The sequence below is a fragment of the Cyrtonyx montezumae genome, unplaced genomic scaffold, assembly GCF_038088225.1.
Source record: "Cyrtonyx montezumae isolate F1298 unplaced genomic scaffold, pur_monq_1.0 scaffold_20, whole genome shotgun sequence".
Taxonomy (NCBI): domain Eukaryota; kingdom Metazoa; phylum Chordata; class Aves; order Galliformes; family Odontophoridae; genus Cyrtonyx; species Cyrtonyx montezumae.
Genome location: NW_027071937.1, coordinates 6,541,784 through 6,663,679, shown reverse-complemented (window position 1 = coordinate 6,663,679; position 121,896 = coordinate 6,541,784). Strand labels below are relative to the sequence as shown.

The 121,896-nt window shown below is 47.5% G+C and overlaps 2 protein-coding genes across 2 annotated transcripts; both read left to right on the top strand.

Annotated features, from left to right (window-relative positions):
* Positions 1–14,835: 14,835 nt before the first annotated feature.
* Positions 14,836–62,160, top strand: LOC136049156 (CMP-N-acetylneuraminate-beta-galactosamide-alpha-2,3-sialyltransferase 4-like). The gene is given in 17 exon segments (XM_065737197.1): positions 14,836–14,940; positions 18,881–18,955; positions 19,014–19,093; positions 54,347–54,416; positions 54,418–54,445; positions 55,927–55,981; positions 56,449–56,461; positions 56,463–56,530; positions 56,667–56,723; positions 57,420–57,547; positions 57,893–57,956; positions 58,768–58,863; positions 59,420–59,612; positions 59,944–60,009; positions 60,012–60,074; positions 61,525–61,671; positions 62,053–62,160. Coding segments are annotated over 17 exon segments (1,416 nt in total).
* A 4,981-nt stretch (positions 62,161–67,141) lies between these two features.
* TLR4 (toll like receptor 4) lies at positions 67,142–72,667 on the top strand. Its single transcript, XM_065737612.1, has 3 exons — positions 67,142–67,263; positions 68,222–68,388; positions 69,389–72,667. The coding sequence occupies exons 1-3, from the start codon at positions 67,168–67,170 to the stop codon at positions 71,646–71,648; spliced, it is 2,523 nt and encodes an 840-aa protein (XP_065593684.1). The 5' UTR covers positions 67,142–67,167; the 3' UTR covers positions 71,649–72,667.
* Positions 72,668–121,896: the final 49,229 nt, after the last annotated feature.

Here is a 121,896-nt window from a genome sequence, read left to right as displayed (position 1 = left end):
TAAATTGGTGGCTCTATAACTCACTACCCCCGCTCTCTTTCCCAACACTTTTCTGAGTTATGCATTTTTTGTCCTTTTTCAATCTTCTGATGCTTCCAGAGATAACCCCTAACGACTCTGAGATTGCCACAGCCAGTTCTGTGAGTATCCATGGCTTCAATTCACCAGGTCTGGGATAATCTTCCCAGAAGGGTTTTCTTCCTTGCTTCTGTCAGTCAGCAGCTGGCTTATCACCAGGAACAGAAGGGATTATATCCCTTGTAAGCATTTTATCCGCTTATCTATGGATGTTCATTATCTGTCTATCACTCTCTGAATCCTCTGGAGCCCTTGCCCTCCGTGGTTGGTTTGTAGCACTGAGTTCCACTAGTTTGCCCCTTCTGCCCATTCAGACTTCAGTGTAATCAGAGCCAGGCTCTTCTCACAGTGAAGGATGAGCAGCAATGGTCACGAGTAGCAAGGAGAAATTTTGGCTAGATATGAAAATCCCAAGACTTTCTGGCTGCACAAAGCAGGGATAGGTAGGATGGGATGGGTACAAAAATATCCAATGAGGATACCAAAGAATAAAACCTTATTCTTTAGTTTTCCCTCCACATTTCCCCTGTGAAGTATAACCAAACCCAGCCACAGAAGAATACCAGAACTGTCCATGCTATCTGAGCTAGATCCTCTGTGCAGGCTGGAGCATGCCTGTAAGCAGCTCCTTTCCACCACCCCAGTGTTATACCCACGACATCACCAGTTTTATCCTTGTCTGAGATGTCTTAGAAACATGTGCCCATGTACCTTTCAACTTTAAGAACCAAAAGAAATAGACCAAGATAAGGGAGAGGCTCTGGGTAGGTCTGGGCAGGATATGTCTCCTCCATCCATCCTAACTAAACCTAAATTTCATCTCCCATTGAGACAACTGAGAGAGTTCATGACATCTTGTCCTCTCCAAGCACCCCACTGTTGGGTCTCTGAGGTGAAGGGCCGAAGGTAGCAATGCCTGCTCTTGAGCAAACACCCACACTGTGCTGTGCTCTGAGCACCAGGCACTCGGCAGTGCTGGATGACCCTCTGCTCTCCCGATGTCTCTTTCCCATACCAAGGGTTTATCCACAGGTCCCTCTTGGCACTGCTACACCGCCTCATCAGAGCTTGATGCTCTTTAGGGAGGTATGTTTTTTGAGCAATTGGCTCACTCTAATTAAATTAAAAACAAACCAAAAACCATAACGAGGAAAAGAGAAGGGAGTGGGGGAGAAGGAAAGTGAGAGAGAAAAGAAAAGCACATTTATTTGAAAAACTCCAGCCCAGCTTTCATTGCTGGAGAAGAGCTCCATCTCACACAATGAAACCTGCTTTCTCCTCATGTGAACTGCTCTCAGCTTGCGCAACAATAGGAGATCAAAACCCATGTAAGAAGTGATTTCTAAGTATCTGAGCATCTTAATGGGAAATTCTCCAGCAATTGCTTGGCTACTTTTATCTGCAATTAGATATTAAAATTCCGAACCGAAGTATTTTCCAGGTGAAAATGTAAAATACAACAAGGTCTTGTCATCTAGCTTTGCTGTTCCCCCCCATCCCATGAATAACATTTGCTTTTTTTTTTTTCCCTTTTATCAATCTGATCAGGGACCTGATGAGGAACACAAGCGAGAGAAATGCCCACGAAGGGCTGCAGGGAGAGATAATAGGAGGATCTTTGCACTCTAGCACTGCTTGCCTGGCCTCTTATTGACAGAGCCTCCAAGATACTCAAAGATAGCCTTGCTGCAAGTTACATTACCTTGAGATTTATTTCGATGCCACAGAAAAGTGAGGGGGGTGAGGGCAGGGGGAGGGGGGGCTGGAGATGTTGCTGTGGGTAGAGTGATTATAACCAGAATTTCTTTTTAATGCAAAAATCTTTAGCCCGACAAAGGATCCATCTCTGGGAGAGGTTTTTCAGCATCTGATCCCCCACCCCTTTGCATCGGAGCATTGCAGAATGTACTTGGAAGAGCGGTGAGTTCGTTTTAACCGATAGCATTCAGCGCTTTTTACTGTGCTATTCATCCATATGACAAAGCTGAGAGGGGAGCCCATACTTCTTCCTGACTTTTTATTGCTTTTCAGCCCAGTGGGAACCGGTCGACATGAAAAAAAGTGGTTTAACCGCAAAATATGTTTAAGCTGCTTTTTTTTTCTCTTTTTTTTTTTTGTATGTCAGACAGAAGGAGGAAGGGGAGGTGCAACAGTGGCAGAGCAGTCACAGCACAGCAATTGGAAAAACAAACTCAAACTCAACCACAGCGCTGGCACATGTGAGCCTGGAGGTTTGGAGATAGAAGAGGTGATGATGGCCTTCAAGTGCTGGGACCTTCGTGCTGTGTGACAAGAGATAAGATAGAGAATCATTGCTGTGTGTCTTAACAGAAGCTCCTGGGAAGCTCTGAGAGAGGCTGGATGAGAGCTCTGAAATCATCTTCCCGAACCCCAACCCACCCCCCCACACTCACTGACCACATCCCTCAGTGCCACATCTCCACGTTCCTCAAATACCTCCAAGGATGGTGACTCCACCACCCCTGGGCAGCCGTGCCACTGCATTGCTGCTCAAGAAGTTGTTCCCAGCATCCAACCAAACTCTCTCCTAGGCACAACTTAAAGCCAGAGTGAAACATCACATGATATACTTCAGAAGTAAATTCTTTTTTCTATCTGTACAGTTAACAGAATAAGCAGTCCAAATAGTATGGCAGTCAGGATGTATAACAAAGGAGATTATCATGGTAGAAGAGAATAATCAAAAAGAGATAGAATGCTCATCCATGTCCCAGGCTCATAGTGGAAAAACTCCAAAGCAAACAATCTCCAGAGAGAAATCCTTCCCCAGTGGCAGTCAGCCCTTAAATGAGATCTAGGAGAGGTGGAGCCAGGCTCCACCCCTTGTGGTCACACAGGTGCATTGCCTTCAACTGTGCTCCCAGGGCTGACTCAGTGCTTGCCTCAGGTTATTAATCTGTGGTTCAGGCCATGATTCAACAATTCCCATGCACTATCTCTATTCAAATTACCACTATTTTTAAATTAGAAATGAAAAGAAGCCTCTGCTTAGCAGAAATATTGCTAAAGTATCTCACACCAGCAAGAAATAGTAGTGAAACAGTATTTACATGGCCCAACATGACTCTTCCTTTCTTCCGTTTTTTCTTTTTTTTTTTTTTTGAGGCTAACCCTGCTCATTGACTTGCAACACAAGCATTTAATCACCCCTTTGAAAACAAATAAATAAATAATCTTCACATTTTATCAAAGAAATAAGAAACGATCATTTCTAATTTTGGAATGCTGCTCTGTGAAGCAAATGTGAAGCAATTTTCTCAGCTCTCTGTCAGTGCATCCCCACGACTTTTGTGGGGCTGCAGTATCCCCTCTCCATGCCCCCATCTTCAGAAGCTGGGCTCGCAGCAGTGAGCTCCTCACAACAGAATCTGCCCCTGGAAGAGATCAACAGAAGCTCTCACAACAAGCAATGCTCCCAGCTCCAAATAACACAACTTTCTTCCCCAGCTGCTCTTTCTGCTGGAGAGTCTTTTAAGAGTTTCTTTTGCTCATAACCTCTTCTGATAAAGTGAATCTCTCCAGCTGAGCCCAGTCTGGCTTCAGTCTCCCTTGTGCAAGATGAGCATGTTAACTCCTTCCCCACCAGGAACCCAGCTCTCCCAACATGCAGGTCAGGGGCTGTGGTTGGTGCTGCAGTTGCTTAGGTGAGCTCAAGGCACTTTGTATCAAAAGCAAGAAAAGACTGGGCTTCTGCCATTCCAACTCCTGCAATTTGCAGGCTACTGCAACATAAGCCGAAGTTGGTAAGAGAAAGCACTCCTGCTCCAGCTGCACTGATGTCCATCTGGGTGGTGGTATAGCACTAACAGCTCCATCTACAGCAGCTGTGGTTCTTCCAAGGACTGCAGCACGGCCTGCTGCTGGATGGATGCCATGGAGCATGCCTCTCCACGGTTGGTGTCCTCTGGCCAGCTGGTTGCTCTTGGCTCTGGAGATGGAATGCCAGCTGGGCAATGACACTGGAACAGCAATGACTGGAACAGGATGCTCAGGGAGGTGGTGGAGTCACTGTCCCTGTGGAGTTGTAGCACTGAGTGACAAGGTCAGTGGGCAGTAATGGTGGTAGGAGGACAGTTGGATTGGAGGATCTTGGAGGTATTTTCCAGCCTTAACAATTCTACAATTCTATGACTGCTGCCCATTGCTCTGCAAAGGAATTAATGTAGGGAATGGAGGTCTATCAGCACCACGTGGATTCCTCTCTCCTTGGGTGGTGAGGGGGTAAGAGTCAACCCGTGGGGTCTGAAGGCAAAACTGCTCAGCCAGCTTAAACATGGTCAAAGCAAGCTGTGCAATGCAGGCTGGCTGATGAGATGTCGGGTGTGCCTTGGTAGGAAACATGAATGAGTGCGTTTGGCACAGAATACAGGAGAGGAACAGCTGATGGTGGAAGAAAAGGCCTCAGCCAGCTTGACAGACCATGAGCAGCTCCAGCTGAAAGTCTCACATGCTGAGTTTCTTTTTTGGCAAAAGACCGAGCGATTGTACCCTGAAGCTGTCTGCAAAAGTGCTATAGGATTTAATGGGAATACAGTTGATGGGGTTTCATAGAAAATTAACAGTGCTCATTGAATCTCATTTCAAAGCCCATAGAGTACAACAGGAAGGGGTGATTTTCTGACAGTCCCAAGGAGAATTACAGACTCCTCACAAAGGCTCTCGCTCCAAAACTTCCCATCCTATGTCCTCTTTTCCCTAAGCCTTATTCTCCTTTGAGATGCCTCAAAACAAGAGGTCATGTCCCCAGAAGTCATCTCAGTTCAGCTCTAGTTCATCCATTCCCCAGAATTCCTTCCTTTTCCTCATTGGTCTTTGCTAAGTTCCATGGTGACTGCCATTCCTCCTTCTCTTTCTCCACTGAAATAGGAAGTGATCCTGCCTCTTGATATCTCCTGGCTCCAGGACTTTGTAGGGACCAATAGTAAATGCCCAAACAGAGAGAGCACACATGGAAAAGCACTTGGACACCGCCTTGGTGCCAGAGATATCTGAGAGGCCAAAGAGGCTGTTTTGGGGCAGACAGTTTATTTCTGATAGATAACTTGCTGATGTCTCTGTGTCCTTTCGGCCATGCTGCTGCCTTCCAATAGCATCCAGGAGAGTTAGGAGAGCTCACTGAAGGTCTTCAGCTGTGAGGGAGTTATTAGTTTGTTTATTTTTTACAAACAGCCATCAAAAAGCATTTGGTTCTCATGAAAGCAGTGCTGCGGCATCCTGGTCGGTGGATGTGAACAGGGTCAGGCTGGACAGCACTGCTCTGTGTTCCATCCCAGAATTGCAGGAATCCAATTAGAGATATTAGCCTGGATGCATGTATGGAGGGAAGCTGCTCTGCTTTGAGTGATGCTGACTGACCAGGCCTCTCACTGACACCCACAAGCATTGCTCTCTGGCCAGCATTACTACAAAGCTGGCTAAGTACAGCAAGATCCTCCTAGAGTTCCTCACCCTTTTTGGGGAAAAATACCAACCTTCCCACCCCCAGGCTGAAGAACAACAGTAAATGAAGAGTAAATTGTTCATAGAAGATCTATTTTGGCTCAGCAACCTGCTCAGAAACTTTCTTCTTAATGCCTTTTCCCCGATGCAGGCAGTGCTGCTCCAGCCTGCTTCCTAATGACCAGCATTAGTTTGCATTAGATGGATTTGTGATGATTTCTTTCTGCCTGGCTGCTAAGCCTGCAAGCAATTCAAATGAAGTTGGCTCCCCGTGCCCCATCTGGCAGCAGCAGATCCCCCATCGCCGTGTGCTGCCTTCTCAGCTGCTCTCCCTCTCGTGCATCCGATGGTGGCTGATCTGTCTGCATTTTGCAGGCCCACGGTGCTGCGCAGACACCTGCTGGGGCTCATTGCATCCCAACCTCAGCCATTTCCCACAGCTCATTCTTGGATGCGCGATGGGGACTTGGTGGAAGTGGGCAGGGGAGAAGGAAATTGGTATTCAGGTGCTCTGTGCCGCGGCTGTTTGCATCAGCAGGGAGCGACGGTGCTGCAGCTCCCTGCTGGAGTGGTACCTGCAGCAGTGGAGATGGAAGGGAAGATGCGGGGTCCCTGGGTGGGGGAGGGGGAGCTCTGGCCCCAGCCCTGGCCCTCACCTTTCCAATCTGGAGTGAGATATAAGGTTGAGTTCCTTCTCGTTCCTTGTGGGATGCCAACAGCAGGGCACGAGGCAGCTCATCACATTTCCCAAGCGGTTAGCTCCCGTGTTGAAGTCCTGACTCAGTAGCTGCTCTGTTCTGGACCTGTTTGCTCACAAGGAGCAACACTGTGGCTCAACTTGACCACTACAGGGTGCCCTGTCACCACCAGGATCCTAAAAGATCTCTGATGGTGCACAGTTCCAGTCATCCTTTCTTTTTCTGGCAGTGGAAAGAAAGCCATGTGCGGGGGGGGGGCTGGGAGAGAAGTGGCTTCAGCTCGGTGTTCCCAGTGCCCCCGAGGTGACCCCCAGCTGCAGTCAGATCCACTGATGGCCGAGGATGACACAGAGATCTGCAAAGAGGTGTCATAGCTTCCCACTCCCCTCCTCATCCTCAGCACTGGGCAAATGACGCTGCCAGGCACTGAGCGGTGGAGAATTGAGCCTGTTGTTTTTACAGTGAAAATGACTGAAAAGTGCCTGCTGGGTCGCATAAACCTGTCAAAAGAACAGCCAGGGCTTTCTGTGAGAGGGATAATAGTTAAAGAACCTGAAATTCTGCGAAGAGGGGAGTTATGAATCATCAGCAGTAAATACAGTGCAAGCCCTCATTCCTGGTTTTTCCACCTGTTTCTCTCTCCTTTCCAGGAGCAGGGACAGACCCCAGGCACAGATGTGCCAAGCCCAAAGCGTGGCTGTGGGTCTGCCCGGGGGGAGCGGCAGGGCCCTGGGACAGAGGGGGCTGCGACGTGGGGGAGGGAATAATGCAGGGATGGGGAAAAGAGTGCATCATTTTGTGCTGGGCAGGCGCCAATTGGAAATGTAAGAGCAGATCAAACGCAGGCGGGTTAATGAGAGTGCCGTTCCCTGGGCCTCTGCAAAGTGGGGAGAGCAGGGACAGGCTGGACGGCAGGCACTGAATGATATTCTGTAATTAGCTGGCAAATAGAATATGATATTTAGTGTAATTGCTCGGAAGAACGTCTCGCAGCCCCGCTGCATGCATTACGCGCTGAGCGCTGCATCCCAGCTGCCACAGCAACTTTGCTTCCCTTTGTTTCCCCTTGCCTGTCATTTCTAATCACATCGTTCCAAAATTTGATTGCATCATCTCCGAGATGTAGTTGCTAGGGTAACACCACAAAGTCATTACATGCGTGAGGCGAATGCGCAGCCCCCTCGGAGGACCAGGCATTCGGCCACCACTGTGTGCCCTGATCCCTTTGCCTGTCCCTTTCCAACCAGAGAAGCTGCTCAGTGGTTTCTGCAGGAGCAGAAGCAACGGGGGAATGATCATCCAAACGTGTGACAGAATGACTCGGACAAATGGAGCAACTCAGCACAAGAAGTGGGGTGGCCAGCACAGCCACAGCTTGTAAAGCCCAGGGCTGCAGCGATGACCACTGTCAATTGCTGATCCCCTCTCTTCCAGGTGGGCTGCAGTCCTGCTCTGCGCACCACAGCCTTTCAGCATCCCCTCTGCCCACTGCAAGGGCCGTCTCTGCAGCAGAGCCAACTCCTTGCCTTTCCACCCCACTGCTGCCTGTGGAGCCAGGACAGCCAAGCTCCCAGCCCCCAACAGTGCGAGGCAGGGAGATGAAAGATATTGTTTTTCAGGTGGAATAGCTTCCAAAATGGTACATTTGCAGTCAAAGTGCTGTTTGGAATGCATATGAACCACTGCCTGCAGCAATAAGAAACAAAGACATTAAAGTTTAGATAGGAGTGTTTTTATTTTTAAGCAAATGAGTCAGTCTCCCCTCCAGCTCTGAGCAGCAGAGGGAGAAACTTGGGCACTATGAGTTCAGCACGCCTTAACCCCACTGGGATCCTCCTGCAGGGAAAGTTCAGGCAGCCTGCTCAGTGTAATTGTGTCTGGAAAAGGTATTTAAACCAAGGTTGCTGCTTTGATACTGCTTTGCTTGGGTGGATATTTTGTTTGTTTGCCTGGATTTTTTTTAATTTAATTTTTTTTTTTTTAAAAAGAGGTTTGAGAACAGTCATTGCTTTCCCTTTCCCTTTCCCTTTCCCTTTCCCTTTCCCTTTCCCTTTCCCTTTCCCTTTCCCTTTCCCTTTCCCTTTCCCTTTCCCTTTCCCTTTCCCTTTCCCTTTCCCTTTCCCTTTCCCTTTCCCTTTCCCTTTCCCTTTCCCTTTCCCTTCTTTCCCTTTCCCCTTCCCTTTCCCCTTCCCTTTCCTTCCTCCTGCTGCCTTTTCCTCTCCCACATCCCTGTCTGTGGGAGCCCAAGGGGCAGCCCATTCCCCATTCCCTAACCTGGGTGCTGGCCTGCAGGTCTTCCACCAGTTAAAGAAGGAGTGACCCATGGAACCAGCCCAACATGTACCGAAGTATTCCGTTCCTCAGTTTCTCACTCCATCCCACCTGTTTCCAAGGTCCCTATCCCTGAAGTATCTACAAGATGAAGCATTTGGCTGTTCAGAAATGCCAGTGCTCTTGCTGTCATCTCAGGCTGCTTTTCTGAGAGCACGGCTCCCACTTTGGCATCAGCCCATCTGCCCCAGGCACTGAGCACCAGCTCATGTCCTTATGCTGAATGGGGCAGTAAGGGCTCAGCCATAGGCATGGGAAAAAAAAAAAACACACACATGCAAAAAAAAAAACAAACTCAACCTCTAATACATGGAAAATTACAGACTTACATTGTTACCACTATTTATTGCTTTTTCTGTGCCATATGGAAATTTATGTTAATATACAAATGAGAAATGGGCCCTGGAGCACTGTCGAGTTCACCAATGTGCCACTGGTGGTTGAAATGTTGGCTGTTTTGATGCTTCAGGAGACCAGAGTGAGAGAAATGAATTCTGGCTCCACAAGTTGTCCAGAGACATGGCTTCATTTTATTTTTTTTCAGTGCAGTGCCGACTGTTCTCATGAACAAACATCCCAGAGTCCCCCGGCTGCTCCAGTGAATGCGGGGTGCTGGGCCCAGCCAGTCAGAAAACCAATATTGGCTCATTGCATGCTTTGGCCATGGAGCAGCACTTTTTTGCAAGCATTTTCCCTTCACCATGTTTCACGTGGAAAGGGATTTGCAGACAAGCTGGTGAGGATTGGTGGCATGCTGAGCAGAGCATCCCTGCAGGGTGCTTATCATAGGGCCACATCACATCCCATTATAGCAGTGTACGGCCACGTAATGGGGACTTGGGCCTCTCTCCTCCCCAGAGTGTAAGGTTTGAACCCACAGCTCAGGTTGGTTGTTAGGAAAAATTTATTCTCAGAAAGAGTGGTGATGCACTGGCACAGAATGCCCAGGGAATGGTGGGGTCACCATCCCTGGAGGTGCTCAAGAACCATGGGGATGTGGCACTGGGGGACATAGCTCAGTGGGCATGGTGGGAATGGTCTGGGTGATCATAGAGGTCTTTTCCAACCTTAATGATTCCATAAATCTATGTGTTCCTCAATGGCACTGAGGCTTAGTGAAAGCAGAGGTGGTTCTCTGCAGACAGAAGCCAACCCACCAACGTGCATTACAGCCATCTCCACCTATTCCTTAGGGTACAAGGTGATGCAGCCCATTCCTCTTGGAAGCACTGGAGAAATAGGAAATGCCACTGTGAACTATGTCCCCATTATCTGAGACGAATGGAGCTGAACTGGACCAAAGGTTCATATCCAAAGTGTGAACTTCTGTGTGTTTTATACACATACAGACACATATATGCATACATAAAACACACACACGTCATTCATATCCACTTAGCTACAAAAAGTGGTCCACAAACAGAATCACATCTTCCCCTCATTTTCTTCATTTTCTTTTTTTCTAAGATTCAGCTGCCTTTTTTTGTTCTTGTTTTAATTGCACGGGGAAACTGTTTTTGTTTTTGTTTTAATTATTTCTTGGCAGAGCGCTGGGAGGAGAGCTGGGATCTGAAATAACAGGGAGAAATCTGAGCAAAGTTTTCCTGGAATTAAGAAAAAAAAAAAAAGGTAAACCATTCCTTGTGAATTAAAGGTGGAAAAAATCTCCCAGCAGTGCAATTTCTTTGCTTGCTAATAATTATTGGAAGTTCAAACATTTTTGACACAAACATTACCACTTGTGCTTTGAACATTCATAATGCTTTATGTGTGCTAAGTGTTATTATTATTTCAAAAGACTTACGTCTCGAGCAAATTACAATTTGGATAATTGCATTCTGCCTTGCAAAATCCATCCTGCAGCTTCACTCGAGTGTGGAATCTCTGCTGTTCCCTGGCCTGCACCGGTTTGCTGTGCTGTGGTGTGTGATTAAACATCTGCTCCCCGCTCCTGGTGGGAGCAGGGATGCATTTCAGTGGAAAGGTCAGAGTTGGTGAGGTAATGCCACTTGATAGAGGCTCTTGCAGCAGGGAAAGCAAAAGAGGCGAGGCCACAGTTGATGGAGAAAGGATTTGCTTTTCCATGTGTGCTCGGTGCTTTGGAAATTCAGGCTAGTGTTGTGTTGAGCTTGCTAAGAGTTTCAGAAGAGCCCTTGGATTTAGCGTGCCCAGCTAAGACATCTTCATGTTGCTTGATCGTCCTCTGGGGAGGGCTGTGAAGTTGTGTGATGGTGGTCTGACATGAAGTGCTGAAGGAGCTGAGGGTACCCAGCTGCTGTGGTGATGTTGCTGAAATGCACCACTGACCACTCCCTGTGCCAGCATCCGTTGTCTGCTCTCCAGCAGTGCCCAGCGAGAGGAGGTGAAGGTCAGCGGGTGCCATCTTTTCCACGTGCAGGAATTCAGTGACACACCTTTGCTCCATCTGGATTCACTTCCACATCAAATGCCTGCCCCACAGCAGCAAAACGTAATAGGATTTTGGTGGGAGGATCCAACCTCTACTGCCATCCCACTGAACCTCTGATGTCATGGGTGAGCATCATAAAATAGGAGGCATTACTGTCGGAGCAGTGGCATGTCCTAAGGATGCCCTGAAGCGCCTGTGAGCTGGAGCAGCAGGTGGAAAAGCACACAACAAAGCTTCCATCGTGAAAGATTTCTCTCCCCAGGGCTATTTCACTTGTGGTATGAGTGGAAAAAGAAAGTTCCCACTTCATCCAACAGCTCTTGGGAGGGGGCTGCAGCTCAGCGAGCGCTGGGGGACTTTTTCCAGCAGAAACCATGAGTGTTGCTCAGAGCTGTGCTGCAAACCCTCAGCTCCTGAACAGGGAAACCAAAGGAAGAAGAATGGCGATGTGTTTGTCCTTTAGCTCTGAGTAGGCTGGGAGTGGGAGCAGGTAGGTGGAAAATGGAATTGGGTGTTTGGTTTTTATTTTTACCATCGTCACTTGGGTCCGGAGCTCTGGAGGAGAGATGAGATTCTACTGCTAAAAGCAGAACTGGCCCTCAAGGGCTCCTCAGTGGGGCCGGGCTGAGATGAGTCATCAGCCAGGCACTGAATAGGGATATTAACATACTTTTGACTAGCATGTGCTAGCAGGAATGCAAACTAGAATGAGTCTGACAAACCTACCAGTCATCAGGCCTCCTGTGCTCCAATACATTACCAGTCCGCGTCACTCGGGAGCTCTGATGTGGCAGATTTCTTCTTCGTATGCAGGGGGTATTTGCAGACCAGTGCATCTGGCAAGCATTAGGAGAATTTTTTGCAGAGCTAATTGACTCACAGGCAGTGAGCATTACTCCAGCTTGGGCTGCTTTTTAGCTGGGGGTGACAGAAGTTCATAACTGGGGCTGTGGATATCTCATAGAATCACTGAGGTTAGAAAAGATCTCTAAGATCATCTATCCCAACCACCCACCTGCCACCAACATTGCCCACCAACATCAGCAACACCGTGTGTTGCAGTGGGCATCCAACAGCCCAGGGGGGATGGGCTTGTTGTGCTGATCTGTGCATCTAGGCCTCTGTTGTTATACCAAGTGAGTGACCAGCCAGAAAAGCAGCCAAAGTCCTCAGATATGCTCCAGATGAAGTTCTCAGGTGGAAGCAGATGACAAGTCTTGTCATTTCCAATCATGGCAGCACTAGAATCAGTCCATTTGGGGTGTAAGGGCACTACTCTACTGGTGGGTGGCAATGAAAGCCTATGGAGCCAGGAATAAATATGGAAATATGCTAACAGAGCCACACTGAAGGTCTGCTGAGTCCTGACTTGTCGGGCCTCGTTCTAAACATGCCTCTTCTGCAGTTTATGCCTGTAACTAAGAATTCAATTTCTCGGCTTTTTTCTGAAAACGTGTGAAACAAAGCAGAAAATGATGATAGAAAAAAGAAACAAACAAGGGGAAGGGTGAAGAAGCCCACTGCCATGGAAGGAAAATCTTCATTTTCCTATGTGTGCTTTTGCTGTCTGGGCTAACAGTTGCTCCTGTTAAGTTCAGCATTTTGGGGGATAGGAAGCGCCAACTCACTACACACACCCAAACCTGCTATTTTATACCTTACTGCCAGCATGGATCTTAATCAACCAGAAAAACTCGAAATGACAAACAAACAAGAGGCAGCTTTGCTATCTGAGGTTCATTAGCTCCCAGCGACCTTTGAAATCTGCAAGAAACCAGAGAGAAATGCTTGGGAAGCAGGAGTGCTTTCAAGTCGCTCTGTCTGTAATTTCCTCCCTTTCTGCAGTTCTCCGTCACCATGAGTGGCATCTCTTGATTGTTTTCCAAAGGTCTACTTTTGTGTGAGCAAACGTGGAGCTCTGACCCACCAGCTGTAAGGGGGGGACTGGGACCCCATCCAGTAGAGGGGGAGGCAACAAGAAGAACAGAGGTGGCAATTGGATCTCTTTGTGGAGCCCTCTTGTCTTCAGCTCCAAATCTTGCCACCTGCTCCAACCACAGCAATGACAAGAGGAGCACTGCTGGAGTGGAAGGGGCTGTTTTAGCCACGAGTAAAACCAATGGGGGCCTTCTTGTGTGTGTGCTCTTCTGTTGGGACCACAGCTGATTGTAGGCAGAGAACAGAGGAAGGCGGACAGAGCATCAGCAAGAGATGAAACATTCACAGCAGTCAGAAGAAGGGGCCCTAAGGGTGTTTTACTGATGTATTTTAGTGGAGAAAAAAATAAAAAGATTTTTCAAAGAAGAGCTGTAAGAGGTCACACATGTATTTACACGACTGTAGTCCACCCTGACAACCTCTGTGAGCTCCGTCCATCAAAGAAAGAAGAAAAACTTCTGAAAGGAAAGAGAAGCTGAAGGATAGGAGTACAGCCTGGAGAGTAGAGACACCTTCTCCTCCTCCCAGAAGAGAGTTTGCAGTGGGACCTGCCCTCTCAGCCTGAAAGTAGCCCCTGCTGACACCACTGGGAGCTACTGGGAGTTACTGGGACCCAGTGGGGCTGGAACCCAACCTCCTCCTGGCACAGAGATCTCCTGGCAGCACAGAGGAAGAGGAGCACAAGGATGAAGAGTGATGAAGCTGGAAAAGGTCCCCATTACCCAGGAGCAGCTGGGAAGGATAATTTGCCATCTGTGCTGAGTGGTCTCACCCCAGTGCTGTCGGTCACAGCAGAATGCAGAATCACACAGACCTCATTTTTATTTTGGGGAGGGGAGGCAAGGGAGGGGGAGGAACCATCTGTGGAAGGGCAACGGGCCAGCGTGTGGCCTTGGAGAGTCACATCCAGAGGGCTCTGAGCTGGAAAGCACCCGTGACACTGTGCATCAGTGAATGCTGCAGCACATGGCTCAGGGTGTGCGGGGCCAGCAGGTGCAGGCTGGTGGTGGAAGGGTGTGCAAAATGGATCAGACTTTTGTTGAGTTAGATGCTGCCTCAGATTCGTGCTGGATGGGGTCTCGGAACGGACTCCATTGCACGTTCATCCATCACTGACGTTTGTACAAGCTCTCTTGAATACTCAGTGGATAATTACTTTCAGTTCGGGTAATTCAAACAGGGAGAATAAAGTAGAATCTGCTTTCAGAGTCACTCGGATGTCTTTGTGATGCGATGCTCTTTCAAGTTGCCTGTAAATTCCTGTGGAAAGCCCTACTGGTCTTTAATTTTTAGGTCCACCATTCAGTGCCTCCCCTCATTAGCCTCCCAGCCTGGACGAGCAGTGAGAAGAGGATCTTACAGCAGAAGTTGTGCACCGGGGGCAGAACCCTGGATGGGATGTGCTATTTTTTCTCCCTGCAGTCACACAGCACTGCAGTACCTTAACAAAGCAGAGGGGTAACCAAGAAGAGTTGATAGACTCCTTCTCTCCTGGACTGTTAATTCAAATCCAGCTCTAGGCCGTTAGTGTTTTCACACTATTACCTTCTAATGGCTTCTTGCCCTTGGCTCAGCTCTGCCTTGGTGAGTCGCAGCTGTGTGCATTGTTAGCTGTCACCTCCCAGTTAGCTTCTTGCTGGGAATCTCAGTCAAAATTATGTCTTGTGTCCGTGCTATGAAAATAGCCTGTGTGTAGCAGCTGCTGTTAAATGCTTCTCCTTCCAGCACTCACCCAACAGGTGTTAGGAGCTGCACTCCTATGGCCGTGGATGGGATCAGCTGTTCCAGCAGAAGGTGTGCTTGTAATCCATACCCTCTCACTGTGCTCTCTGGGTCACACAGAGCTGCTGGCAGCTTTTGTTAAAGGAGCTGTATCTTCTGGTTCAAATACTGGAGAACTGCAATGCAGATGTTTGCAGTATGTCGGCGTTCCACCTGGAGCTAAGTTTTATCTCCAAAATTTATACTCAACTGAATGGGAAGGAGTACAGTGCTACGTCAGAGTTTTTACTCTACTGCAAACAGGTATGAATGCAGGGAAACCCCATGGCCTCTTATCCCAGAAGCCAAACTATGTTGCTCCTTCAGCCTTAGGACCCATGTTTCATGAGGAGAGTGAAGCACGATCCAACCATTTCCAGAACTGTCTGCATGGGAATGGATAAGCATCAGTGGTGATGGACTGATGGCCGGACTTGATGCTTAATGCTCTTCCCAACCTTAATGGTTGTGTTATTCTATGGTCAGTGTTTAGAATGCATTCAGTGGGTTTCAGGCAAAGCTGTAGGACAGGTGGATTATGGCTCAGCCCTGCTGTCTCCTTTCTGTGCTTATCCTGAGGATAACACAGGAGGTTTCTATGTGCAGGCCCAGCTAACTGGCATGAAATGCATTTAAAATTCAAAAACTAAATTGGAAAAAAATAACCCCTAAGAGTTCCATGGAAAATCAATTACCCAGCATGCAAGGGTGATGCCGAGAACACTGCTCCACAAAAAGGGCAAAATTCCTCACAATTTTTATCTATTCTTCCTGCAATTTCCCTCCCAATTCTATTGATATTTTAAGAGGAGGATGAATTTCTTTCTCTAGTTTTAGATATACTTATTAGGACTGGAAGGTGGAGACAGCAAGAGAGAAAAGCCTGTTCAAAAGAATGTAACTAAGGTGATATTACTATGTGAATTACTCATTATATTTTGTTTAGAGCCATTGTTGGCTGGAATGAGTTTGAGGCTGAATTGTGCTGCAGAGTCCTAGCTGATCTTACCCACTCTCATGGCCAGGGACTGAATCAGAACTGGGGAAAGGTAAAGTCTGGATGGAGGAGGGGAACCAGCTGGTGATGTGGGGCTGTGCAAATAAATTTCTTCCTATGCAGAAGCTTTCATCAGACAGATAAGGAAGCAACATTAAAAATTATTCTTTTCACTGTTAAGCAAAACTGATTCAATGCATGCACCTCTGTCCAGCTGTGAGGAGAGTGGGGCCATCTCGCTGTCCTTAGTGATGTCATTTGTGGTGGAGAAGCTTTACAAGGGTTTAGGAAGAGAGAGATGCTGTACAGCTGTTGAAAGCGCTGACTCTCCCCTGCTTTCAATCAGTGCTGCTCCGAGATGGGCTTGAACCTGTGATGGAGGAGCAGACAGCTCATCCATCTCTCCTCTCCTCACTGATGTCCCTCTGGAGCTGCACTCTCGGGCCAAAGTGCAGTGGCATTCCCACCAACACCCCTCCTTCCTCTGACCAGGGCATGCTGCAGGTATGAGGCTTTCACACTCACAGCTGAGGGGTGTGCAAGGTGAGATGAGAAGATATAAAACTGCTTTGCATTGATATTTGTGTCATTCTGCTGTTCTTTGCTGCAGTGATTGGGTTTTTGCATTTGTTCCCTTCTGCACTGAGGGAATATCAGTCTCTCCCTCTGCCTTGGCCTCAGGATCAGCTGTATGTTGTTTGGCAGCTGCAGAATGGGGTGCTGCTGGGCTGGGGTGGAGGTTTGCTGTGTGATCCCACACAGTGTGGCTGTGGGGAGCTGCCGTCTGAGAGAAGGCAAAAGGGAGGATATTTCCTACCTCCCCTTTCCCAAAATCATCTCTCATCTGAATAAAGTGAGGGAATTAGAAGGGGATTATCTACCAACAGGAGAGGTGTAATTCATTTCTGCCACTGTCCACATGTCAGGTTTGATTTTAATTTCAGATAATGTCAAGGTTAGATTAAAGCCCAATCATCTAGGTGGGAAAAGAGACCCATCCTTCCCACCCATCTCACTGAGCCACCGGGATGGTGACTCCCAGAACTCCCTCCTCTCCCTTTGCACACATCTAGGCATTTCTAAGGCTTCTACATGGGAGTGTAGGACATCCCACCAAGCCCAGGACATCCCACCCAATGTAGGATATCCCATCCAGTGCTGGCCCTGGGCAGAAGAGCCTCCCTGTCCTCCACGTGTCACCCCTTCCCAGGGTGCTTGCATGGTGCTAGTGTGCTTCATCTAGGGACAAGGAAGAGGGCTGGGAGATGCAAACAGATGTCATTCACAGACACGTGGGAAATGAGGGATGGTGGAAACAGCATACGCTGTTGTGCCTGGCTGTCCCCAAGTCCCCGTCATGGGATTCTGGCAGAAAAAGAAAGGGTTATTGACTAGGTTCTTCTGGAAACATGTAGAAATTAGGAAACTAGCATTTGCATTATGAACTATGCTTTGGTTTCTTTTCCTACTAAAGGAATCTACCAAAGTGGGACTATTTTTCTGGAAAAAGAATGCCATGAGATCTCTGGGCACGAGGAGTGGCAGTGCCTGTGTGTCTTCTTCCCTGAGTGAACGCAGACACAAGTAGCTCCTGCTTCTGCTCATCTGACGTTTAAAGCAAAGTGCTTCTGACAAACAAGGGGGAAGGTGGACTTTATTAAAAATAAAGAAATCTCTTGAGATCTGATCAAGCATTGATAACTCCCTCTCGCTTGTACGAGGATTTTGTTCCATTTCTCAGTTATTGCAGAAGGCGGCGGTGAAGAAATGCAGCTCTGATACTGACACAATGCCACGGAGCTGTGCGTGTGGATGGGTGATGTTTATCGTGACAATTAATGTGCTAGTGAGCTCTTCTCATTACAACTGGATTGAATCAGAGGCACAGCCAAGCCAAGCAACCAGCTGGGTTTTCCCATTGAAAAAAAAAATATATATATATTGGGAATGCGATTTAAAAAATAATACAAAAATAAAAGGATTGGCCTGGTGCTCAGTGTGCCCCTTCAGCCCTTTGTTCATTCTCTCCATCACTCTCAGCTGAGATTCAGCTCTGTTTCATCCTGCCCAGCTGCTGTGAGATTTACATACCCTGCTTCAGGATTGCAGGGAAACTTGGAATCCAGATCAACTTTTTCTTCTATGCTCATCATGCTCAGCCCTTGCTGCTGCTTGGCTCTGCCTCCCCAGAGAAGCAAATGTGTGGGAGCACAAGTCCAGCCTGTCCTGCAGGCAGAGGATGCGGATTGCCTCTGCAGGAGACAAGATCTGTGCCTCCAAGCTATGCATAAATCCAAGATTTTAGGGATTATCAAGGTCTGACATGCCAGGGAGAGCTAAAGCCTGGATTTGGGAGCAGCAGGGGGTGGTTGCTGGATGCCTCACTGTGCTGGAGAGAAGCTGGGTCTGGTTACAGTGGCACTGCCTGTGTTAATGGATAGGAGTGGGTCCAGGCTCACAGCAAGGCCTTGGGCTCTGTATGTGAATGTGCAACGGAACCAAATCCCTGCTTCGTCTGCACGCTGCCTGAACAAAACTGTTCTGTCTCACGGGCAAACCATGTGTTACGTCTCATATGGGGAAACTGAGGCATGGCCAAGCACCCCACCCCCCCCCAGCCTCCATCATCATCAGCTGGCACAGCTGCAATACACACAGGAGCACTGGGAAATGTTCCTATTGATCGGAAATGAATAATTATCAGTCGGTCCCTGTTCCAGGGCCTCGCGGTGAGCGGAAGAGCAGAAGCACTGAGCGGGATTAATAACTACTTTTCATTACTTTTAATGCAAACTATTGATTTTAAAGTGTTGTAGGGTATGACAGTTTATTACAATAAGACAATAAAACAGACTATATGAAATAATTGAGAATAATCTCTTCCCTTTTCCTGCACGACGCGAGGACATTATGTTCTGTGCATGCGGAGACATTTATGGCAAACTCTATCCAGCAATGGCAGCTTAAGCACTCTATAAAACAGCACTTTGGAGCTGGAGTATTATAAATAATAGGCAATAAAACTGGTAAATGGGGCTTTAATTTGATTTCATTATGTCACCGACTGACAGGAAGGAGGGGCAGAGCAGTGTGGGGATGCAGAGCGTGCGGCTCTGGGAATGCTGGATGCAGGGATTGGTGCCAACGGGATGGGCTGTGCCAAACCCAGGAGTGGGCTCCATCCTCCTGCACACTTTCTGCCCCCAGCTGGCCACCATCCAGCAGCCGGGCATGGAGGAAGCTGCTGGGCACTGTCATCTCTTCCCAGTGGGGATGCCCATGGTAGGCACCTGGGCAGGGCTGAGCTTGGTACACAGATGGGTCCTTCCCTCTCCCACAGCTCTTACAAATCCCAGAAGTGCCAGAAGACCCTGGGACAGAGGAGCTGAAGTTCACCTTGTGTCTGCAGCGTGAAATGAGGTGGGTCAGGACCTCTATGGCCCAGTGGGACCATACTCAGTTGCTGTGCACTGGCCCAGCTGATGTTAAACTGGAGCAGAGTGGAGCAGAGTGAAGGGTCAGTGCCTTGCAACACAGCAGGCTTGGGTCTGGCCCGAGATCTGGATCAGACACTGGGGTGCAACCTCCAGCATAGCAGCCCACACAGACAGGATTGCTGCAGCCCCACCTGCAGCAGCCCCAGCTCCCTGCAGAAGTCACTATTATTTTTCAACGTTATTGTGAAGATTTTCAGTAGGCAGGGGAAAAGTGGGTCAATGGCACATCTTCACTTTGTTGTCTGTTCCAAAAACCCAGCACTACTCATACTACCATGTAGAGAGTCTCAGTGTCCCTGGGGCTTTTCTAGCTTCTTGCTAAGCATACAGTCAGGTAGGACTGCCTCGTAGGGAGGAGATTATGCACACAGCAGAGCAGAGCAGCCCCACTGGAGCCATTCCAATCTATTAGGATCTGCACTCTGCCCAAAATAAAACAGCACCAGGGAAAGCACTGGATGAACTTGTCTGCACATGCCGTGTTGGCAGGGAGGAAGCAGGGGCTCTGGGTTCTTCTCCTGGTCCCACATCAGGATTTCCCTCACCCACAGCACGGCTGATGAAAAATAACCATTTGGATGCATTCAGGCCCCGTGAGAGCTGGTGATAAACAGATACCCCACAGAGATCTTTCTTTGGCTTATTTTATTTAGCTTGTTTTCTTCCTGTACTCAAAGTAGGGTTTCAGTGGGGTATGCACCTTTCTTCACACCCTCTGGATTCATGAGGATGTCCACCAGGAAAAGAAGTGTGACATGCCCTGAGCACACAGATCCCCGTGTACACAGCTGCATAGACGTATTTCCGTGCAAGGATAAATTGGTTTCATCTCACGGCGGGAAGTTGCTATGTAAGCCCAGAAACAGCTTTCCACACTTTTTTGCTAGTGCAGCTCTGGGGGTGCACCCAGAGGAAAATGAGAAGTCATCTGTAATCATACAGTTAATGAGGGATATTGATTAAGGAGGTGAGCGGGGGTGGGAGAGGGCTGAGCACAAACAGAGCAAAAACCCAGAGAGGGCTTTTGCCAACTGGAAGGTGAGGCGAAGAGAGAGGACTTAGGAGATGCTGCCAGAATCTCTATTTGAGAACCAGGCTGTGAAGGCAGGGAGAAGCAGGTGTGATGTTGTTCTGCCTGCCTCAGGAAGAGCTTGGGGATGGAAAGCTGAGGCGGTGGGGAGGAAAGGATGGTTCTGCGTTTAATGCCTCTCCCCTGCATGCTGGCTCCAGGCCACCCAGGCTGAACACTCACAGTTTGCACTGAAGTGTTGGAGAACTGAAAGGGCCCGAGGCTGTGCTGGCTGGTCCCTGGCATCTTGCATTTCAAATGCCTCCAGAAGGATGGATTTGATGCTTCCTCTTTTATTTATTACATTTAAAGCAGCTTTGCCAGGGGGGAGCCCAAGAGAACAAAGATGCAGCTTATTGTTCTGGGGACCCGAGGAACTGGGCTGCACATAAAGGAGAAGGCAGCACCCCACAGCAGTCTGCACTCTTAGGGGGCAGAGGGGGCCAGGGGAAGGTGGGCACCACCCAGCTCAGCAGCAGTGAGTCGTTTGCTGAGCTCTCCTCCTGACCACTGGGCAGTTATTATCGATGCCACGCAGCTGTAAATGTTCTCTCTGCAGCTGGGACCTGGGAGCAGAGAGTGCGGCTCAGCTGAGTGTGTTATTGGATTAGCAGCTGATTAGAGCTGTTAAGAGTCCACTCTTGAATAATCAACATGGTGCTTTTTGGCTGCTGTGTAGTGGTGGGAGGAGGAAGGAGGCAGATCAGCTTGGCTGACTGCTGTTGATTCACAGCTGAGTCCTGGCTTTGTAGCTAGCAAACCCTGCACAGGGGGAAGATGCAGTGCCCACCTTCCCCAGGACTGCTGGTGGGATGCAGAGCTGCAAGGGGACCTTCTATTTCTGTAACGCGTGTTTCAGACAGTGGAGTTCCTAGCCAGAGGAGTTGAAACCTGGAGTATCTCAACCACATGGGAAGACCACTGTGCAGCCTGATGGTGCGTGGTGAGCTTGGTCCATCGTGAGCTGGGGTAAGTACGTGGTGCACTGGAGGCTGTGGCTGTCTGTGGTGCTGAGAAGGGAAGTCAAGTGGAGAATGCCCAAGTCTGTAGGGAGATCATAGAACCACAGGATCATTAAGGTTGGAAAGGAGCAATAAAGGCATAAAGTCTGACTTTCAGCCCATGCCTGTGACCAGCCTAGGCCATGTCATGCAACACGATGCCTACACTTATGAGTAGATGAATCCCACTATTGGGCTAACATAGTGGATGGAGACATGTGGGCACACTGGTGTCCCACTGCTTGCAGAATGGATCCGCTAGGCAGGGTAAAGAAGAAGACACAGCACTGCATTTACTCTGTCGCTCCTTTGTGCTGACACTCAGCAGCAGTGTGCCTGCTGTACCCCTCTCTTTTCCCTCACTGTGATTTTCCCAGGCTGATTTGTCCTGTTGTTCAGCCATGATTTCCCCTGGAGAAGCTTCCTACAGCCACCTTGCTGGAGGAGTCATCCTTCTCTGCTTTGATGCATGCATTTGCTCCCTGAGTTGAGTCCTTCTGGTGCCCCTTGGTCTGGAGAGCACAATTCACCAGTAACCTCATGGATCATGTTTTTCTCTTCAGGCATAGTTCTCTGGTTTCCACTGATATCAATGGCATGGCAACTGTGTGAGTGTGGGGAGAATTTGATACTACAAGGAATAATGAATCACAAGTGTATCACATGTGCCCTGATATTCAAGGGCACTAAGTGATAAGGGCCAAGGAGATCCCTTGCTCACACTCTTTCTTTCCCTGAGTGTCTGAGATCAGCACTCTCCTTTCAAAGACCTCTAGGGGTCACAGTTGGATTGTACAATAGGTTGTGATCCCATCCTTGGGATAGGGAATCAGAGCACATGCTGCCCACCTCCTGCCAAACCAACGTCCAGAGAGCCAGCAGGATGCCTGCTGCCTTTGGGTCACTGCCTCCAACCACACTCAGAAGTGGGTTCCAACCCCTCCTCTGCCTCTTTCTGCCACCAAGATCCAGATAATTCTTGTAGGATGCAGTTTGTAACTTCAACACAGTGAGTCCAAATGTGTTCCAGGCTGGAAAAGTCAAGTTCGTGTATAGAAGGGTCTGAGGAACAAGGATTTTATTGAGACAGTGCCATCAGGAGAAGGAGGAAGAAAAGAAATGAGCTTATGTGATCTATACATACACAGTGCAATCAAGGGAAGGGACAGACCTATCACCAAAGGCTCATGCTGAAGATTTCCACTTGTGCCCAAGTGCTCATGTAAATAGTGGTGATCCATTGAGGTGATGGGGTGATCACGATGAGCAAATGGGCTTTGTCTCCTCTTTGTCTACTCAAAACCAGGTACTATAAACCCCAGAAAGCAAAATCCAGGTGACACGGTTTGAAAAACTTTAGGATATAGGCAGCCTTCTGGCAAAGAGAAATGGATGAAGCAGCTCTTCAAACCATGACCTGGTTTTCTTTGAGATTGTTACTCATCTCTGCAGAGCACATATGGGCTGAGTGTGCCCATCTTGGCCTCCAGGTTGAGCAGAGCCCCCAGCAAGAAGTCACGGGAGACATACAGGAGCAGACAGCAGTGAGCTTGATGGAAGATCACTGCCTGGATGGACTCATCTTCCCCATGTGAAAGCAGTTCTCTCAGCAGGGTTTTCTGCCACAACTGCACCATTCTTCCTTCCTCAGGCAACTGAAAGTCTTCAGGTGGACCCGATCCATTTCTGTCATGAGGAGCAGCCTACAAAAAGCAACATCTATCCTCATTCTGTGAGGTCCCTGCAGATGCCCACCCACAGGAACACCCCAGTCAGTCCCAGAGATCCCTCCCCTTGCTGGCACTGCACCACAAAGCAGGATCTGGCCACGATGCTCAGCAAGATGGAGCCCCTCCATTACGAGGTAATTAAATTACCTGTATTTATGTTCTTGAGAGTGAAATAAAGGTGGTAAATGATCCTAATGTTCTTCGCTTCCCTCTTCTTCCCAGGACCCCCCCAGCTGCCCCTCCCCTCTAAATGCTGAATTATTTTACAGTTGATAGTTCCTTAGAATCGCCGACCTTTAAAAGCTGAACACTACATGCCTGTTGAATTTTAATCAATTTATTTTTTTCAACTGGAAATGTCAGACTTCTGTACGGAATTACTTGGTGCCGGCTGATGTGACAAAGACTCAAAGTTCAGCATCTGAAGCCGCGGAGGAGCAGAGAGTTGTGTGCATTAGCACAGATAATTTGCCGGATGTGAAAATGAGAGCAGGAGTGAGGGAGCATATATTTTTCATTAGCTTTGGTTTAGAAGGTGCGAGGACCTGCATTTATTTCATCCAGTGAACTCTGGCCTCATTAAATCCAGACCGTGGTCAGTAATGACTGGAAGTAAGAAGCTGTGGAGGCCACTAAAGGGCAGGAAGCAAAGTGAGTTCTGGAGCATGGACTGAAATGTGGTGTACGTGTGGACAGTGGGAGTGCACAACCTCTGCTGTGTCCACTCTGTGGTGCCAAGCACAGCAGAGAAGGTGGTGGCTGCCCAAACCATCTGCCAGCCCACACTGGCACCGTTCCTTAATGCACATTATATCACCCACAGTAGTCCCAAAGACCCGAAGAGCCCAGTAAACATTTTACCTCCAGTGGAGCCTTTCTCTGTCCAAACAAGATGCCTAACTTCTCAATTGTGTTGAGTTTGGCTGCCACTGTCTTGAAGGATTAAGCATTCCCCAACCACAGTGAAGTCCATCTGCAAAGAGGGGAAGATGATAACTTGGGAACAGACTCCTGCAGGCTGGTTCCTGCTGCTGGAGAAGCTCACGGTAGTGAGTATACACCAATGAGGAGCCCTGTAGCCCTCACTGGGATTTGTTGGCCTTCAACATCACGTTTGTGAGCAACAACTACAGCCAGGGTAATGCTGGGAGCTGCTCTGCCTTCTTTCCAAGCAGGGAATCTCTCTGATGTCATCCACCCTGTCCTGCATCACCTAATTCCCTATCATCAGTCATTTCAGGAATAAATTATCACCTCGTTTTCTTCTACCAGCAGCCTCCGGTGTTCCCCTGCACTGCAGTAATCTGCTCCAAATCTGCACTGTGACACCTTGCAAGCAAGTTTTTGTCCCATTAAAATTTAATTCCTTCTTTGAAATAGAGACTTATCATCACACAGAACCGGATGGATAAATGTTTGCTAAGGTGACAATGACTGAGTATATTTAATCTTCCCTTCTTCTCTCTAAAAAACTGGGTCTGTTGTTGCCTCCTGCCACAGGTCCACTAAAATCAATAACGAACCTTACAAGTGGATCTGTGGTGAAATACATCCTATGCTTCTCCATTTAACTATAATAAGCATGTACCTATGTACAGCAAGAATAATGTGGAGACTGTGTGTAGGTTCAAGGAAAGGTTCCAGTGCTTTGGTCTTCCTGGAGTGGAGGTGCACCTCAAATCCAAGTATTCTTCCAGTGGCACAAACTACATTCAGTAAGACGTGTAACTTTTGGAAACCTGGGTCATTCTTTGTGCACTGAGCTTAAACTCCCTCTAAAGCTTTGCAGTCTGCTGTCCAAGGCTGAGTTCAAGGAATCTTTGGTCTGGCACAGCACCACGTACCCTTTATTATGCTCTCATTTCTCTGAAATGGGTTTCAACTGCAAAATTAAAACCATGGGCTGATGGGGGAAGTGAGCCAGGTGAGATGAATTCCCAACTGGAGAAGCCCAACAGGGAGATGCAGAACTGAGTCGCACTGGTGGGGTGCACGGGACTGTCACCAAGGGAGTGTGGACTCTGTGATGTAGACCAGTCCTGGTCTGAAGCAGGCTGAGGCAAAGAACTGAATCTGTTTGACAAGTCTTAAGTGGCTGTGCTAATTATCGTTATATTGACTCATCTGAAGAAACGTGTTTCCCGTACTACTAAACCTTTGATATGGCATTGTTTTTCCCCCTCAGAAGGATGGAGAATTCCCTTGATTCCTTCAGAGTTCCGAGCTTTGCAAGCTGGGGAATCATCCCTGCTGCGTAGCTTTATTTTTTATTTTTACTTTTTTCAGTTTGGAGGTCCTGCTTCTCAAACCCTCCCGTACCATCTGCCCCAAGAGAAGATGGTGAGCCTACAGAAAGCAGCCCAGCCCACACTTACCAACTCCTCATCAGTATTCCCTTTAAAGAAGGCAAATGTTATTATCCTCTTTGCCAAGAGGGAGTGTGAACACATCTGCTGCTCCACCCACCTTCTTGGCACCCCCTCCCAATGCAAACTCCCACAGCTCACCCTCTGTCGCAGCTCAACAGCCCATTACAAATGGCAGTGTTTAAGCAAGGTCTTGCTCTTCGTTTATAGCCCTCTCAGTCACTGGATGGGTTGCTTCCCTGCCCTTTGCAGCCTCCGTTTGTATCAGGTTAAGAAAATGTCAAGCTCATTTGGAAGTTCCTCACCCTTCCTTGCTTTGCTGCAGCCATTAGTGGTCCTCTCCTTGCTGCTGGAAGCTGACATTTACATCATGGGCTGGGGTGGAAATAATAGTAATAACGCCAGGTTTTGCTAATCAGCAGTTATGACCACCTTCAGAAATGAGCTCAGGTGGACAGAGCTTTTTTTTCCTCATTTTATGCTCTCAGCTGTCCTTGCCTGATCCCCCACCCTTCCACCCATCTCCACTTATTTATTGACTGTGGTGGTAAAAGTGCCATTTGGTGAAATAAAGGTAAAAAACAAAATGGAGAAAGCATTGGATCTGTGTGAATGAATTCCTCTTCACACCTGATCATCCCCCTCAGCTCATCCCATCCCTCTTGACCCTGATGCTGAAAGCCCAACCCCAGAGCTGGCATGTCCTCCTGAGGAGGACCATTAGCAAAGAAAGCAGATTCTGCCTGTTGCATTTTACTGCTCCAGACTCAGTGCTGGACCAGAGAAGGGAGCTGGCATTTTCTGCACTCTGATCACTTTTCTGATCCTCGTGTACACCGTGCTGTCTGACACAGGGATGGATTAGGTGACCACTGGGAGTCCTGCTCATCCCTAATCTCCCATGATTCCACAAGGTTGACATTTAAGGATGAGATCAAGTCCGGAAACCATGGCTTCTGTGAGGTTCTACTAATCACAAGTTTCATTCAGATTTGAAAATGAGTTTTGACCAGGGCTATTGATTTCCCTTCTTGCTTTGCTTTTCTCACTGTGCATGCATATGTGTGTGTTTGCAGTTTTAACCTAAAAGGCTGGAGGGCCCCTCTCCCCCCTCTCCCTGACTTATGTACACCTCTCCTTTGATGCTCCAGTATGGGACTTCATTAGAAAAAAGCAAACTGCAGCAGTCAGGAAGCACGAGGGGAGGAGAAGAAGGAAGAACTGATGAGGCCAGCAAATGTTTGGAAGCTGGAGAAGGGGAGGAGCTGCGGCAGATGTTGCCAGCTGTTGCTCAGCGCGTGGGTGTCACATCAGCCCTCAAACAAACCCACAAATCAAGACATTGTGCTGTGGCCCTGCTGCTGTCCTTCTCTATTCAAGCTGATACCTCTCCCCAGCCCTCTTTCTGTCCTGCTGTTGGAGTCCTCATTCACCAGCACCACTTCTGGATGCTCAGCTCAGTGCTGCAGCCCTCACTGCTGTGTGTGATCACTGCCAGCTGTTAATGAGTGGGAAAGGGAGGGGAAAGTGATCTTTATTCATTTGACTGAAGTTCTCTCAACACATGAAATCAATCCTGCCTTTGTCTTTTGTGTATGAAAAACAATCTGCTTGTTTCATAGCCTCTCTTTTCCCTACTTGAAATTTGGTTTTCCCGGGCTGACACTGCTCTGTCATCAGAAAGGGAATGTTGACATATAACCCTCCTCCTCCACGTGGCATTGCTCCCTGAGTGAAATTGTCTTCTCCTGGCATCCAGAAGGGTATCTCTGAGGTGTCAGGGGTTTCTGAAGCTTTCCCAGACAGAATCAATGGGACCACAGCATCCTTGAAAATCATTCCAAAAATTACATAGACCCTTCTCCTTCTCCTTCTCCTTCTCCTTCTCCTTCTCCTTCTCCTTCTCCTTCTCCTTCTCCTTCTCCTTCTCCTTCTCCTTCTCCTTCTCCTTCTCCTTCTCCTTCTCCTTCTCCTTCTCCTTCTCCTTCTCTTTTTCCTCCCTCTACCTCTCCCTTTCCCTTTCTCATATTTGACCATAGATTTGTAGTGGTAAAAAGGAATTATTTGTATAGCTAGAAGTAAAAGATCAGTCCATCTAACCTTAAATCTGCTACTTGTTTAAATTCATTATGCCATCTTTATTCTTCTGATCACCTCATATTTCTCCCCAAGACCTTCACCTTAGACTGTGTCTAACACTGATGGCTTTCGAGAGTTAACTAGTGAGCTGTAATGGAGAAGATGTTATCTGGAGGACAGTCACTTCATTTCAGAAAGTGATCTTTTCACTTTTTATCTCTGCCTCTTCCTCCATGACCCCACTGCCCCAATGTCTATTCCCACTCCTTCTCCCAGAAGTCAGAAGAAGAAAATGAAATCTCCACTGTCCCTGAAGCAGAAGATGTGCCCCTGTGACCAGCAGCTCTCTGGTGACCTTTCCACCACATGCACATTTTTATAGTGTATCAATTAAAGGATCCTGATGCCAAATGGAAATCAAGCAGCTGCCTGAATTGCTGGAGGGAAAAGAAACCCATTCAAAGAGTTGTTGTTGCTATTATTATTATTATTATTATATTACACATTCAAATGAGTGACCCAATCAGTTTCAAGCCTCTTTCTTCTGCAGACTCTTTCCAGGAACGATTCTGTGCCCAGCTGCAAAGTGGCAGCTCTGCCCTGGGGTGAGCAGGTGCTGTCGCCCTTGGGTCCCTCTGATCCCTCTGGGGGTGTCATTCTGGAGGGAGATTGGGGAAGGAAACAAATGGGGGAACAGAAGGGCTTCTCCTCAGCCTATGTAAGCTCATGGAGTGTTTGAGTGCTGCTCTGCCTAATACTGGCTTTGCATAATGTGATTAATGTGTGGTTTTTCAGAGTGTGTGACTATCACTGGACTGGACTTCAATGCAGTATCACTTTGAGGACTCTATCTAGAGACCCTCAGCTTCATTTTAGTGATCAGTATTCTGACCAGAGCAAGGCTAAGCCAGCTGCACACCTCTTGCAAAGCCGCATGGGCCGTGCCTCATCTTTATTCTCCTTTGTGGTTCCTTGACTGTTCACCTCTCCAGCAGCAATCAGCCTCCATGGCCCTGTCATTATCCCTGCTGTAATGATGAAATAATAGCTTGCTGACTCGAGCCTGCCATCAGGATTACCCTGAGTGCAGATGGCCTGGTGTGCTATCCAGGCACGGGGACGTGCCAGGGGATGCATGCATGTGTTAGTGGTCCAGCTTGGATGTCCCTCCTCAATGCGGGGCAGAGATGCAAGCAGCCTGGGCTTCAGAGGCCGCGTGTGTATTTTTGTTTGTCTTGCTCCATCAGTGCTCAGAGCTTCGTCCAACCTGACCTTGGCTGTCTGAAAGGACATCCTCCGCACCTCTGGGCAGCATCACATGCTGCCTTCTATTCTGAATTCCTTTCTGCATAGTTCAGGGGTCGGAGGGGCTTTGATTACAACTAATCCCAGGCTCCTATGAGCCAGCATCCATTGCCAAAGTCAGACTAAAGTCCCTGCCTCTTGTTTGTTTGTTATTTTAATCTTCCTCCCTGGTCTACAGTGTGAAGAGAAAGGGCTGATTGACAGCTTAACTGTTTCAAATCAATAGAAAGAGCACTTGGAGATTAAAGCAATTTAAACAAGGTGTTTATGTGGTTTGGAGCTAAAACTGCACTTGAAGTAAGCAAGCGAAGGAGATGAAGGAAGTGGGTCAGCCAGGAGACACATGGAAAGTACATGAGCAGAGTTAAGATTACCACAAGAGGCTGGGATGGCTTTTTCATCAGAAAGAGATCGCTGTTTTCCATAAAGGAGGTCTAATCTCAAAATTGCTTTAGCCTCTGCCTGATTGTTCCATTGATTTAAAGATGCTGGCCCTGTCCTTCTTTCCATCCCAACGCTCTCTAATCTCTGGCACATCTCTCTTTCAGTCCGTGATCTCCAGCTGTTGTAACGGGGATATAGAGACACAGCCCCTCCCAGCCAGGCACTGCCTAAAGGAGGTCTCCTGTGTTTGGTTTGCTGGGCTGCAGCTCCTGCCTGGAGCTGATGAAGTAGTTCAGGGGCAACTCCGAAGCCATCGTAAAGATCCCATTATATTTTTAATCAATTCGAAGGCCCTGTCCCCTTGCTAAATGACTTGAACTCCTCCCCTCCTCAGGCTTTTAGGTAATTGCTGTAGATGAACAGGACTGCATATCAAAGATAGCTGTGCAAGGGCTATTGATCAATCCAAATGTGCCGTTGGCATGGTTTAGAAGAGCTTTACTAAGTTACCCTAGGGGCAAATCAGTTTTTTTGTTTTTTGTTTTAATCCAAATCAAGGTGAGCTGCATGCTCTTTCTACTTTACACAGCCCTAATGAAGTGGTAATTCAACACCTCCTTCCCTAGACACCCATTGCCCAACAGCAATAATTTGCCTTTGGACACGCCAATCTTTCTCCAGCGACCATAGAAAACATGCAGACCATTGGTTTACACCAAGTGGTGGAGCTTTGGATAGGGGGTGGAAGCCCACCTGGGTGATACCTATCTCCATGAGCAGATCCCATGCTGAGCAGGTGAGGCGGCTCTCCCCACACTCCAGCCCTACATGGAGTCAGCCCTGCAGAAGACACACGTACAGCACACACACCAAAGAGCTGGAACTGAAGACAGCAGATACATGAAGAAGCTCAGGACAGGAATATGTGGCCCTTCTGGGGTCAGCTCAGGCCACCTTTACAAGCCGACTGCCATGGCATCACTTCTGCCCATTTTAGGGGGGTAATGTCAGGTCCCAGTTCTCTAGCAAGGACTTCAGAATAGAGCAGGTGGTAAATTACTGTTTATTCTCCATCTCACCAGAAACATGCAGCGGGATTCTGCCTCTCCAGCTTCACAAGAAGAGCATCAAGCAGAGACACCTGTTTCGATGGTGGGGGAACCGAGCGTGCTTCAAAGGCCATCCGCAGCACTGATGTACCCTGTTTCTAAGTGTTTATTATTTTCTTGGTGATAAGTGTCCAGCTGACAAAGCGATTCACATGGTGCCACGAGAGCTGTCACAGCTCCGTGCAATTAGAGTGAGCCTCACAAAAGCACGCTCTGTCTTCCTGGGTGATGCGGTGCTTGCAGCGATGCTGAGCGCTGTTGGGTTCATCAGCTCAATGTGAAACCTTGCAGTTGTCCTGCCCCGTGCACTGGGAACTGCTCCAGCATGCAGCCCATAATGCTCTGGGAATTTCCAGGAGAAGGTGTGTGTGCACATATGTCATTGTGGTGCATGTGGGACTGGACACGAGTGCAGGAATTCGGGCTTTTCCTACCACAGAGATCAGCTGTACTGCTTTGTGAGTCTAGCCCTGATCTCCACGACAAGGATTGCCATAATTACCTGTCATAGCATTCTTTTCAACGTGTGTTACTGAAAGCTCAGCCCGCTGTTCGACACACGCCTTTAGAAACAGACAGCTTGCCCTTCAGGGAGGGCCTGGTGGCCTCGTGGGAAGGGGCAGGACTTTGGGTGGTGGTTAATTATAAGGTGCTTTGTTTAACAGGGAGGCGACAGAGCTGAGCGAGGTGTTGGCTGCCATGCAGAGCCCAGAGGTAGCCAGGAACAGACAGAGATTCACAAGCTGTGAAACACAGCCTTAGCGTGGCTTGTCACCAGAGGATGATGGCCAGCTGAAGCAGTGCCAGCTGGGCTCCTGCCATCAGGGTGCAGCTCCTGCCTGCTGTAGATGGGGTTTGGCTGGGGGCTCTGGGGGGCACACATACAACCTGTGGGCTCACAGCACCGCATTGACCCGATAAGGGAATGCTGTGACTGCAGATCTGTTCATCCACACTGGCAGGCACTGAGAGCTGGGAGGGAGCGCTGTCCAAACTCACCTAGGAGAGCAGGAAATGTGCTCCTGGAAAGCACTCTGCTTTTCTTTTTTTCTGGCAAATGTCAGCCGTGCAAGTTAGGGGCGATTTGCGGGGAGACAGTGAATATTTGGGATTAATTTGGTATCAGTAGTTGACTGCTCCCCCTAAGAGAGGATGGGGAGCTTGCTGGGAACAGGGGGAGAAATGCGTCATGCCTGCAGCTTTTGTTCCTCCTCTCCCCTCTGTGTGTAAATCCTGGGTCTGTTCCATCCCTCCCAGCTCACCTCAGAGCTGGTGCACATACATTATCCGCCAGCTGACAGATACAGCAGTGACGGGTTAGCTGAGCTGGAGAAAGGCCACTTGGACTCTGGGAAGCTGGCGAAGCAGGAGGGCACAGAGCAGAGGGTTGTGCTTGCTTCCTGCAGGCTGAGAGCAGGCAGCAAGCACAGGGAAGCTGGAAGGAGAGGCACGTGTGACTGCCCAGGTTGGGAGCAGTGTTTCTGAGATGTGTGAGAGCAAAGCAAGGTCAGCTCTGCCACCTCATTGTGCAGTGTCTGTGGGTGCACTTGCATTGCCAGCCACTGCTCCGTGCCAGTTTGCACCAGCTGAGTGCTGGAGCCATGAGCTTCGTCTGCTGATGGCATACAAAATGTTTGCATTTCACTGTCTCCAGCTTGTAGAAAGAGAAAAGATTGTATTAGCACTATAGGAAGGATGTCTTCATCAGACGTGCAGAATAAATACTGTGCCTTATTTATTAGACTTAATTTCTCCACCAAATAAGAACCTTGCCTAGAACGAGAATCTATTCCCCACTTACACAAACTACACACAAAACAATGCCAATTTAAATTCAGATTAATTCAATTTTTGAAGATAAAGGCAGGTGGAGAAAGCCCTGGCTTCCCATGTGTGGCTAATCCTTAGGAATGTGACAAACCCAACTGTCTCCCTTTGGCTGCAGGGAGGAAGGTGTAGCCTGGCACCTGAAGGTGCAGATGAACCAAAACGTGGGGGAGGTGGAGAAACGTCACCCAAGAAGGTGTCCCATGGGCTCATGGTGTGCTTGCCATATCCACGATATCCTTCCTGGACCAGGAGGCCCTGCCATGGTAATTCTCCTCATCCACATATGAGGACTGTTAGTGCAGACAGTGAGGGTGTGACATCGGGTGTTCAATGCCATACAGACCTCCCAGAGATGGAGGGGATCTGCTTATGGGGAGCACCGTGGCTGCTCCATTACAGGGTGTGGGCAGAATGTATTCCCTTAAACACTGATCCTACAAGGAAACACAGCGTTGTTCAGTAAACTGAGTGAGACCACCGATGTGCCTCAGTGCACCAGTGCACATACATTATGGTGGCTGCTCGCTGGCAATTCCAAGGCTAATGGCAGTAACCCAGTCTCACAACTCCTCAGCAGTGTGAGAGGTGATGGGAGAAGATGAGGAAATTTCCTTCCTAAGCCTGTTCTTTCTCTGCATTCTGAAGTTCGAGATTTCCATTCCCCCATTCACAGATATAATGACATGCTCTTAATGGCTGTAAAATTACTGAGCTCTTTTTTAACTCCAGCAACAGCGTATCACTCTCTGACCTCCTGCAGTAGTGAATTACACGAACTGACTACACAGTACATCAGGTGTGGGGTTTTTTTTTCCTTTTAACCTGTATTAAATTTACCTAACCATTAATCTAATGGAATAACACCATAGTTTTCATATTATGGGATAAGACAAGAAGAGCAAGAAATTGCTTTTCACTATACCTCTTATAATTCTAAAATACTCCTGCCATTAACATTCCTCCCCAGGCTAAGTATCCTCTGAGAATTCTGGCCACATGGGGTAGTCACAGACAAACTCCATTTAGGCCTTCAATAGCCTTTGTTTCCCTTCAATTTTTCAATCTCAATTAAACGTTGACATCTTCCCCAGTGTGAAATGACCCAGAACATGCAATGATACAGTCTAAGTATATCCAGGCTAAATTTGGCCAGATCTCTCTGTACTGCAAGTGGGGAGCACGGGCAGTGGCTCTTCACCTATTGCAAATAATTCAAATCCCAATTCCCACAGCTCAAGTTTCTTTCTTTTCCCTGAAATAGTGTTGTCCCCTGGCCTTCCACTCCTGCCTAGGTCTGTAGAAATATTTTAAAGTCCCTTTTCTATCATAATACTGATAATCTAATGTCATGAAATCGGCAAAGGTTTTCTTCGGCTTGAATACCTTGCTTGAATTCACAGGCTGAGAGTTCAGGTACCACTATGGATGTTTAACCAATCAAAACCAGAATTCCCAACATGTTTCAGTAAGCCAAAAAATGACCCCACCCCTGTGTTGGAAAGACTGTTGGAAAGACCATTTCTGATGTCTGCATTTGCTCCTCATCATGCTCTTGCAATGCTGCAATCTTTACTGACCCCAACCTCTCAAATCCCATCTCTTGATCTTCCACCCTCTGGCCACTGCGCTGCCTCAGATCAACAAACACAGTCAGATCTCAGAAAACCCCTTTTGCACCAGGAAAGTCCAGAGGGGTTGCAACAATAATGCCATACTACCCTGAGTCCGTAGAGAATCTAGGAGTGATCTTAAAAGGAAGCAGAGTGTTATTAGAAATGTTTTACTCATGGCAAGCACAGGGAAAGGAAAGAGATCTATTTGAAGTTGTACCTCGAGGAAGAGATAGGCTCAGGAAAGGAACTCAGGAGTCCATTACAGACTGTAAGTGGAAACCAACGGAGTGCTTGCAAACCTCTCAAGGTAAAAGAAACACCCAGGCTGCTCCAGCAGACCTGGCTGCCAGCCAGCTGGAGAAAGAGAGCACATGTAGGGTCCAGCTGAAATAAATGAAATCCTCTCATGGGAGTTTCAGACTTAATTGGCTGTTTTATGACCAAGTAAGCTAGCAAAAATCTCTGGCCACGTCTCTTTCCTGCAGCTCAGTGGGCTGTGCAGTCCAAACCACGTCCCATGAGCACTTCTTGAGCCTCCAGAAACCTTTCTTTTGCTTTGTGCTTAGCAAAACCTGCCCCGCCTTGCATGAGACGAGCCTTTCTGCTTTCTGGTATGAACTCATCTTAGTGCCATTGGCAAGAGAAACCACGAAGATAAGATTTGTTCAGGCTGCAAGCCTTCTGTGAAGGTAAATATAAATGTGATTCTTCAACACTTCCCCTGTTTCTCTAACCCTTCACCTCTGCACTGTGAGGCTTTCTAGATGCCGACACATCTGGGTAGGCTTTTGAGAAGCACAATGATGAAACCCCCTGCTCCCTGGAGTTAAAAACAATGAACATAACACATGCCCATGGCTCTCTTCTTTTTGCCCATATCTCCTGTTTGCTTTTCAGTACCAGCATCACTTGAATTTTTTTTTATTGATTTCTTGTTTCTTTTTCAATCTCCCTTTTTCTTTCTCACTCTCTTTTCTTTTCCTGGGATAAGCCATAACACTGCTTTGCCCAGGCAGTTTGACAAGCTGTACAGGTGGAATAAGTTAGACACAAGGACACTGAGCTGCTTTTAATTAGTGGCATAATTACAGCCTTTGGAGACCTTGGCTGGGGTCAGGGTTCACCTCTGAGCAGAGCAGCTGCTCCACTTCAGGGAGAAGTTGGAAGCACCACGGTGAATATCTGACATAGGTGACAATATAGTGAAGATAAGATCCAGAAAAACAGCATGCTGGATACAGGAGGTCTCTCTGGAGCCAGTTGCTCCCACAGACGTGTCAGCCCATGCTTAATATGGAGCTCAGTGGCCTATATTTGCAAAAGCTGTTGGCAAAAGGGTAAAGAAAGCTCTCACCATTTCAGGGGAGACACGAGCCATCCTGACAGAGATGTGGAGGAGTGGGACAGCGGAGGGCTGTGTAACACAAGAAGGCACTGCAGTACCAGCTCAAAGAAAGCAGATATCCAACATGCAGTCCCTTTAGGGATCAGTCTATGCTTCTAGCATAATGATCACTCAAACTGTGTGCTCCTGTCACTAGCCTGGAAGATAACCTCTTACCACCCTCCCTTCTAGTATATCTTAGCCAAAGGCAAGATGTAACCCTGGTTGTACAACTGTGTTGCACTCACACTGTCCAGTGCTTGGCAAAAAGATGCCATGTTGCAGCTCCTAGTACAAAAATCTTACTGAAGACAGATATCCAGCCGGCAAGAAAAAAAATGCCCTTCTTCTTATTGTCACCATTTTTAGGGCTGCAGGTAACAAATCAAACCTTTTCTGAAGTGTGGAAGGGCAGCCTGCAGAGTTTGGTGATGGAGAGGGCAGAGCAGGGCCCTGCTCCTGCAGTGTGTTTCTAGCAGTTTGTTGTTGGTTTGCTGCTCTGCAAATGCCTTGAGTGTTTTGTTCTTACGCTGTTGCTGAAGGTGGCAGACAAGCCAGTGCCGTTATTCTGCCAAGGGAGAGGAATAGAAATAAAAATAATAACCACGTGCCTTCAGGTTGGCTCACAGTCATGGGAGGGAATACAGATTAAAGGGGGACCTGGGACCTGGCCAGCCTCCAACCCGTCCCAATTCAAAGGGCTTTTCAACATTTTAAATACCAAACACAGCTCCAAGTAGTCTGACACTTCCCCTGTCAAACAGAAAAGATAACAGGAGACAAAGTCCTTCTTCTGCACAGTGTTGAGTTATATTTTGGAAATGGGTAATCAGCTGGTGCTCCTCAGCTGTTCGAGGTCCCTAATCCAAACAGTTCAGCACTTCTGGATACTGTATACAGAGTTTGCTTCATCCAGCAATGCGGACACCTACAGCAGAGTGAGCTGTTTTGACTTCTCTAGACATGGGAGAGAAGAAGACAGCTCTGGGGTACAACTCATCTTTGCTGATGTCTAAACCAGGTGAAATGAATTGTGTCTTGGATGTGCCTCTTGCTTGGCTTTTTGGGCCAGAAAGTGTGATAAAAGCAGATAAGCAGCACTACAGACATCCAGGTGGAAGAGAGGAGACCCTCAGGAAATCCCAAATGGAGCACCCCAAAACGAAGGCAATCAGCAAGGATTATCTGGGAGCCCTTAGCCACGATTGGGCACACCTCCAGCTGTGCCATTTTGGCCTGGGCTCCAGGTCTCCTCCAGCCCATCCTTGCTGGCACCTTGGCAGGCACACTTCTGCTGGCCTCATGATGGAGCCAGAGCAGCGCGAGGAGGTGGCACCGCATGCCAGGGGACCCTACCTGCCAGGGAAAGGGCATGAGCATCCATGCAGCTCACTGTAATTTCTCTAATGGCTTTCTTTGGCTTGATAGATATTGAAGGAAGCTTGTTGCCGGGGCAATTTCCATGGAGAGATAATAAGAGATCATTTTCAAGTGAGCGAAACTTTAATGGCACATTCTGGTAATGAGGCAGCAAGGAGAGTAATGACCGGAGACCTCAGAGTGCGAGCACACCGTGAGAAGGGGGGAGGACTCGCAGCTCACTGCTCGCAGCAGACACTGGAGGTCTGATCTTTGTCCCCTTGAAGTCAGACTGGAGTTGCACTGCTGTCTACAGGAAGAGCAACATTAAGATGTACTTGCCTGTAACAAGGCTGGGAGGCTCCATAGGGATGCCTCAGTCAATTCGTAGAGAAGCAGGAAGGTCCTGGAAGGGGTTGGCACCAATCCCTCCAGCCTCCTCCTTCCACAGGTGACAGGATGGAAGCAAAAGCCTCCACCTCCATAAAGACGTGAAGGTGCTTCATCTCCCTCTGTTCCTTGAATTCATCTTTACAGCCCGGTTTTGGCCTTGCTCTCAAGGAGTTCTCTCAATCTGCCACTTCATAAGGGCAGCCAGAGCCAGTTGTTGTTTACCTCCTCTCAAAAAAAGGAAGGTGAAGGGTCTGCTTTCCTCCAGCCTCGTTAACAGTTGTTTCATTAATCACAGCTTTCTCTTCAAAACCAGAGACAATCTGTCCAATTAACATTAAAGCTCTGGCAGTCGCTTGCAACTTTGCAAGCGGCACTTTGACAACCGTCGCTAATAAGTCTAACATTTCAAAAGCTGCTCACAAACAAAACAGCCCGATTGCACCTCGTTAATACCCTGTTCTTGTGAGCAGCAGAGCCAGCCTCCTCTCTACCCACTTTTATGCTGCCTTTCAGCAGAGACCAGGTCCCAAATTGCTCCTCCTGCCAACCCCAGTCCATCATATCCAGCACTCTGCTGGGTTGCCTGGGCAAATCCTTTCTCTTGCAACGTACCCCCAAGAAAACTTTGACACTGGGCCACACCTGAAACCACTAGGATCCCCTGGAACATGGAGCTGTAGGTCACAAGGAAATAGCACGCTGAAGGGAAGGACCACCAGAAAAGATGATTAATAAGAGCTTGTAGGGGCTATGCCATATCGGCAGAGAATGGCAGAAATAGTTAAGTTGTGGAGAAAAAGTTATCCTGTTAACTACAGGCCTCTTAGTCTAACCTTGACTCAAGATTTCAAAGTGAATTTGGAAGGAAAGAACAATTAAGTACATAGAGATAAAGAGGAAATGAGATAAGATGCAACATGGGTTTACGGAATGTAGATTGTGTCAGACGAACACGATAGCTTTGTTTTGATAAGATACCTGATTTTCTAGACAAAGGAAATGCTGCTGATCTCCTTTATCTACTTCAGTAAGGTATCTGATAGGTGCCATGCGGGAAATTATTAGTGAAGCTGGAGGAAATGAGGATTAGTAAACTGTAAGGTGAGGTGCAAGTCTCTGGAGGGAATTTACTAGAGGAGTTTCTCACAGAACAGTTTGGGAACTGATCTTTTCTTCGTGTGTGTGATCTTGGCAATGAAAGCGCAATCCTGAAGCTGAAATCCCCCAGTGACACCAAACTGGAAGTTTTGTTGATGCAGAGGAAAATGAGAACACGAGTCAGGAAGAACTAAATGACCTTGAGAATAAGAATAATAGAAATGAGACGGAAAACAAAATGTTTCAGATGACAGGTCGCAAATCCGTGGACTCACAGCAGCCTCAGATATAGCACAGGAGATTATGAGCTGCAAATGACCGAGGAGAAGACCTGCACTAAGTGAAAGCCAGCTAACAGATGTCAGCCACAGAAAGGCAAATGATATTCCTGGATTTATCTGAAGAGGTATTTCAGCAAAACGTGTCACTGACTGTGGGCCTTGCTTTTCAAGGTCTAGGTAAGCTTAACCTTGCAGGAACACAGAGAAAGGCTGGAAGGTGATATAGAAGATGGAAAGCAGATCACAGAGTGGAGAGCAGAGGAGCCAGGAACAGCATATTCAGTCTGGTAAACACAGGTTGCTATAAGAGGAGCTCCAGAGTGGAAAAATCTCAACGATTTGATGACTCTATGAAGAGAACTCTGTGTGCAGATGGGATATTGGTGCTGAAGCACCTAGGGCAGGAACACGGTCAGCTTAGAATTAGGAAAGGAGATTCCACCTGCCCACTGGTGGAAGCTGCGGGGACAGAATGCAAAGTTTTGAGGTCTGAGCAATTCCTCTCACATTTGCAATGACAAGGACCAGCCTTGCTAACCCTGATTTTAGCATGCTCCCCAGCAGGGCACTGCTCCCTTCAGCCCTTCCTAGTATTCCGGCCAGCTTCCTCATTCCTGATGCTGCTGAAAATCCTGAAAATTTGTTCTCCTTCCATAAAGTCAGTACATCTGTGCTGGAAAGTGAAGCTATGATTGCAGCAACATAGCTCTAACATAGCCACGACAGGCAGCAAAATCAGGGAAAACACATTCGCAAATGCAAGGACCTGATCTGCCCAGGATCCTGGTGCTATCATATCTGTATTCCTCTGGGTTATCATTTCTTTCTTCCTAATTTACATCAGCATATGAAATAAATACACCTCCACCTTGCTGTCTAAAGATGCCTAAAAATGTGAAGCTGCCTTTGGAATCTGGCTTGGTGACAGAACTTGAGCAGAGCGTGCTTTCCCCTCCTGTCTGTTGCTCCTGCATCAGAGACATTTTAACCAGCACTTGCTTCTTTCCTTTTGCTTTATACTTGCTTCATTCACAGGCCTTTTGTGAAACTGGGACAAGTGCTCTCTGACAAACCGACTATGGATTTGAGGACCTTGCTGAGAAGGCTATTTACCAGTGAGCTGGGCTTAAATTTAAAGGAACCATTAATGCCTTGTCTGGCACAGGGCTACCACACGTGTCACAGCTTTGATTATTGCTGCTTGCCATGCTGGGAGGTGAATGTGAGATGAATGAAGACTGGGGAACAGTCAGATCTGAGCAATCATGGTGATCCACCCCTGGAAGTGGCTGGGAGTGAGAGAGGGGAAGACATTGGTGGTTTTGCAGGTTTTCTTCTCAGCTTTGCATGAACAGCAGGCATATTAGGATTATATGATTATATGTCTGTATTCCTGACTGCCCCATTGCTATGACATGCATGCTGGAACAGCTTGGCCTTCTCATGTACACAATCAATTGTATGTTACCTATCCAAATTATTTCCACACAGCATAGGAGAGAAGCTGGTGGGCAGGATCTGGCCTGAAAGGTGACAGTCCTCAATTTACCCTGTAATGCTGTAATCCCTATTTGTCAGAACAGGAAACTAAGGCACAGAGAGGGAAACCAGTTGTCTCGAAGTCAAAGCATAGAGCCATGAAAAGTATTTAGGAGTTTTAAGCATCTGGTGCTTTATTCAATGTGACATAAGATTCAATTGCTGGGTCTGAATGATGGGAGCATCCATCCCTTGCCTTGACCCAAGTGTACCCGGCCAGCACACAGGTACGTGCTCAGTGACTTACATGTCACCCCCTCCTGTCCCTGTCCCTGCCCCTCTCCTGGTTCTGTCAGCTTAGGAGACCACCCTAGAGCAAATCTGTATGGGGAAGACAAGCTCTGCTAAGGCTGAAGTCCTGTTTAATTACATATGTAAAGTGCCAGATATAATTTCCCCATCTGTGTTGAGCCCCCTCCCCTTCCTGTGGGATCTCCATGTTGGCAAGCTTAAAGTGAACCTCTAAGTATCAGTATTTGCTTCCTCCAGAAAAGGCCAATGCGCAGCACTTCTGGGCAGTGGCACATTGACCTTTTCAAAGCACAGACAGATGGAAGTGACTCTGTGGAGAAAGGCCAGGGCAGGAGGGCAGCTGGCAGCTTTTCTAGGAGTCTGTTCTAGTGGCAGAACATAAAAGTCTCCCAAACACACACACATTTGCAGCTCCTCAGCTCTTCTCAGCTGGTTTACAACCAGTGACTTCAGAGGTGCTGCAGTGCTTGAAGTGGCATGAAGTTAACCTCCTTCTGCACTGTCCCTCCTATCAATGAGATGCTCCTCTAGTTCCTCCCCACTCTGTGAGATCACCCAACCCATCATGCTCCAAGCATCTGGTCAGAGAGCCATGCAGGGGGGAGTGAGTAAATAAGACACATCTGACTTCCCCTGGGCATCCATTTGTCCCTTGTCCCATGTAAGGAAGACAAAAACTAGATTTCTGTTGCATTTCAGTGCCTGCTTACACCTCACTTAGCATCAGGATAAGATCTGCCTTCTGCTAGTGTCTGTATTGTACAAAAAAAAAATAAATAAATAAAGATTGAGTGCAGGGCTCCATGAGGGACATTTTTGGTGTGATTTTGGAGGTCCTGGTTGCAGGGTGAGGCACAAAACTCTTTGCTGACTACTTGAGTTCAGTGAAACAGCTATCTTCCTGCCTCATTATCCCACTGTCTCACATGTTTAGAGAGAGGTTCATGCCCAAATGCACAGCTGAACTGAGACCCAAACCTGGAGCTATTCCAGAGATGAGGAAAATAGACAAAACAGATCCAGTGCCCTCAAGAGAGCACAGTTGGGTAAAATTGCCTTACTGGCCAAATGAGATGAAGCATGGAGTAAGTTTAATTTCTGTGTTACGTTCTTGTTAATAACAATATCTAATTAAGGCATCTGGCAACAAGTTAATGGACAGAAAAGGAAAAAAATCAAGCAGGCTTTATTGAATTTTTCTTTTAACTCTAGCTCTCTGGGTTTGAATGAATCCATCATTGGAGACAGTGCCTTGTTTGTCTGAATCTGACTTTAGCCCAGAAGTGTAGGTTGTAGCTTTATTGTCTAGGACCTATCCCTTAAAATTAAACTCGTCATTCTCATGAAGATGATTGCTTGAAGGGGAGATTAACCTTTATGATGTGATGATGGAAGTTGTTCATTTCAAGAGCCCATGAATATTATCGGGAGCTGGAAGTGATGAAAACTGGACTAAGATTTGGGGACAGAGATGAGAGGAGAAAACAGTTTGCCTATGATTTGGCTCTTCTGATTCTTTTTTTTTTCTTTTCACATCTCATTTTACTATGGTGCTATTATTAATCTAAAAAATGGTTTGAAGGAGTCTCAGTCTTATTTCTTTGTGTGCACAGCACCTCGTGCAGAAAGATCCCCATCTCTGTCTAGGAACTTCATGTGATCCTAAATAAAACATGGGTATTTATCAATAGCATGTTGGTTACTTTTCTTTGTTATGTGCTGTACATTTCCTTTTCTCCCCTTCCTCCTGTCTTGAGAAAGAGACAACCAGGTTGTCCACAGCCTCTTGCAGCAGAAAAACCCTTTGACCTTTTCTTCCTGCTATCTTTTAAAATGGAAGACATCAAGGCTGTGCATATCAATATTGCAAGCCCTGGCCCCACAGATTGTGTCTACATCACCACCCAAAGGTATAACACTGGCCTGAGCAGACCAACCAGCTCCATGCTCAGAGAAGGAAGCAATGTTTCTAGGACAGCTCAACCACGGCAAATCTTAACCCTCACCAAAGGTTGTCTGAACCCAGCAAGGACAGCAGGGTAGCCCTGACTAAACAGTTCTGTGTGAAATGACACTAAGCTGTTTTTGAGCTCTTCTGTATGTGATTGATCTCCTGTAACAGGACACGTGCAATTAACCAGCAGCTTTGCTGTTAATAAATATCTCTGAGTATATGGATAAAATGAATTGGGGTCTCTATGGATTATTACCTTTCTCCATCTGACACCTCTTTAGATGAATGACACAGGAAAAAAAAAAAAAAGAGAATCCTAAGAGTATATAATTGAGTGTGTATTAGGGTTTATGAAGAGATTCCCACAATAACTGTCATGTTCCACCTGACGGAGTAGCTGTTATGTGAACATGCCAAAGTACCACTTTCCTTGCTGTGATCTTTGTTCTCACTTGCTTTCTCTGCATTAGCTTAAAATCTCCTTTAGCCAATGTCACTGAATGCAACCTGAGTAATGGCTTGAGTGGAAAATAAGGATGGGAATAAAGAATGAGATGAACATTTACTGTCAGAGGCCTCAAATTGGGCACCAAAATGAAAGGAGACCCACTGTTCCAGAGGCAGAGAGCTCCTGCTGCTTCCACCGGTGACAGCTTCTCTGGAAATCAGGACACATCGATTTATATCCTGCTGCTGTGCTAGCCATTGTCAAGCCTCAGCTGCAAAGGGGACAGCTGGTACAGGTGGATGAAGCACTGGAAAGAACTGAAGGCACTAAAGGACAGGAAGAACTGAGGGGTCTCTGGGACCACCCTGTACTGGGGCAGAGGGAAAGATTTGTTTTCACACCCTTCAAGGCCATGTTGTGTGTCTGGCTGCTTCAACCTTCTCCAACAGAGACGCCTGCTGCCTATATATTAATAACATTTATTTGTTCTGATGAAGTCCTATTTGGATGTGGCAAAGCACAGCTCACAGGCAGCCCTGCAGCTTGGGAACAGGGCTGATAAAGGCAGGCACAAGCCCTTCCCCTGGCCTGGCAGTGGCTGGAGTTACAGGCAGACTGCTTCCACCTCCATATGGACATGTGTCCCGAGATGATTTACAAAAGGACTATCTGACTGTGCAGCTTTTGTGTCCCTTCACATCCAACAGCAAGGAGGAAACTGCATGTTAATCCCAGCCCTCCTTCCTCATCGGTACCTCTGCTCCCCCTCCTCACCCCAGCAATTTTTTCCATTGCTGCCCAGCACCTTTCCACCCTATTTTCCTTCTCTGATCTCCCTTTCTCCCTTTCCTCTATCTGTCACTTGTCTCACACTCAAGCTTCCCACAGCTACAGACCTACCAGCAGGCCTTGCATACAATGGGGCTGAGGGATGCACTGCCACGTTCTGCCCCTCCACGTCCCCCTGCCTACTCCACACTGGTCTATTGCAGAGGACAGGTAACCTCAGCCAGAAAGATGGATGCCGTAATTACACTCCCCTTTCCAGCAGCTTTTTCCCCTTACTTCTTCCTGATGGAAATCGTGGGCAAGAAAAATCTATTATTACTCTCCAAATCATATCAAATATTTATCAGGGTAATTCTCTAGTTATCACCACCGATTGCAAGCCTTAGTCACGTAGTAAATCTTGTTAGTGTCATCTCTGGGAATGTGTCTCGTCTGTCTCCACAGCTGAGCTCTGCATAAACCAGGTTGCCCCAGGGGAACTTGGCTTATGGGAAAGGCAGTGGAGAAGGGGGTGGTGAAGGCGATCAAAGATGGTTACAGACTTTCCAACTCCCCTCGCTCCCAGGAGGCAAGAGGGGGGATGATAAGGATGGGGAATGTGTGGGAAGGGGACCTTTGCTGGTCGGATGGCTTCCTGATTTACCAGTCTCTGGCACTAGGGCTACGGGCTCAATTAGATGGTTATTCTTAGGGGTCCTGTAAGTCAGGGCAACCTTGACATCTCTGCCAGCCACGCTGAGGACTCTCCCCTTCCACCCACTGCAGAAAACAGTAACAAATGCAGCCACTCTAGCTGCGCTTTTTTTTTTGTTGCTGTTGTTGTTGGCACCAAAATGTTTCCAGATTGCACCTATTTTTAAACTCTTTATTGGGTCAGATCTGGACAGCTTGGAGACTTCAGCTCTTCCCTCTTTTTACCCCTGTGCACATAACTTATTGCTGCAAAGGGAAGAAAAGAGCAACAAATTTCCTCTGCCAGAACCAATCAATCTGGCACCTGTCATCAGCATCACAGCAGCTATAAAATATTTAATTTCTTAATGATGAATTGGCAGATTGTTTAAAAAAGACAACAAGGAAACAAAGAAAAGGAAGCAGACACTCACAATCTGCAGCCACACTCTCTGCCAGGCTGAGCCTTTGGAGCTGATGGCAGAAATGTGTTTTTCTAGCTACCTGAGACTATTGTCTATTAATAAAGCCTCTACTGGTTGTTTTGGGGATGTTCCTGATGATACAGTCATTGAACCCTTGACTTGCTATCCCCGAGTCCCACCACTGATTCCTGATGAGACTCAGCCTTCAAAGGAATCTCTTTTTCAGATAACAGAAATCACCTCCTCAATGGCACAGATCTTTCCTCCCTCAAGATCTGTTGCAGCAGTACAAATAAGGGAAAGAAGTGACCAGGTTGGGTCAGAGCACAGGTCCATCTAGCTGAGTATTCTGTCTTCAGCAGTGACCAACAGTGGCTGCTTTAGGAAATGTACAAGAATAGGTCAATCATAGAGAGCTATTTCTCTAGCAGCCTCCAGCAATCTGCAGTCCAGGGACTTCCAACTGGAATTTTCTTCCACAAACTTGCCTAGTCCTTTTTTAAACTCATGAAAACTTTCAGCATCCACATCTTCACTCAAGGAGTCCCACAGTTCTCCTGTATGGAGCTGTATGTCTCATTTTGTTTTCAGCATATCACCTACTAATTTTACTTGATGCTCCCAGTCCTTGCATTGAAGAGACAGTGAAAAATCATCCTCCCTTCACCTCCCATCCTTTGGACTTGCTTGGCTCACAAAACAGGGAGCAGCACAGAGATGCCTGGGCTAACGGAGACCAGAACTGCTAAGTCTAATTTCACAGGGCATGTCAGCTGGAGTGTGCCCATGGATACACTGTGTGTCTGTACCTACAGTTCTGAGCTTGGAGGAGATGCTGAGCCCATATTCATTTTACAGTCTCTTTGCAAACGTGGGAGACAGTGCTGGTGGCAGTCAGTCATTGAGTTGATAGAATTGCTCTGAGGAGGGGATGGCACAGAAACCAAGTCCCTTGGCTGCAGTTATAGGAGTTACTTACAGGACTTAAAAAACACATCCCTGTCCCCTTATCAATTTATTCCAAATCCTATAGCACCTCAGTAAATCCTCTAAATACACAGACAAGCAAACTGCCTGCCCAAAGACCTCCTTTCACTGTAGCCTGGTCTAGTGGGCTTTATGGCAAACACTGTATTATTTGTTTTGGTGGTTTTGTTTGATTAACTTCTAAGTCCTGCTCTTGGAACCTTTTAATTACAAGAAGCATAAGGTTTCACTAAGGAAAATGCAAACTTTTATCCACCATAGCAGTAAAGAAAAGCTGAAAGCAGGGGTTCCTCCAAAAACCTGGGGAAATGAAGAGGATGTGAGCATTTACCATTTCTCAAAGTTCATTATTTTTAAGTCAGTCTCATGATTCAAAGCAATGATGCTCCGCAGTGGCGTGACCGAACCTACACTGTTCATCTGGGCTGGGAGAGCACGCTGTGAAGTTTGGCAGACACAAGTGGGTGGCTGGCAGCTTGCACAGGGAGCCTTCGTGCTTTCTCCTCTGCCTCTCCTTGCAGTGGGTGGGGAGTGAGGGCTCTGACAGACATCCACGTTGGGATCAGCCAATTGTGGTGGGATAGCAGTGTCTATTAGATATTGAGTGACATGAAACATCTTAGCTAAAAAAGCTCAATTCACCAGATTTCTGGCACAGCCCTCAAGCTCTGCCTGCTCTGATGATTTGTTTCAGCCCTCCTGCAGACATCCTGTGTAAATACACTGAACAAAAACTACCAGTTGTAAGGGAAGGGCTTAACCTGCTCTCAAGAGGGGTAAGTGCAATTAAGAGCAGCACCCATCACTGCCAGGAGCTGGTTCATGATGGCAAACTTCTGCTTCAGACCCCACCCCATCCCTGTTGGCATAGGTCTGTTTTAGGGCAAAGTGAGGTTTCCCTCAGCTCCTGTGCAGAGACTCTGAACCGCGGAAGGATGTTTAGCTATGTGTGCTCCTAAGGGCTAGTTGCTTTAGCACAGGGATAAGATGACATCAAAAGCCTCCACTTTTGTGTCACACAGCTCTTTTCCCCATTAACTCTGGAGCTGTCTTCTACAGATGGTGTTTAAAGAGAAGTTTGCTCCATTGAACCTGCCTAATATTTCTTTGAGAGTTTTGAATGGAAAACACCCCACTTATCTCTAATCAAAGCTATGTTTTTATCTGCCCCTGGGCCAAAGCACTGCAACAGACTTGGCCCTTACATAGGACATGACACTGAGCAGATGTGGGACTGCCTGCCACATCTTTGGATATGCAGTGGGTAATTTTCCCTCTGGAAAACTGTCCTCAAGGACAAGGGAGCAGAGCAGAGTTGGCAGATTGTTTGACAGCCACCAAAATGATTCAAGGGATGGAATACCACAAGGACAGGCTGAGAGAGCTGGGACTGTGCAGCCTGGAGAATAGATGACTCCGGGAGATCTGAGAGTGGCCTGTCAGTATCTTAAGGGGCTCTAAGAAAGAAGGGGACACACTATTTAGCAGGGTCTGTGGTGACAGGACAAGGGGAAATGGTTTCAAACTAAAACAGGAGATTTAGCTTGAATAGAAGAAAAAAGCTTTTTACAAGAGCAGTGAAGCACTGGCACAGGCTGCCCAGAGAGGTGATGGATTCCCCGTCCCTGGAGACAGCCAAGGTCAGGCTGGATAGGGCTTTGATCGAGCTGCACGTGTTCACATCTGGGGAGTTGGACTAGATGATCTTTAAGGGTCCCTTCCAACTCAAATAACTCAATGTTTCTGTGAATTAGAAACCAGCAATCCAGCAACTCCTAGCTACCTGACTGCAGCACAGTAAGTCTGAAGAGGGATCTCTTTCCCATCTACTAAAATAGACACCATCACCAGCAAAAATTCTGGGAAGAGTGACTCAAAGCGGGGGAAGAAAGAGGGATAGGGCTGATGGGTAGCTAGACACCCACATCAGGAGAGCATCTAAGCAAAACTGCTTGCATCCTACTGTTGTCAACGTGACTTCAAAACATATGCTTAAGTTGAGGAGGGACTGAGTCGTAGGAAGCTTTTGGCTCACAGCAGTAGAAGACACTGAGGGTGCTCTTGCGATGGGCAGCCTCAGTACCCTTTCTATCACAGTGCATTTCCAAAAAGCTTTAGCAAAGAGCAAGAGGCTAAAGAAACCCTGCTTTTTTTTTTCCCCTCTTGTTACCCACACTCAGCCCTGAAGGCATCCCTTGCCCTTGACATCTTGCCAGGCTGCCTAGCTGGAAACCTTCCTCCAGATGGAGCAGGCTAGGAGAGGTAAGGAAATGTGAAGAGGAATGAAATGAAAACATATGGATATTTCTAATTTTGCTAATGTTTTTGATGGTGTTTAAACCACTAGAAAATGTGAGAAAAATATTAGGAAGCCACTCCAATACTTTCTATATCCCTTTGTATTAGCATAAATTTCTTCTCAGTAGAATTTTTTTTTCAGAATCTGGACAAGGTAGATCCTTTATTTTATTATTTGATTGAAAGGAACCTACTTTCTCCCAAATATCTTTTTTTCTCTTTCATTAAAAAGTAATAACCGGACATGGCCAGTCACAGCCACACACTGCAGTGAATATAGAAAGACGCACAGATAACACAGCCTGAAAAAGCAGCTTCCCAGGAAAGTAAATTCCCTCCCCCTGTCCACCTCGGTGTGCAAGCTTCATCACTGCCAGGGATTTTATCAAGAATCATAAAGCTCCTCTTCGGGAGCCACACAAAGCACAGGGCGGAGCATGGCCGCTGTGGGATTGCAGAGGCCGGCCTGGAGCAGGCTGGTATTCTGAGGACATGCAAGCCTCCAGCATGGATGAGAGCTGTCTGCAGAAGAAGGCAGGGATGGCAAGGGGACAGAAGACTCCTTCTGCCCCCCCAAAATCCTTTGCAGTATAGAGGTGGAGGTGTAAAGTGTGGCCTTCCCAGGGGAAGCCATGGCTTGCAGGGCCAAGCGCTGTGAGGGGAGCGGCAGCAGGGCGGGCTGGCGTGTGGGGAGGCAGGCCTGCTGCTGACTGCGGGCTGCACGGAGGATGAAGCAGGGCCACAGGATCTCTGCCAGGGCGGTTACAGGGGGGCAAACGTTCTCTGGGGCTGTGGTTGATGTACAGTAGTACAGCCCCTTGTGGGGTTCACGCGGCCTGGCCAAGGAGCGGGGATGCACCAAGGGCCGAGTGCCTCTGCCATAGTGCCCACAGCAAAGATATTCCAGGCCACAGTTATTACAGCAGTTGGTTTTATAACCCAGACCCCATTGGCGTTTTCTTCCCTTCTGGTGATCTGTTTTTATTATTTATTTTTTATTTTGTTTGTACTTTTTGTTGTCAGAGCCAGAAACAAAGGTTGTGAAACCAGGAGCACACCGTGCTGCCGCTGTGTCTGTCCCCACAGTGGAGCTGCTCACAGTGTCCACTTTTCGTCCCCTAGCTCGCAGGGCTGGAGCTGGGTTCAGCTGCTCTTCAAAGCACAAGGTGTCAGAAAAGACCTTTTTTTTTCCTCCCATCTCTCTCCAGTCCTTTCCTCCTGCTTTGTCTTCCCAGGGGCTTAAATGGACAGTCTGCCCCAGGACATGGTATGGGCAAGCAGGCTGGGAGGGCTCTGAGAGGAGTCTTTGAGATGTGCACGCCGTCCCCTCTGCTTGTGTCAGCCTGGACTGCAGGCAGGGACATGTGGGAAAGCACGTGCACAGCCCAGGGCTCCAAGAGCCAGCTTCTGCTCCAGGGTCTGACAGTGCATGTGGATTCTTCCTCCTGCGTGTCTTCTGCCCTGAATCCTTGGGTTAGCTCATTTTTCCTATGCAGTGGCTTGTATTTTTCTTAGCTGAATAAGTTGTGTTTAGGTTAGGCTCCAGGGCCTGCCTGTGTGCCTTGCTGCTTCTCTAAGGCTCAGGAGTAAGAAAGGACAGGGCTGCAGAGGGCAGAATGAACTGCCAAAGCTTTGGGCTGGCAGGCTGACATCAGAGCAATGGAAGAAAACAAGAGCTTTGAAGGAGGGTTTCCTTTGGAGCTGTGCCCTGGAGGGACTAGGGGAATGGGAAGGAGCAAGACAACAGTAGCAGTGTGGGCAGACAGGAGTCACGCTGGCTGCAGAAGGAAGGCAAGCTTGTCTGGCTGCAGAGACAAGGCTGCAACACCCTGAGGTGCCCTTTCCCAGCAAGGAGTCAGACTGGAGCAAGATAAAGAAACACAGCGATGCCAGTGGCCCCAAGTGCTGCCAGCCATGTGCTCTGCCCTCTCTATGCTGTGCATAGCGCAGGGTTCCTCTGGATGTCCCCTTCCCAGATCGCCCAAGGTGGCCATAGACCACGCTGTGCATGCCTCTTGCTGCTGCCATCACTGTGATTGGGGCACTTTGCAGCTGTCACCGTAGGTGCTGTCAAGGCATCGTTATGCCATTTGCTCACATTGTTAATGAGTGCTCTCTCCCATGGATGTGCTTAGCTGCATGGCACAGTGCCTGCTGACAGGAGCTGAGGACCTGCCACAGCTGGAACAAGGTTTCTTCAACAGACAGGAAACCCTGCTGAGACATCTGCAGGACAGGGAATTTTCCAGGTGAAACAGAGGGCAAAATTCCCATTTTTCACTCCTCAGCTCCTTTTCTGGTGAACCCTTTGTTATTTCCCTCTGAGACTTTGGTAATCTTTTGATGGTCTTGTGAGATGTTGGGCTGATTTCAGGCCACAGCTAAAGGGCACTGAGATTGCAGAAACATTTTTACTCACACTCTCCCATCACACCTCAGCTCTGCAGAACAGCCACGCTGGGATTTAGGGGCCTCACTGCAGGGCTCAGATCCTGCTTGCCTCTCTCCTCCCCAGCCCTGTGCAATTCTCTGTAGGTTTTCTGTACAGCCCATTTTAATAATGCAAAGGCAGCAGAAGAGTGAAGCCCAAGTTGGTGTAGGGTGGGTGTGGCTGCTCTCTTTGTGCATGGATGTCTGCAGGGAACAAGAGCCTGTTCAGGGTGGGTGCACTACACTGATGGATGCTCCCTGCAAAAATCCCCCACGCACGCATCTGTGGGTCCTTCAGGTCCCACTTTCCCGTCGGTAAAAGGTCACTTTAAACCACAGCAAGCTGAAATAAAGCTGTGCTGGCCATGGCACCTCCTGGTCTCACAGCGTGAGCTGCAACACAGCCACCGAGCTGCCTTTCTGCAGCAGGGGGAGCAGCTGCACATCGGTGGGCCGGGAAGCACAGGGCTCTGCTATGATCACCTTTGGGTGCAGCTGTTCCCACGTGGCAGCGGCCGCAGGGCTTGGCACTCCTCGGTGCTCAGTGCTGGGAGCTAGGCACGCCGAGGGCACTAGGGTTTTGCTCACCGCATCCTCGGCCTCTGCGAGTTGTGGCAGCTGGGAGGCTCTGCAGTGCACTCCTAAAGCACACGATGGCACTGCAGGAGCGCAAAACTGCCTCAGCTCCCTCGGCAGCTCAGTTGGGTTTTTTAGCCCTGCAAGGAGGCGAAGCTCCTGCAGGTGAGGAGGCTTTCCAGGGCCGCGGCATAGGAAGAGCTCTGGGGTACTTGATGCACAGTGATATCCCCTACTAGGGCAGAACTTGTGCTGAGGAGTTCCATCCTAGCCTTGGGTTGCTATTGCTGCCTTGACTTTCCAAGCTCGTGCAGGCAGGGAGATGATCTTCAGATACACAGTAGTCAGAAGCAAGCCCTGGTGCAAATCTTGCATGATAGCGTCCTGCTGGCTGGCTCCTGAGGCTTGGGAGAGAGCAACCCCGTTCGTTTGTTGCTTCCTGAAGCTTCCAGTCCTCCAGCCAAAGACCAGGGAGAGGCATAGAGAGAAAGGCTGCAATGGCATTTCCATGTAGCACCTGCTTTTTCCAGAAATAATCCTTTAAAAAACACTTGAATGTGACAGTTCTGATATTTAGGTGTTCTTTACAGACAAGACCTTCCTGCTGAACTGAAGGGGTAAAAATGCAGCAAGTCCTGCCCAGACCACGTAGGTATGTAAAACAGTGTGGTCACCTTTGTAGAGGATATCTCGAATTAGCAGGTGGATGGCTCTGCTTTTCCCCTTCCTGTTGTCCCTCTAGGAAAAAAAAAAGTTATCCCTAGGACTTTTCCATGGGTAACAAGATATGTATTCAGGATTTTAATACTCTTCCACATTTCTATATTTTCCCTTCTTCTATATTTTAAACTTTTCCACAGAAGGAAAGGGATGGAGGGTTTGCTTTCTACAGCTCTAGCCCATCTCTTTGAATGGAGCACTTTGCTTGATATCTCCCTGCTTTAAATGCAGCTGATTGATTTTCTTTCTCCTTTTCTGCCTGTTTATTTTCATAACGATAGATTATTTATTTATTTATTTGAAACCTGAAGCAAAATCTTCCACTCTTTGCACCCACCCCCCGGTAGGAAATGCTGATGGTTTTTTTTTTATTATTTTTTTTCAGTGGTTGTAATTTGATTTCTGCCTCTCCTGCTGGGCTGACGTGAGAGAAACAATATTTGGAGAAGCAGATTTAAAAACAAAGTGGAGTAGGGGAGGTAGAGGCTGAGAGTGGTGTGGGAAGAAGGGAAGAGAATCCGTGAGAATGAGCTCTCGTTTTCTAGGCCGTTTTCTCATGTTTGCAAGCTCTGATGGACAAAAATCCCAGTATAGCTCAACTAATCAATTGCTCTCTGAAGAATAGAAAATGCTTCGTCTCTTTAGGTTATTTTTGTGTTATTCTTGGTCTGCTGCAGTGACTCATTGTGGCTGCTCCGGGCCGACGATTTCAGGTTTGTAGCCCCTTTGAGAGGTAGGGAATTGTGATCATCTCCACTTCGCAAGCGGAGAAACTGAGGCACGGCGTGGCAAATTGGTTCCTTCCCCTTCAGATCCTGCGTGTGTGGCTGAGGACAGCGGTTCAATCAGCGCACGTAATCCAGGCGGCCTTTTCAGCAGCACTCAGCTCTTTAAACTGAGACAAAAGGAGGTTTTCAGGAGTGCTTAGCAGCGATAATACCGAGCAGCAAGTTTTCAGAAGAGCTCGGCAGCTCCTCTGCTCTCGGAGTGCCTTAGGGAAAAGCTCCTGCTTTTCCTAACAGGAATGGTTATTTTTAATTTCCTCCAAATCTGACCCTTCATTCCTAGGCACGGAATTAAGAACTTTATCATATTTCTGATAGTTTTTAAAGGGTTAGCGTCCCTTCTTTCCTTTTTTCTCCTTGATTTTATTTTTTTTCTCCTTTTTCTTCCTGGTTTCTGGGGACGTGCTTACTGATGGTTTCTATGCATATCTGAAGTGAATAGCTTTTCTAAATATTTTTTTCCTCCTTTAAAATACATAATCGAGATTGTCTGCTGCAGTTTATGTTTCCTGCTGTGGAGACAAATACCTTAATTAGAATGGAAGGGAGGAAAAAAAAAACAACACAACATCATACGGAAAAATAAAACAGCTCTGTGAAAAGAAACCTGAAAGGGTTGAGAGAAATAGAAATGGGCAAATGAAGCCCCTTGGCAGGCAGGAGGCATCTTGCACAAACAAGTGCATGTACTCACACCAGCAGTGCAAGGAAGGAGGTACGGGTGGCAGCCCGGCTGCACTGAGGAGTATTGCATTTCTGCCAGGCAATGAGAGCTGTTCTCAAGCTGCTCGACCTCATGCAGCTCCTGCTCTGTCTGCAGGGCAGGTGTGTGGCTTGGTTTCAATAATTGTGTTGTGAGAAGAAAGGGGATCTTCTTTTACAGTCATACCTGCTTTGGCCGTGCCTCTTTCCATCATTTAAAAGGGAAGGGTTAAATTAATCCTCGGTGGTTTCTGCAGTTCATTGTAGGATTTCTTGTATGTGCTGGCCCTCCTTTGCATGCCTTGGGGGAAATTACAGCAGAAGAAAGCAGCAAGAAATGCCTACATTTACCAGGCTAGTATTAACTCCAGGGATGTACGAGAGGGATACACATGCAAAATTGTTTCTCAGACCTTAAGATTGTGTGTATAGGAGAAAAGTTGACCATACGTATAACCGAGAGCACAGTGTGAGCCAGCAGGGGAGTAGGGTAAGAGACCTCTTGCTTCCTTAGATTTTTTTTTTTTTAACCAACAGCAGCAACCTGCGAAGGGCATGCGTTCAGCCCACTCCCATCTCCATAGCAGGTCTGCAGCCAGAGCAGATGAGCTAGCTCTCTCTCTCTCTCCACATCCCTGTCTTAATATCTTTATGGGAAGCCTTCCCAGTTCCCTTCCCTGGAAGTACATCCACCCAGAACACCCTACTGCCCCCATAGTATAGCATGCTGCTGGGGCTTCCCATTCAAGGCCAGCCCTGATGCCCTGCAGGTGCTGCCTGTGTTAAGGAGGGCCACAGAACCTCCTTGATGTGGTGTGGGGAAACAGCAGCTGATAGCCCAGGAATTTGGATGGCAGCCTTGCTCCAGCTGGCTGGTGACCAGCAGAAGTGTCAGCTTGGTTGGATTAATCAGCCTTACAAAAGTCTTCTTCCAAGCCATAGAATGGGAGAAAGAGGATGAACTGAGGGCATCCCCAAGTACTTCTCTACTGCTGAGCTGAGATTGATATCCAGCTCACTGAGGATAATTAGATGATCCTCATCAGATGTGGAAGCTCAGCGCTCACTTTCTGCACCATCCCTCCAAGAGAGAAGTGTATTCTTGTTTTTCCCCAGCCTGAGCCAGCAATTGTCTATGTGAACTGTGGTGCTGTCCCTATATAATTAAGGCTGTCAGACTCATACTCCTAAGCACTACAAACTCCTCAGCTTAGGAGGGCTGATCACAGGACTTTAGTGGCAGTCAAAGAAGCACTTTGTGGACTCTTTTTTCTTTTGTCAGTGGCACAAACTGTGGGGCATGAGACTGGAACATCCTTGGGATGGTGGTGAGGTGCTTCCAGTCCTCACTGGACACAGCTATGATGCCAGGTCCTGTGCAGGCAGTGGGATGAGCTGCACTGATCCTTACCTGTGTGCATGTGGGTCTTGTGGGGCAGCAGACAGAGTGTGGGGAGCACTCATGCTGAGTGAACAGAGGCACAGCACTGGGAAATATTGGCTTGTGGGACAAGCACACAGCCTGCCTGTCTGTGCAAAGGTACTGCTAAATGAAAGCTGATAGTCTTGTTTGGCTGATGTTATCTGCTCTTTTGCAGGATGTGCTTGAAGACAAGCATGAATGCCATAGCTGTAGTCAGAAGGCTCTTCCTTGTCCTTTTCCATTGCAAAAAAGTTGCTGTTTTTGCTCTGTATGGGTAAGAAAACCTCAGTACATGCTGAGCTTTGCTGTTTCCCAACCAGCACTCACCACTGTGTCCCCTAGTCCCATGGCCTTGCTGGGCAGGGGCTGTATGGAGTGAGGTGCCCCTCCTGATCATGGATGAGTTCACTGGAGAGACCCCAATCATGGGTGTGACAGAAGGGGGGAGGGAGAAGACATAATTCCATAAAGTCCCCTACATACAGCTATGGGAGTCATGAGGGGATCTGTGAACTTAAATTCTGAGGCATAGGGATTAGCAACCATGCACAGCTCTGTGTGCAGCAGCTCTGCTTTCCTGTGCATGGGCCTTGCACTATTTGTCACTAGCCTCCAAGAAAGGCATTAGCTGTGTCTGTTTTGGGTGGATTTTTGGAAAACTAAATTGTTCTGGATGTCTTGGGTGAGGGTAGAGAGCAGAAAAGCATCTGAAAGGTGTTTTTTTTTCCCCAAGATAGGAAAATTATGAAAATTCTTCTGTTGTTTTGCACTAGTACAACCAAGTGTTGACTCAATAGGTATTAATATAGGAGAGAATCTACTAATATTTAAAACCCCAGTGCAAGGCCTGCCTCCTGTATGTTACATGTGCATGGGGCTGTGGAGGCTGGAGCAGGGTTCATGTGCTTTTATGATACTCAGTCTGAATTCTTGGGATGAGGGGAAAGCCTGGCAGTTGTCTTCTGATAAATGCTGTTGCATTCTTTGCAAGATCAGGGTCCAGAAGTGGATGTTCACCTGCATTGTGTGTATGCGTGTAGCAATGCAGAAATAACTGGCTGATGAAAGCCCCTGTGTGGTGAGTGTAGGAAGTCTGAGAGACCATGTGTTGCTGTGTCAGTATGGAATGTATGTCACTGCTCGTGTTCTCCCTTCAACAGAAGGAAAACCAATTCTAATTTCATACCATCATTGAGAGGCCAGTTTGTCACAGAAAAAACTCACTGCTGCTTTATGACCAAGATGAGACCGTTGTCATTTTCACAAAAAAGAAAGAGCTATCACAGTGCACGGTGATATAATGACTGTTTTGTGGTACAATGTGGGAAGTGCTGAGGGAAGTGAAATTAAACGTCTTTTATCTTCGATCAGAATGGATCCTTCACTAATGGTAAAAAGAAAAAAACAAATGCTGGAAAATCCTTATCGTCCTTGTGTGCCAGCATGAGCACAGCAGCATCTTTGTGAAACCAGCAGGGGGAGCTGGTCTCAACGATGGGCTAAGTGAAGGGTCCGACCTCAGAGCCTCTCCCAAATCAGAGACCCACAGAGGTCATGGGGATATCCTGCCCCCTCCCCAGGTCTTAGAGCTGCAGCAGTGTCTGTGGGGTTGGTTCTCTCCCATTTTGTGTTCTGCATCATGCTGCCAGAAGGGTGCAAATGATGGAGGAGGCTTTCCCTGCTGCATCTACAGTCCCAAACTCTTGCATGTTGAGCAGGGCACTCAGGCAAGCCAAGCTTCATTGTTTTCTGCAGGTCTGTGCGTGAAGAGCCTGTACTATGTGACAAACACACTTGGCAGGCATAGTGAGTAAGTTACCTCTTCATTTATGGTATGACTTCAGTGCTGTTGTAGTCTGTGGTGGGGCACAATTCATTGTTGTGGGAAGCAGATGTATCTTCTCCTCCCAGGATAAAACCTGGATGAGAAACAGTTCCCCAGTGAGGTAGCAGTTGCTGGAGACTTGGAGGACTGTGTTCTGCCTGGCAGTGGCTTGAGAGCTGGAAAAGTAGTAGATAAAACAGCACTAGTGAGCCTGGAGATGGAGATGTCTTAGCTAGACTGCATAGACATACCCCAGTGTTGCTGGTCACTGCCAGGGTGTTTTGTAATGTCTCATAATTCTCTTTGTCTGCTTCTACATAGAGGAAAGAACAAGGCTCACTAATGATATTCTAAAATTCAACCTGTTCAAGGCTCTTAGCAGCTTGACCTAACTTTGGTATTATCTCTTCAGAGATCATTTATTCCCATCTAAATTCATCTATTCTGAACAGAAATGGAGCCCTATTACGTGGTCTTTGGAGGGAACCTGTTCAGGGACAGCAGTGGTCAGGAGCTAGGAGACAGGACACCGTGGTCAGGAGCTCAAAACCTTCCTTTTGTAGATACCTTTAGGAGCTCTCCAGAGATATCCCTGATTGCCAGGCCACAATCTAAGGCTTGAGAGCCTTCAGGAAGAGCTAGTAAGCAATGCACCTTGTTTCTTTTGCAGGAGGCATGTTGGTGCATGCCAGAGACACTTCGTGTGGAGAAAGCCTTTCCTTGGAAGGTTTGTTAGCTGTCTCGTTTGTTTGGGGAATTTTACTGAGGTAATGAGTCAATGTTTGAGTGGCTACTGCTTGGCAGAAGCTGCCAGGCTGGGGTTTATGTGCAGATATGCAGAAAGGGAAATAGAGCTGACTCTTGGCACCATAACAAGTGAGTCAAAAGGCCAGCAGGAAGATGCAGTGCAGATGTGTGCACAGAATGTGGTCCAAAGGCCAAGCAGAGAGGAAGAGATACGCAGCTGAGACGATTGTGTGTGGTTAGGCTTCGTCATGAGAGTTGCAAGATTTTGTTGTGGGTGTTATGAGCTTTGTCATGAAGTGAATGAATAAATGAAATTGGGAACATAAATGAAATTCTCCCTTTCTCTCCTCTTGTGGCTAAACAATGAAACAGTGAGTAGGCATTCCCCAGACATGTACAAAGAGAGGAATGACTGAGAAGGGAGAGGAACTGGGAGGTTGGACAGAATTGGAGGGGAAATGAGATTTTTGCTGTCACTGCTCCTTGAAAGATGAGTTAGAAACAGTAGTAGATTTTAAAAATGTGGGTAATTTCTGGGAAGTACTTCAGGATAGCTTGGTAGATTTGCAAAGCTTTTCATTATCCAGCCTTCTTCAGCTGCCCCAGTCCTGTGTCTGATACTATTTTCACAGCTCTACTTGTCCATAAACTGCTGCCTGCCTGTATCTCTCATTAGGTTTGAATCTCACTGGGAGCCTTTCCTGACCAGCAAATCCATATACTCACTCTTCGACAGGCCTTTTAAACAGGAGCTTGAAGAAGTTCTGTGGTTCCATAAACTTCCTTTTGGGCTGCAGAGCTCAGGTACTGAAATACTCTGTCCTTGGTGTTGTCACACTGTGGATGGATGCAATGGGGCTGGAGAGCCTCCTACTCATGGAGCAGCCTGCAGTGCTGCAGGGAAGATGGAAATACAACTGAGAAACACACCAAGGGAAATCTGGGCTGAGTGGATGGGATGCCTTTGAGAAATAGTGGTCTTGGAGAAATGGGAACAGTGCTTTAGCTCCTGGCTGTAGCTGTGCCAGGAGAGATGGAAAGGGGAAGGCTGACAAAGAGGAGAAGAAAGAGGAGGTTTGTGTAGTGGTAGTGGGAGGGGGATGATACATTTTTTCCCTGAAGATGACTCTTCATCTTCTTGTCTTCTAGTTCTCTCTGCTTTCAGCACACTGCAGCTTCTTCCAGAGCAGGATTTGCCTGGATCCTTTGGTCGGTATGAAGTCTGGGCTGAAGATGGGAGCTGGGGGAGCACATCTGTAAGGGAAGTGATAGCTAGATTGAGAGTCACGGTCTCTGCAGCTATTGGAAGTTCTCTCTCTTAGTGTTCAACTTCACAGTCTTTCTGCCTCTTACACCTGACACTCTTCATCTCCTCTCTCAGTAGGTTTCTCTTTCTGTCCCTTTTAAACGTACTCTTTCAAGCAGCTCTCATACTGATAAACTTAAGCTGCTAGCTCCTAGCTCCCTCCCTTTAACTTCTGTCATACCTGAATTCTCTTCTCCATGTTGCCCCACGGCAACATTTATTTTCTCTTGCTCTGACTCCACCAAGCATGACAGGCTGGGCGTTGGGTGAATCCCTCAGGTGGGCCTGCCCACATTCAGGGGGAGCAGGAACTGAAGTAGCCTGCCTGCAGCAGCTGTTGAGAAGCACTTTTATTGAGACCCTTCCTGTGACCTCCCTCTCCCGATACACTGCATGCCTCCATCAGAAGTTTGCCCGTATAATTACTGGTCTGCTGGGTATCCATGGTTGACTTTCTATTTGTATAGTGCCTTGTTTACTGCAGCCAACTAGAGGTCCCCTCTCTAGCACGTTGATGATATCCTATTCTCTTTGTGAATGTGTAAGCACATTCCATTGTACTTTCTAAGACAAATACCATCTGGCTAGGAAGAATCCAGAGTCCTACTAGTTAGGACTTCTCTCCTCTAATGTCACCCCAAGAAGACCTTCAGGATGCTGAACTAACCTGGTACAGAAATTTGTCAGATAACTTTATCTCTTGCTATTATTTTGTCAGCTTATGGTGCCAAAGGTGCATTGTGGTTGGTAATGGCTTCTCTGTCCATGGCCAGCACTTTGGGAAAATGATCGACTCCCACCATGTTATTATAAGGTACTGAATCCTTACTAAAACCTTAATGATTAGTCAAAGGCTGAAGAATGATAACGTGTATGTGATGTTCTTGCCTGGGAAATGTAACATCTAGGATTCTAGCTACCCAGGTAATCAAGTAACTTTCTTGCAGTTTGTGGTCAGCCACAGGCATTGCAAGAGCTACGAACTGCACTGCTCATTCACATATGTTGTACGTGGAACTGGATAGCCATCTCCAGCTCAGTGGAGTCGTAGGGAATCTTCGACTGCATTGCAACCTTACATGCAGCTCTGCTCTGACTCGAGCAAATCATTTAATTGTGCTTCATGTTCCACTCTGAAAAATAGTGGTTATCTGCCACTATCATCTGCCTTTATATTACAAAGGAGAAACTACAGGGATATCTGATGAGGTGGCCCACACTGTGGAACCAGGCTGCTGTCCTGGGCCATTGTGCTGTTGCCATGGTTTGAGTTCACATGGTCAGTCTTGCATCTGACAGCTCCTCTCTAAAGTTGGGAACAGGTAATGCTGAAATGGCACAAATCCAGCCCTTTTGGCTTTGATTCTCAGAATAAATGATGCTCCAGTAAAAGAGTACAAGAAGGATGTGGGAGAAAGAACCAGCATTCGTCTCTTCTTCCCTGAATCAGCTCTGCCCAACCCTCTGGAAAACAACGACAATGATACACTGATGGTGTTTGTCCCATTCAAGCCTCTGGATTTCTTATGGCTGAGGGAAGTATTGCTGAAAACAAAAAACAAGGTGAGATGTCTTTAATGATGGATGGTTGAAGCCAGGTAATTTGTAGTCACATACTCAATAGCTCTCATAATCATGTATCTTTCAAATATTTAATGAGCTGCACAAGGCACCTGAGACCTTATTTGTCACTAATTAGACCTCAGTCACAGCTAGATTGCAGATGGGTGAATGAGAATGAAAAGACCAGGAGATGCTTTATTCCTCCAACCTCTCTGTCCTTCTGAGCATCCAGCCAGGACAACAGGCCACAACGAACACAGGCTTCTTTGTCATGGCACAGTTTGGTGTTTATGGACATGTCTTGAGTTACCTCTCTGCCTTTCTTCTACAGACAAAGGAGGGATTTTGGCGCCAGCCTCCCCAGGAGTGGAACTGGAACATCTCTCAGCTACGTATTCTCTCAATCCATACGTCACCCATGAGGCAACATACAAACTGCTGCAGCTGAAGGCATCAAGTGGGGTATGCAGTCATGCTGGAGAGCAGACAGATGACCATCAGTGTTTGTTGTCTTCCCTAATACCTCACTGCTTCAGTGCCATGCAAGGGGAAGGAAAACCTATTTGCTAGATCAGCTGGTCCCTTTGCCTAGGAAATGCCATCTTTTACTTTAGCATGGTATTTCGGGTTTTCAGCCCTGTTTCTTCGAAGAAGAGAAGACTTTTCTCCACTTGCCACAACAGCACAGTTTTACTCTAATTCCAGCCTACCCTGTAATCCCTTGCCATTTTGAATTCAAGTAACTTTTCAGAGTTAAATTCCTGGCTGTAGTTCTAGACCTCAGGACACCTGCTTCTCTAGCGATTAGCAGCTTTGTCATATAAGCTCTTTCATACATGTTCCTGTGATTTTTCTGTCTCTAGACCATTACTGATAATTAGCTAGCATAAAATGGGAGGAATTTTGGTTGGCATTCCTTAAAACATTCAGGTCTTGCAGATCTCTGACCTGAGGCTGGCTGTTATGCCCACTACTGCGGGAACGCAAATTTCCCCTTCTCTGCACAATGGAGGATTACTTCATTAATGAATCTACTTTGTCTTCAGTCCTGACGATCTTTGTGATGGTGCTGTGCAATCTTTAATTAACTTTAAGCCTGCTGGGCACCACCAGGATGTTTATAATCTGCAACAAATGCAGGAGAAGCTTGAAGGCCTAGTGTGGTGAAATAACCTTGTTCAAAGTCATGCACTAACTTGGCTGGGGCTGAGATTAGGTGCCAAGTCTCCTGACTGCTGTAGCAGTGCTATAAAAAAGTACATTTGCTTGCTAAGCTGCTTGGAAAGTGTGAAGTGGGGCAGTTCAGAGGAGGAGTGCTAAGTGCTCCGTTAAGCTTGAGGGACCAGGCAGCACGTTCAGCCACTTGCAGTGTGGTGGCTGTTCTGCACCATCACAAGGTTGTTAAGGCAAGGTCTCAGCTCGTACATGCCCATGTTAGTTTTATGTGAGCAGAGGGAAGTTTTGTAACACACAGGCCAGGGACAGGAATTTAATGCATGGATGAGAAGTGAGTTTGCACATGAAGGCCCTCAGCAGGGAACACACACAAAGAGGCACACAGAAATGAAAGAGATGCAGGGACTTAGTACAGGCTCAATTATAGATGTGGTCTTCTAAAAAGCGTGCTTCCATCCAAAAGCCTTTTCATTTCCATGGAGCTCCACGTTTTATAATCTCAGAGGCTGTACATTTCTGAGTCCCCATCTTCTGCAGCATCTTCTCGTAAGATGCTCCTAGCTTGAGTTCTGGGAATGCTATCCAGGCACCTGTTCTGTTTTATTTATGCATTTTTTTTTCTGCATGGAGTGTGAAGGAAGCTACTGGTCCCAGCTGCAAAGGTGTTGCTGATGTCAGTTTTGTAAAAGTATGAGTTTGAAATGCTAAACAGATGTTCTCTCTTTTCCCTTCCCAGAGATATGCCACCACGGGAATCATTGCTTTGAACTTAGCCCTCCATCTGTGCCAAGAGGTCAACATTGCAGGCTTTGGTTACCCTGGCAACCATGACACTACTACACCAATACATTATTACAATACCGGTCTTTCATGGAAAAATGAGGTAGAAAATGGTTTCCCTTCAAACTAAGGTGTTCTCCATAGGGGAACTCACTGGAAAAAGCTTGGACTAAAGGAGCTGTGAGCTCTGGTAGCTATCACCAGTGTTACTTGTGGAAATTGGAATCACAGAATCCTTAGAGTTGGAAGGGATCTTTAAAGGTCATCTAATCCACCTCTGTAAATGCTGGGGTATGCTTTCTTCCCCAAACTGCTTGAAAATAGATGCTGGCTCCCTCCTGGTGCCTTTCTTCTGTCTTAGTTTGCTGACTAGGGTCCTGTGCAGTGGGGCTGCAAGTTGGGTCAGGTAGGATAAGTGCATTTCAGGAAGGACAATTGGCACTGTAAGGATTAACCTGTAACTTTGGCTCTCTTGTCCCTGCAGCTCTTTCAGCATAATCTCACAGCTGAGAGGAACTGGCTTCTGAAAATGGTTGAGTGGGGAGTGATTTCTGACTTAACCAGCCATGCCTTCCAGGCCCAGAACCACTGAGAGAAGGTCATGCTGCTTGCTGTCCCCATCCAGACACCTCAGTTGGGCTTTGCCCTTGTTCCAGGTTGTTTTGAGCATGTCATGATACATCCTTTCCCAGGTGCAATGGGAGGTCAAATCCTGAGATTCAGAGCACTTTCCCCATCCTCCATTGCCCTCTGGCTTTCACCACTGTCTGCTGCAGTGGAGGATGAGGAGTATTGCACAACATTTCTTCCTTGGGTAACCTCCTCCTGCTTCGTAATCATCCATCCTGTACTCACTGGGCTATTTGTGAAAAGCACCAGACTGAGATGTCAAGCTGGTCTGCAGGCCCTGAGAAAAAGTTATACCCATCACTATGGAAAAGGGCTATGTTGAAAACACAGAGTTTTAGTGTCTTGCTAATTGTTGGGAAATTTTGATGTCTGCAGTAAAGACAAAAAAAAAAAGTGTTTCTTTTATTGTTCTGCTTGAGAATAAATGCACCTCTGTTTGCAAGGAGTTGGCACTGTCTTGTGGGATGGGAGGTCCTTGTTGAAAGTTCCTTTCAATACTGCTTTCTCAGCATTAGTACACTACCCAGATAACTGCTGACACTTTCTACACCAGACAGAGCTTCTGCTTTCCCTCCTTCCTTCCCCCACTCTGCTATGGTCAGGCTTTCAGGGTACTTCCCATGCAATTCAGTTCTGGGGTATCTTCCAGTATCTCAGCCCTCTCTCTAATGCCTTCTCATGATCTGTGAAGAGTTGATCCCCTTCATGTTGGTTCCTCTTCTGGATCTGAAATGGTTTTGCCCTGGTTCATGCATGTGATTATGGCCAAAGAAATGCTGACAAATCTCTCCCAGAGCTGCCTTGCCCCAGGAGCTGTGTGGAACAACCAAGGCTTCGTTGCAGCTCAGTTTGAGAAAGGTCATTTGAAGGCTGAAGCAGGAAGACCTAATCTTTCACGTGCAAACCTGGGCTTGGGAGAAAAAAAGCTGTTTCAATAAGTTTCTCTTTGTTGGCTAAACACTGGCTTCAGGTTATGTTCTGAAAACAGATAGATCTCTCTACCTAGCATGCGATGGCCACACAGATTCTGCTGGGTTCCAAAAAGATGGTGTTCCTGAACGTTCACAGATATGCAGTTGGATCTGGCTCAAACTGTTTCAGAAGTTACTGCTCTGTATGTGGTGGCAGCGGGCTCTCAACTACATGGATAATTAATACTCTGTGTTCTTCTCTTGATAAAGTGGCATAGAAGTTTGAATGCCTAAAAGCTGATGCATAAAGCGTGCTACCAGCTCACCCCAGGAGATGGCTTACATTTTCTCTCTAGGTAACACGCACAAGAACTTCACCATGCTCTGTAGGAGTTCTGTGCACTTTACACTGCAGTCATTGCAACATTTTCCTGTTATGCAGTGACAAATCATGGGAGCAAAACCATAAACAGCAGGCTCAGGAGTCTCAGCACTGGTTTCAGCCATCAAGCTGCAGTCCTCCATGTCCTACACACATTTCCTGGTAGCCTGAATAAATCCCTGCCCTACAGCAGGCTCGTTATTATCAACAGAACTGGGGGAAAGGATGTGGAATAAATAGGATAAAGCAGAGCCATGGTAATACAAAATGGATGTAAATTAGGCTACCTGATACCATAAGGGTGTCATAAGGATGTAGTGAAAGGGAGAAGAAGAGGAAAACGAGTCCTATTGTTACTCGGGTAGCAAAAGCTAGCATCCTTCACAGGGTTGCAGGAAGGCGATTCACTCCTTCCCAGCACAGTGCATCCATGCCAGGTGCTGTGAACAGCCCTGCATCGATGGTGACAGTGAGTCCCAGCTCTGCAGTCAAGGGGTGACCAAGGCAGAAGGGCCAGGAGCTGCTGGTGCCAGCCTGCCCCTCCCCAGGGGACAAGGGAGCTCCTGGCCACTGTCATCACTGCCTGGCAGTGCTTGGCAGGTGAGTCTGCATGCCTCCACCATCTGTGTGAAATCCTTCCAACCATTTTGACTGAACGTTGACTTGTGTAAAATGTAGGGCTCCTAAATGACCTGACATAGTCCATATGGAGTACCTGCCACAGATAGTGACTGCCTTGACACTGATTAATCACTTCCTTTAGTTGTATGTTTGTCCCTGGTTACCTGACACAGTTCTTCCCTAATAGCTTTTGAATAGATCTGGGGTATTATATGACCTTGGCTTTGGGGAATAGCCCATCTGATGACATACATTACCTACTTCAGTGTAGGCTCAGCTGCTTTCGATCAAACTAAGTTGGACACTAATTTCTGGTTTTACTTCTTTCCTCCCTGTACACCCACAGCTGTCATTTTCTGCAATGGGAAAGACCTTCCTACACTGGATCATGCTTCATTTTGGGTGGCCCCGTTTGCAGTTGGCCAGAGCTTGGTCTGTGCTACACAGCATGTCCAGACCACCTCTGATCCCACCTTCATGTCCCTCCCTGCTGCTTACAATCACAAGCACAGCCAGCAGTCTGCACCACTGATGCCCCTTGCTTTGAGTCTGGCACTTAAATAATCTGTAACTACAATCAATCATTGCTCAGAGAGTGGCCAATTTTTCTAAAACCCCAAACTAAAAGCAGAGTTACTCTCCCAATGCGAACGTAGTTCTCTTCTCCAGAGGTACAAGATGCAAAGGCTAGAGGTTTTTCAGGCTGGTCTTCCACCACACCCATTTTGCATGGGAAAGCATCACGAGTGGAAGCTGCAGGCACTCCAGGGCTGCAGTGAGGACCCTTTCTGTGACACCACAGCCCCTCCTCCATCCTCTGCACAGGGCATGGGTCAGCACTGCCCCAGGGCCTGCAGGTCGGCCAGGGATGGCTGCGAGAGGCACCGACTCATTCCAGGAATCAGTGCATTGCTGATATTCTTGGAACTTATAGAGACACTTTCGGAGTCTTTATTTTATTTTTCAATGTGATTTGGATAAATTGTTGTTTTGTTTTCTTTTCCTTTCCCAGCAAATTCAACGTTTTGGATCTGAGATGTTTCCTTTAGCTTTTTCTATCTGCTCAGACAACCCCTCCAGCTCTGCCCAATGACCCAGCTGCTGTGTATAAGGAGGGCCCATCCTCAGCTGAACCTCGAGGACTCAGTGCTGTCTAACTAACTTGATGTATTTTGTTGGTCCACCTATATTGTGGCCATCTGTGCTGGGTAATATCTTCCTTCAGATGACAGAGATTGCATATATGCTGAGTGCTGCTGCCTTATAATAATCAGGAGAACAAGATTTACCCTGAGCAAGTGCTTTTAGAAACACTAAGATTTTCTGTTAACACCTCCTTCCTAAGAGATCTTTGATGATCCTACCAGAAAATTGCCAGCGCAGTGAATCGTGTTTTATTTTAATGTTATTCTTGTCACTTTAAAGGATTCCAAATAATACTTTTGTTTCTGGTGAACTGAAAGAGGAAATTACAGAGGCATTATGCTTCCTACAGTCACTGCACACTGTGTGCAAGTTGAAGAATATGAAATTAACTGGCACTGTCTCTCTAAACTGGTGGCTGGGATTGATTTGCTAGCTGATGTGTTCCCTGCTTGTGTCCTGTTCCTTGCAATTTCTGCATGGTTTGCTGTTGAACCGTTGATGAAACTGTTCCCTGGCATGTTTCTTGAATGTCCTTCACATCATGCCTTCCACTTGACCCCTAAGTGTGGCTGTCGGATGGATTCCGTGATGCTCCCAAACTCTCCAGCATCTCCAGTGAGTCTCCATTGAAATGTTAATGTCTAGAGCATACTTCAGGCTCATCTTAGCTTTAGATAAAAATTAAATGTGGATTGCTTCATTCTGCATGTTGAATACTAAAGGACGCACTCATTGGTCGTCTCTGCAGACACAGGATGCATTTCCTTAATCCAGGCACAGAAGCAGACAGCGATTGTTTCCATTCACTTTCAATTCCATCTGTAGAAGGAAATACCTGCAATCACAAGAGGCTTTTCAGAACAGGGATTAGTTGAATTAGCCCTATTTTGACAAACTTTTTGTCTGCTGGCTTAATGGGCACTATCTGTCTGTATATCAGGGTGTCCCTTTTAGCTCCCATTGCGCTGCCACATGCTTTTTATCACAGGGATCATCTGTTATCACAGGATTTCCTCATCCTTCAGTGGCTTCCTACTGACCTTGCCGAAGATGTCCCATGTCCATCTCCTCTCCTTGAGATTTTGTCTTTATAAGTGTATTGCTCACTCCGCTGGTGTAGCAGCTTGTATTAACTATCAATTTTCACAGACTGTCATGATTAGCCACTCCCTATTCTATCTATTTCTAGGCTCATATCCTGTCCTCATTTCCCATTCTGGATGCTTTTCTGTGTTAGCAATATCCCCCAACCCTACAGCTAGATCCTCAGTAACAACTCTTAGTTATCTACAGAAACACATGAGTAGATACAACAAGGCACTACCATTTATCAAGGTAAATGAAAGCAAGGAGCTTTGTTAGAAAGCTCACAGCTGAATTAAATTGATATTACAAACATCTCCTCCAGAAACAATAGCTGCATTTGTGCTGTGAATTAAGGGCTGCATTGAGACAGCCCTCCTCAAACTCAATTTTGTAGCAAGGCTTCGAATACAGAGCCCGGCCAACCCTGTGCAGCCTGGTCCTGGGACAGTGCTGGAGAATGTGTTCATATTATGGGATGTGTGATATCTGTCCTTCTGGAAACAGGGCTCAGAGCTTCACAGAAGTTTCCCTTTTTTCACCAGTGTACCCCGATCTAATCTGAGGCAATCAAGTGACGTCACACCGATACAACACCGTCTGTTTCTTTACTTCCTTTTTCTCCTCGTTTTCATGCACAGTGCTGCCAGAAGAGCAATTCACTGCAAGCGTGTCCAGAAACTGCCCAGTTACTGCTTTCACTTCCCTCCCTGCCCTCCAGTGCTCGTGCAGTGAGAAGCAGGCGTGGTGAAGGGCAGCATGCCGTGCTCCTGGAGGTCTCTTGCTCCTCGTCCCTGAGTGCCACCCATGGTGCTTTCCCCTGAAGATGCCCAGGAGAGCAGCTCCCATCCTCGGGGTGCTGCTGTGGCTGCTGCTCGTGCTGTCCCTGCGGGCAGGATGCATCCTCAGTCCCTGCCTGGAGGTATGTGATCTCTGAGCACGGAATCCTTTCGCTTCTCTGGTGCGACTTTCTCCTCTGCTTGAGTGATTTGTGCGACAAAACTGTTGTGTGTTAGTTTTCCTAGGAAAGCTCATCTCTCTTCCAAGGCTGTTACCAAGGCAATTGAAATATTTGAAGTGAACACTGGTCTCAGAAGCACCTGAGAAACAGAACAAGCAGCTTTAACCATTGCTTATTATTAGCTATCTGTACCTCTGATGTTACTACACTGCACTTAAACTCAGATTACGTTGCCAGAAGGATGCTGAGGCACCAGGGAGGTGGAGGTGCCCACGGTCAGGCTGCTGGGGCTCTGAGCACTGATGGAGCTGTGGGTGTCCCTGCTCACTGCATGGAGTGGGATCAGATGGCTTTTAAGGGTCCCTTCCAACTCAAACAATTCCACGAGTCTATTCCCTTCAGGAAGAGATCCAATCCCTGCCTATAAAATCTGCAAATTATGCCACTTTTGCCTGATTTTTACTGCACAGTGATTTCACCACTGCCACAAACACCTGGCACTGATCAATGCCTGTTACAAACTTCACTTACAACTTTCAGAAATCTCTGTTGTCACCTGCCAGCTTGTCTGCAATGTCACCAAGCTGAGAGCTGGTCCTGGGCACAGCACACATCCCCGTGTGTTTGTTTTGCTCTCTCAGAGGTTGCTGCTGGGTCATCCTTAGCCCCAGGGAACACTGTCCTGTTCAATCAACAAGAATTGTAGCTCTTGCTGGGGAGTAGGATTGGTCCCATTAGAAGTGGGACAGGTGCTCAGGATATATGAGCTTATTTCCTGACGCTCAGGGCAGCTCATTTAGAAACGAGCTACAAGGTTCATTTAGGAATGAGCTACGAGGTTCTGCTCCCGCTTTCCTGTATAGCAGTATGATTTCCTGACATTTGGTGGAGAGACGGTGCTGACTGAGATCTGCCACAGGTCATCCCCAACAAAGCTTTCAGATGCACAGGACAGAATATCTCTGGAGTTCCTGCTGAAATCCCAAACACCACCCTGGATTTGGACCTCAGTTTCAATAACCTGAAATCGCTGAGCTCAGATTATTTTTCAGCAGTACCTGCACTGCAGCTTTTGGATCTTTCAAGGTAATGAGCCTCTCAGTGTGGTTACTGCTTTGTCTTCACCATCTGCAACTCAGCAGTTCCTTATTTTGGAGTGTCGTGGCTCTTGGCTGTTTCCTGTTTCACTCTTGCCTTGATCCCTCTGTCTGTCTGCACATGCCTGTGGCAATGACGTGCAGCATTCAGTTCAGTTACTGAGTGCACACTGCCCAGTGCTGGGCCAGCCAGTCAGATCTAATAGGATGGGATGTGGGGAGGAGGAAAGGAAGTTGTTTTACTTCCCTCTAAGCAAGAAAAATATCAGACTTTTCACTGTTACAAATACTCCGAAGTGGAACACGTTGGGAGGACTGTTTTTCTAATCACGGGTAAAACAGAAGATAAAAATGAAGATACATTAATTTTTTAAAAGGTTGTTTTAAAATATCAACGTATCCTCTTTTCCTTTCTAATCACATATCTCGGGGAGGAGGTGGAGGAGGCCTGTTAGCCAATTTGAACTGATATATAGTTTTCATTGGTTTGAGATGACAATTTCTCTGGGTAAAATGTTTCACTGAAAAAAGTCACTCTGTCCCAGGACAGTTACAGCTCAGAAGTACAGACCAGGTTGGCTGTAGGGCTCCTGAGTTCATTGCAGAATGGATTTGGGTCTCAAATTTTGGGTCTTCTCATCTGTCCTTCTGCCTGCGTGAGTTCTGACCTTCGCCACGGCTCCAGGTCTCTTGCTTTGTAATTGAGCTTCAGATTTAGGGAGGGAAGAAGGGGCAAGAGAAGGTTTCCTATTATTGTATTTTTTATTTTTTGTTTTGTTAATGGTGCCCTTTCCTGGGAAATGAGAGTGTTCACCTGTAGTTTAAGGAGTTGTGTTCAGGGGTGCTGGCCAGTGCAGTAAAGCCAAACCAACCCCCAGGGTGATGCTGAGCCTGATAACATTGCATTAGTACTTAGTGCAGTAATCTGTGGGCATGGGGTGAAAGGGACAGTGTTTCATCCACATTTATCCTCTTTTCCTGCTCAACAGGTGCCACATCCATGCAATAGAAGATAACTCTTTTGCGGATCTTCATAACCTTTCCACCTTAATTTTAACTGCCAATTCCCTCCAGCACCTGGGTCTAGCAGCCTTCTATGGCTTAACATCACTGAAGAAACTAGTATTAGTGGAAACCAGCCTATCCTCTCTGTCTGACCTACCCATTGGACACTTGAATACCCTGCAGGAACTGAATCTGGGCCATAACAACATTGCTTCGTTGAAGCTTCCTAAGTATTTTGCCAACCTGACCTCTCTCAGGTACCTGAGCTTTTCCTCCAATAATATTACATATATCTCCAAAGGAGACCTTGATGCCCTGAGGGAAACAAACAGGCTCAACCTCACACTGGTACTTTCTTTGAACAATATAAAATACATCCAGTCAGGATCCTTTGCAAAGATTCACCTTGGTGAACTGGTTCTGAGATCCTCTTTTGAGAACCCCAATGTGATGCACTCTTCTCTTCACGGCCTGGCAGGCTTACAGGTCAACAGACTAATAGTTGGAGAATTCACTAACATTCTGAAAATGACAGAATTTCAGAACGGACTCTTGAGTGGACTGTGTCAGGTACAGATGCAGGAGTTTGTCTTAATGTGTTTCAGAGAATTTGAGAACAACACTGACACTCTTTTTAACTGCATGGACAATGTCTCCAGTATTCGGTTGGTGGACCTTAACCTTGCAGTGTTGTCAGAGGTTCCTATGTTTTCTCAAGTGAAAAATCTGGAATGGAAGAAATGTAAGTTTGAGGAAGTGCCTGCTGAGAAGCTGTCTTTTTTTAAGGAGTTGAGAGGGCTCCGTATTACCAAGAGCAAAGACCTAAAAAGCTTTGAGCAAAACTTTGGGAGTCTGAATTACCTGGAGGCTGTAGATTTGAGTGAGAATCGTCTCTCCTTCAGAACTTGCTGTTCCCCTAAGTTTCCTGGGTCTCCAAATTTGAAACACTTGAACCTGAGCTTCAATTCTGACATCAGTTTGACTGGAGATTTTGCTAATCTGAGGAATCTGTTATATTTGGATCTTCAACACACGAATTTAATTCATCATGGCACTTACCCTGTCTTTCTTCTCCTTCAGAAACTCATTTACCTTGATATCTCCTACACCAAAACTCACGTTATATCCCATCATATCTTTCATGGCCTGAACTCTCTGCAGGTTCTCAAGATGGCAGGCAACTCTTTTGAGAACAATACATTGACCAACAACTTTGAAAACCTAAGACGCCTCCGCACCTTGGATATTTCAAGTTGCAAATTAGTATGGGTGGACCAAAGTGCATTTAATGCTCTCTTTGAACTGAAAGAGCTAATCATCAGCAACAACAAGCTATTGACTTTTGATCCTGTAACCTACAGGCCACTCCAAGCCCTCACAGCCCTGGATTTCAGCAACAATCAGCTGAGTGCCCTGTCAGACTCAGCCCTGGAAATCCTGCCTGATAGTCTGGTCTTGCTAGACATTTCTCACAACTTGTTTGAATGCTCTTGCATGCACCTGAACTTTCTGAAATGGGTCAAGGAAGAACAGTATCTACTGCGGAACAAACATTCAATGATATGCCGCACACCTGCCTACGTGACAAACGTGAGCCTGTCAGACTTTGATATGTCCTCTTGCCATCCCAACCCAACCACAGTGGCATGCTCAGTGACTGTGGTGCTTGCTGCAGGAGTCTTTCTGTTCCTCATTTATAAGTACTACTTCCAGCTATACTACTCATTGGTGCTGCTCAGTGGATGTAAGCAATCTGCAGAAAGGGGAGATACCTACGATGCCTTTGTTATCCATTCCAGCAAAGATCAAGAATGGGTGATAAAAGAGTTGGTGGAACCCTTAGAAGGAGGAAAACCTCCCTTCCAACTTTGTCTTTACTACAGAGATTTTTTACCAGGGGTACCCATTGTGACTAATATAATCCAAGAAGGTTTTCTGAGTAGCAGAAATGTCATTGCAGTCATCTCAGCTGACTTCCTGGAAAGCAAGTGGTGTAGCTTTGAGTTTGACATTGCTCAGTCCTGGCAGCTTGTTGAAGGGAAGGCTGGAATCATCATGATCATACTAGGGGAAGTGGATAAGACCTTGCTGAGGCAGAGGCTGGGACTGTCCCGATATCTGAGGAGGAACACTTATCTACAGTGGATAGACAAGGAAGTAAGCAGGCATATCTTCTGGAGGCAGTTGACAGCAGTCCTGCTAGAAGGCAAAAAATGGAATCACGAGGAGATAAAACTCATGTAAAGAGAAAGAAACATCACTTCTGTCCTGTCTCCTATCCTGGCCTTGGCTGATGGTTGGTGCTCAGAAGCTGGCTCTTCTGTTGGAAAAAATAGAAAGAGACATTGTAAAAGCACCACAGAAACATCTACTTTGATGACTGCCCTTCCTCCAGGCAGCTTTCAAGATGAGCTAGAAAAACTGCAGATGCCTGAGCTCTGTGATTGCTGATTGTCTGTAGCAGTCAGCTGAAGTTGGACCAACAATCCACCTAGATCTGGTGGGTCAGTGAACAGAAATGAGAATGGATGGACTGTTCTCACTACCATTTGTCTGTCTCTGAAACTCAGTTTGGGCCCAGGGGCCATTTGCTCAGGGGGATTTCAGTCTGCCACTTTGAGTGGACCCCAGGGTTTCCGGGGGAGAGTACAGATCTATTGGTTCTAAACTCTAAACAAGGTAGGAAAGGAAACAAGATTTAAGTCTTGAAAATGCTAGGCGAGCCTCCCTGGGAACCATGACATGGGGGAAAAGCCCTACAGAGGAAAATGGGCAGCCCTACAGACACAGCCCACCTGGCAGCTGCTCAGTGAAGCTGAGCAGTTTTGTCATCAGTGCGTGGGGAGATTGTCATTGGTTGGAAATTTCCCCAAAATGTTTATTTCAATTTCATTCAGACTAAGACCCAATACTGAAACCTCCAGATGCTTCCATAACCTGAAATTCATTTTTATACAGGAGAAAGAGGAGAAAAGTCCAGGTTAGCTAAACCATCACTACCATGACTAAAAGGAGGGAAAGTTTAATGCCATTGAATCATAGTACAGAGCAATTTATTGATGTGTTGGGTATTGAATACTGCTGGAGTATTGCTCTCTATTTACAGAAGGCTTTGGTTGGGATTAATCACTGAATTAGTCTAGTCTTAAACTTGCAAATCCCTCTATAATCAATGCCGTTCTACAGAGGTAAAACAGAAGCAATTGAGTGGTGAATCAGATCTGATATTTTCTCAGAAGAAGGGGCCTGATCCATCTCACTTTGCTAAGAGACTGACTTCAGACATTATTTGCAAAGGAGGGAAAGCTAATTTCATGGCTTGTGCTGGAAAAAGCTGCATCACAGTCCCCTCTCTGTGTGTTCTGCCAGTAGTGTAATGGGATAACACTAACAAATCCTCACAGCCCTCTCTAAGGTCTTCTATGACCTGTGAGATGAAGCTTCAATAAAACCAAGCTGAATGCTGCATTTGCTTGCCTGAACAGTTTGTTTTGCACCTGTTGAGTATTGCTGCAGTCACTTCTGACATCCAACACTCCTCACCTCTGCCTTGAGCAATGTGCCTTACAGCAGCCCCAGATCCTCACCCAGGGCAGGGGGCGGGCTATGGGAGGCAGTGCTGGGACATGGGTCCGGCTCTAGGCTCCTTGCATCAAGGCTACAGGAGAGCACGGAGGACAAAGCAAATATTAGCACAGATCTCATCAGTTCCAAGTTACATTAGAAAAAGAATGAGGAAAAATGAAGTGGGGTGAGAGTTACTGCTCCTGAATCGAGCAGTATGGAAGCAGCATTTCTCCTTCTCTCTTCCTGTCTCTTCTGCAAACAATTCAGTGTGTACATATTTCTGGCACGGAGTACAGCATCCTGCGATTCTTGATTGTAATTGTAATAATGGGTTTCAGAAAGCCTGCAAGTTGGTTCTGAGCATCATAATAAGGGTTTAGGCCTGTATTGTTTGAAAAGCAATGGTTTGTTGAATATCAAAGCAACTTTAGTAAGAGAGTGGGGGTGATGCAGAGAGGAGGTTCCCACCCATACAGGGTAAGCAGAAGGCAGTCAATTGGCATCCTTGTCCTCTTCAAACACACTCGGAGTCTCCACAGCAGACAGGTGGATTGACCTGGGCTTTCTTGCTATCCAAGAGAAAGAACAGTTACAGTTAGCATGAGTTTTTGTTGGTCAGTGTGCAGCAGGTAGCTTTGCTATTATGATTTGCTTATGCGGGTGAATATATGAACAGATCTACATTCATCTCTCATGTAAAGAGCCAAGCATGTTCCAATTATTAAAGCAACTGTGGCCTAGGTCATAAAAACAGATGGGAGACGAAGCTTCAAAGGACTGCTGCAGCCAAAATAATTTCATCTCATCTGTAACAGGGATGTGCTCTGTTTTCAGGATGTGCTTAATTTGACCCATGCCAAGCACCAGTATAGATGAAGCTGTGTCTTGCTTTGCAGAGTTCAGTGTCTCTAAGGAAGGGTACCATGATGTGTCAGCATCCTTGCTAAGGTAAAGCTTGCAATGAGGGCCCTAAGCAGAACAAGCCTTCATTAGCAGCATTGTGTTTGTGGTCTCCACACTGCGGCGCAGGCATTCTTTAAGAAAGGAGGAGGACAATTGGTGTTTCTGCTGCCTGGATCTGTGTGGCTGCAGGAGCAGCACTGGATGAGGGCTCCCTTGGCCTCCCCAGATATTAGCATAGACTTCTGGTGTCAGATGTAACAGTGCAATGAGGAAAAGCAGCTGCTTTCTCTGGGCTGAATGGGGTTTGACAGGAACAGGCTGTAACTCTTCAGGAAGAGTGGTTGCCCTTTGGGAGATGCTATTTTGTAGGTGGTTTATGTAATTGAATGAGGTGGCGTGGAGAATCTACGGAACAGAAATAGTTATAGCAGGGTTCCTGGCTCTGTATAGCATAGGGTTGTCATCTTGGAACAGATACTTCCCATGGAAACACCAATTTTAACTACTGTTTGGAGCCAAGTGGACAAAAAAGGTTTAAAAGAAGTTCAGTTGCTCCACAACATCTCCCTTCCCTTCCCTTCCCTTCCCTTCCCTTCCCTTCCCTTCCCTTCCCTTCCCTTCCCTTCCCTTCCCTTCCCTTCCCTTCCCTTCCCTTCCCTTCCCTTCCCTTCCCTTCCCTTCCCTTCCCTTCCCTTCCCTTCCCTTCCCTTCCCTCCCCTCCCCTCCCCTCCCCTCCCCTCCCCTCCCCTCCCCTCCCCTCCCCTCCCCTCCCCTCCCCTCCCCTCCCCTCCCCTCCCCTCCCCTCCCCTCCCCTCCCCTCCCCTCCCCTCCCCTCCCCTCCCCTCCCCTCCCCTCCCCTCCCCTCCCCTCCCCTCCCCTCCCCTCCCCTCCCCTCCCCTCCCCTCTAGCTTTAGCAGTGATATTAATATGGAAAAAGAGATGTAGTTGGAGCCTACACTCCTGAAGAGCAGAGCTGAGAGAGGCTTTTCTCCACATTGAATCTCCAGCCTTTATCCCTCTCCTCTTTGTGACTGATGCATCCCAAAACGTGTGAAAGAAGGATGGAAGGAGGGTGTCCTTTTCTAACATTTTTTTAAACAGTCTACAAATCCTTTGGAGTGCCTGGGCAGCACAGAAGATGTGCAGAAATTCCCCTGCCATCACTACCCTCTACCACTGGTTCTCCCTGAAAACACCCTGAACACAGCTGCCCCGTGGCTGTGTTCCTCTGCTCATTGCTTTCCCCATCCCTGTGGGTTGGTGCCCTCCTGGGGCTTCAGGGTACGGAAGGATGAGATGCAGGGATGGAGCTGGAGCTGTGTCTGGAGAGCTGATTGCCCTCTGTGATAGCTGCTTCTCATGGAAAAAGGGAATGTTTTATACAAAGCCTCATGAAAGCAAAACATATCATGATTTCAGCGCGAGGAGACAGCAAACGAGATAGGAGCATCCTCTTAGATTTGCCTGCCGGAGGTTATTTACCTTCAGGAAACTGCTGAATAAAAGATACAAGAATACAGCAGAAAGTAGTATTATTTGCTCCTTTCAGAGCATGACGGGAGGCAGGAAAACATTACAAGGGGTAACTCTGAGCCTCGCCAGCCCAGTTTGTCAGGGCCGAGTTTCCACAGAGCTCTCTGGGTGACCCAGTTTCCAAGACACGCTCACATTCACACGAGCACAGTGCGAGCCACAATCCACAACTTTAATAACTGTGTGACATACAAAGGAGATTTTGATGCAAAGTGGAGCTGACAGAGAAGTGGAAGGAAGTATCTGCTGTTCTGCGTTATTTTTTTTGTATCCAGTGCCACTCCAGGATTGCAGTCAAGGTGGTTTCAACCTTCAGCAGGACTGATGTTATTGTGGGTTCTGCATTTAATGACATTTAACAAGAAGTGGTAGCTCGGGGAGTGGGGGAAACAAGGGCTTTCTTTTATTTTCAGGAAGAATTTACTGGGGCTGTCAGGATTAAATGCATGAAGTGAATGCATATGGGGCTGCAAAAGGGGCTTAATAGCTTCGCTGCTGGTAACCACAGAACAGCTCTGAGACAGGATTTGCCAGTGCTGTCATGCATCTGATTAAACATCTGTGTATGTGGAGGTATGGATCTAAGAGTAGGTCACAGCTCTGTGGTCACACTGCCATGACTTTGCTGTTGTCTGTGGTTTGCTGGTTGTGGGTAAAGTGGGGGAGACATGAGATGGAGGGCAGCAGTAATCTGTGTGTGCCACGATGAGGCTGTGACTGCTCAGGTCCATGTGATGAATATCACTTCTGCTCCCATGATTTCAATCTACAGGGTCCTGCAGGCATAGGTGCACCTGGGCAGGTTTGCCAGGGCAAGTGCTGGCTGGGGGAGGATGCTCCAGGCTGGGTACCCAGCTGGAAGGGCACGGATCCCAAATGCTCCCATCCTCCTCTAGTTCAGGCCTGAGATACCAGTGTTCTCCCACGGGTGACCACAGAATCATCTGAGTTAGGACTCTTAAAGGCCATCTGATCCAACTCTCCGCGATGAACAGGGACACCCACAGCTCCATCAGTGCTCAGAGCCCTGTCCTGCCTGACCTTGCGTGTCTGCAGGGTTGGGACATCCATCACCGCTCTGAGCAACCTCTGCCACTGCCTCACTACCCAGGTGATGCCAGGCTGCAGGATCAGTGCAAGCATGCTCTAATCCAAACTGGTTCCACCTGTCTTCTATGTCCTCAAAGCAAAACATAGAGTCTAGTTGCTTTAATAATGCTGGAAAAGGCTAAAAATGAAACACCCTCATAAAGTTTGGGGCATAGAAAGTGTCTGTACATCAGAGAGGAAGGAACAACATGCAGAGCAGCCAATGGGGGTGAATGCTGAGCCAGAAATACATCCCTTCTTGTGATTCTTCCAGGGTTTCTGGCAGGTGCAGTCCATGGAATGGGGTTTTGGCCTGGACCTCTGTTAGGAAATATTCTTCAACCACAAATGCATAGATGATGCCATATGCACCTTGAGGATGCTGTTCGTGGCCAGACTCAAACTTCTGAAAGCCCAGCAATGGAGAAATAGAGAAGGCAGAGTTACCACAGCCCAAATTGCATGAGCTGGCACCAGGCAGTGGGCGTAGCTCAGCAGAGACGGTTCCAGATAAAGAGGAAAATAAAAGGAGAAGGTGCCATTGTCTGTGCTGCATGCTGGTGATGCAGTTCCCCCCCGTGCTGTGCCCAACAGATGGTGGACACGTTGGCTGGATCGGGTTATGAGACCTTGTCAGAATTCCCCTATGACTCGAGGCAGCCCAACTGCACTGCCGAGGGGATGCAGACGCTGAGCTCTCCTCTTCCCAAGGGCTGTCAGCTCCATGGCAAAGGGACCTGGCAGGAGCCACACTCAGCTGTTGGCACACTGGTGATGGAGCCAACAAGAGGAGCCAAGAAGGGCACACACCTCCAGCGGGTTGATGGCAACCGGATGTGCTGGGGAATGTGCTGATTCTGACTAATTTGGGGGAAAAGGTTTTGTTTTAAAGCACAGGGGATTTTTAGCAGCCCCAGGTGGGGCTGTGGTGTGAAAAGAGGGGAAGTTGCGTGCATCATTGCCACTCTTTGCATCCGATACCCAAACACAGCGCGGGGAGATGACAGCAATATGTGCTCCCCTGACACCCAGAGAACATAGCGATATTACTGTGAAAATGAGGCTCAACTCTGAACCCTTCCCTCTGCGAGGGAGCTATGATTAGAATCTCATCTTGCTCCGTATTGCGCAGCACCTGCAGAGGAAAATCCCACCCAGCGGCACGGAACTATTTTTAAAGCCCTGTTTCTGTCAGGCTGGGAGATAGAGCTGGTGAGAATCCTGCTGGTGCCACGGATTGCTTTCATACCCCACGTAGGAACGGAGCTAGACTTGGGGAATGTGGCTTAAAAAGGAAGCGTTGGGATTATTTTGCCAAGGCTGAATCTCGTGCCAGCTCTGCGAAGCTGAATTTCAACAACTTGTGTCTTTTTTGGGGGTTTGCTGTGCTAAAGTCAGCGAGATGCCTCCAGCTGTAGGGAGCTCATGTGCAGAAAGGAGGAGGATGCCACAGCAAACAGGCACAGGGGGCAGTGAGGCTCAAAGAGCTGCACCCTGGGGGTGCGAGATGTGGTGATCATGAATATGGGACACTTTGTAGGTGAATAAAGTCTCCCACCAAGCCATGGCAATGGAGATAAGACATGTACAGGCAGTCTGAATCACAGCTCTTGATATGCTGCTCATGAACAGAGTTTTATGCTGTTCAAACATAATCCTCTCCTTTTCTGAATGCAACCAGAGAAGTGGGTTACATTTGTCTTTGTAAAGCAGCTCATTTGGAAGCAATGGGACAGGAAGCCTGGCTCCCATGCACTGGTGTCAGCTAGAGTGGCTGAGCCCATATCACTGCCCAGAAGTGGGGTGGGAAGTGAAAGAATGATGGGAAGAAGTGTTAATTTGGGTATATCTTCCCTTATGAAGTCTGTTAGGACTTCATTTCTCTGAGACCTGTATTGTTCTGCCAACCCTGACTGCAGACCAACAGGTTTAGGAAGATGTTCTGCAATGCCCGTGGGCCAGCTGGCCCCATCACGAGTCTTATTCCTCTGGGAAATGGAAAAATATAAACAGAGCTGACCTGGAATCTGCCAATTATTTCTCTTTATATCCCACAGCCTTTGACTCACATACCTGTGCTTTTCATGGCTGGCATCTGTCAGCAGGGCTCTGTAGCCATGATGGAGATTAACAGGTCCCACTTAGTATATGCCACTGACTGTGCAGTTTATAGATTGAACATGCAGCAGTAAATAGATGTACCCAGCTACAAAACCACTTCCCATTTTGTATAATACAGGCCAACAGAGATTTGAGAAATGTTCCACTTCTGTATAGAAAGACTATTTTTAAAATTGAACAGTAAGTTAGTCCTCTATTGACTTTCAATTTCCATCCTCTTACATTTCCATAGCAACTCTGGCCATTTATGCATTTATCTTTGTATTTAACTTTTCTCTTTCATAGCATTTCAAGAGGACTCAAGTGCTGTGAAAGGGTTAACTGGACACTGGAAATATCTTCCCTTTTTTAAGCAATTACTTGTTTAAAAAAAAGTATATTTTAGGCTAAATTGCCAAGTTTGTGGCTTAATGAAAACTGTCTCTAGAATATTTGCCCTGAAGAATCCTTCAGGGTGATAACATGAACAAGTCACAACCTCTCTCCTCTCACTCTGCCTTCTATTATTACCATGTTCAGAGTTTTCCAGTGGCACCTAGGCTTGCTGTGATAGCTGGCATAGTCCAATTTCTGGGTATCAGGTAGGATTGCACTTTGGCTTCCACTTCTCCTTGTTTTTTTTTCCTTGTGTATCTGCCAACAGTGGGAAATCAAACGCATTTTACAACTTCTTGTGCTTCAGGGCTTGGGGCAGAGATGTAGAGCTCAGTGAGTGCATGGTGTAGGGTAGGAGTGCCCTTCAAGTAGCTGGAGGGTGTGTACGGGAGGTCATGCTGTCTAGCTTAGGTATGTGCAGTAAGCCCAAGTGGATGCCATGGGCAAAGAGCATGCCAGTGGCAGCAGAGAGCCCCAGATGTTCTTGGCTGAGCTCCTTGGAGACCAGCTTGTTCTTGAAGCCTTGGTGGTGTCTGCATGGGGTGCTGAGAAGAAAGCTTGCAGCAGTAATCCTCTCCGAAGCCTACACTTGCCATTTCCTTCCTATAGGTTTCATGGAAGAAGTCTCTGGTGGAGGTTTCATCTTGGCAACCTCTTGACTTTCAGTTTGCATTGTCAGTGCTGATTGATCTTTAATGTCTTCTCACTCCCCCTCCATCCACAAGAGCAGTTAAGTATTCTCACCACTCACAAGGGGAAGGATGTCCCCCATCTCCAGGAAAACAGCAGCACACAGAAATATGGGACATGTTTTCTGAGATCCTGGTGACCCATCCAAGTGAAGCACAAGGGAGAACATGCTGTTTTGGAAGCCCCTTTCCATGTGCCTGTGTTCACCTCAGACTCTGATAGCCCACAGCCAGCCTGCATCAAAGGCTTACCTAACTGACCAACATGCTTAAGTGCCAAAGGCATTTTTAATTTTTTATTTTAATGGGCCTGGGAGTCTAAATCTCATTGACTTTCAAATCGACTGTGCAGATCAATGCACAATGCCCTGACAAGGCAAGATGGTTTCCAGCAGAACGTCCTCCTGCACATCAGCCAGCCCTCTTCAATGCTGCTCCAGCACTGTGGGATTCAGCTGTAATCTCCTCCAACCCCAGAATTCCTGATGAGTCCTCAAGCCAGACCTTCAAGTTACTTTGTGTAAGTGTCTGATGGAACTGATGCCTGACTCCCATTGAAAACTGGTGCCTAACCTGCTGAGATGCATCTGGAAATCCTATTAAAGAACTACCTTGCACCCTTAAGTGCCTAAATGCATTTTTAAATGCTTTCTTCGGTCACTCAGGGATGGAAGGTGTAGGGTAAATAACTCCCAAGGATGGTACTCCACAAAGAAATAGTATCGGTGATGGTATATTTTAAGTAGTCTATATAAACAGTATACAAATAATACAAAAGAGAAGATAGCTCACCTTCAGGATGACAAGGCTCACAGGGGACTCCACATAGGAGGGACCTCCAAGAAGAGATCCTTCCCTGGTGGTGGTCAGCCCTTAAATGGGGTTTGGGAGAGGTGGAGCCAGGCTCCACCCCTTCCACTCACACAGGTATATCACCTCCACCTGTGGCCCCATGGCTGACTCGGTGCTCACCTCAGGTGACCAATCAGTGGTTCAGGCTGTGATGCAGCAGTTCCCATACAGAAGGCCAGAACGCTTCCAGAGGATTTGTGCTCCTGAGTCACCTGCAGCTCCCTCAAGAAATCTCTTTCTCTCTGTGTTGTGCTGATGTCCCATGTAACCTTCCTCTTTCATTCCATCTTGCGTTGTTCATCACTGAAGGACTCTAAATAATTCCTCCCCCTTCCTTACTGTTGACATTTTTCTGAGTATTTGCAGGCCGTTATTAAATCACCTCTTTACTCATCCTTTATCTGAGCTGTACATAATTAGTTCCTTTAATCTTTCCTCATAGGTCAATCCTTCTAAACCCTTAATCATCTTTATCTTCTTTTCCTGGAGACCCTCCAATTTGCTGACACTATTTTTTTTTCTTTCATTTTATTTTGCATCAAGGAGCACAGCACGCACATCACAGGCCCTGGGTGCTTTCTGAAGGCTGCTCCCTGGGGCATTGCTTCTGGCACTTCTATCCATGCAGGCCACAGCACCGGGCTGTTTCCCAGCTCTCAATCCCGTATCCCTGTGACTTCCCACCTGGGGAGCTCCATCCTTCTTGCCATGAAGGATGCTGCTGGCTCCCATCCCAAGCACAGACATGTGGTGCCAGCTCCTGTCCAGCTCAGCAGTGCAGGACTTTGGCATGTGCATCCCAGAATAGCATGGCCTGCTTTGCTTTGCTCGTAATAATGCTATTTCTGCTTTTTAATTTTTTATTCTTTTTAGTATTATATTTGTCCTTAGTCCTTCCCTCTAAGGAAACTTTCTCAGCTGCTATTGCACTCACTTTCACAGTACCCTTGGTTGACTGGGGAAACTAAAGCACTGTAGAAGGCAGAGGGCAGAGCCTGAGGATTCTGTCAGGGATCCTGGCTCATTTGCTGCCTGAAAGTACATGGCAAGGGCCCCACAAAGAGCAGGCTTAGTGGGCAACGTGATGGAGTAGCAACCACTTGCAAACTTTACTTGGCTCTCTTATCCTAAATGAACACTTTTCTCTTTTCCAGAATTATACCTTCATCTTTCTCCTAAGCATGCTCACCGGGGTGCTCCCTATCACATATTTTGCCTAAAACCAAAGGCCTCCTTCATCTCCTTTCCTTTTATTAATTATAATTTGCCTCTGGATTAGACTGATTGCAAATTAAAAAAAAAAAAAAAAGAAAAAGATGAAGGCTGGGTGAGGGGGTTGGAATTTGACAGCTCAGCTCTGTTTTGCAGCACTTCCCAAATAACCAACCCCCTGAATGTGATTCTCAGAACAGGGAGCCATGGTGACCACCAGCCCTGGGGCACAGTCCCATTTACCAGCTGCTGTGTTTGTGCACTAGTCCCAGCAGAGCTCCTGTGGTTACATCTCCCGTGGTGCTCCGCACAGCAGCGTGGGCTCAACCCTCTCCCACACGTGATGAATGCCTTAGGATGGCTGTCAGTCCTGCAGCAAGCTGGCTTTCCCCTTTTCCCCCTGCCACAGCAAAGCTTTGCAAACATTGCGTGAGGTCACCTTGGAGGGGAGGGCTGCAGGTTGACCTGCTCTGGATGCGAGGAGGGATCTGGCTGACTTGAAACGTGCCCAGTTGTGCTGCAGTGTGTGCCTGTGGTTTCCTGTGGCCACGATGTGCTCCAGTTGTGGTGTGAGGGTAGTGAGGCGGCGGCTCTTGGTGGATGTTAAGCAGATGAGACTGTTAAATGTGCCTGGAGGCACCCACTTGTGCATAACGAGGACGCAGAGCTGTATGCTTACGCAAGGACTCCTGGAAATGATGGGAGATGCTGCTGACAGGGATGTTTTTGCTTGACTGGGATGTTAAATACTTGATCGATGGAGCAAGGGTCACCCTGAGCTCAAGCAATGGGGCAGTGTGACCTTAGGAAGGCACGTGGAGAGGCTGTAGCATTGCCCTTCTTGCCAGCAGCAGGCAGGTGAGCCCCACTGAGGCACAGCTTCACTGGGGGTTTCTGATGCTGTTCCCTAAACCCAAACCTGCTAACTAGGAGACTTCCAGGCTATTCCTAGTCTTGGGCTCAGGAAGGTTGGCTGGAGCTGCTCTGCCTGGAGCGTTGTGCACGCAGCAGGGGAGATGCATACACAGCTCTGCCCTAAAGCACAGTGCAGCACTGTGCTCATGTGCTCTTTGTGCAGCCATGCCACATCCTTTCCCCCTTTCTGATGCTACGGGGGATGAGGACTGCCTGTGTCACATCCTTACCATGGCTTTTACGGAGCCCCATACACCCATCTCCTGCTGCTCGGAATTGCCAAAACCACTTCCAGCCCCCTCTGAGCTCTGATGTTTCCAGATGGGACTATTAGACTCCCTAGGAGTGCAACTGTAAATATCTGCAGAAATGCCACAGAGCACTGCAGTGCGGGAGCATCAGGAGCACCGGAGCTGCCTTCCCTCTGTACACTCATCTCTGCCCACGAAAAGAGCTGCACCTCCCATGGGCTCAGCATCAGCACTGCTGTGCAACAGCTCCGTTATCAAGACTCACAAGGGAAGCAAATAAGTGGATGCAATTACTGCAAGACAAGCCCACTTTCCAGCCAGCCCCATTAACTGACTTCCTGCACCCCACCAGCACGCCCTGCGGTTTCCCTCCCCCCTCGTGCTCTCCTCTGGCTGATGATTGCAGGTCCCTTCTCAGAAAGGGTGAAATCTCAGGCTGTACTCAACGTGGTTGCAAAACTCCCAGCGACTTCAAATCTAAACAGTGCCACCAGCATTTAAAGAACTCAGCGGGGAGAGCCGGGAGCAGATGCCTCGCTCTGGGAGCCATTTATTTGGAAGCATTTAAACTATCTTGTTATGTTTCTCTCACAGCACTTCCCACACAGCATGCAGCCCCAGTCCCTCCCCTGCCCTTCGTGCATCGTGGCACAGAGTGGGGTGACTGTGTCCTTCCCTTGATGGCTTCTCCCAGGTGGGAGTGCAGCAGCCTCTGTAGCACGTGTTGCTTTCCAGAAGAACCAACACACGTTTGTCTTGTCCCCAAATTGCTGTCATCTAAAGGCCCTTTATGTACCTGCAACCAGGTGGGATCCCAGATGTGGCTGCAAGGGATGCGAGTCCATGTCTCCTCTACCTGGGACATTTGTTACTGAAACTTTTCCTTCAATAAGAATGAATAGATGAAACTGCTCAGAGTCAGCACTTGCCTTTTTCTTTCTGCATGCTGGGAAGCAAGTTTGTTTTAATGCAAAACTTGCCACACTTCATAATTATTCAACAGACAGATTATTTTTAATAGAAGGAATAATTTTCTCTTTCCCTTTTCCTTTTTCCTTTTCCCATTTCCTTTCTCTTTTCCTTATCCTCTTTATTTTCCTTTTTCTTTTTCCCTTTTTCCTTTTCCCCTTCTTCCTTTCCCTTTCCCTTTCCCCTTTTCTCTTTTCCATTTTCCCTCTGTCTATTTTCCTTTCCCTTTCCTCTGTCTCCCTTTCTCTCAACCTCAAACCCACCCAGTGCAATTCAAGTGCCCTCAGCATGGAGACAGTTTCTAATTTTGGCTGACAGATGACTTTCCAAAGGGCGCAGTGCAAAAACACTGTCAGAAATCTCCAAGGTGTAAATGTTGGTGTGCTATTTGTCAGCAGTGTGCTCCCCATATTCAGAATGCCTTTGGTCCCAAACACACTCTGTTCCTCCTGGAGATGCATTTCATTACATATCAAGGCAGACATTAGGCAGCAGATGGTTCAGCAGAACAGTCATGGAGGATGTGCTTCCCCAAGGGGAATACACTTCTCAGACTGATGCTCGGTGGGATAGCACGATGGGCAGAAATTTAAGACCCATTTAAAAATATATACCAGCACCAGAACCCTATTAGGGACTCGGTCTTGAGGAGATCTGAGATACGGGCACACCAAGCTGTGCAAGTGCTCAAGCAGTCCCATGGAGTAGATGGAATTTGAACGTTTTCTTGCAGGAAGAAGCCCAGAAATTGTGTGTCGTGCTGAAGCTGTCACTGTCAGCATGGGTTGTGTGGGGCAGGACACATGTCACTGCTGCCACTGCTCTGCTAAGGATGGTCCTGTGGGAATGTCCTGACATCAAAGTGACACTGCCTAGCAGCCTAGGTCTGTGGTTTCTGTCTCATGCGTTGGTTTTGTCGGTGTCCATTTATTTTTACTCCACCCACATTGGGGCAGGGAGACAGCAAAGTGCAAAGTGAAAAGTCACCTCCTCTGTGTGCATTGATTCAAGCACCCACAGGTAGCTCAGAAAGTCAAACGAGGACTGCTAACTTGGTTCACAGACAAAACTTCTCCACGTAGCCCCTTTCCAAATCCGCTTCCATGCAGCAGAGCTGACACACAGCCCTGCTTCTCTCGCTTTTGACAGCACAGCTCTAAGCAAAGGCTGAAGCAGCGACGGCTTTGCCAAAGCCACCACTGAGTTCCTTAAATCCCCCATTCCTTCGGACAAGGACAGCAGTGGTGTCCTTGCATCCGTCTGCCTCCTGACAGTGACTCCCATCACAAATATCCTCAAACAAATCGCCAAGCAGGGAGAAGCTCACAGCCCTGGGGATGCGATACAGCAGTGTGTCCCCTCCTTCTGGGTGCTGGTGTGCAAACAGCCGCTTCCTGCAGACTCGCAGCAGCACTCAGAGGGGGCTCTGCAGGGAGCAGAGCGTTGACAGACCCTTGTGAAGGGCCCAGATTAGCAAACGATGTCTGAGATGGGCTTTAAAGCCAGCAGCCCCTTTCAAAACGCGGCTTTGAATCCTCCGTCTCCCCTGATGCTGCAGACTGAAGCGAGACACTTTCACACCCTTGAAAAAATGGTTTATTATACATATAGGAGAGAAAAAATAAAGGATAGAGAATTCTCTTGCCTGTTTTTTTTTTTCTTTTTCTTTTTCCCCTTTTCTTTATTTACCAAAAGTACCTCCAAGGCTAATGGCATTTTCTTTGGCCGCTGGGAGAAGAGGAAGATTGAAGTCTAAAATATGAAAGCTCTTCTCTGGGTTTTTAACAACTTTGGATCACTCTAGTTAACTCTCAGCCTCAGTTCAAAGCACAACTAGGAACTGAAAAGCTGGGTCTGGTTTTCTATCAGAAATGAGTAGTAAATGCTTTCTCATCTCAGAAAGAAACACGGAGGCTTAAAATTCCTTGTCCTGGAAGAGAAGCCAAAATCTCTGAGATTTTTGTGAACTGACAATAAATAAATAAATAAATAAACAGCCCGCAATACCTCATTTTGATGATATCAAAGTGTTTCATGTGTGACCTCTTTTTCATTTAGAAAAGTGTTTTTATTATAATCAGCTTAAATTTCAAAACAAAGTCACTTTGAATAAAAAGTTAAAACAGCGTTGTCTTCATCTCATTTTTTTTTTCCCCCGACAGAAGAAATTCATCAAACTGGCTCTTTCTCTGAAGCATTTCAATTGAGATGAATCAGCCTTTTTCAAACTGAAATAAATGTCTTAACAAGATATTCCTGCCTGGCTTTTGCTGTTCCAGAAATGGTGTATTTTCTTGTACAAGTCTAAATGATGACGGGCAGCACAGAGGATGGAAGTTTTGGGTAATGTGAGGCTGGGCTTCAAACAGAGAATATACATCTGCAGGAGTTGGACCCAAGAATGACAAGGATGAGAACGATTAGGAAAAATGTATTTTCAGGAAGGGCAGTGATGCATTGGCACGGGCTGCCCAGGGAGTGGTGGAGTCTCTGTCCTGCAGATCTTCAAGGAAAGGGGAGATGTCACATGGAGGGACGTGGTTTAGTGGTGTGGTGAAACTTTGGGGAAAAAAAAAACGTTGGGGAAACTTTTCAAGTTGTATTCAGACTCTGAATATCTCTGTTATTTCTGTGAGAGCTGTCTGTATGTTGCCCTTGCCTTATCAAAGCTTGGCTCAAGGAGCAGCTGCTGAAGGAAAGGGCCAGGATCTGAAGGTGGGAAGGAGCGCTGTGCTGAACCTCGGTGCTGCTCTGAGTAGTCTCTGTTTCTTGCTTTCCTTCTGCAATGCCAGAGGGTAATAGGGATGTGCCAGCAAGATGATGTGTTTGGTGGTCAGAGGATCATAGCCATGTGCTCCCCACCAGCTGATGGTATCTCAACTTGATTTCTAGAAGTCTTAAGCATGGAGTGTCTTGGCCAGGAGCCCTCCAAGCATTCAGTGCTAGACAGAGAGTTAACTTGATGCTCTAATCTTTGCTTTTCTTCTGACCTTAATTTGCTTCACGATCATGAGCTGCTCATGCAATCTTCCTTGCACATAGGCTCTCCAGAAGTGCAATGTGAACAATATTCAGTTGTAGAGGAGAGCTGGAAGAAATAACCCTGCAGTTACCCTATTTGGCCAAACAGTAGCAAAGATGGAGGAGATTTATTACACTTAAACCAAGTGCCCTTTGGATGTACAATTTAAACTGCTAGTAGGAACTCACTCAGTTCTTTATTGTGTTCCAAGTGCCAGGTTTCTTAGCTCCTGTGAATCAGCTTCAGCTTTCACAAGTCTGAGCCCAGGCAAGTGGACATCTAAGTGGGCTCCCAGGTGCCTCTTGACCACACACAGCAGGTTGTTCTTCTCAACAGCATCTGCAAGAGAAGTTAGATCTGCAGCCAACGCAGGAATGTTTAGCTTTGGTTGAAATTGTGGATGATCTAGATGATCTTGGCAAAGTTATTTTGAAAAAAGGGGTGAAGAAACCCTATAAGATTTGATGGAGAATTAGTTTCCACTTAAGGGAAGAGTTATGTTAGGAATAATAAGGATGGCAGTGCATGGAGAGACAAGAAAATAGAAGGGAAAGGAGAAAAGAAGATCCTCAAGGAATGAGGCGTCAGTGTAAGACATAGACAAGGCTAATTTCCCAGGGTGGATGGATGGTAGGGATGAGGATGCAGGGAGCATGGAATCTGGGTCTGTCTGGTGAGGTTCAGCCTGTCAGACTGACACCTGTGGGGGACCTCAGGCACTTCCCCTCTCCTCCTCACCTCCTCCTTCACCGAAGTTGATTTGCCTGGTAATTCCCTTATCGGAAGTTTGTGCTAAGAACGCTTATCTGGATTTTACAGGCGCCTCCTGGCACCAGACCAAGCACGGAGGAAAGCATTTCATTCTTCTTCAGTTGTTAAATGAAAGCAACATTATAAGCCAACAATATTATTCTCATTAATGGGAAGGGACTGCTAATGATGGGAACGTATGTGTTTGGCTTTCAAATGAGACTTGCCATCTATCCCCACTTTTGACCCCGGTGCAGCTTAGCAGGGCTAAATCGCTTTTTAAAGCTGAACGGAGTGAACCTTAATTGAGGCATTAAGGGTGTGTTGGCTCATCTTGCTGGGACCTGCTGGCTGCTGCTGCTCCACAGGAGTGCTCCAGAGACAGGAGCACAGCTCACGAGTGGCTGGGTCTGCCAGTGGTGGGTTTTGTGTGCTTTTTTTCTTTTGTAACCCCTCACCCCCTCTCCCCCCCCCCCCCCCCCCCCCCCCGCCAGCTCTGTCCCTCTCTATTTATTTATTTTTTCTCTCAAATGTAATTGAAAGTCATTCTTTTAACTTTATTTATTTATCATCTTGATACATTTGAAATTGCAGGCGCCTTCATCTCAGCATTCATTTCCTTGCCCTTTAATGTGGACCTGAGTCAATTCCCCATCCCTTTCAAAGCTGTTTATTAGTTCTGTGGCACTTCCCCCCACCTTTCTCTTCCCTAATTTCTCCTTAGCTGTCAGCTGCAGCAGAGCCCAACAGCCCAGGGACACCCAGGGACACCTAGACTGTATGAGCAGAGGAGGTGGCATCACCCTGAGCCTGCTGGGATGCAGCTGAGGTTCCCCCCCAAAAAAAGTCCTCACAATGGCTCTTCCCAGATTGTGCTGCTGGTCAAATCAGCAGCACACTGCATGGTGATCATCCCTCTTTACCCCTAAAAAAGTTTTGGGAGAGTGCCTTCCTTGAGCAGGGAGCTTTTTTGGGTCCTCTCTCCTGTTGCATAGTGCACCTTTCTCACTGGGTGCCCTTCAGGAAGGGGTATTTTTTCTCTAGCTGGCAGTGCCTGCACCCAGAGGACTCCTGCCTCACAGGGCAGGCAGTGCAGCGGGGAGGCCATCAGGGGAACAGACTGCAACCAAAAAAAAAAGGTCATTTGTCATCATCATCCTTTACATAGAAGGACAGGAGCCTCTCCCAGCCAGGGAAATGGAGGCTCTTGCCAGGCACAGAGAGCTCAGGCAGCCTGTCTCTGGTTTGCCTTGCTGGGAGCTGAGCTGCTTTTGTCGCCTCATCACTGAGATGTGGCGATTAGAAAGATCCACTGCAGGGCTTGGGGCACAGTGAGGGACCCGGTCACATTGTGAGCTATCACCACACAGTGCTGGGGCAAGCTCAGTGTGCAGGGAGCTGTGATAAGGCAGCTGCTCTGCGGGACATTTGCCTAAGGCAGCAAGAAAGAGCCCATGAACCTACCTTTCCTGATGAAAATTACTCCTGTTTTTTATTTAATTTTACTTTTTTTTTCCCCCCTTCTCCCCCCAGGCCTCTTCTCATCCCCTTATCTTCACCTGTAGTTGATAGATTAATGCATGTCTCAAGAAGATAAATGCACTTTCAGATCTTCAAAAAGCAAAGCAGCCTCTGAAACCTGTGCTTACAGCTGCTTCTGGCTGGCAACAAGGAAGGCAGGCAGAGATTCATGACCTTCAGCAGCACCAAGGTCAGGCTGGGATGAAGGTGCTGTGACCCAGGGGCAGCAGAGACCCAAGGACCAGGGACTTGTCACCCACCTCCCATGTGAGGTTACCTCTGCTCTCCTTCTTCAGGCAATGAATGAGAGTTTTGGAGTGGAGGAGAGAAGCAAACTCTCCAGGATTCAGCGCTGTGCACAGTGACCTTAGGTCAGCCCTAAATCCAGAGCCTGAATCCATCAGTTAGGAAATAAATGTCTAGCTCCCAATGTGCAGTGCCACAGAGAGCCACACTGCACCAGTTCTTGCACTCCATGAAGACAGAAAGTCCAATATAGGTCTATCTTGGCCACCTCCAAACATCTCACTGTGCATTAGGACAACAGCAAGGGCCTTGTGATTCTGACTACCATGAGTGCTGCAACTGTAGTTATATTATTAACCAACATTAATTCAAAATAATAAATAGATGGAAAATACAAAATGTATTCAAAAACTAAATCTTATATATCCCCCAAATCCCACAGTGGCTTCAAAATATTCATCCTTGAATTTGCACTTCTGGAGACATTTTCCTTCCAGCTTCTTCCCAGCCATCCAGGAACACGGTGGCATCCCAGGCTGCTTGATGCTGCAAAGAGGATGAGGAGGAGGCACGTTATGCAGGGTTGGAAGAGCAGGACTTGTGTGTACAGAGCTGAAGTGGTGGCTCCAGGGTGGGAGAAAACGTAATTCTGTTTGAGCAGTTCACAGGCGTTTTGAAGCTCATCCTTGTGAATTAGGGACCGAGTGAAGTCATTAAACCCTAATCAAAAGCAGCTAATCAGGAATCAGTGGGAGATCTTCCAATTAATCGTGGCTAGAGCTGGTGGAGCTGCAGTGCTGACTGCAGGGGAAAGAGGATGGCAGTAAGGGATGAGCAAGAGCCTCGTGTCCTCAGCCACTGAGACAGCACAGTGGGGCTGGGCAGCCCAGAAGGGCACATGGCAGGTCTGGGGCCTCTGAAGCTTTCAAGGTGCCATGGAAGTTGCCGGGCTGCCTGGGATCTCCCTATGGTTTCAGAAAGGTACACTGATCCAGCAGTGGCTTTGTGGATACTCAGCTGATCTGCTGCAATGAAGGGGAAGGACTGCTGTCATGCACACTGTTAGCAGAGGTCCACTGCCTCACACGTGTCAGTATATTAACATCTGAGAGCCTCCAAATGCATTAGAGATCCCCTACATAACTATGGTGTGTGAAGGTGCCCAGGCTCCTGGACTCCTACTGTACCATTGGCTCATAGACTCATAGAATCTTTAAAGTTGGAAATGACCTCTGAGATCCCCAAATCCAACCCCAACCCATCCCACCATGCTCACTGACCATGTCCCTCAGTGCCACATCTCCAAAGTTCTTGAATGCCTCCACCACTCCTGTGCAGCCCGTTCCAGTGCCCAACCACTCTTTCTGAGAATAAATATTCCCTAGTGTGCGACCAGAACCTCCCCTGGCACATCTTAAGGCTATTGCCTCTCATCCTAACTAGAACACAATCCCACTTTGTGCTCCTTTCTATTTTATCATTTAAAAAATACACCTGAAAGATACATTAGACATCTTGCTCCATTCAAAGCACCTGGGGAAAGAGCAGAATTATTCTGGCTCTTTGGAAATTCCCTCTCTTCCTGCTCCAGAGAAACGTCCCTCTATAAATTGTATTGTATCCATAAAATCCTTTTCTATTCTTTAGCTTCTGCTTGACTCCCTCTAACGTGACTGTTACACTATTGCATTCAGGCTGCACTATAAAAGGACTGAAGTGCATTGTGTCAGATTGAGCAGGGCTGTAAATCCTTGCCACATTGGAGTCAACACAAATTGAATTCTACCATGGCTCTTCTTCAGTGGGTTTGCTGTCTACCTTTTGAATTTGCCAGGGTTGAGATGCAATTTAACTTAAGTAACTAAACTGAAAATGTGCACAACATTGTCGTCGAGCATTAGCTGCCAAGGGCTAGGTCTATAGGAGAAGGGGCATTGCTGTGTTCAGTGTGATACCCAGAAATCCAGATGAGTGCAATCAGCAAATCTGTTCACATTTGAAAATGTGGACTTAATATTGGAACCCCAAGGGACATTATTGCTGGAGAGCCCACCCTTTATTAGACAGCAAAGTGTAAGCAAAGTCTGCTGCGATTCCCCGGAGTCTGTTATATCACTACTCGTGTGCTTACCCCTTTTAGTGGGAGTGCTGCAGTGTGAAGCTGTGTTCAGAGAGGTTTTTAATGAGATGAAGCTTTTTAATCCAGATGGCAGTTTAGGCCAATTCCTGCTCCATTGCATAGCCCCACAAATAAGGATGTTGGCAAAATTGAGGAGGGAAGTAAACTGGAGGCAGGACTGAGAAGCTCTTGTACTGAGGACTTTGCCATGGAGCTGCAGCATGAGAAACCACCTGAGACCAAAGTCTTCTTGGTGGTCTATGTTGCTGGGCACAAACCCACAAACATCCCCACTGACCTGGCCTGTCCTCCTCCAAACATGTGGGCAGCAAACCTGCAACTCTGCTGGTGGGGCTGGGGATTCCCAGTGCTCAAAGGACTTCGTAGATACCAAGATAACTTGTCCTGTGCCCTGAATGGCCAAGACAGATGCAGGGGTATCACCAAGCAGTGCAAGGGAGGAGCTTCAGCATCACCAGGGCACCTAAGTCCAGGTGTTATCACATGGACAACATCCTTGAGTCACATAGTGCTCCTCTCTTTCCTCTGTGGAAGCTTGTTTCCCCAGGGTTTTGTGTCCTGATGTCCTGTCTGTCTGTTGCTCTCCTCACCATCTCTATCTCCGTGACTGTGCTGAGCTATTGATTTCTGCCTGGCTCATTTTCTAAGTTTGGGGAAGGGGGGAGGGATGCCCCAAGGGAAGGTTGGAGTAAATTGGCAATTTGTCTCCACCTTGCTTTCCACGTCCCTTACTTGAGGTCTCCATTGCATCTTTGTCCTTGCTGCAGTTTTTCTGCCAAACACTACTTTTCCCATCCTCACAACTCCCAAAAGAGCTGTTAATTTATGACTGGTGGAACAAAACCAAATAACACAAGCTGGTTCCCAGCCCACAGGAGGATATCAATCAGTGAGGACTTCAGAGAAAGCCTTTTGTTTAATTATGGGACCACCCAGGTTCTCTTCGGACCCTCCAAGCCTCCTTTTATATTGTATCACTGAGAAGTCCACGAGCTTCTTTCCTTTCCACTGGAGAGTGGTGGTTTAAATGAGCTCAGATGATTTCTAGGTGTTCTCTTCGTATTCCTGTTGGTGCAAATCTTTCATTACTCAGTATACTTAATGTCTGGGCTCATCCACTTCATTGTCAGTTTGGGAATGATAAAAATTATTCTACAAATAATTTTCCAAAGGGCACATGCCATTTCTGATTTCCATCTTCTTCTCTCCATATATAATCAGAACCTTTTTTTTTTTTTAACAAAAATGCAAAACAAAAGGATGTCACTGAATATGAGAAGCAATTTTAGCAAATCCTTCCCCGATTCTTCTTTTTCTTCGATGACAGAAGGGTCAAAGTGTTGGTGGGGTTTTGGGGGGTTTGTTGCAAGGAGGAACAGTAGATATCTCTTCCACTCAGAGCCAGAACAATGACGTGTGCTGGATGGGGAAAGGATGTTGAGCGTGTGAGCAGCTGACACCTCTTGGGTGGTGACATGAGATGTTGGGAATAGAAATGGATTTCGTTAGCAGAGGGAGAAGCCAATGAGTGCAGACTACAATAACTCACCTGGCCCTGAGCCCCAGGAACCCTTCCCAGCTCTGCTTTGCATTTTGCCAATTGTTTCTAGAAATGACCGCTTTTCATGGGCATGTCGCGCTGTGATGAATGGCTGAGGACGTTCTGCGAGGATATCTGTCTCCACTGAGGCTCTGCGAGTCAGCTACTCCATGTCTAGCTGCTACTTTTCTGTCTTAAAAGCCTCAATATTCCCCACTCAGCTCACCTTCCTGCTCTTTCCTGGTCTCCAGATCCATTAGTCTGTCTGGGCTGGTACCCATTAAACTGCTGAACATGGGCTACTCCAAGCAATCTAATCAGAGCTGCAGCTATTAAAGGCAGAAATAGTCAGCACGCCAGTCACCAGAGCCGGCAGTCTGGCACTTGGGTGAAGGGAGAAGTTTTGTGAGTGATTGTCCTCGCCTGTGAGGAGCCAATGAAGACAATGCTTGGTTGCTGTGACAGTGGTTTTTAATAAACAGTTTGCTAACAAGGAGCAGCAGTCTGGGTTTTGCGAAGTGCCACCTCCCAGACACAGCAAGATGGGGGCAATGGGGGATTATTACTGCCTGCCATCCTGGTGTGAGGAAACTGATGCGCAGATCATGCGGTGGGAAGATGCAGGAGGTGATATTGGCATTGCCCTAAGTGTACATGGTCAGTCAATATGGAATAGGTGTGCACGGGTCCTAGACAGACTGCCCCTTGCTGAGCTCTCCTGTGAGGGAGATGCAAGCTGCCATGAGAAGTTGTAGGGCCACCATGAGGAGCTGTAGGGCCACCATGAGGAGCTGTAGGGCCACCATGATGAGCTGCAGGCTGCCATGAGGCCTCCCCTCAGCCTCCTCTTCTCTGAGCCAAACGAGACTTCAGCTGCTCCTGTGCCCTCCAGGCCATCTCTGTAGTCCTCCTTGAGAACTCTCTAATACTTATACATCTTTTTTTGCACTGTGGCACCCACAGTCCTGAAATTCCCAAGCCATGCTTACTCCTGTTTGAATAAATATTTATCTTAACTTAGACCCCACTTTTCCTCAACCCTATTTCTGTGCTTATTTATTTGGATCATCTGTTAAACTCCTCTGAATGAGACATTTCAGAGAGGGGTGACTCTGTCCCCACAATGTGTAAAAAAGAGACCCTTAGTTGATGACTCTGAAGTCCTGCAGATGCCAGCTCTGCCTCTGGGTAATGCTCAGAGGTTTGCCTGGATGGTTGTACTCAAAAGCAGCTCTGCTACTGACTCCTGCTCCTGGAAAAAAAAAATAATTTCTTTCTCAGTTTAATTTGCTCTCCATTTAGCAAGCAAACTGTGGAAAACTAGCCAAGAGTTTTATTGGCACTTTTAAGTCATAAAAAATAAAATTAAATTAAAAAAAAATTTAAAAAGCAATTCACCCTTTATACTGATATAGCTCAGGCTGGCCAAACTTTTAAGTGTATACTTGGCCTTTGTCTGGGAATGCTTAAAAAATGTAATATCAGAGTGTTGAAACGAAGATGTCGGACAGTAGGTGTGCTCCTTGCTTGAAAAGGGCCCAGGTAAGAATTTGCTCGGTGGTGACATCCCATCCATCAGAGATGTTGAGGTTTTGTCACAGTTCCCAGTAGAGCAAATTGTCACATAAATCAGGGCAGGTGGAGCCAGTCGAGACATGGGATCCAGATGCAATCACTGTAAAACTACAAGTCATGTGTTGAAAATTTCTGTTTTCTGCACTTCATGTTAATTTAAAGAGAACATAAGACAGTTAATTCTCATTTTGGATTGGAAACCTGCTGAGTGCATTGAAGTGACTGGAGATTTTTTTCCCCCTCTTTGGTGTTTGTACATGATTTAGTTTTGTCACGCTTGGCCTTTGGGATTTATACCAATAAATCCCTATGCACTCTGTGGAAAAACATAACCCTGGAAGCCTGAAGACACGTTTTGCTGGCCTCCCAGATGGTACATGAGCAGCCCTGCTGGGTGGATGGCATCTTTCACAGCATGCAGCCACAGCCCTAAGAGACTCTTACTAGGAAGGATGTTAATGCCTTTGACTGTTTACTTTTTGTTTTTAAGCACCATTTCGTGTGTGTGTGTGTGTGTGTGTGTGTGTGTGTGTGTGTGTGTGTGTGTTTAGTGTTTTTCTTAACCCCTAGAGAAGGGGCTGCTTACAGCTAATGGACTGCTAAAAGTCTTCACCTCCAGACAGAGAAAAGAGCATTAGAGAAGTGCGAAAGGCTGAGAGATCAGAGTGCCCAGGGAACCTGAGGCTGCAAATCCAGGTGCTTAAAAACCACCCTTAAAGCAAGAAGTTCTTGATGGTGACCAGGTTGAATCCAGCGTGACAATCAGCTGTTAATTCAGGAGCCTTAAAGAACGCCTGAAACTTTTCTAAAACAGCTCCTGGTTGGTGAGAGCACCCAGACTTTTAATTGGTGCTTGTTCAAGGCCTTCTCACTCTTTGGGGAGTTTGCTTTGAATGCATATGAGATGCTGAAATTTGGAACTCTCCTGCAGAACAGAAATTGTCACACTCGCGGATGCAGAACAGCCAAGAGTTTCATCCAGCCCATTTGTAATCCCTTCATTTAGATGGAATGAAGCGTTTCGTTCTGATAAGGTCAAAGCATGAAAATATGAATATATTAAAATACGTGTCAAAATGAAGGTAATCAAAATGAGAACTGGAGCAAACACTATTGAAATAATTCACTCTGTTTCCCCCCCCCGCCCTGTTCGCCCCGTCCCGATATATTTCAGCACCGTGGACATATCCTCATGAAATGTTTCCATGAGAAAACTCTATTTTGCTAGTAGATAGCTACCCTGACCGAAATAATACGATTTTGATCAACTCTTGGAAAAATACAGGTTTTGGGAGAGCGATGCTTGAGATCCCCAGTGCTGCCATCAATCACATCTTCGCCTGCAGGCTGGTTGCCTCAGCAAGCCCTGGGAGCACGGCTGCTGCTGCTGTGACTCACAGGACCCTGGTGACCCTTAGCTGAGCGTTCGTGCTCAGGGCTCCCTGAGAAACTGAGATTTAATCCATACCTTTCCTCCAGTGTCTTCATGAAGACCTGCTGGCATCCTTAGAGCCGTAGCGACAGGGCTGTGCTTGCAGTCCTGTCCCCTGCAGAACAAGATGGTCATTCAAAAGGAGCGAATGCAGTTGCAAATGAACACCTAAACATTGATCCAAGCTACAGCCATCTCACAGAATTTTAATTGCAGGCCTCTCCTTCCCCATTGCACAGCAGTTAATCCTCCTCCATTGAGTCCTCCCCTCCTCTGTGCAAAACACGAACACTGCATCTGCATCCCATGCTCCCTGGCCCTAGTCCCCCCGCACTGCCAGTGTTTCTCTTCCAATACAGCCTTCAGGCAAAGGGGGGATCTTGGCTCATAAAGGGAAAGAGATGAGATTTGATTCACAAAGGGAAGGCAATGGTAGAAAGGTGAAAAGAAGTGGATGCCCACTCCCCGAAAAATAAAGAAATATGGGCAGAAAATGAAAGAGATTTAAAGCAGCTATCAATCGGTGGCTGTTCCAGCTTTAAGAGCTGTTGAAACAACATAATAAAAGGCAATAAATGGGGGATTTATGGTCTACCTGCTGGAAATAGCTTGCTGCATCTACTGCGTGGGGTGAGAGCAGTGTGCTGGACTGTGTGTGGGGTGCTGGGGTGCTCGTGGGGCCAAGTGAACACCCGTGGCTGTGCCTCCAGTTCCCTCCATCTGCACTCTGAACCCCACATCGATGGGCAGGGTACTTTGTGCTTTAAAGGTGCTGCTTTACTCCAGTTTGAATAGTTAAACCCCAGACAACCCCTTGCAATCAATGGCAGTAGGCTGGAATTTTAAGGGCCTGGAATTTTAAGGGCCAGGAATTTACCACTGGAGTTGGACCCTCCAGCTAAACCTCAATGGCAGGGAAGGTGAAGACATAAAGTACTGCCTACAGCAGCATCTAGAAGGCTTGTAAACTGCTAGTGCATATTTAAATCGCAGGAAAATCACTGGGGGAGGGGAGGGGAATAGATCTACAAAACCTGAATCAAGAAGAAAGTGAGTGACTGAATGAGGAGTTTCTAATGCCCTCTTCAGGGCTGGAAGTGTCCTTTTAAAGAAGAAGCTAATTTTCAGCCATGCTCAAACCCCTCCACAGAGGGCTGGAACCACATTGGCACTGAAAGACAGCAAGGCAGTGTGTGTTTGGACAGGATTTGGGTAACTGCAGATTTGGGCAGGTTGAGGACCTCTGATATGGGACAGCTCCTGTTCTGGAGAGGAGGAGATATTATGGGAAGTTCTCTGAGCACGGCACTAGGGATCTGCCCTCCTAAGAGAAAACATCCCATTTTTCCCAGTCCTGGAAGCAGGAGTGCTGGGCCATGCTCTGCCTCATTTCCAAGCCCTAGCATGGAGCCTTCCCCTGTAATTCCTCTTCCCCTCTTTCCTCAGACCCAGTATTCATCTCCTGCTGTCACTCTCACTCTCCAGCCACACGGTACATACTTTTGTTCTGCACAGCACAGTAAATCTCAGTGGTGACACAAGCAGCTTTGACGTATCCGAAGCTGTTTGTTCTCATGGAGGAAGGTGGAAAGGGGACACAGGAGGGGGACATCACCGCAGTGCAGGAGGTGAGCTGCAGCATGGCACAGTGCCATAATCCAATGGGGCCGGAGTGCACCAGGGAGACAGATCTGGGACGAGGAGAGAAGGGGCACACTAATCTCATGTCCCTCCAACCCCCCCCCCTCCACACACACACACAGAACTGTTGGCAAGTAAGGGTGAGGGAATAGTAGTGATAAGCTGAATAAATTCATCCACAATAAAAAGCTGGGAGCTTGCACTGCAGCCCTTGTGTACACACCTGGGGGCAAGATTGTTCTAATTCCAACAGCCCAACCAGTGGGACCACCAGGCACGAAGCTAGGGATCGAGTGAGCTGATTCACAGCAGAGAGGCAGTGACAGCCTTCTCCTTCCTCCTGCCTCTGCTCGTTTTGCCTTTCTATTTGGGAAATTGGTCTTGCAAATGGAAAGGGGCACAACGACCAGGGGAAGTGATGGCCTCGGTGTGCTGGTCCTGTGAAGGAAGTGGCAGTGGCAGCAGCATTGTCCTCCCTTCCTCTGCAGCTTTCCTTCCCAAATAGATTCTCCATAACTACTGTGACAGGAAACGTTAAAGGTTTGAGAGCTGCAGGTTTGCAAACTACCAGGAAAGGATTTGGATGCCTCATAAGAAAAAGAGCAATTTCCCATCATTGCAGAACCAAGGGTCAGGTCCTCCCCAAGCGATGTTGGCAAAAAAAAAAAAAAAGAAAGAGTGATTTAATAAACCACAGCTTCTCTCCATTTGTTGTAGGAAATTTTATGGTTGGCTTTAGAGATTCTAAAGGTTGAAAAATTCCTTCCTTCTAAGGAGCATAAAAAAGTGGTTTGAGTGGTTAGAAAGTTCCCCACTCACAAGACTTTCATAAAGAGAACTGGGGTTGGCAAGAGAGGTTAAAAATGTGTTTTGGAACTTTCAGAAGGGAGCAGTTCCTGGCCTTGGACACCTTCTGCCCGGTGCAAACTGTGCAGGAGAGGACCTCTTCTTGTCCCTCTTACCCAAACTTTTCTCCATTGTAATCCATCTTCAGCAAACAATTTTTTTTTTTTTTGGCAAGAAGCATGGAGTTAATGGAAATTCTGTGAATTTACAAACAATCATTCAGAGGGGAGAATGTGCCCATTTATCTGCTAATACAGTGGTTAAAAAAAGTCTTTCTTTAATTGCATTTGGAATCCATTCTAACGATTTACCCAGGAGAGTGTTAAGATGTCAAGGCTTTTTCATTAGTAATATATTCCCAAACAAAATCTTTGTTAAGATAGGTTAAGGCAGTAAATAGACCATTAATTTACAGGAACGTAATTAGTACCTTGCAGTTATTCATGAAAAAAAAAGTGGGACTTCTTTTGTTATTACTCAATGGAAAGATTTAAAACGAATGTAGATTCGGCCGGTCAAAAAACACACAGGCCAAAAAGCAACAAAGGTATTGATTAAAGTTTCAACAATAACCTTAACTCTGCCCCGATACCAAAACCAGCACAATTTATGGCAACAAAACACATTCTCCAAGGGGTAAATAATCAACACAGAAAAGAGTGTCCAGAGTTTTGAGCAATCAGAACTTGGCTGTAAAATAGTTTGCGTAAAGGGCTAGAGGCTATATGGCACCTCTGAATTTGGAAACAGCATTTGAGGCATTTATTTCCCTAGGAGATCGCTGGTGATATGCAGCCACAGCGTTCCTTCCCAATGGCAGTATCATTTAATTGACACTGACATTATCCTCGCAGCATCGCCGTCATTTTGTTGGAAGGAATGGAAGTAAAGCACTCTGTAGGGTCAAGGTCTATTCAGTTGGAGGTCCTCAGAATAAAAGTTAAAAAAAAAACCCCAAACCTAACAACAAAAGTTTGAGCATGAAAATATTTCTCAATTTGATGTTACTTTTGATTATTCGGAATTTTTGATTATTAATAAGAAGAGAATTTTAGCTGACTTCAGACTGACTGGAAACTAATTGTTTGAAGGGTGGTTTTTTTATATCTCCTTATTAGAAAGCCTGTTTTCACATGGTACAGAAATTGAGTTTGAGCCAATTTTAGCTGTTTCATGTGTATTACTGCAAGTTGCAAAGCAAAAAGGAATTTTCAGGGGTCAGTAACTGTACTCATAGGATAGTAAGGCTATAAATCATAAGCATTGCTCAACAGGTAAAATATCACAATGTATTAGACAGTGGTTAATGTTCCAGTTATAAATAACTGTGAATTATCAAACTGAAAAAGAAGAAGTAATAAGGTTATCTTGTGCCGTACGATGGAGTTCAAAGTTCAGCAGCATCATGAGATGAATGTATTACTGCTTACCAGCCCAGACCTTTTCCTGGCAACCAAAGGCAGAACAAATCTCACTTAGAGTCTTTCAAGAGAAGTGACAGAAGCCATTTTATATTTCTTTTTAATTAGCTTCCCTTACCTGTTTGTCACTGCTAATAACGTGGAGGTGCTGCACAGAGGTAGAAAACAGATGTTTAGAAAATAGGGAGAACTCATTTATGAGAGATTTGTCAGGGAGTTTCTGTTTTAAATGTAAGAATTGTTTCCTTCCCCTTCCTTCCCCTCCCCTCTCCTTCCTTTCCCTTCCCATCCCTTGATGTCTCTTGAAGTGCCTTGACTTCAGCTTCCCATTTTGCCATTGAACAAGACCAAAGGTGAAGCAGCAACTGGGGAAACTGAGGCAGGGAGCTACACGAGGAGGCAGTACTGGCACTCCAGGGCCACGTCCCTCATGACTCCAGCACTGCTGTTCGACAGGGTTCCTGTTTCACCCCAGCTGGGCTGGAAAAAGCCCAGGGTCTCCAGCCTGTTGAGTGGAGGTCGGTGGAGATGCTGGGATGCAGATCCTGGTTCTGCCTTTGCCTCCTCTAATCTGGAGACGTTGACAGCAGGACAGACTCCTACTGGGACAGGGCTACAGCTTGACCCTGCAGATGGTGAGGATCTCAGAAACTCTCCATGTCGTAAAGCTCTGCTGCAGGGTGAAGAATTTTAATAAGGAGAGGAAAAAAAAATAAATAATAAAGTGAGAGACAGAGAGAAAAAGGGATACACTGCAAAGAACCTGACCTTATTTCCTCAGTGTGTGACTAAATCACACAGCTAAAAATAGGTAAGTGATTTGCTTTGATGCTGTAGGATTTTGCTGATACCACTTTTGTTACACATATAAATATAGAGATTTAATATAATATTTCCCTTACTGCGATGTCGTGCATTAAGGCAGTGCTGGAGTCCTGAGAGCTGCTGTCTGTCTGCTGCTCTAAGTGGTGAGCTACAAGCAGGGCTCCCTGGTTTCCAGGGGATGGACATGTTGATGTCCCATGCGTGACAGCAAAGAGGACAGACCCCATATTGGGTCCATTTTGGGGCCACCACTGCTTTGTCCATACCTGTGTGGTTTATTCCCTTTCTGACTGAGCAGGGAGTGTTGGCTCTGCCAGGCGTCTGCAGCTTGAAGTGTACAAATGGAGAAAGCTGTTTAATACTAAACAATTATTCTGTTGCATAAAACTCTCGTATTTGTTTACTGAGGAGCCTATGCTGAACACAAACCCCCAGACAGAACTGTCAGGGAACAAGAGAAAAGAGATTGGTTTTATTTAAATTCAGAATGGAGTGTCTCACCAACGCTCATCTTTCTTTTTTTTTTTTTTTTATTTGCCTTTGTGCTTTCCCTTTCCCTCATTCCCCTTCACTTTTCCTCTTCTCTGGCAAATTCCCTACTTGGGGGTACCAGGCTGCCCAGCTCCTGAATGCACTCTCAGAGTGTTTATAAAGGGGGAAACTGAAGAAATGGCCACACTCAGAGTATTTAGTTTCTTGGGCCCCAGGCTTGTCTATGCTCCTGGCTACCTGGGACAGCCCACAGGAACGCTGCTGTGCCATTAACCACCCTCCTCCTCTGAGCCATCTCATCACAATCCCAAGCTGTGTGAACATCACAGCTGTGAAGCATGCTGCTTTCAGCCTGCAGCTGTGAGTCAGCTCTCTGAGGAAGAGCAGTGCTTAAACACAGCGGATGATTTGTCAGATGCATCCCTGCCCACTGCATTCCTCCCCACTGGATTCCTTCTCACTGCATCCCTTCCCCCTCCATCCCTGCCCACCCCCAGCACGCTGCGCCCATTCGTGGGATGGAGCATCCCATTGCGGTGCTGAGCAGCCACAAAAGCACTAAATTAATTTTCGTAAGAGCCTTTTGGTCAAGCAGCACAAAGCCTTTTATAGACTTTAATTGAAGCTCAGAGTTAATGAAGCCTCCCTAGCACGCCTGCTGGATAGAGGAGTGTTTATTGCCCCCTGTTTTGCAGAGGTTGTGCAGGGGGCTGGTGGGGTGGCTGTGTGTTGGGTTAGGGTTGCTTTCACCCTCAACACTAATCATAGAACACAAACTGTCTTGTCTTACGAAAAGAAACAATCCCAGGGAGGTGCTCTGAATATGATGTTTTTTCCCCCCTGGCTTCCCAAAGAAATCGCAAAGAAACTTTTGGGGTTGAAATGCACCTTTTAACTCTGGAGATTTTCCTCATGCAAACTGAGCAAACGAAGACTTGTCTAACTCCTCCGAAAGCAGCAGTGCCCCGAGAAGAGCAGAATCTGCCTTCGGAGGTGCCCAGCCACTTCTCAGCACTGTCGGGTCAGTGCTGTACCAATGTAAGAACTGAAGGGCTCCCAAAGCTCCGCCGTGAGAGGATGAGCCCCCGTCCCCAAACACCCCTGGCTTTTCCCCAGCTGTCCCCGGAGCTTTGCTTTTAAGTCAGCATCGTGGTCCTCAGCCTGGGGTGCAGTGGCTCCGCAGAATTGTGAGGTGGGGGTAACACACGCCTGCTTCTCTGCTTCATCCTCGTTGCTGTTGGAGGCTGACCTTTGGCAGGATTCCTCCTGTCAGAAGACAGCGGTGGGCTGGGTTAGTGCAAGCTGCAGGCCTGGAACTGGGTGAGCTTGAAGGTCCCTTCCAACCCAAAGCACACAAATGATATTAAGAGAGGGGGCTTGCTCCGAAAGTAATGCCTCCTATTTTATGACGTCAGCCCACGACATCAGAGGCGGATGTGGCTGGAATGACAGTAGAGACGCCAAATCTTCCCCCAAAATATTCCGTTATATTTTGTTGCCGCGCTACAGATGGCAGCAGAGGGAGGAATTGTGATGCTCTGAGGGAACGGCGTCAGACACACAGCGCGCAGCAGCCGCCCCGCACCCCGCCCGCTCCCCCCGCCCGGTGGGTGCAGGGCCGGCGGTCTCCCGGCAGGGGGCGCCACAGCTCCATCGCCGGCGGCCGAGTGCGCGCTCCCGGCTCCGCGCCCCCGGCCCCGCGCTTCGTCGTCCTCGGGAGCGCGAATAGCTGGGTTCTTTGGGGATGCTTTAGTGAAATCCTTCCGTATCCCGAAAAATCACCGCCCTTGGGGTGTTTTAGCTTCTAAAACACTGAGACGTCCCAGGCGTACCCCCGCCCTTAGCGCGGTATCTCGTTGCGCCCTGGCTGCGCGGCATTTTCGCTCTGCGGTCGCGCGGAGGCAGCGCACAATGCCGCGCGTTCGCCTTTTTTTTTTCTTTTTTTTTTTCTTTTTTTTAAATTAATTAATTTATTTTTGCTGTTGTTTCTTTAGCGCTGTTCAGTTTTCGATTTCAGAAGGGCTGTGGGGACGCTGCCAGAACCACTGCAGCAGGAATCGCGCTACAACTAAATATAGAACTGAGATTGTGGATGAAATACAGGCTCGGGTCCGTCTTGGCAGGAGGTTCAATGCTTTCCTCGCAGCGCTGGCTCTGCGTGGAGGAGAACATTCCCAGGAATAGGCACGGATGGCACTCGGGACCGGAGCTGCATCGCTGCGTGGGGAGCAGCAAAGAACAGAGCTCCGATTTTGTGCTGTGTGATGTTCCCAGTGCTTATTTCATTCCAAAGGAGAATAAAAGTTATTTTCCGTGGAATAAAACGACCACACAACCCCCCCCCCCCCCCCCCCCCCACCAAAGAAGTATACCTACACCAGAATATTCTGGAAAGGAGTGTTTGCATTTAGGAAATAAAGCCACCATCAGCACTGAAACTGTGGGGGCTGTGGCAGTTGGTAGCTCACCCCAGATTTCCATTTTGACTTTTGGAGTCTTTTAAGAGGAATGATGTGGTAAAAGAGGGAAAAAAAAAAAGAAAGAAAAAATAGCGAAGAAGAACTGTATCATTTTGATATGTATTTTTTTCCCCCTTTTTTAAATAGCAATAAAATGTAAGTGGAATTGTCATCCCCCTGCAAACCACTCTGCATTCATTGAATAACATCCACTGCCTGAAAAATCTGCTGCAGAGAAACTTTTGACCCAGCTGTGCTCAGATTTCCATTTGCAAAGCAAAGAGCAGCACGCATATGCGATCCACAGGTCAGGCTGCATTGTAATTTATAATTTTACTTATAAATTGAGCTGTATTTATATGTGAGCATTTGCACATAGACACGCATATATTTTTATATGGATTTATAGGTTTGTTTTCCAGCTGCTCAGTTATGATTTAACAGCTCTGATGGCTGAGGCCACCCTGCTGGCCAGCTCCTTTAGCTATGGAAGGCGGCAGCAGAGGAGTAAAGGGGCAGCAGAAGGGGTGCAGGGCTGCAGGGTGCTTTGCTGGGGAAGCCCTAGCTGCGGCTGCTGCCTGCAGGTGCACGGTGTGTGTTGGTGCACTGATGCCATTAAGCAAATCAGCTGTGCTGAGCCGTGCTGATAAGGCCTGGGGCTGTGAGCCTTCCTGGGGTGCTGTGCTTTGAAGGAGTTTTGAGGCGCTGGCACTGCTGGCAGGTGATCTGAAGGACTTGGAAAATGAGCCAGCCTGTCCCTAATATCCATAAGGTACATTTTATCGGAGGAAGTTTTCGTGCCTGAGGACTGCAATAAGTGCCTGCTGCAGGGTGCAGGAGGATGGGGCAGGAGCTGCCCAGCACTGAGCTGAGTCCTGCCCTGTGGCACTGCTTCTTGTGCTGCCATCCTTGAGGGGCTCACACTGAACGTGCCCGACCCCAAGCAGTGCATAGGATTGGAGTAAGGGCAGCGAGCACACCAGCAGGCTCCTGTGTTTTGGGATCTTGATTTGCAGTGAGGTTTGGTGTGTTAAGGTCAGGGGCTCTGGGCACCCTGAGCTAGATGCAGGTGTCCTTGTTCGTTGCAGTTGGATTTGATGACCTTCCAAGGTCCCTTTCAACCCGAACCTTTCTGTGGTTCTGTGTTAGTTGTGCTGAGTTTGTATGGGCTCAGCCTTTGTGCACCCGGAGCTGTGCTGAGCTATGAGTGGGGCTGCAAGGTTCTGTGTGCTTGTGCCTTGAGACGGGGGAGGGTGGGGAAGGGGTTCTTCTTCTCTGAATGCTCCACTTTTTCCCTTAGGGTGCAGTTAATTAATAGAGAGGTGCCCAGGGTGGGCTGATGGGGACCCTATTGCTATCAGCAGCAGCCCCACTGCAGAGGGGGTGAATGGGTGGTTGGACTTGATGGTCTTGGAGGTCTTTTCCAGCCTTAATGTTTCTGTGACTCTGTGGGGATTTCCTGGGACTGCAGCTCCCTCCTCTCCTCAGTTCTCTGCTTTTTCTGCAGTACTTCTGTTTGGAACAACTTTGACCCTGCTGAACTCACCAGGGCTTTGATACTGGAAATACAGCACCTCACCCATCCTGGAGTTTTCAATGAGTGGAAAAAAGGAACCCAAACTGAATGAAATTGCACCAGGTGAGAAGAGAGAGGGAGAGCTGAGAGCAGAGGTTGGGTTTACAGTCTTCTTTGGCACGAAGGTTCCCCACACCAAACAGCCCACCATCAACTGTGTGCCCTGGATCTGTATCACTGTGCTGAGCTCCTCCCCAGGCAACAGGATGGTGAAATGCATGGTTCCTAGGCACAGAGCTCTTGAAGGACTCTGTCTGCTTCCACAACTTCCTATTGAAAAAGTTTTTTTTGGGTCTGGGGTCAAATTTCTCTTAAATGACAAGAGAGAAAGAGAAGCTTTGGAGGGAGGTGTTCACCTGGTACGAAAGAGAACCCGCTCCAAATCCTCAGTCCTAATTAGGAGAGGAGGGTAAATGAATCTGAAAGTTTCACAGTTCAGCCCATCCCTCTTTGTCACCAGTAGAGATGCAACTGATCCAGTATCCAGTGTGATTGGACCAGTAGCATTGATAACTCTCCCTTAAGTGTTATGAGTAAAGTAAAAATATTTCATTATTGGCCGTGCCAGAAACAAATTAATATTGTGAGTATTAATGGTATTACAGTATATTTAGTACATAACAGAACAACCTGCTCCCAGCTGGTCCAGGGGTGCTTCTTTTGCAGGAGTGATGCTGGGATCCCAGGCTGTCCCACCTCAGCTGGTGACACTTTGCTGTCCTGCAGTGCCACATCCTCGGTGGCTTTGAGCTGCTCAGTGCTCCCCTCTGCTCCCAGGGGAGGTGGGATCCCCCCACTGCCCTTGACCTACCTCCAGAGTGGGATGAGAAGCGTAATTAATTCAGTTTCAAAAGAGCTTTGAGTTCCCAAGACGACATATGCTCGAGAAGTGCAAATTATGATTAATATTGTTATTACTTTTATAAATTCCCATGTCTGATTCCTTGGAAAACAGGTTATTAGCAATGCCTGCTTAAGAGGGGAGGGGTAGAAAGGACAGAAGAGTGTCCTGACTCTCCCCTTCGCTCGTGGGTCTCAGCCATGGTGTTGTGCCCACTCAGCATCAATGTGTGGGAAGGGAATAGGAGCCCGTGGTGGATTTTCCCTGTGCTAATGGATGGTGTTAAATTGCTGCTGGGCTGTCCCCAAAGTGTGCGGGAGGCAGTTCAGTGTGCACCGTTCCTCCCGTTCTCCCCTGTGGAGGGGTTGTAAGGTTTAATTCAATCATATCTTTAAATGGAAAATGGAAGTTCAATGAGGGACGCACGGATGTCAGTGAGAAGAGTTTTGTCTTCGGTGAGTTTTGATCTGGATCCTGAAAGCGCGAGGCAAAGCCCTGTGATTGACACCCCTGTTCTGCACAAGGTGCCTTGGAGGGAGCTCTCAGAGCAAAAGGTTTCCTTTGCTGGAGGGGGAGTGGAGGAAGTCCATGTTTCACAGCTTTCTGTGTTTTTTTTCCCCCTGTCTGCTATGTAAAGATGCGAGGCTCTGTGAAGTTTAATTTTTCACCAGACAGCAGAAAGATGAGGGTTTAAGGACACAGCTGTTCTTTCCGGTGCTGGGCTCCATCCCCATGGTGGGAAGCCTCTCCCTGATGGACCCCTGAGCACTCAACCTCTCCCCAGCCCTCTGTAGGGCTGCAAACCCCAAAAGCAGAGGACAGATGAGGCCAGGGGGCTGTCCCACAGGACCCCCCAGCATCAGCCCTCTGTAGGTGAAGGACACCCAGCCTCTAGGCTGGGCTCCCACCTAGGGTGGTTTATCCATTCCCTTTCTGCAGTACTGGGAATCCCATGACCTTCCTCCAGCTCTGAGTGCTAGCTCTGAGGGGCAGCAGGGATGCTGTGCCAGCAGCTCACCCTCCTCATTCATCACAGAGAAAGCACCACCTACAAACAGCGAGATTCATTTTGGTGCCAGCCGACCATAAATTTATTTGCTTGTTAATGCAGCTTCCCCCAGTTCATGTTTTCCCTAACTAGGAGCATCAAAATGTCAACCTGTCCTCAGGGGTATATCAGCCTCTTGAACCGAAGGCGTAACGAGATTGGGACCCACGCTGTTCACGTGTGCCACCTCTCCCTCACTCATGCAATCTTATTTTTTTTTATGTGCTTGCTTTTCTTCCACTGACATGTTTCTGTGTCCTCTGTGTTCCTTTCTTCCTCGGTTCTCTACGGAACAAATACAAGCTGGCACTGCTGTCCCTATTCTGTTTGCTTCTCCCCCTGCTCCTCCCAGGCAGTCCCATTGAAAATCATAGAACCATATTGAGTTGAGTTGGAAAGGAACTCAAAGATCATTCAGTTTCAGTCCCATGACCGTGGGCAGGATTGCCAACCACTAGATCAGGCATGGGATCATGTTGCCCAGGGCCCCATCCAACCTGGCATTGGATGCCTCCAGGGAGAAAATCCCAATGAAGCTGTTCCCCATGAACATGGAGTAGGACAGTGAGCAGCTCAAAATGGAATTAATGTGAAAGCATATGGCAGCTGGGTGAAGGGCAGGGTGGCTTCAAGGAGGAGAGGACATCCCACTCAGCTGGATGCAGTGTGAGGGGCCTGGGGGTGGTGAACGCTGGAAGGCAAACTTCTGGGTAGGCCAGAGGTAATGGCTTTAAGTTGTGCCAGGGGAGGTTCGGGTTGGATATCAGGAAAAATTTCTTCTCAGAAAGAGTAGTAATGTATCTGCTAGCTGCCCAGGGAGCACTGGAGTCACCATTCCTGGAGGTGTTGCAGAACTGTGGACGTGTGGCACTGGGGAACATGGTCAGTGGGCATGGTGGGATGGGTTGGGGTTGGACTCGGTGATCTTAGAGGTCTTTTCCAACTTAAATTATTCTATAATTCTGTGATTCTTTGGATGGGGAGAGAGGACCGTGGTCAGGCTGAGAAACACAAACCAAGTCATGTAGAACACATGCAAAGGTAGAAAATGAAGGCTCAGTGCTAAGAAGGTGTTTCCGTTCTGATGCAAAGAGGTTTGAGGGTGGAGGAAGGAGCAGTGGGTGCTCAGGTTGGTGCCAACCCCATCCAGTGGGGCAGGAGGGGACAAGAGATACGGTGCTTTGGTGGCCAGTAGGGCAGGTGGGAGGTACAGAGCTCTCTACTCTGCCCTGAGCCAACCACCCAGCTCCTGCCACTCAAGGAGGAAGGACAGTGTTTGCAGCTCATCACAATTCACTTTGAGCTTCTGGTGGACTCATCCTGAACAGGTGGCTCAGTGAGGCAGGAGAATGGTGTGGCTGAGAAGTTGTTAAACTTTTCTTGAAGTAGAACGGAAAAGTCTTCATCCAAGAAATTATTTCCCCAACTTTTTAAATAAAATATTTGACTTTTCAGGTTGAAGGAATTAAGGTTTTTCCCCCTTAAAAAAGAATTTAAAAAATAACTTGAAATTTTTCATGGAAGGTGTCTTCCATCCTCATCTCATTCAGTACTATACCTGCAGAGCTCACTCATACCATTAATTCTTTGCCTTTCTGTGCATGAAATTCACCCATGAAATAAGGGAATGATGAAATTAAGTGTCTTGAGAACTCAACTTGGCTTGACTCAGTCTGACAAGATGAAGGCACGTGGTAGGCACTGCATGGTGCAGCTGGGCTCAGACCTGGAGAACACTTCTGTTGCACTCTTACTTCTCTAACCCCTTCCTGGGCAGCCACTCTGATGAAATATGACATCTGTCATTCTGACTTTTTCTGAAAGCCAGCTCTTTGCCTGCAAACAGCAGCACGGCCCAGGCATTAGTGCAAGAGAACAGGACCAGGATTTCCCGTTGATTACTCTGAAAACTGAATTTTGGTGTCTGTTCCCCAGGTTGGTACGGCCCTTGGCTGGGAGATGTCCAAAGGAAGCTCTACCAGCAACGAGCATCGTGAGGAACAAGCACTGAGGGGCAAATGCGTTGAAGTTTGGAGAGAGGAGGAAGAACAAAGGATGCTGCTTCTGAGCTGGGCTTTCCCCGAGTAAATAAATTATAAAATTACTCTAAAGCATCTTTTTAGTTGCATGTAAAAGCTAGGAAATGAATGTCTCCCACATAATTGCCGAGAAGGGCCTAAAACAGCCATTTCTATTTGCAGTTTCATATTTCAATAAACTTTTATTTATTTCCATTTGAGCAAATGTTCCTGCTCATGAATATTTTGAGCAATTCAGAACACAGTCCAAAACTAATGCTGATTTTCACTTGGGTAATGCCACGTTCCCCTTCAGTCTGTGCTGATATTCCTCCCGCAGTGCCCATGGGAGAGCGGCGAGATGACTATAATCAACATCTTCATAAACAATTGCTTTAGCTCAAACACAAAATTAACTTTCTGATAGGTTTTAAGAAAACAAGCGAGCAAGCAAACAAAATCTCTAACCTCTCATTATCTGAGTAGTACATTTATTTCTTTTCTTTTTTTTTTCCTAATGAAATCTGTGTCATTTGTGGATGTGGCTGTACCTTCTGTTTTTAAATGGAACCCAAGTTTTGCAGCTTACTTAACTAAATTAGGAAATAGAGGAAATTGCTTTGCTTACCTTGTTCTTAAAGCTCAAAGCCAGGAAATGAGAAGGTTACCTTGCTCTTTATTTTTTTTATTTATTTTTTATTCAGTGCTGACATAAGGATTTGTTCTTTCAGACATTTTTTTTAGAGGGAAAGAGTCTGGCAAGAAGTCAGCTCAGCCGGGGGTGTGAGACAGACCCAGTTTTAGATTCCTGCTGAGAATCACACAGCGATACCTCGCTCCGGATCCTGCAAGGTTTCTGGTCCTCTGACTCCTGACTATTTCACCTTGAGAATGTGTGTTGTTGAACTCAAAATCATCTGCAGATCTCATTTTAAACACGTTTCTTGATAAATATAAGTACAGAGCAACTTATGTGATGGTTCAGGCTGTGCTATGAGATGCCAGGCACACAGGCTTAGTGTTCCCCTCCACTGAATGCATTTCACACGCAGAATCCCCCATTCAGGTCCCTTTCTTCCCTTCTGGCTTTAAGTCCTTTCTGGGGTTGGGATTTTGCCCTGAACTGGTTCTTCTAGGCTGAGTGTCCCCTCAGAATCTTAGTGCTGGCATAGAATTATGGAAACTGTTTTGCTCAGTGCCCTGTCTCAAGAGAAGCACTTGGGGACCAGAGGGGTAAATGCACGGTGCAGTCCTCATCCATCACCAGGGCTGCAGTAATGCTACAGAGCAGCTCCCGTTGGCCCAAACCTTTCCCAGAGCTCTGCCCCACTCTCCACACTAACTGAGCTAATGCACTGCACTTTGCAAGAGGACAGGACTAGCAGCAAGGTGCTGCGTGGTGGGGGCTCAGAAACTCACTTGGCTTTGTAGGATGCATTCCAGTGCTGAGGAAGGTTGTTGTTTTGGTTTTTTTTTTTTTCCTGTGGGGTTGAGACCTGTATTTTATGGCTTAGTGGGCACAGTGGTGATGAGTTGGTGGTTGGACTTGATGATTTTAGTGGTCTTTTCCAATCTTAACGATTGCATGATTGTGGGAATCCAGAGTAAAATATCCTCCGGATATGGGGAAAGCACAGCGAGGTGCTACTCTGAGGGGGGTTATTCTGTGCACTTGGTGTTTTTCCAGGAGCACCAGAGGGCTGCCCCTGCTCCTGCAGGGCTGGGATGGGGCTGCTGGAGCGTGCTGGGTCCATATGTCTGCGGGCATCCCGGAGACCACCGCAATATGGAGCAGCTCAGTGTTTGATGGATGTTGTCATTAGTGTGTGTGGCACTTACGGGCTTCCATTCATCCTGAGCAACAGTGATTTATGTCCAGGGCATACATCCAGGTAAAAAGTATTTTAAAAATCGGAGTAGGGGCCCTCAAAGAGCTTTAGCTTCTTCCCCTCCTCTTCTTGCTTTTCGAGGTTCCTGACATCTCTCCTTTCCTCTTCCCATCTTTCCACCCCTCCATATGTTGCTACTGGTGCTGCACATTAAAGTGGAGAAAGCAGGAGGTGAATGGGGTGGGGGGGTCAGCAACACACAGTGTCCTCTCCAGGCCCAGTCAGGTTTAGTGAGGCCAAAAGAAAACTTAAAGCCAGTTGTTTCATTATGGCACTGGAGAAGCTGGCTTAGCCATGTTTATTAGATATGAATAACATTTCCAAGTGTCAAACTGATAGATGTTATGCATTCAAAAAGAAAGTTTTTATTGAACCCGAGTGCCTTTTTTCACCCATTTTTAGTTCCGTTTTAAGAAAAATAGACCATTTTGGTCCTGATTTGGATGGGGAAGCTAATCTCAATCTTTCACAGAATGGAAACTCGGCTTCCTGATGAGCTCTGCCTGTGCATGGACTCCCCAGTCAGCACTTTAATGCCACTCCATTCATTTACACCAGTGTAAATCAGGAGTAATTGTCCTGAAATCAATGTCACCGTGATTGACCGGATTTTTCAGAGGAGCTCAGCTCTCAGCTAAGCCCCGGCACTACATGGCCAGATGTATTTATGTATTTCTTACAGTGCGCTGTGGATACCTAGCCCCTGTGAAATCGGGTGCTGAGTGACAATATTGAATGCTGATTGCAGCTTGTTGGAAAATGAGGGATGGGAGAAAAAGCAATATTTGCAAAAAGCTTTGAAAAGGAGGTTGTTGGGTGGGTTGTTGTTGTTTTTTCCTATTTTCTTTTCCTTTCCAAAGCGTTTTCTGTTTTTCTCAGTTGACTTCTGTCCTATTCCACACTCAGAGCCTGTGTGCACACTTCCTGCGTTCTGTTCCTCAGTCTCTCCCTGTGAAATCACATCTCACCACAGAATGCACTCCAAGGGCTGTGGGGACTGCAGGACTTGAGAATTCCCCCGAAGTAGCTGTGTTCCCCTTGCTAGGGTACCAGGCACCGGGGTACTGGTAGTTGGGTACCAGTTGGCCTCTTTGGGTGGGAGCCATTCACAGAATCACAGAATCATAGGGGTTGGAAGGGACCTCTAGAGATCATCGAGACCAATCCCCCTGAACCTCCCTAGTTCAGGCTTGAAACTCCTCTTAAGATTCAACAGTGTGCTGCTACCTTCAGAATTCTGAGATTTTCCTCAAACCAGGCTGTTAGAGGTGATGCACCACCTGAAATTAAGGCTGGGGATGGGCACTTGCGATAACAGGGTCATGCTCTTTGCTCAGAAGTGTTGTGGTTGGACTCCTCTACGCAGCCCTACCATCAGCATTAGATGCTGAAATGTGTAGCCAGGATGATCTTGAGGGTCTTCTCCAGCCTAGATTATTCTGAACCTGTTGCAGGCTGTGGTGGGAAGGAAACCCAATCAGTGAGGATACGAGCAGCCAACTGAGGGAGAGGTGAGGCCCAGCCATGTGGGACATGGAGAGGAAGCCAATGGTCTCCTGTTGAGTTGGCCAACTGCACACACTGTGCTCTGTGCTGCAAGGAGGCCTTGCTGCTGCCTCACTTGTGCATCGTGTGGCACTCTCATCCGGGCTGCATGGACCAACATCATGGCTTTGTGGGCATGGTGGTGGCAGGCTGATGATTGGACTTGATGATCTTACTGGTCTTTTCCAACCTTAATAATTCTACAATTCTGTGATTCTGTGATGTGCAGAAAGGATGGTTGCAGGCCTGAGGGTCTGCCCTGGCTGAGAAATGTGTTAATTGCTTTTTTGCTCTCCTCCTGGTTATTTTCTCCCTCTTCCCTTTCACTTTGGTTTGCCAATGAACAGCACACACAATATTTCTGGGGGAGATGCTCAGGGAGCATCCTTGGGGAAGGAGCCCACCACACACTGAACAGCATGTTCTCATTTCGATTCACATTGAATATGAAAGGCAAACAGGAACCCAATTAGTGACCTCTGAACTAGACCCATGTTATCTCTGGGAACACAAGCCACCTGCCAGCTCCTCTGCCACCCCACAGCCTCCTCCCTCCTCATTCATCTAAATGAAACAGGTGGTGGAGCTGGCTCCAGGGCTAGAGGCACTGCACAGGGACTGGGAGCCCATCTAACCACACAGAGCTGCCTCCCAGCCCCAGAGTCAGCCCCCAACCCACTGCTCCCTGCAGCCCTCACTTTCATCCTGCTGGGCTCACACTCTTTCAGCTTCACAGCCCCTGGAGGGGATAAATCCAGACTCTCAGGATCTGGGCCTCGATGTATTAAAAGCTGCATGCAAGGGACCAGCTTGACAGCAAATGCACTGCTGGTGAGAGCAAGCACGGGAAGGCTCTTTTTTTTCCAGTGCTGACAATGTTTTGGTGTGGATTCTGCCCCAGGGAGATTTTCAGGGCTGAGGTTTTGTACAGGGTGGCTGAGGTGGTCTCTCCTCCTGGTGGGACAATGGCCATAAGAGAGAAAGTGGAAACATCAGAACTTGGCTGCGATGGGCTGCGTGCTCTCCATGGCTGGGGTGCTCCACGTGGCTGGGGTCCATGGACAGAGGTCCTCATGTCCCAGCTCGGCCCCTTCCACGATGACCAAGGTCTGGCTGAGCCATGCTCCTTCCCGGCAGCCCGGGTAATTGTGTGTTTACAGTAAAATTGACAGATGGGAATTTCAGCGTTTCGCAGAGGCAGATGGTATCAGAGGAGGGTGGGAAAAGTCTGGCAAGGAAAAGCCAACTGGCTCTCCTCGTGCCAAAGCTGCAACATATGCCTGCCTTATGCAAAACGGCCCCATTTTCCACCAGAAAAGTTTAGGGAAGCGGAGCTGTGAATCAAAGCCTGAGTCTCCTGTCAAATGCTGCACGTGCTGCTGGTCTCCATCCTTCCCAGCCAGAGAGACGCGTGTGAGCCAGAAAGGTAGGAAAGAAAGTTTACTGGGGCACAGACATCAGTGTCAACTCCTTTAAAACATAAAAGGAAAATTTATTGGCCACAAATGATCAGGGCTGAGTTGTAAGCCCCCCTCTGAATGCAGTTTTCTCCATTGATGCAGTACGGCTGGCTGCAGTACTCCAGGTTTCCAAGATCTTTCCAGGTATTCAATATCTCCTTCAGAGCCCCCTGTGTTAAGTTGTCAACAAGAAGGCCACTAAGTGAGGAGGATTCCACATTTATGAGGAAGAACAGCAGATTTAGGAATTACCAGGCTCCTCAAACAGAAGATAAATCACAGAAAGCAGCAGGTATTTCTCTTTCAGGGAGAGAGCACAAGGCAGCCATGAATAGTTTAAGCCACCTAATCCTTCAGTGGGGGTTCCAAGGAGGCTGTTGCAGGAGGAATAGCCAGGTGGATTCATTGAGGAGTTGAGCCCTTCCTGTGGGACCACTCAGGTTCCTGGCTAAAGCCTGGGATCTGGCACCCAGCATGCAGGATACACCTCTGCATTTCAAGTAGGTGGCTGGGACGTGGCACTGGGAGAAAAACAGCCAACCTGAATGTGACCCTTCTTCTCACAAAGTATAATTAATGGCACTGAAATGAGCTACCTGTGCTGGAGCATCCCCTGCAGAGAAGAGGCTCTGAGAGCCCATGTGTAACAGACTCTGAACCTGAAAGGGGCTCAGAGGTCCCAGTTAGATCTGGAGAATCTTTGGTGGTGAAAGGAGAGGGAGGGAGAATGATGCTGCATGATTGCTCTTCCTTCCTTCCCATTCATACTGGAGTCCTTGGGCAGAAGAGTGGCAGTGATGCAGTGCACTCAGATGCTGCAAACAGCACAGTGCTCCCTGTGGAGTGGCTGAGCATCCTTGTCCTTTCTACACCTGGGGCACATGGAGGAGAAGAGGAATGTGGGAGCAGAGGGGGAGTTGGAGGGAAGCTGGGAACTCTTCAGAACACACTTGACTTACAGGGCCAGAGTCATTCGTGTTGAACATTTGCTGCATTCAGCACAGAATAATGCCTTTCAATGATGGCTGTATCTCAGTGGCAAGATGGATATCTCCCAGCCAAACAGCATCAGCCCAGGCACGTCTCTTTGGATGCTCCCAGCAGCTGTAGCACACAGCAGTTCCAGCCTAGCCAGAGTGCTGGGACACTGCCCAGGTGACCTTGCAGAAACAGTGGCACAGCTCATGCTATTTGTCAGGACAGCAGCATCCCTAGATCTGCTGGGGATGCCATGAGGGGCTCAGAGGCACAGTCCCCAGTGCCCAGGGCACTTCCCTGCAGGTTTGAAGTCTCCACGCTCCTGTCCTGTCTCCAGAGCCCTGCTTTCCCCTGACCCAGTGGTGGATCTGTCCTTCTGTCTCTGATCTGCTGCTATCCATTTTGTTGTCTGTCCTTTCACCTCTTTTTCACCTCCGGATTTCTCCCCCTCTCCTCCTTTTTATTCTCCTCCTATTGTCCTTATCTGGCAGGGCCCTATTACCTGCTTTTATCTGCTAAGGCGTCTAATCTCTGACAGCACCTGGTGCTTGGCTGGACGTGGACAGAACGCAGCAGCTCTGATTTTTTGCATTATGTATTTTTTTTTCAGGTGAAGTTTTGAACTACCTTTCAGCTCTCAGGATCCTGTTCACTCCTCACTTCATTTTGAAGTGATGTTATTTGGTGGCTTCTCTCCTGCAGGATAAGGTCCCACTCCCTGTCCCACTCCCCTTCTTCTTGTGTGGATGTGTCAGCCCCCAGAGCCTGGCTTGGCTGACCAAGGTGCTCGGAGCTGGCTGGCAGCATGTTGTATGTGAAGGGAGGGCTGTGGGTAAACCCTTCCCTGCACTTTCTGAAACCAGGACACAGTCACTGCTGCTCAGTGACCTTGGAGAAAGTGCTTTCCTTTCTCCTTCAGGCTGTCGGTGCTTTGGGAACAAGAACAGTCTCTCATTACAGACGTGCATATAAATATATCATTTAGCACAGTGGTGGGCGTCTTTACTGCTATTACAGTAACAACCTGTCTCCCCCTCCTATCTGCATCTGAGAAGTGCTTCCTTGTCTCTGGGTATGATTAACAGGATGGAGCTTGCTGCTGAGTTTTGATCAGAGAAAGGGCTCTGTCTTTTTACTTTGAAAATGAGCTTGGCACTGGTGCCCAGTGGCAGGCTGAATGTTGGAGAGTAGTCTGCCCACCGTATCTCAGCCTCTCCTGTAGTAAAAGCATCCCCACTGGTTGAGCTGGGGGAACTGGGTTCCCCAAGGGACCTCCTGCTCCCTCCCTGTGCCACCACGATCCCTCCACCAAGCTGTGCCTCAGTTTTCCTGAGTATAACATGACCACATCGGTCTGTTATCAAGCTCTCCTGGAGAAAAAAAAAGGCTCAGGAATGAATCTGTCCATCTTGGCTTGGCCTTGGGTCTTCAGAGCTGCACCATAGGACCCGAACAACAGCTGCTTCCCTTCTGACCCCTGGGTGAGCAGCACAGTGTGGCCCCATTCAGTGCTGCAGGTGCAGCAGCTGCCAGGAAACTGGGCAAGAGTAAATCTGCCACTGGAGGAGGTGAAGGGTGCACGAGAGAAGGACACAATTGTTTCTGCCCCAAAAAGGGAAAAGAGATGGAAAACTGACTTAGTGGTTCTCAGCTGCTGGAAGTGGAGTTCTCTGTGGTGCTGCAGAAGTGAGTGGGGGTGAAGAGGAGATGAAAAGGATCTGAAATCTCTTTGGTGAATTGTCTGTCCCTGGGCTGAATGGACTCACTCCGGCCAGGCAGGAATGTGCACTGATGCACTGATGCACCCAGGACAAGGAGGGCCTTGTTTCTGGAGGGCTGGAAGTGCGAAAGTGCAAGAAGGGGGAAAAATAAGTGAGCAAAGCCAACAGAAAGGCAGGAAGGCAAAAGTCCTATTGATCTGTACGAGGAAAACATATTCTTTTTGCTTCTCATCCTCCTTTCAGATGATCCTGCATCAAGAAAAAAATAAAACTAAAAAAAATGAAGGGCTGTTTTCCAAGCCTGGTTTTAGAGATCTTTCCAATGATATAGCAGATAAACAGCCGCTTGCTGACAGTGAAGGTGCCAAAGTGATTTTTTGATGATATAAGCTGAGCTGGGAGGGAGAAAGGAGAGGAGGGGTTGCTGAACATGATAAAACAGGGAGGAAGGTGACAAGAGGAGCTGGAGCCAAGGGCACTGGGCTGATGGGCGCATGGCAGCTTAGCACTGGGGCTGGGAGGGGAATGGTCAATGCCAGGAGCTGGAACTGGATGAAATAGGGGCTCGGCATTCAGGATGCTGTGCTTCTGAAGTGTGTTATTTAGGAGCTTCATGAGCAGTCATCAGACACCCTTAAAAATAACCCGGACCCCAGTGCATTGCTCTTGGCCTGATGCCCATCACATATTGGAAGAAAACTGATTATTTGGCTGGATGTTCACCCCTGAGGAGGTGAATGCTCATCGTCATTCATTGCTCCAGCCAGGCAAGGAACCACAGCACAAGGTGCTTGGCCAATTGCTCACAGCAGTGGAGAAGAGCACCAGCAATGCCTACACCCCATGGGCACTGCGGTAGATACTTCTCTGAAGAAAAGAAACAGCCCAGATATCACTCCAGCCCCCAGCTCCAGGAATAGGACATGCTTCTGGTGGGGTCTGAATACACATGGCAGCATTTGTGTCTATAGCCAGAGTGGGCTGAGTGGTGGAAGGCAGCAGGCTCAAGCATGGTGGTTTGCCACCAGACCCAGCAGCCCACCAGGGATTCAGCTGCATGATGTCCTCAGGATGAAGATGATGGCTGTCTTTCATGTAGTGTCTTAATTGTAGCTTAATCTCAAACACACACGGAAAAGCACCAAAGGAAGGGAGAACTTCTGGCAGACAGGTGGAGGAAGGTGGATCGATACTCAGCTGGAGCACATGAGCTTGACACAGAATCTCAGGAGGAGAAATATGGTCAAAAGTGCATTTATGTTCCAAGATTTAGGGAAGAACCCCCAAGGAAGGGGGTTTCTGTGGGTCCTGGGCTCCATCACAAGCCTTGCATTTTCCCAGTTTGTCCGACAATTGATTTCCTCCTCCCTTGCCTCAGCAGTCCCGACTGTTTGATGGAGCTGAGTGCTTCTTTCCATACAGCACTCTGAGATATTCCCATGAAAGGCTGTGTATAACTGTGAAGTATTATTATTGCACACCTTTTGGAAAGTGCCTTGAGACGTCTTGGAATGATAAGGTGCTATAAGGCAGGGAAGTTGTGCAGAGATAAATTCACTGTGAAATGTGTTTTGCTAGAGACATTTATGTAGCATATCATCTTATCAAGGAACTTTGCCCAAGAAACAAATTCTCATGCCTATATAAAGAGACTATAATTGAACTGTTGACTCACAGCTTTGGGAAAAGACAGAGTGGGGGAAAATTTCCAGGGCCTCCAAGACCCCAAGGAGGAATATAATTAAGAAAGACGTAATTGGAAACCTAAAGCAACCCTATCCACATGGAGCAAGTGCTGAAACAGCAAGGCAGAATAGCTGGGCTGAGCCTGAACTGCAAAGCAGATGGCTGAGGATTTGTAGGTCAGTAGCTCTTGGATCGACAGGGCCAGGGTGGGGTCAGAGTGCCATATGGATGAAGGGCAAAAAAGACAGAATGTCTGAGCGAGATGCGCACTCTGTTACCCCAAGATCTCTCAGAAGCAGCACGAACTCTCGAGCAGTTTTTCTCATGTTCTCACCCAGGCTTCTTTGGTGACATCAGGGCCGGGATAGGACTGGCTTATCTGAGATCACACAGCCAAGAGGGAAGCAGCCTGAGAAGGATCTGGAGCTGAAGTCTGTTGGGGAGTGGCTGAGGGAGCTGGGATGGGTCAGTCTGGAGAAGAGGAGGCTCTGGGGTGACCTTATTGCTCTCCACAATTCCTTGCAATGAGGTTCTGGTGAGCTGGAGGTCGGCCTCTGCTCCCAGGTGACAGTGATAGGGTGAATTGTGCCAGGGGAGGTTCGGGTTAGGCATTGGGAAAAATGTCTTCTTGCAAAGGGCAGTGATGCACAGGCTGCCCAGGGAAAGGTGTTGTCACTGTCCAAGGAGGTGTTGGAGAGCCATGGAGATGTGGCACTGAGGGATGTGGTCAGTTGGCAAGGTGGGATGGGTTGGGGTTGCACTTGGGGATCTTAGAGCTTTTTCCAACCTTAACAATTCTGTGATTCTTTTCATCTCTAACCCCTGATTTATGACCCCCTGACTAGAGCATAGCCCTAGGGTGAGGAACTGCCATGCAGAGGACCCCACTGCAGATTGCTCGGACTGGGTTTCTTCTTGTTGGCCCCCACATGAGCCAGAGCAGCAGCTGCATCCCCTCCCCTGAGCCAGAGGGGGTGGCATAGCAGACATAACTCTCCTGCTCAGAAGTTGAGCCCACGATCCCATGTTGCTGCAGCTGATCTCTATTTTCCCTAAACTCTACAGACAGCGTCTTCAGAACTTAATTTGATTTTGATTGATTTTTTGAAACTTGAAACACTTCTAAACTAATTTTCAGTATATTACTCTTGTCAACTCTTAAAGATTTTGTCAGTAAGAATTTGCTGAACAGACACAGTAATTTTGTTTCTCATTTTGGCAGATCACCCCTAAAGAGGAAAGTGGGCAGGAGGGGGTGTTATTATAGCTGCAGTTATTAGAATATACGTTGCAATTACCTTGCTCCTATTTGTGGATCATTTCAGAGCAATTTCTGAGTGCAGCCACTAGGAGCTCAACCTACACATTTGTGTGAAACCAACTAAAAGGAGCCTCACTATTTGCTCGTTATTCCACTCCCAGGGTGATTTTTAGCTTTGAGAGGTATCCCATGGATAGTTGGTTCTGTGATCCTTCAAACCTAAGGTCTACCTTGAAGACATGGCCCAGCGTGGGCACGGCCTAAACCTGCATTTGTGCCTGAGAATGAGGCTGAGAGGTGGTGGGTGGGAAGGGAGGGGAGATGTTCTCAGGCAGATCTGGAGCTGGATCCAGGGGTCGATGAAATATGGCATAATACATTTCTGATTTCTGAACCACGACTGGGGGGTGGGAGAGATGGAGATCTGTGTAAATTCAGCTGCACAGCACTTAGATGTGTGGGGCAGGATTAAGAAAAGTCTGTTTTATATGTAACCCCTTCAACTGGAGATGATATTTTTTTAGTGCATAACAATAGGAAAAACCTACTGACATGTTTTCTGGGTCTACACTCAGGACATCCCATTTCACATATGAAGCAAGTGCAGAGTATGATATCTGATATCCCTTGCCTTCAGGATCTTCCAGAAAATCCAGCATTACCTGCATCTGAAGCAGCACCTTCCTTGCAGCAGCAGGGGCTGGCAGAGAACCACTCACTACAGAAACTGTCCTGGAAACTTTTGGTCCACCCACCAGGGACTAAGCCCCACACGTGGACTAAGGAAAGGAGCCTGTACCACTGCTGGTGCCAGCACTATCTGGAGGCTCCTGCAAATGTCATCCTCACTGCTGCTAAGTGAGTGTGAAATGCTACCTAGTGAGCTGTTTTCCCCTGCATGAACAACAACATGAGGAAGAAATCAAGGTGAAATGGGACACCTGGTCTACAGGGAGCAGGAGAAGAGAGGAGGAGATTGTTAGAAGAGAAACTTCCTGGGTGGTAAAAATTGTGAGTAATTGTGATAGTACGTGGAATGAGGTAAATTAATTGAAGAATGCTGCTCACATCCCACCGTTGCCTGCAGGCACTTCCCTGGGAACACCTGATGCTGGTGGCTGGTTGTCTGCTCCCTAACCTGATGACATCTGTTTGGATCTTTGAGGGGCTGGGTTGGTTTTGCTGGGTTAGAGTTGAGCTCTGTGATGTGCACAACGCATACAGAGGCAGAAGATCCAGGACAGCCTGAGGAGGAGTACATCAGCATCTTGTTTTGACATCTGTGAGCACTCAGTGCAGCCCAGCTTTCATTCTGAAGCCCTCCCCCAGGAGGACAAAGAGAGACATCACCACACTGCACTGCCACCACTCCGGGGCTACAAGCTGACAGCTTTCCACCCATGGCCCATCCGTACCACCAGGAGATGTAAAGTATCTCACTGCTCTCCCTGACAAGATAATTAGGTTTCCTTTGATCTCTTATTTTCCCTCGTTTGCCATTTTAGATATAGATGTCCTCTCTTGTTTTTGGTCTTAATTGCACAGCAGAGCAGGCATGAGAAACCTGGTGCATCCAGTGACCTCCATGGCTTGGTCTGCATCTGTGCTTTGCCCTGTGACTGCTGTAGTTCTCAGCTTATGGGGCACACACCATGGGGTGAGGCTTTATCTCTTAGGCTCTCTTAGCATGGTGATATTAAAAGTCCATCACTGAGGGAGTAACAACATTAAGGATACAGCCCCACAGCTCTCTTGCTGGGGTATTAAAAGTGACCGAGGGCTGTACCTCAGTGCCAGCAGTCTGGATGGGCATGGGAATACGGACTGTGCTGCAGCAACCCCTGTTTAATGGACCACTTAATGAAGGTGATATTCCAGGGCAAATTATTTCTCCTGGACACCTATGCTTCCTCCAGCCTATTGCATTCTGAACTGGTGGATTTAACTTTCCACCTTTGGTCTCATTTTTTTCTTTCTTCTTCTTTACAGACACACTTCTCAATTCATCCATTCAAACGTGCTCATTGACTTGGACCATTCACACAAGCTGGAATCCTGCAAGTTCTAGCATGATGCTCTCAAT

What these genes read in the sequence shown, in the direction of transcription:
- TLR4 (XM_065737612.1), top strand. Translation starts at nt 67,168, where the DNA reads ATGCCCAGGAGAGCAGCTCCCATCCTCGGGGTGCTGCTGTGGCTGCTG. An exon ending in TCCTCAGTCCCTGCCTGGAG is followed by an intron (nt 67,264 to 68,221) that starts GTATGTGATCTC and finishes GATCTGCCACAG; the next exon opens with GTCATCCCCAACAAAGCTTT. An exon ending in CAGCTTTTGGATCTTTCAAG is followed by an intron (nt 68,389 to 69,388) that starts GTAATGAGCCTC and finishes CCTGCTCAACAG; the next exon opens with GTGCCACATCCATGCAATAG.